Source organism: Drosophila mauritiana, chromosome 3R (assembly GCF_004382145.1).
Source record: "Drosophila mauritiana strain mau12 chromosome 3R, ASM438214v1, whole genome shotgun sequence".
Taxonomy (NCBI): domain Eukaryota; kingdom Metazoa; phylum Arthropoda; class Insecta; order Diptera; family Drosophilidae; genus Drosophila; species Drosophila mauritiana.
Window position 1 is genome coordinate 1481463 of NC_046670.1, and position 121896 is coordinate 1603358.

A 121896-nucleotide genomic window follows, 5' to 3' on the forward strand; every position below is an offset into this window, starting at 1 on the left:
ACTTCGGATCAGTGATGACTTTCTTTCCAGCTTTCGGAATGAAGACCACTTTGGCTATACTCCAGGCAGTAGGTATGTGTCCTAAAGCTAGGCTGCTGATCAGTATTTTCTTGATCGGCACTGCGAGCTGATTTAGCGCTCGTTGTAGCAGGATTGACTGAATGCCATCTGGACCAGGAGATTTGTAGGGCTGGAATGTACCAATTGCCCATTTTAGTCTCTCTGTTGTTTCTGTTGGTTTTGCTTTGGCCCAATCAGTAGCACACGGTCTACTTTGTGCCGTTACCGGAAGCGTGCTTCCCGGAAAGTGAGTTGCCAGTAGTAGCTCAAGTCCCTCCATACTTCCTATAGTATAGAAGTTATCCTCCGTTCGTAGTGCCTGATTTGATTCTGGCACTCCTTTGGAGATTGCTCTGTGAAGTCTTGCGCCTTCACATGTGCTTACTATTGCCTCACAGAAGGTTATATAATTTCTTCGTTTGGCTTTCCTGATCTCATGGTTATACATGGTCAGTTTATTCCGGTAGGCATCCCATATCCCTTCTCTTTTTGCTTTGTTAAAGAGACGCCTGATCGCTTTCCGAAACTTCTCCAATTGGTCGTTCCACCATGGAGCATCTTTATCCCTCTTGGCTCGGGCAAGGGAGCAGTTTTCTCTAAACGCGTTAGTAAGACACGAGTTAATATCTTCTACGGCGGCCTCCAGTTTTAGAGTGGTACGGAGTGTTCCGGTTACCCTAGTAACTGGATCTCGCAGTAAGGAGGCATTGAACCCTTCCCAGTTCGGATTCCTCGGATTGCGCCTACGCTCGCTACATTCTAGATTTAGCCCTATGTTAAAACGGCTAATTCTGTGATCTGATATAAACTCCTCAGGAGATATGTGCCAGTCGCTTATATACGAAGCCACTGATCTGCTGGAAAGTGTAATGTCCAGAACCTCAGATCTTACCCTAGTAACAAATGTCGGAACACTGCCGACATTTAGGATTTCTAGATTGTTATTCAAGATAAATTCTAAGAGTGACTCACCTCTTTGGTTGACGTCGCTGCTGCCGCATATCACGTGATGTGCATTTGCATCACATCCGATGATGATGGCTGAACTATAAACACTTAATATACCAAAATCTTGCGTAGCTTGATTTTCCTAAAAATATAACCACTTATGCAGAATTTAAAGAATTGATTTTAAACACTGACGAAAACGTCTACACCCGGAATACAGAAAACTACAAAGGTTTTCATTGAAACGTACTATTTCCTCAATAGCTCAACTACTTATCCAAAACATAATAAATTAATGCAATATCTGCAAGTTAGCAAAGGCAGGGCACCGTAACACGGATATGCCAATAAAAACTACACCCAGACCAGAAAAATGCCGCGAAAAACTCATGATAGGCATTTACTCATCTGAAGGCAAACATTACGTTAGTTGCATGGACATTTTTTCTAAATTTGCCACATTAGAAGAAATAAAAACAAAGGACTGGTTGGAATGCAAAAATGCACCTATGCGTATATTTTACCAGCTGGGCCAGCCGAAAATACTAAAAGCAGACAGAGATGGCACGTTTTCCAGTTTGGCCCTCAATCGATGGCTGGAGATTGAGTAAACCGACTTGCAGCTTAACACAACAAAGACCGGTGTGGCGGATAAAGAAAGACTACATAAAACAATTACTTTAAAAAAAATTGAATAATCAAAACATCCGACGACGACGAAACCAAATTAAGCAAAATAAAAACAATACTTAACATATACAATCACAAGACCAAACACGATACCACTGGACAGACACCTGCACAAATATTTCTCTACGCTGGACAACCAATATTAGACACCCAACAAATCAAACAAAACAAAATAAACAGTGACAGAAAGGTATTTGAAGTCGACACAAGATACAGGAAAAGCCCACTACTGAAAGGCAAATTATAAAATATATTTAGGCCATACAAAAATGTGGAACAAACGGACTCCGACCATTACAATATCACTAACAGAAATAGAGTTACTCACTACTACAAACCACAATTCAAAAAACGAAAGAAAATTAATCAATTTTCAATTCCACAGGTGCCTGCAACTTGACCAATTATTAATCATATCACACATACCCATTAACTTTTCATTAATAAACACAATCAAAATAATCCCTAGAATACACAGACACCATATCATATCATATCATATTTTGAAAAAGAAAATAAAGTTTACAATAATGAAAATAAAGAAATAAACAATGAGTGCGTCACCAATATAATAAAACTTTTTAAGCCAATTTGTAATTTGGAGTCAGTTCATGCAGATGAAATAATAAAATACAAAGAACTAAATACAATCATAACCGTAACAAGTCTCAAACAATATTGCCAAAATCTAATTAACTGTAAAACACAACGACATTGATGAAATGATTTCCCAAAACAATGTTACACTTTACATATTATTGACTATTGTCATCATTATACTTATTTTATTGTACTTATATTTGACGTATCGTTTAACCCATTCATGAAGTTGTATGCAAAACTAGAATTACAGAAAATCGAAATCAAAACACACCACAACAAATATAAATTGAAGAACCTCCATTACCCGTACTATGGTATATCCTTCAATCCCAGCCCAATTATAGACTTCTCTTTAAGTGAAGGGTATTGACGTATTTGCGCCATTCAAACCGGCCAATTTCATTAATTCCATAAACAATAAAGTACTTAATTGGTTCCCATACTGTATGCCATCTGTTCAGTATGCGCTTTGATAAACAAATTCTTTGGCAGCGATAAACGAATTCTTTGCCAACGGCACTTGGCCATTCATGTAAACAAATCCCAATGCCTAACCTAAGTAGTTTTGCCTGCTCTCTCTGAGGCTTCTCCTCAACTTAAGAATCCAAGATACACCAACATATTTTTAAAGCATAGAGGCTTCTCCTCAATTACACATACATTTAATTTTCAATCTTAAGCTGAGCATCAAACAATAAAGAACAAAAATAGGTCTCGATACTTTAATTGTCTTTATATTGGGAAAAATAGTTGATTTCAGCGTTGGAATAAGTTTGTATTCGAATCGGTTCACTTAATAGATTCAAGGCAATTTGTTGTATTTATTTATTTGTAACTATATATTCTTTATCAGGATCAATAGCCATTTTGTATGAGTCGATAAAGCCATGTCCGTCTGTCCGTATGAACGTCGAGATCTTAGGAACTATAAAATCTAGGTTGAGATTCACCATACAGATTCTAGAGACAAAGACGCAGCGCAAGATTGTTGGCCCATGTTGCCAAGCCCACATTTTTATTAGTATTGTAAATTTCTATCGACCTGCAAAAATAAATGTTTGCCAAGAAGCGCAGAAAAAAAACACGACTGTTCGCTTTCTATCGACTATCAAAAAAACTTTTTGCCACGCCCACCTTGAATAAATATGCATTTCTTTTTTACTAGGTAAATTTAACCGCCCAATAATATTGAAAAAAAAAAGAAAAAGTCAAGTGTACTGGTGGGAAATGAATGATTATTGCAACGATAGATTTTATACGGAAATTTTGTCAGCATTACCATTGAGTAATTGTGAAAATGGAATCGTCCTGTACGTGTTTAATGATAAATCCTTTCCGTCTGCTATGAGTTTTTTAGAAAAAACTGGGTATGTATACATTTTGCAATTGTATTCTTCGACATATCAATCAGATAAATTTATATTTTAGGATTATTGGACTGTATACAACATTTGTTTATGTAGTCTCTAGAATTATCCGATCCCTTATTGCAAACAATCACAGGCGAATCATGTTTGAAGATTTGCCATATGTTGATCGAGTCTTAAAGTTATGCACCGATATATATTTAGTTCGTGAAACACAGGAATATCGGCTTGAAGAGGATTTATACGGAAAACTTATATTTTTATATCGATCTCCAGAAACACTAATAAAATGGACACGGTTTAAGGAAGATATTTCGGAAACTGCTCCTAGTTCCCAGCTAAGGATTCAACGAAATTAATCTGCAACCTATAGTATGGAACTTGGGACGTAAAGTGTGAGATCCTTGATATGTATACAAAATTTATAAATATATAAATAATTATTTAACAATAAATAAGAAAATTCGATTTCCTTTTATTTATTTTTTCTTGCTCATGTTTTTTATAAACGTATTGTGTTTTGAAGCGGCCAAGTCGGATATATGATAGTGCTCGAGTAAGTGTTGTGTTGTGTTGTGTTGTGTTGTGTTGTGTTGTGTTGTGTTGTGTTGTGTAGTGTAGTGTAGTGTTGTGTAGTGTAGTGTTGTGTTGTGTTGTGTTGTGTTGTGTAATGTCATATAATGTCATGTAATGTCATGTAATGTCATGTAATGTCATGTAATGTAATGTAATGTCATGTAATGTCATGTAATGTCATGTAATGTCATGTATTGTCATGTAATGACATGTATTGTCATGTAATGTCATGTAATGTCATGTAATGTCATGTAATGTCATGTAATGTCATGTAATGTCATGTAATGTCATGTAATGTCATGTAATGTCATGTAATGTCATGTAATGTCATGTAATGTATTGTCATGTTATATCATGTAATGTATTGTCATGTTATGTCATGTAATTGAAAAAAAAACAGAAAAAAATGTTTACAAAATTTCAAAAGTAGGTGCGACAGTTTTAGGCTGTTAAACTAAACGGTTAGCTAGGGAAGGTAAATTAATTAAAAGTAGCCTACTGGAATAAGGAGGTAATATACGGTTTGCATCCCAATTAAGGCGCCGCAAGGCAAAAAGTTTTTTTTGGACCGATTCAATGGGGACTGAGTGGACTACGTATTGTGGACTCCAGACAGGTGAAACATACTCAAGAATCGGACGGACTAACGAAATAAATAAGGTTTTAGTCATGTAAGGATCATCAATAGACCACCTTTTTATAAAACCAAGCACACCCCTGGCCTTATAGTTATAGTTATAGGCTTTACTAAAGTCAATGTAGATGACATATGTTTGAAGATTATTTTTGAAACCCTGTATTACGAAAGAAGTTAGCTTCAAGAGGTTATTGGTTGTTGATCTGCGTTTCATATGATTTATCTACAAAGGTGCTGCGTGGAGTGATAACATTTTCAAATAGTTTTGAGGAATGGTTGTGTGTTGTGTGAGGAGTTATAAAACGGCTGAGTTGTAACAGCGACTTGCAGGCCAAGGGTCGGAGGTCGAACGGTAACGGTGCGGACTTTGGACGAGCAGAAAGAGAACGCACCGTGAACTAACGGTACATTAGTTGGATCTTGTACCCGCGCGGGCCGTGAAAGTGAAAAGAAAACTAGGATACCTTGCACACAAGGGAATGAACTTTACAGTTTTCGACCCGTACACCATTATTATGTTTTTAAACTTCCTTCGTGTAGGTATAATAGTAAAAGCAACATGAACGCATAAGAAGTTCTGTACTGATTCTTCTCCTCGTTACAAACGTTCATTTTTACTAAAAATACCCAATGCTGCTAACGATCCAGGCTCGATATATCCGCGTGCGTTAAGATTTTTCTTCGTTGTATTGTTTGTCTTGCCAATTTTTATCTATATACCAAAAAGCTGTGGCCACGCCCATCCTTTCACCTACGAAACGCCCAAAACTGCCACGGCCACATTTTTGAAAAATTGTTGGTAATTTTTCGATATTTTCTTAGTTCTCTAAATTTGCATAGATTTGCCAAAAAACGCCACGTCACACTGAAGCGGGACTCTCTTATATCTCTTATCTCTTATGCTGTCAACTGCCTGCGTGCAACCATATTGTAACCTAATACTTTAGTTTTAATAAAGTACTCAAATGAATAGGTTATGGGCCCCGGCCAGCGCGAGTAAATAGTGAATATTTGTGATTTTGTAGAATATTCTGGACTTTTTGATATTGTCATCGTGGAAATTGGTGAATGTCAAAATGAGTTCGTCAATACATATGATAAACAAATTGGATGGTGATAATTACAGTGCGTGGGCTGTGCAGATTAAAAGTGTGTTAGTACATTTGGACTTATGGAAAGTCACGTGTGGTCGACTCGTCAAAGAAGAAAACGATAGTGCCGAAAAAAAGGCTTTATCTGACGAAAAAGGCATTGCCACTATAATGTTGAGTGTAAAGTCATTGCAGTCAACCAAAAAACTTTGTGAAACCGCTAAAGAAGGATGGCAAAAACTGCGTGAAATACACACACCTACGGGACCGGCGCGTCGTATTTGCTTATTAAAGCAGTTGTTACAAATTAAAATGAGTGAAAAGGGCACAGCACATATGAACTAACTTTATGGCATAGTGGAAAAATTAAAAGAAGTTGGTTTTCTAGTTCAAGAAGAAATCCTAAGTGTTATACTATTGTCAAGTTTGCCTCAGTCGTTTGAAGGTTTTGTGATTGCTCTAGAAACACGAGATGAGTTGCCATCACTAGGTATGCTGAAAATGAAATTGCATTGTATTTGAGAATGCCCATGATGTCTGTGCTCGGATCGAACAAGATTCTGGAACTTCCAACGTTTAGCTTGAAAAGCTAAAAGCCGTTCCAGTTGACGTGTTTGACGAAATCCCGAACTTGTCTAATGACCAAGACGATGATGCACCTGTCGGCGAGAACCTTGATGAAGAAGGCGGAGAACTTTCTTCTGATAAGCTTCCTTCCGAACCAGCTGAATAGAGGGGTCTGGGCGACCAAAGAAAGTGTACACTGGCCTACCCGCACGACCACGTAAGCAGTACAATATTGTCAATGCAATGTATGCTGAAGAAGAGCCCGTCCCTACGAGTGTGAATGAAGCAATGAGTATTGATAATTCTGCTGAATGGAGAGCTTCTATGCAGAAGGAGATGGAGAGTCTTCAAGCCAATGCGACCTGGACGTTGGTGGATCTCCCAGAGGGACAGAAAGCTATCGGATCGAAATGGGTGTTTGCAGTGAAGCGTGACAAGACGAGGCAAGTAGAGCGGCTGAAATCTCGACTAGTTGCTAAGGGATGCGCTCAGCGATATGGCGTTAATTTTACTCTCCTGTGGCACGTTATTCGTCTATCAAGCTCGTCATTGCTCTGGCAGTTGAGAATGGTTTGTACATGGTTTGGACGTATCGTCTGCCTACTTGAACAGTGATCTACATCATACTGTTAATATGCCAAAAAGAAGGATTTATCGATGAGCAATACCCGAAGCGAGTGCTGAAGCTACACAAATCTTTATACGGGTTGAAGCAGAGCGGTCGAGAATGGAATGAGCGGTTAAATGTGGTGCTCCTCAAAATTGGATTTGTACCGTTTTTTAGCGAACCTTGAATCTATATTCATGATACTGAAAAGTGGAGAAATATAATTGTTGTATGTTGTATGTATACATATAGTAGAAGACCTTATTATAGCCAGTTCGAGCAAGGATGAACTTGGGCAAATAAAGCGTCTAGTTGCAAAAGAATTTATAATTGTAGACGGCGGTGAGTTGAAGCATTTCTTGCGAATTGAAATCGAACGTGAATGGAGGAGGCATAAGAATTGGTTATAAGCAGTACACAGAGAGGCACCTGAATGACTACAAGATCCAGGACTGCAAGCCAAACGTTATACCCCTAGAAGCTGTATTCCAAGTAAAATGTGACGGAGTCGTTTGCCAGAGGGTGGATAAAGTTGCCTATCAGTCTGTAATCGGATCCCTAATGTATTTGGCAATAACTACTTGTCCTGATATGATGCATTCTGTGACTAAACTTGCACAACAGAATGCAGCGAAGCGGGTGCTGAGATATCTAAGAGGTTCAACTGATTTGAAGCTGCATTACGAGCGTACTGGTGTAGCAATACACTGCTTTGTGGACGCGGACTGGCCTGGTGTTTCTACGGACAGAAAATCGTTCACCGGTTGGGTATTGATTGCTGCTGGATCTGTTTTTACATGGGCTTCGAAAAAACAATCGATGGTTGCTCAAAGTAGCACAGAAGCGGAGTATGTGGCGCGCTCGACTGCGGCGGCCTATGTGCGAAAGCTGTTAAGTGAGATGGGCTTTAGAAATCTCGAAGTGCAGATTTATGGCGATAATCAAAGCGCACAATCTTTACCATTCACGTAGTAAGCATATTGATATCAAGTATCATTATGTAAGAGAACTATATAAGGAAAATATAATTGAAATTAAGTATTTGCCAACAGATTACATGATATCAGATGTATTAACAAAGAATTTGAATAGAGTTAAGCATGAGAGATTTATAAAAATGATGGGATTGTATTGATTGTTGTATTGAGTAGATAAATATTAAATGTAATATTAAATAAGCAACTTGCCATGTAGAGGTTGACATATTGTGTTGAGGAGTGTTAAATTTATGTATGTATTTATGTAGCACCGCAATCGTAAGACAACGGAAAAGACTCTTAGCATAAGATCAACTCTTTAATTTGAAGTTACAATGAAGCGGGACTCTCATATATTTTATCTCTTATGCTGTCATCTGCCTGCGTGTTCTTTAGTTCTAATAAAGTACTCAAATGAATATCACTTAAATTTATATCGGTTTTCCAAATAACATTTTGCCACGCACACTCTATCACCCTAAAACAGCGCAAAACTGCCACTCTCACATTTTTAAAACATTTTTGGTTAATTTTTTTATAATTTTATAAGTTGCTTAAATTTCCTTAGATTTTCCAAAAAACCTTTGACACGCCCGCTCTAACTCCCTAAAGCCGCCAAAACGGTCTCGCCCACACTTTGGAACAATTTTTAAATTTTATCTTATTTTATTCCCAAATACCTATCGGTATCCCAGAAAAATTATGAAATTTCCCGTTCGCATTCACACTAGCACAGTAACGGGTATCTGATATTCGGGGAAATCGACTATAGCTTTCTTTCTTGTTTCAATTAGGTTTGATTTATTTGTGTTATCTTTCTAAATTCTAGACTTTCTTTAAAAAGATTGTTACATGTTTCTTCGATTTGTGTTATGTTGATTGTGAGACCAGTGGTGCATATTCAAATTAAATAAATCCTTAATTGTTTTCGATATGGTTGATTTCGATTTTTCCAGTTGTAGTTTCATCATTAATGTCATTTTAAATATTATTCAATTCTGCCTGTTTTCCCATACGGATTTTAAGATATTGAGCGTGTGGGGGCTTGTCTATATTTTGTGTCAATTTCATAATTTTGTCTGTTCTCGTAAAGTTTTTTCATTTTATTGTATTTTAATTATAGATAGTCACAGTGAAAGTAGAATGTAAGCTGGTATCTGTCCGGTTGTATTATGTTTAGTTTTATCGTTGTATGTGTATAAAGTTGTTTTTATTCTTGTTTCTCTATTTTCTCTATTATCTTCAGTATTGATAATTCGTTTTATTCATTCATTTATTGTTTTGTGAAGGCGTTCTACATCTGCCATTCCTGTTTTGCTCGTGGTGATATCATTTCGTTTTCCTTCATTATCCAGCCAAACTTTTAAAGAGTTGAGCATAAGCACTGAGTCCTTGTCTGCTTTAATTTTCTTTGGTTTTCCCATGCCTTTAAATATTCTATATTTTATTATATTTTATTTCTTTGTATTCACTAATTTTTATTCGCCAACGTTGTAATATCATAATGTTATTTAGCCATACAAGGGGTTTATGATCACTTAATATTTCAAAGGAGACATTGTAATTTTATTTGGTCGCCTAAAGTTCTGCTTGCAAAACTAATTGGTTTATTATCTTGTGATAGTATGACAAAATTTCTACCATCAGTAGTAACTTGAATTGTTTTTGTAAAATCAGATCAGATGATCAGATCAGATCAGGGTCACTCGTTTCCAAACGATTTATTTTATGCGTCGTGTTTTATATGAATTTTTGCTCCTTTTTTAGAAAAAGGATGAGAGGAATGAAATTGCGGATATTAGCATAAGCCTAAGAATGATTTAATTTCTTTAGGGTTTTTTTGAAATGGGAAATATTTTGATCGCTTTTAATTTCTCTCTATTCGGTCAAATACCATCTGGACTTATAGTATCCCTAAGAAATTTGTATGTTTTTTTAAAAATACGTTAAGGTTTTGAAAAACATTCTTTAGTAAGTCAAGTGTGTTCAGTGAACGATGTTTAGTAGATAATAACATCTTTTAAATATATATGAGTAGGGTATTTTGTATACTGGGTTTTATTTCGTGGCGTATGATGCTTGTAAAAGTTAAGTCTTCTTTATCGGAATACTGGATATTTTTAAATTTTTTAAATAATTGTGTCAGTTTATATTTGTCTTCATTGTTTAAATGGTCTAGTCGGTATGCAAGTTAATTTCATTGTTCAATGCGTAGTTTATTTTATTTGTTAATTGGTTTTCCTGTATAATTGCTTCAAAAATTTCTGAAGCATGTCTCAAGTTCTTTGTGAAGGAATATTCTTCCACTAATAACTGTTAATTTTCTAAAATAATCAATACAACCGTTATTTTCCATTAATACTTTTCTTTCTAATAGAAGATCATAAAATGGTGAAAGCGAATGAATATAGAATTAAAATAGCGCATTGGCTGGAAGTTTTACAAAATTTATTTTCTTTTGAGAAGCCAGTCATACATCAGACAATTATTTGATTATCGTGAACTTGAAGATTGAAAAAGTTGGAGTTCATCATGTTTATTGATGACCCAGTGTCGACTATACATCGGCGTGATCTCAATGGCTGGTATTGGAAATCTGTTATTGTAATCTAACTCGTGTTGATGGTGTCTCTCGTCTGTCTGCATACATGTTTGTCCGCTGCCTTCTTCAAAACGTTTAGTCGGCACACTTGGTAGCAGAGGGGGTTGATAATAGTTTCGGGTGTCATTTTGGATCTTTGGATCCTCGACTTATGAATGGATTAACGGAGATAACGATTTTGTTTTTACTTATATTAATATTGTAGAATATTATCGGATTTCTTGGAAATTCGGTCTTCTTGAAGACCTTCATGCTGGGCAATTTGTCTTAATTTTTAACAGTTGAAATGTAATGCCTCGCTAGGGTCATGAACAATCTATAAGACAGTGAGCGTTAAATAGTATTTCTTATTGTGGTCGCTATTGCTTGTGTATAAACTGATGAATTATTTTGGTGGTTTTCCAAGACTAACTTACTAAAAATAGAAGTTGACTTATCTTCTAATTTTTCACAAAATTTTCGTAAATCACCTTAGTAGGGTTTACAATAAAAACGTCTCAAAAGTTCCTCCAGGTGGGTTTGTCGTTTAAATTCGACGATGAGTGCTTCTCTCAAAGTTGAAATCCTAGTTGGCAGACCTTCCCGGCATCTCCAATGACTTGTAGTTCGATGGCTCCAAAAATTACTGATTTCTGTCGAGTATCGCTTGTTGGGTATAGGCTGAGCAGGTATTCAATTCGTCTGCTTGGATCTCCAGAGAACTGCGACATTGGCGTATTTATCGAAGAAGTTGCGATAGATTGTCAACGGATAATGTAATCTTAGTTTTATTTGATTATAAAACGTTTTTGGATACGCAACGGTCACACTTGTAACACATGTGAAGTAGAAAATTAACCCGCTTATTATTGTTATTGTTAAAATAATAATAATGCTTTATATGGACGGAAACGCTTTTGCCTGTTACATACTTTTCAACGAATCTAGTATACCCCTTTTACTCTACGACTAAAGTAATATTAATATTTCCTTGGACAGTGCTAGTTATGTGAATACGTCAGGGTTGTCATGCTTGTATTACAGGGTATAATGTAGGCAACTGGTCTGGTGCCGGTTCCATTTCTTGTTGTGGTTCTTAATTATTTTTGTCTTGTTTTCTAAATTTAATATAATATAAGAAGGTTAGTCGATTTAGTGTACAATTTGGATTATTATTTGAATATAAAATGTGGTATTATTTTCTAAAATTAATTTCCAGATGTCATTATTGTCTACCATTTTTATCTTAGTTACATTAATCGGTAAATACAATGCAGTTAAATCAAATTCTGGACTTAAGAAATTTTCGCTTAAAATAGCATTTCCAATCTTAGCTTTACATTGTTTTGTTCTTTTAATTTTGCTTCCATTTTTTTTTATATCGCCATTGACAATTTTGAGAGATTGTAGTTTCAGTTAGATTCCATGCCAGTATTATACAGCGTGCGGCAGCACTTCCTTTTTTAAAATGCGCGCCATTCAGTTAGTTAATGTCACAGCGGAGCGCTAGTGGTCCCGTTCAAGACGGGCTACTGCACCCTTTTGTCCCGACACGGTTCAGTCGCCATAATGCGTTGGAATAGTGGATTATCCGGTCGTTCTGTGAGAAAAATTCTTCATGATGATCTTCCAACAAGACGGTGCAACAGCAAACACTTCAAGAGCATTGATGGCTGTTTTGAAGGAACACTTTGCAGGCCGCCTTATCTCAATTAGAGGCGATTTGGAATGGCCGGCACGCTATCCCGATCTCTCCCCTTGTGTTTTTTTTCTATGGGGTTGTTTTAAATCCCGTGTTTATGTGAACCGTCCAAGAACCCTACAAGATTTCAAAACCAAAATCCAAGAAGAAATTATCAACACACCACACCTGCTTTGCTAATAAGAGTCACGACAAACGCCAGAAATCGGTTTACCCAATGCATATTTCTGTGCTGTCTTGGATTTTTCAAAATCACGAACAAGAATTTTTATCTTAGACGCCATCCACTTAGTATGTTTTGCAATATATATCGGCCAAGTTGTCTGTTACACTCGGGCAGATTTCTTTTAATGAATAATTCAAAATGTAATATTTTTTTGTCAATCTCTTCTCTGTTTCGATTCCAGATTATTGTTGTTGATAATAAACGTAATCTGAAACATAACTTATTTGCCAATTGTCACGCCTCCAAATGTCCAGGAGGTCGCTATGTCTGAACTCGAACTTGCCTATTATATATAATCAAATTTTTGGAAAACGAGCGAAAATGAGTAATATATATTACTTTACCGTCAAAGATAATAGTTAAAGGTACAAACTTTCGTTTTTAACTCTTGTCAGAAATTGTCAGAAGATTAGTTATACTCCACGAAACACAGGGGACACTTTAGAATTATCTGTTAAAATACACATAAATTGGATGTTACACAACAAAAACAGTACAACTACACATATAATTATATTTTCCATATTTTACTATAATTTATGAATTCGTATTAACAATCGTATTAGGTGCAAAAGTAAGCCAATAATTTGGTAGGAATTACCTTCTCTCAATCAGCTGTTCACCTTTAAATGCTCATAAAAAGATTTAGTCAAGCTTTCGGTCAATTTTGTTTTTTTTTTATTTATATGATATATTTTCTTTTAGAAAATAATTGCTAAAGGACGATATATTGTCATAAAAATGTAGACTTTATGCCAAAAAAAAAAAAAACGAATTCTGGACCATAGTGCAATGTATCACCTATCAGATTTAATCTTCAAAAAATATAAATAAAATCTTTAGACATGTACCTTATACATTACAAAAATAAATAAATATTTTCCGATGCCTACAATTGTTTTCATTGAGTTCTGAAAAAGGAAATTATGCTGCCGCACCCTGTATTTGGTTTAACGTTTTGTTTTATTTATAAAACATATATATATTTTTATTTATATTACTATTATTAGTTATTATTCACTTCAGTGTGCTTGCTTCCATCGTTAAAGTCAAAACTGAGAAGTAATCATGAGAGAGAGAGTTGGCCGTCGATCTTCACTCAGCATCGTGGTGCTGGTGTCAATGGTGTCCCACAGTGTCAATATTAAATTCTTGCCGATTTTCATTTATTTTTTATATTTTATTTTCTTTAATTTTTTGATTGTCTAATATTGGATGCCCAGCGTTTAAGAAAATTTGAGCACCTGTTTATACAGGAGGAACTCCCACCTGGAGGAATTTTTGAGACGTTTTTATTGTACACCCCACTAAGGTGATTTACGAAAATGTTGTGAAAAATTAGAAGATAAGTCAACTACTATTTTTGTAAGTTAGTCTTGGAAAACCACCAAAATAATTCATCAGTTTATACACAAGCAATAGCGACTACAATAAGAAATACTATTTAACGCTCACTGTCTTATAGATTGTTCATGACCCTAGCGAGGCATTACATTTCAACTGTTAAAAATTAAGACAAATTGCCCAGCATGAAGGTCTTCAAGAAGACCGAATTTCCAAGAAATCCGATAATATTCTACAATATTAATATAAGTAAAAACAAAATCGTTATCTCCGTTAATCCATTCATAAGTCGAGGATCCAAAGATCCAAAATGACACCCGAAACTATTATCAACCCCCTCTGCTACCAAGTGTGCCGACTAAACGTTTTGAAGAAGGCAGCGGACAAAGATGTATGCAGACGAGAGACACCATCAACACGAGTTAGATTACAATAACATAGCTGACTAAGGCATCGAGACCGATGAGTAGTTCCACATATACAAATCAGCAAGATCACCAAGCCGAAAATTTTCCAAAACCAGCCATAGAGATCATGATCAACAATCACAGATACTGATGTATAGTCGACATTTGGTCATCAATAAACCGGTCACGCCCACACTTTGAAACAATTTTTATATCAAAAGTAATGAAATTTCGCCTTTACATTCACACTAGCTGAGTAACGGGTATCTTATACTCGAGTAACTCGACTATAGCATTCTCTCTTGTTTTATTTCTTAGCGTTGTCCTTAGTCAACTGACATACATTTGTTCGACACAATAAAACACAAACATTTCACTATAGATATTTTAGTTAATCACATTAAGATATATATTAACAGTATGAAAATAAGTAGAATTTATTATATAAATATAAATATATATATTTAGTCTTTTTATCAAAGTACAATCAGAACGTTTTATATTTTATTTTTGGCCCCCAATAAAAACATTCTAATAAATGGTTCTTGCAGAAAGCTTATGCAGAGAATTGTACAGCACGGACGTAGGTAAACTATTCATTCGGATTTAAGCCAAAAATGGTTGGTTAGAAGAGACGCACACTATACTTTTAATAAGCTCCTTGAAAACTTTTCTGTTCTCTTAAAAGCTCCGTCATATCAGCATCTCTCCTTCGCTTTTAACAAGAGATGCCGACAGTGCGTGTCCTGATACAACTCCACGACTTCGGAATGCCGTTAGTCAGTCCAGCATCTGACTGCCCAGCAACCGGAGTCAGGCTCTGTAAACCGCACGAGTTTTGTGAACGTGGCTTGAATGTCAAACATTCCCGCAGTCGTAAAGAAGAATAAAGGTGCTCTCCGATCGATGTGAACCATTCTAAAGTTGAATCACGGCTATCTTGACACCATCTGTGGGATACTTAAGAATTATTGAAAATGTCAATATGTGTAATCAAAAAATATTTAATTAGAAAGTGGCGGTAAATAATTACAGCTATCATTGAAACAACTATATGAAACATATTATCAAGCGTAACAAAAAATAAAAAGAAAACAAATGAGGCAAAAAGTTTTTAAATAAAAGTAAACCAAAAGATCTAAAGTGATTTGTTTAAAAATGATGAAATAAGAAACCATTCCTAAGAAAATAATCTCTACTACAAAAAGTCCAAAGCAAATAATATATCGTAAAGAATCTAACAAAAATTCAAATTCTATAAAAAGGAGAATGTGTTATAAATCTATAATACTTAACAATATAATATCAGCTTTATAAAGGATAGCCGAGTCCGCCTGTGAACGATTGGATAATCTTCTCATTAAAGGTTTTTATAAGTTTTTAAAACATTTAACAATATTGTTTTTACAGGAAACGATATGTTTCCATATCCGTTTTAACGAACTTGGCAGTATAAAACCAATATTTGCTAAATACGCTAGCCTCCGTTTCTCATGATGTCGAGTTATGGAGTAGATATAAAACATGCAGTATATTTTGTGAGCCTGTCTAAAGTAATAGTTTTAAGCACGTTACTCAAAGAGTTAAAGTGTAAGCTAGATTTTTTAAAATGTCTCTAAGACGAAAGCGTTTGCAACCCTATATAAAGTATTTATATTTTTTATCCCTAGTCGAGTCTATCTGGCCATGTCCGTCTTTCCATCCGTATGAACTTCGAGATCATAGAAACCATAATAGCAGAATGTTAAGTTTAAGCATGCAGACTCCAGATACCAGTTCTACAACTAACTTTCTTACACGCACTCTAACGCCCAATAGCAATCACGCCTTCAAACATTTTTTTTTGTTTTTAATATTTTATATAATGGACCATGTAATGTAAGGAACGGTTTTGTAATAAACATTTTTCTGCGATCTCGATAGATATTCGAGAAAAAATGAGAACAAATTTAAAAATTGGCCAAGAATGTAGGCGCGATTGTTTGGCGGCTTAAGGGCGTTAGAGTGGGCGTGGCAAAAAGTTTTTTGGCAAATCGATAGAAATTCACAAGACTAATAAAAATGTGACAAAAATCAACTCGGCAATTGATCCTTATCAACAATATAAATACTTTACATAGTCGGATACGCTACCTTCTGCCTGTTACATACTTTTCTAGGAATCTAGCATACCCTTTTACTCTTCGATTAAAAAATTCCACAAACTACCACGCCCCCTATAACGCAACACAAAGCGGTGCCGGTATAACACTTAAAAAATTTCTCATTTTCGCCGCATTTTATATACTTATGATCTTACGATCTTACTTATAAATCATTTTATCGAATATTAAAAAACTTTTTATTTAAGGGACGCAAGCTTTAAGTGTCCGATACTCAGATTAGTTTAAAGAAGATTAAATTAAGCGAGCTGTTTTTGATCATACAAAATGGTTCTGATTCGTTTTTGATTCGGAAGAAAGAAATACATTAAAGTTTGTGATTATATTGGTATTTGGCATAACCCAAGGAAGCGTGTCTGATCCAATAATATATTAATATCAATATATATCAGATATCCGATCTGGGCATGTCCGTCCGTCTGGCCGTTTGCCTGGCCGCGTGACCGCTCTGATCTCTATAAAAGTTAGAAAGTTTAGATTTAGGTTTTTTTATTCCAACAACGCCCAAGCTGCCAAAAACTGTAACGCCCACACTTGTTTAAAAAGTTTTGATACGTTTTGAACAATGTTTCAATTATATATTATTTTTCTGCCTAATTTTTAAAAGTATGTAAGAGATAGAGGGAAACGTTTCCGACACTGTACACTGCTGGTCTTAGGTTAGACGCACCATCGTTTTTTTTTAACAAACTCGATTATTTATTATGTTTGCGTGATTGTTTTAATTGTCCAAAATCAAAGTATCAAAGTTCGTATCTTGTTCGAAAAAAAATTATCATAGCTGGTTGATTTGCGAAAAAATAACTGTACATTCGAAGATTTTATAATTTTCCATGGCAATCAGAGGAGTTTTCGGTTGCTCGCAGCTTAAATTTCTTCGTATTTTGTGCACACGTGTAAACTTTTGTAAAGTATAAACAAATAGTGTTTTTAGCAACCAATTACTTGGATTTTTCAACAAGGCAATGCTCATAATTTTGCAGTAGTAAACTCTTTCATTTTGAGTCAAAACGTTAATATAATTACCTTGCCATAATATTCTCCAGTTCTTAATATAATAAAAAAAAGTTTTTCGGGCTGGCTAACACTGAAGGTATGCGAAGAAGGAAAACAATACGAAAATAAGGAAACATTAGCAGAGCTAATCCTACTGCTTTGAGCGAGATTTCCTTGAGCTACATAGATGTCTCGTACCAGGCTATAAAGGACCGGATTTATGAAGTTATTACTAGCAAAGGAGGCAGTACTCATTACTCAAATTATTTTCTTTACATTTCAAATAAAATCAAATAGTAATGCCATCTCATAATTTAAGTTGAGATTCAAATACTTTTCTTATAAAAATTGAAAAGACATAGTGCGTCTATTCTAATGACAAAGAAAAATGAGTAGTTTTAAGAAAATGTATGAAAAGCTAAATTTTGTTAGATATGTATAATCATTTGAAAATTATATTTAAAGTATCATTCTATAGTCATTTAATAAATAAATACGAAGAAAAGGTTAATGCAACTAAACGTGCGTCTAACCTTATAACAGCAGTATATAGTCTTGATCCACGTTCAATAGAAAAGTTTTTTTGACATATCTGTCCGTATGAACGTCAAGATCTTAGGAACTTTAAAAGCACCGCAAGTTTGTTTACCACGCCCACACTTTTGGACAATGTTTCAATTACTTATTATTTTTCTACCTAATTTTGATCGGCTTACCAAAACCGTTTTGGCCACGGCCACAAACCGCACAAAACTGCACATTAAAAAATTGTTTTAATATTTTTAAATTTTTTTTATTTGTTTTGCCAATTTCTTTTGATATATGAAAAAATAATTTTAAATGTATTTAGTGTGAATTTGGTAAGTTAAAATATAAAAAAAATCAATAGATAAATGTTTAGGGGTTATGCAATCTATGATAAATTTTGTTTTAAGTTAAATTTCCTAGAAATAGATTTATTTAAATTAATTACATTATTTTTAACAAAAAATAATTCCGATTTTTGTATCTATTTATATATTTTTTATAAATTCAGAAAGTAAATACAGAAATTATAATAATGAATAATTTGTGGTACCATTCTCGCACAGTATTAAGTTCTGCTTTCAGACTCTATTGTGCGCGTGGCCAAAGATTCGAAACGCTGAGCTAATAATAGCTGCTGAACATATAAGAATTTCATAGTGCACTTGTTACACTCGTAGAGTAGAAGAAGGAGAAGGAAGCGTTTCCGAGCATATAAAGTTCATATATTCTTGAACAGGATCAATAGCCGAGTCGATCTAGCCATGTCCGTCTGTCCGTATGAACGTCGAGATCTCAGGAACTATAAAAGCTAGAAGGCATTCAGATTCTAGGGACAAAAACGCAGCGCAAGTTTTTTGAACCATGTTGCCACGCCCAGATTATAGAACAATTTTTAGTTTTTTTGTTATTATTTTATTTCCCAATATCTATCGATGTCCCAGACAAATGATAAAATTTCGCGTTCGCATTCACACTAGCGGAGTAACGTGTATCTGATATTCGGGGAACTCTTCTATAGCATTCTCTCTTGTTTAAAAATAGTCTGATAGTCTAGACTAACTTGACTAGAGTGTTTACTTTTGGTAAAACCAGATCTTTCTCTTTTAAATTTTTTTCTAGTGAGTTGTATACCACAAGACCCTAAAATACTCTTTTGCGCCAAGTAAACAATCGAACTAAAAACAATTTCAGTTTTAAAATTCTCTCGTTTCTCTTTTTACATTCAATGTTAATATGCATTATATATACATTGTAACATTTTGGTTTTCAATATCTTTATCACAGCAGATGGTGTAATGTATCTACAATATAGAGTTAATCCCTTTGAACGCTCTGCATATTGAGAACGTGACACACACACTACACGCTATAGTCGAGTTACTATGCAAGCAGTGTAGTTTTATGCGTTACTTTTCTAGTTTAAAATCATATTTTAATGTATTTTTATTCCCCAACAGATTTCGTCTATGAACTTTCGTATGATAGAAATGTGGCTGAACCTGAAAACAAATTAAGGGCATAAAATTCGACAGAGATCGAATATCTTGTATCAAATTGAATCTTATATTCGATTTAGACTGACAAAAAGTTCCTCATTAACTTAATCCACCTTATCTAGTATGGATAAATTGTTAATGTTAATATTTTGAAATGAATTCAGATATTAAAAATTGTCTCCCAAGCAAGGAGAAAATAAGAAAAACTTAAAAAAGTGGCGTCCAATATCAGACCAACTCGTACATTAACGTAGGACTTTAACTCTCCATTGAAGAATAAGTGGTCGAAGACCACTAAGCTTGCTGTCATCTGAAGAACCACCTGCGACAGAAGGCTGCGTCTTTGTAATGGAGTCGCGCCTGGCATGGAAGAGATACACCTCATACCCACAACCTCTTCGTCATCGTGTGGTGCTTATTGGATGGGCTCTAATATGGACTATGTCCCTAAACTCTGTATTCTGTGGAGAAAAATTGGGTAAGACCCCTTAAACATTTTTATCTTAACCATTATTATCGGAGTTACATTAAGCGCACCCCGCATTTTTCGGTATCATTTTATTCGGTATCATTCCTATTTTCCACGCCCCTAAAAGTTTAGCTATGTTCAAAACCATATCTTGTGCACACGCGATTACGGTTCGGATATTTGCTAATGCTATAATTTTTCGACCGATGAGTGTTCGGAATTTCCGATTTACATATCTTCGTATCTTTACTAATCTTCGGTTGCATATAACTGTCTTTTAAGTTGCTGTTATACAGGGCGAGTTGAACAAAAGTTAAAAGCGCAATGTTAATCCTAAGAAACCTTTATTATAACAGACCTAAAAGTACAACAAGTGCATAGACGTTATATCGGTTAAGATAGTTCTGGATAGTTGTGAAAGTCAATATATAAAAAATCTACAAGATAAATATAAGTAATGCAGATTTTATTATCTGCAATTTGTCCAAGTTCGAACGTACTTGTTACGCGTAATTATACCGTGTACTCGTAGAGTAAAACCGTTGAAGAGACTGTAAGAGGTAGAAGGGAGCGACCATTTAACTACATATAATATTGAACAGGATCATATGCCAAGTCGATGTAGCCATGTTTGTTTGTTCATCCGTAAGAGCGTCGAAATCTCAGGAGCTACAAAAGCTAGAAAGTTGAGATTAGGCATGCAGATTGTTTACTGATGTTGCCACGCCCACTCGAATGCCCACGAACCGCCCAAAACTGTCACGCCCACACCTTTTAAAAATGTTTTCATTTTTTAAATTTTTTATTAGGCCTGTTATTATCTATAGATTTTCAAAGATATACTTCAGGATCTAGCGCAGTATAAAAGCATGCGGACTTTAGAGAAGTAGACGTGTTTCAGAGCGTTCCCACGTGCACTTAAACGACCACACTTTTGAAAAAAGTTTTTGTTTGCACGTTTTTAAAGTGAAAGTTACAGGTAATGGTGAGACTTAAAAGTCAGGTGATTCAAGCAAATTACCTTTATTTCTGAGTATTTAATGTACATTGTACATCAGTATCCTTTCCAATTGATATAATATTTTTATTTGTAATACAAATTTTAAGATCGTTGTAAAGAATACTAGCAAGGGTTTGAATAAACATGTCTTTACTTCTCGTGGTAGTTGTCATTGTGCATTTGGAGAGATTTTTATATTTATAGAGATCTTGTGAATTATAACAGTTAGAATGTTGGAATTATAAATGTCAATTTTAGTGAAAAAGTGTATACTAGATTCGTATGGCCAAGTCCGCATGTTCGTCCGTTTGAATGTCGAATCAGAAACTATAAAAGCTAGAATTTTGAAACTTAAGCTGCACATATATTCTACAAAAGTAGACGAAGCCAAAATCCGTGCTAAACTGTCAATAAATTTCTCATTTCGAATTTATTATTTCTTATGCAAGGTTTTTTATTATCCAAAAAAAAATATTTATGTCACGCGCACATTAAAAAGAAATTTTTGAGATTAAAATTAAAACTGACCTTATATAAATTAGTCAAATAAATAATAAATAGAAAAATGGCATCTTAACGGCTGCTTTTAGGTAAAAACGATATTTTAAACTAAAATACGTTTCCTTACCTCAATAACTATTAGAACTATCACCTGAATATATCTAATGTGGGCAAAGTATATTACGTATATTGGGTAGAAATAGAAAGATGAATAAAGATTCCGTTATATTTACGAAAATACCTGCGTGAGAAAGTTCCAAAAAGAATTTGGCCAGATGTTTGATACTTAATACTTCCATACTCCAGATTATTGCGTATTTGGTACAATTACAATTTAATAAAAAGTAAGTACAGCTTTAAAAAAAATGTTTTTATTAACGAACAAATACTTAACTTTCTATCTATTTAAAAATATTATTGAAAACAGTTTTTAACTAATTTTAGTTCATTTTAACAAGCAACATCTCTGCAAGTAACAAGTAGAATAATACGCATTTTTTTCATATTAAGTAAAAATGCTATCGAAATGTTGAGCTTTTGTGTTTATGTTTAATTTTTTTCTAATAGTGTCTGAGTAACAAATAGAATCTGATAAGAGGCCAACAGTGAGATATACATCTCAATCTGTATTTGGACACGCTTATACATATGTATACTTATAGCATTAAACAAGTTCTGCTCTTCGCACATACTAACTCTCTTTGGCCTGCATCTCAATCTCATTGAATAGAATAGGAGCAAAAGAATAAAATCTAAGAAACGGGATCCCAGTGCGGCAGTCACACTGACCCACATTCACAGTTTCGAATGGTGAGAGGAGGAGCTCGGGCTCTCTTGCGGGAGTCATGCGCTGTCATCCTCAGAAAGAGTAGATATGCTGAGACTTTGTTCGTACTGAGAGAATTTCCTTGTCGACAACTCGACGTTGAAGCTGCGCGATGACGCTCGGCACCAATGGCAACGTCCTGATTCCAACTCCTGGCAGAAAATACAGCAGTTCACCGTAAATCTCCCATCGTCTCGGACGCGTGTTGTTTAAGATACTAGACCTGAAATCTGGCAGGCGCTGAACTTGATACAAACAGAAGCAAACGAATGAATATTTGCACGTGTTTTTTCATAACGAGCACGAGTGAACCTTTGAGTGTGTATGTGTTTCCGAAACAGTAAATAAGTAAAATATAATAATACTAATATAGAACGGAGTTAGCAATGAGTGCGGCATACGTCTCATCCTCCTATTCCATCGAGAATAAAGCACAAAACTTAAAAATATGGTGCCTAATAGCCGGCAGCCAAAAATTAAGCTCCCCTCGTTCCGTAGCCACCACCAACGACCACACGCTGTTCCTTAAGAGGAGTGTTCAGGGGGGAAGTATAGATGGTTAGACTGGAAATGTATTTATTTACATGGATTTATTATAAGTGAAACCATATATTTGTTTCTTTTTTGTAAATTCCGATTAGTTCAAACGATATGAAGCTTAAGTCGGTTTTTCTCAAAACGACATTTTTTAAGAGGCTGTGAATTCTCGAACAGTTATTCTGAGCACTGTTCACTTAAGTATGAAGAATATAAATCAACCTGTGATCAAAAAGTCTTCATGTTACTGGTCAAATAAAGAAGAACAAATATTAGTTGTTTACATTTGAATAAATTAGACTGCTGTCATTACAAGAGATAATTGGCATTTGCCCAATGAAAACTCAGATCAAGAGCAAAAATTACGAGTATCGTTAAAAAGCTAATCAATATTTTGCAATTGGGAAGTCCCCCTGATGGTTAATTTTCGTTGAATATTTGGATATTGATTTCAGCTTCGCCTAAAATAATATTTAGCAATTTAATTCCCTTTCATCATCTATGTATATTCGGAAATACATATCTTATTGTTTAGTTTGACAAGGTTCACCAAATCGAAATTGGTCTTATAGTGGCACTTTCTATATATTTTCTTAATGGGCTTATAGGTTGAGCCGTCCGTGAATCAAATTTATGTTCACTTATAGGTAGCAGTAGAGCACGGATTATAAGGCAATCGGTGGAAAGCGATGGAATCTCTCTTAGCCTCAACACCAATAAAAATAATTTGCATTTGAGTCCCAATAAAAAATGAATCAGAGCTTTATATTCATCTTTAAAGTTAAAGCCCAAATTAATTATTTGCGCTCAATATTAACATGAAGTGATTGGCGAAACGTTACCGACTTTTACTTTCCTGCAGCTTCACATGGGCTGATTTAACAAACCCATGAGTGGCAATTTTAGAAAGTCAACAGGAAGAGCTTGGATTCTAATGCGAGTGACAAACGAGGCCGCCAAAGGCTTTTTCTGCTTCACCGCAAGTCGATTTACTGATTATAAGTGTTTCGCCTCTGCCAGAGTATGGATTACTGGAAGGCCAGGGCGTTGCTTCTGTCGTTCATGTGTATCATTAGCACCGCCACGGCAGATGGGGAAATCATTTTTCGCATCGATCCTCTCGGTAAGCAAGGTTAAGCAACTTAATCGATTTAAAGGCGTATATATATAATTTTAACCACAATCATTTACTTAGTATGCTGTTAACGAAAATTCATTTGCCGAAATGCAACGGTTTAAGTTATTATCTTATTAAATTTGGATTCGTTGAAAAGTATGTAACAGTCAGAACGAAGCGTTCCCGACTATATAAAGTATATATATATATAGTATATAGTATATATATTCCTGATCAGGATCAATAGCCGGATCGATCTAAACATGTCCGTCCGCATGAACGTCGAGATATCAGGATATGTCGACCCTAGAGAGTTCGGATTAAGCATACAGATTTTAGAGACTCATCGCAAGTTTGTTAACCCATGTTGCCACGACGACTCTACCGCCCACAAAACGACCAAAAGTGCCACGCTCAAAAATCTGTAAAATGTGGTTTTACGAATGGTACCACGGTTTTCGGGCTTCCATTCATATTTAATCCTGGGAGCAGTGCTGTCCTCTACCCACTAAAATTTAAATTTTTTATTGTTTTTTATTTATTGCCCTTTTAAATATACGAATTAACTTAACCAAACACACTTTTTAGAAAATATGGATAATTTCGGGACTTTACGTATATAGCTATTCTTATGAACAGCGTAAAAGTTGTGAATTTGCTCAAGATGCATACAAGATAAAAATAGTATAACATGAAAAACTAACGTGATTTCCTTTTTTTCCCAATCAACACATTTTTCCATTTTACAAAAATAAGTGGAATAAAAAGTAGATTCCGAAAAGGACATAGGTGCTATAAGATTAATGTTAAGCATTCCGATTCTACTTTCGCCTTGTTTGTGCAAGTTTCTTTTAGATATTGCCACGCACTAAAACAGTTATTAAATTTATATATGTCTATGTTTATATGGTATACTTTGAAAGGAGTTTTCAAAGTGCTCCCTCACACAACCACAAGTTAAACAACGGATATCGGATAGAGCATCAGTTGTGGATTAGATTTGGTCAACATTATGTAACAGGTAGAAGGAAGCGTTTCCGAGCATATAGAGTACATATATTCATGACAGGATCAATATCCGAATCGATCAGGACCTATCGGTCTGTCCGCATGAACGTCTCGATCTCAGGAACTACAAAAGCTAGAATGTTACGATTAAATATGCAGCTACCAGTAACATTCACGCAGTCAAAATCTGGCACGCCCACACTTTTAAAATGTTTTGATATTTTTTTTACAAGACTAAATTTCTATCAAATTGCCAAAAAACTTTTTGCCACGCTCACGAATCGGCCAAAACTGCAACGCCCATATTATTGAAAAAGGTTTCGATATTTATTCATACTTTTATTAGTTTTTTTAATTTCTATATACATGCCTAAAAACTTTTTGAAACGCCCAGTCCCCCAAAAATGATGAAATTTCGCGTTCGCATTCACACTAGCTGAGGAACAAGTATCTGATAGTCGGGGAACTCGACTATAGCATTTTCTATTATTTTCGAATGCCACCGCTTATTGCCACATCGACACAAATTACCTGAAAATCAGTTCGCCTTGTTAGATCGTACTCGGTGTGGTAAATGTTGGCTATGATAGAAATAGCCAATCCTGGTAGTGTCTAAACTACAGTCGGGTTCCCCGACTATCCGATACCCGTTACTCAGCTTGTGGAAGTGCGAACGCGAAGTTTCAGCATTTTTCTGAAATATTGATAGGTATTGGGAAAAAAACAAGAAAAAATTTAAAAATTGTTCAAGAGTGTGGGCGTAACCGGTTTGGGCGGTTTATGTGCGTTATTCTCCTCCTCGGACTTAGTAACAAAGACACGTAAGCTCAGTACGCTTTCATGCTGGCATCACAGACTTCATGAACTTCTACGGTACTATTTGGGTCTAGTACTAATCTAAGAATGGTTAAACAGCTTACATTCACAAAATTGCTGCTGATGTTCATCCAGGTCGATTGCAACTCGAAAGGAAGATTTTCGTCCCAGTTCAGTTTAGCCTTCCACAATTTCTGCAAGAAAATCTTGCATTTAGCAATTGCATGTCCAATGAGACCAAGAATGTCCTATAGATGAAAATAATAAATTATCCCTAGATGGATCCCATGCAAGACCAAGGGTCTTGGTTATGTTAAGTCATCTACGTAGAAATCCTCTAGCAAAGCAGCCGATCCAATGGGATAAGTAGAGCCTTCAGTAGATCCAGTTCGGACAAGCTGATGCATTACCCGCACTGACAAGAAGGAAGCTGGCTTGGTTCCATAAGTGACTGTGTCCAACTTAAACACACTTAATTCCTCCTTATGAGAGTCTCTCCACAAGATGTTTTGGTAATAATTATCTGGAGCCATCATACGGACACACCGATACATTTTGCATATGTCTCGAATCGATCGAAATCTCATTAAAATGTCAACCCGCTTAGGTTGTATGCTAGTAGCGCCTCATTAAGAGATTGGCAAGACGAAGTGATAGCCGATCCGTCAAACACCACGCGAAATTTATTCGTTGTACTATCCTCCTCAACACACAATGATGCGGCAGAAAATACATGCAGGAATAAATGTCCGCAGAGTTGTCCAGAGACTTTATCACAAAGTCTTAGATATTCATGAAGAAAGGCCGAATATGGTTCTCTGAGGCGAGGAAGCCGCTCTAGTTTGCGCTCCAGGTTTAAAAATCTACGGTGGGCTTTCGCGTAGGACTCGACTAAATTTGCGGATTTGGCTTTAAATGGCAAATGCACAGAGAATTCACCTGTAGGTAATCGGGCGTAAGTGTCAACAAAATGCCTCTCGCAATCAAGCTCTTCCTTGGCTTTAGCGCAGCTCTCTCTCCCAGAACCGGCGAACAACCTCACCCAGACTATCATCACTTTGATTATCCAAGACACAATTGGCAGTCAATGTAGAGGTATTAAAATGTCGTTGTCCTTAGACCATTCCAATCAACATGTCTATACGTGAGGCTTGTTGAAGGCAGGATCTGCTAACCGAATGTTGGCTGGAATATTCCAGTGTTGATGGTCTGTTATAGTGCGGTGAGCAACGTTGAATAGCTTGATGTCTGAGATTGTAAGCAGATATCGACTGTAAATCCTTTAGGAGTCACCAGATGCAGCTGGGAGCCGGAATCAAGCAATGCCCTGCAGGACATGAATAACCCCGAGAGGCTCCTTACAAGTACTACAGCTGTGGCTAGCAGAACAACAACGGAAGTGAGACCCTGAACCATTAGAGAACTATTAGACTGGGAGCTTGGAGTTTCAATTTTAGGATTAACGGCAGAATATGTATTTGTTTGGCTGACACTATTTTTAATGTTAAGAGTATTAGTCGAATGCGATTAGTAGCAAATCTTTTCAGCAGCATGTAAGGCAATCTGCAAATTCCTGAGCCGTTCTTAAGGATTGCATACCGCGCATGTGTGAGTTGACCTTGTCCGAAAACTCCCAAAGTTTATGCGCCAAAGACGAATCTACTTTCTTGATGTGAGACTGGAACACAAACCTTTATTAGAATACCGTTTATTAAGTAAATCTGAAGCCATTGGATAGTTGGCCGACGATATATCTAACGACTTAATGGCATCTAGAGCTGGTCCTTGCAGACAGGTTCTCAAGTATTGCAGCTCTTCAATATCTTAGGATAACTTTTGGTCCATGTCTATAGTTGTATAAAACATCGACATGAAATCCGCGATACTCTGTGTATCCTCCGGAGAACGAAGTCAACTTTAGCTCTGGAACACGGGAACGATTAGCCGTGATGTAAGTTGCAGAGTATGGTAATTGTGACGCCAGATAGGGCTGGTAGCTTGTTCATCTCTACTTTGTTGAATATGAACACGCTAACGAAACTCAAGATGTATTCATCAAATTCATCTCGGCGCTGGCTGCTGATTTCATGAAAATCGAAAGCTTTTAGCGAATCTTAATGCCGTCATATGCAGTTTTAATGTGGTCAATCAGATGCAAGCTTACATATACATAAATCAATCAAAGTGACTAAACCAATTTTATCCACAGTTTAAGAAACGCTATCTAATCAGAAACCCAAGTAGTCTTCAGTAGTCTGTATATGTATGTAAGCGATAAATGCGCCAACTAAACGCGCGTCTGTATGTTTGTCCGAAGTTATGCGCAATCAAACGCGAAGAGAAGAGGCAGGTATGCACCATACAAAACAACGGAATCGCCTGCTTAACAGTTGTCGGTCTGCAAGCCTTTATTCTGTAGGCGATAAGCAACAACTTGATGTTTGATTTTGTTTGAATGCTCTTTACAACAATATCAGTCTATCTATAATAGGCAAAGATATAACATTCTTTAGGATTAAGTATCTACGCAATTCGATTTTGCTGTTAAGAAATCATAAGATGTTGCATTGATTTTAACAAATTTTGGCAATGTTGCTTTGTGGCTCATTTCGAAGCTTTCTTTCATTAGCCACCAAATATTTTTTACGGATCTAGATCTGGACTATTTAATGACCAATCTATAACCTCAATTTGCTTATATTGCAGCCAATTTTTGGTTGCTTAGGCTGTGTGCAATGACGCTCTATCCTGCTGAAAAGTGAATTCACCACAATCTATCAGTTTTGGTATTGAAGGCAGAAAACTTTCTTCCAAAGTGTTAATACATTTTTCAGCATAACCGTCCCTTCAATAATATGCTGCTTTCGCAATCCTTTGTCAGGTATACATCCCTATTCCTTAGTGCTGGCAAGAAACTACTGTCCTTTTAAGGAAGTCTTTATTGTAGTTTCTGTCTTTGTACGCATGATGCTTTTTCTCGTATCACCTACACTAACAACAAATTTAGCTTCATCGCAAAATATGATAGTGTCCCATTGCCTTTGAGTCCAAGACATCCTTTCCCGAGCCCATTGCAAACGGGAGTTGGATAGGTTATTGATACATAAATAATAACAAAACATACTTTATTGAAATTATATCCATTTGTTTTAACTGCGGTCGCGTCCATTCTGGCTTGACAGTTTTGCCAATTCGACGATCACCGCCCTTGACGCCTTTACAGTTTTGGCAAGTTCCTTTTTGTCAAAGGGTGTTATTGGTGATGTTCGGCCTCTATTTGCAATATTATTATATTATGTTTCCAGTTTTCTTGTATCACCCTATGCATTAAGTCTACCTTTTGAATAAATAACTCATATTTTGGTTGTTTTTGAAAATAGAACAAAAATCGTAAATCGTTAACAGAATCTAATTCTCTTTTAGACAAAGTGCATTGGCATACATTGGCATGTAGTTGTATTGAAAATGTAGTGTGTTTAACATTGCACACTGCAAAAACCACATGCTGATCGAATAAATAACTTTATAAGAGATACTATAGTCCCCCACAATCAGTTATCCGTTACCCAACTAGCGGAAGGCGAACGAGAAATTGAAGAATAAAACAAATGAGAATGCTACAGTCGAGCTCCCCGACTATCCGATACCCGTGACCCCAACGCGAAATTTCACAATTTCAGGGATATCGATAGATATGGAAAAATATAATGAGAAATATTGGCGGTTTGTGGGCGAGGCAAATAGTTTTTTGGAAAATCAATAGAATTTTATAAGAACAATACCAAAATCGAAAAACACCAACAAATTTTTCAAAAGTGTAGGCGTGGCAGTTTGGTCGGTTTGTAGGCGAGGGTGAGTGGGCGTAGCACCATCACTATAGTTATAGTTCCTGAGATCTCGACGTTCATACGAACGGACATGACCACTTCAACTCGGCTATTGATCCTGATCAAGAATAGATATACTTTATACGGTTGGAAACTCTTCATTCTACCTGTTACATAATTTTCAACGAATCTGTTATTTCTTTTGGGTATGTCGAAAGCTTTTAAAAACTTTTGGACAGCTTTTTTCGGTTTGTAGGCTTCACAGTGGACGGGTCCCCAATATTTTTACTAGCAAAACAAATAATAGACTTTCTCAATCTAGTATATCGTTTTACTCTGCTAGTAACGGATATAAAAGTGCGAGCAAATTATGAAACAGTACTTATACATTTCTATAATACTCTTATAAAATAACATAATATTACTAAAGCTATTTCTATCTCTATTTTTATTAAATTTTCTTTCGAGATAGCTTTATTGTCGGCCACTTTGCGCACATATCAAAAAGCGGCATGTGACTCGGATCAAGTGGTTATAGCATGTCCCCGTGGTACTAGTATTTCAATCGAGTTTGCCCAGTACAATAAGTTTGTTGCGAAAGGTAAGCATCCAATCCCATTTATAAATATAAAATTAAATTTGATAGTAACTCTCCCTCGTACGCACACGCTTTACAGACGGCTACAGTATTGAAGAATTATGTCCTGGGTCTGGGGAAATAAGATCGGAAATCCGGGGTAGAACAAAGCACCTTCTTCGCGGATCGATCTTTGGCTCACCCCCACTTAAAACACCGTCTAGCAAATACGTGAATGCTGGCCACTCCCTTGCAGTCCCAGTACAACCTGTTCCTGAATCCAACAGCAGCAGTTCCGAATCAATTTCAAGCATGTCGCCTTCAGTTGATGATATTCAAAGTACTGATTACACTACTGACAACGCTTCCGAGAACTGCATGTGGCCAAATGCATTACAGGTATTTTATATTGATATTTTGATATTTTTCTATCCAAGTCAACTAGATACCGATTAAAGTTGAAGTTACACATTTTGCATGTTTAAGATTTGAAACAAGAGAGATTGCTATAGTCGAGTTCCCCGACGACTATCAGATACCCGTTACGTTACTCAGATCTCGACGTTCATTCGGACAGTCGGACATGGCTAGATCGACTCGGCTATTAATCCTGATCAAGAAAATATATACTTTTTATGGTCGGAATCACTTCCTTCTGCCTGTTACGTACCTTTCAACCAATCTAGTAACCTTTTTAGTCTATGAGTAACGGGTAAAATTCGAGTCATCTAGGAAAACCCAAAGCGATTGGAAGAACAGACACATAAGGCGGTCTGTAAACGTTAGTGTAGGCGTTGCGAGGAGTCTTAAAACTCCTCACAAATCAAATGCAGTGGAGCGGCCTAGCGACGACGGCTGGAATGGGAGAGCAGACCCAGTCAAAGCGGAGAGACTGTGAACTAACGGTACTATTCTTAAGAATCTTCGATGGCTTTAACGAATTAGGAAGTGGGTCGTTTTTTATTACACCCTCCCCGAAAATATGTTCAAGTATTTCACCTAACAAGTACTTAATAAATTCCCTTTTTTCTATATTAAGCTCTGATCTGTCGTCTTAATATGCCCTGAAGCTAATCTCAGAACCTTCACGGGTGACTCAACGCTTTAAGGAACGAGCGTCGTCTAGATATACAAACACATCGTTTCGCAGTTCTGCTGTTATGACGTGTCATTGTTTGCTAAGCGATGTGGTCTTATCTTGAGAGTCTGGGTCGAGTGGTATTTGCCAGTAAGTGTCTTTCAGATCGAGACTAAACACGAACATGGCTTCGGAAGGCGCATAAAATATCTATTCGCGAAGGAGGATACGCATCCTTTCTGGTGACAGCATTTACCTTTCTGCTATCCAAGCAGATATGCACTTTCCCGGGCTTTTGCACTAAGACTACTGATGATAACTTATATAATTTTTATTATGCTAAGCAACCAATTGAATAGTTTTAAAACGTAGCATCTAACAGTGAGAACGAACCAAACATGGAAGTATAACAGCAATGATAAATTACATTTTTACATACAAATTTAGATTAGCTAATAGTTTTGACTACTGTCACTCGGTTTTGGACCTTTGCACTCTCATTATGTTTGAGTCGGAAGCCGTACACCATATTTGGACGCAATATGTTATTAAAGGGAACAATGTCGCTCCGTAGAGCACCACTTTGTTGCAAAAGCTTAGCTTGCTCGGAGGACTTAGCATCCAGTTTAGCTTTCTAAGCTTCACGGGGCAAGTTTCTGTACTTTTATAAGTGCGCTGTCTCCACGTAAGCCGCTTGTCTATGGCCAATCTCAGGTACAGCGCCTGGGATGATTGAGGTGCAAGCGTTTCCTGTAGTTTAACCCTAGGAAGAATTTTGTTCCTCAGGGAGAAATAGTGCAATATAATAAATAGTAATAGAAATAGTGTAGCGACTTTTTACCATTGATGTATATGTTCAACCTGTTCTTCCAGTCGATTTGGGTTTTCCTAGCTGATTTTACCCGTTACTCATAGACTAAGGAGTATACTATATTGGTTGAAAAGTACGTAGCAGGCAGAAGGAAGTGTTTCCGTCTATATAAAGTATATATATTCTTGATCAGGATTAATAGCCGAGTCCATCTAATCATGTCCGCCTGCCCGGCTGTCAACCATGTCCGTATGAACGCCGAGATCATTGGAACTATAAAACCTAGAAGGTTGAGATTGAGCATACAGATTCTAGAGACATAGGCGCAGCGCAAGTTTGTTGACACATGTTGCCACGCCCACTCTAACGCCCTAAAACCGCCAAACACTGCCACTGCCACATTTTTGAAAAATGTTTGGATGTTATTGTATTACTTATTAATTAGTCTTGTTAACTTCCCTAAAAACTTTTTGCCACGACCACTCTAACGCTCTAAAGCCGCCGAAACGGTCATGCCGACACTTTGGAACAATTTCTAAAGATTTTCTCATTTTATTCCCTAATATATATATCGATATCCCAGAAAAAAGATGAAATTTCGCGCTTGCATTCACACTAGCTGAGTACTGAGTAACGGGTATCGGATAGTCGGGGATCTCGACTATAGCATTTTCTCTTTTTTTTTCTATAACAGGGAAAGCTTTTATTTAAAATCTGTCCTAGGCTGACAATAATTAAGTGTTGTGTGGGGACGTTAAATAAAAGGATACATTGATATTTTTGGGGGTTAATTCTCTTGAGTGTCTTGTGCAGCCATCGGTGAGTGGGTATCTTTATTGCTCAGCCAGTGGTGAGGTCGAGTGGATGTGTTCTTCTCAGTCGCCTGTTGTCCAGTGGGTTGATTGGGTGGTATTGATTGTTTGGGTGGTATTCTAAAAATATATGTATGTTCATATTCACTATGTTTAAATAAAAAGCGATTGAAGAAGATGCTAGTATATCTACAGAGATTGTGTGTAGACAACACAGGGTTCGGCTTTTACCCGAATGTGCACGATTGTAAAAATATGAGCAATCGGCAAACTATCAGTTCTTATATTTCTTAACATATTCAAAAGAGTACGTATTTCATTTCATTTCATTTATTTCACGCTTAATGACATACAAATTTTTGTGATTTCAACAATAATTAAACCTAATCTACTTAAATATTAATATTGGATAATAATATAATGAAAATACTATACTGATTGGGGAAAAATTTTAAGTAAATGAAAAAAACCACGTAAGCACTTAAAAGTAGGCTACTATTTAAAAATTATAATTTAGGTGGCTAGGCCAGATCATTTATACGCTGGTGCACAGATTCTGGACATTTAATTGAGAAATGTTGTGACAATCTTATTAATCTATTATAGATCATTTCGATATTGGCTCAGTTATGTAAATCAGCTGTTGAGTGATGCCAGGGGAGATTTATATAGTTTTAATATTTTGTTTTGCCTGATTTGTAGCAGGTTTATGTGAAATTTGACTGTATCTGACCATACTGAAGAACCGTAGAAAGTTACAAATCTAAAAAAGTACATCTGAAGGTATTAAAATAGAACACTCTGGGAAATCTTTTTTTCAATGCTTCTACCAAGCTTCCTTAATATGGAAAAAATAAATTGTTTCGTTAAAAAAAAAAGAAAAAAGAGTAATCTTTAATACTTCTCTTCGTCGACACGTTCACGAACTTCCAACTGGGAAGTTGGAACGTTCGGTTTTCATCCCAACTTCTATCGATATGCTAAACAATTTTTGAAATGTTATTTTAACAGGGGTATCAGAAAGTTGAGGAAATCGACTATTGCGTTCTGAATTGCTTTTAATCAACGAGTAACAGTTATAATTACAAGTTAAAGGAAGAGCAATCCTAAGAAGTCTTCGCTAACTTCTTATTTTCGCTGCATGCATTTTAGCTATTGAAAATAAGTCAGGAGACTAATCCTTGTGTTTGTTCTTCCCACTCTCAGTACTCCTTACTGCAAACTGTCGTCGAGGCCTGCCAAAAGAAGAAGCACTGCAAGTTCCACGGATCCCCAGAATTCTACGGCCAGGGCTCCAGCGGTGTGGGCGACTCGTCTGGAACCAGCAGCTATCACAGCAGCACAGCCAGCTCCAATGCAATAAGCAGCGATCCTTGTCCCAAGCGCAAAAAAATTGTCGAAGTCGCTTACAAATGTCGCCCATGTAAGTTTGTCTTATATAATACACAAACGATATTTTATTTACTGTGCGTCAATATCTCAACGATATACGCTCGACCCATTTTTAGGTTCTTCTATGTTAATCGCTTGCACGAATAGTCAATCATGAATTAAGCAGGCATGTAATAGGTGCGACATGTGGTTACGCCCTTCATAAGGATGAAATCATAAAAATGTAAAGATGACTTCTGCATGCACGGCAGCGAAGGCGAAGACTGTCTACGCCTGGCAATTGTTGATTTTGGCTGTCTCTATAATCTTTGGCTTTAAGTTGTATGTAGTGTATATAGTAGCCACTTATATCCGCATTGTCTAGCTTTGAGTAAAACTTAAAACAATTTAAAGCGGCTAGTTGGAAGTGTAAATGAGAAACTTCAATATTTTTTGGACTATTGGTTGAAACTGACAAGATAAACAATCGGGCATGCTCCGCTAAACGATGCTCCGGTTTTCGAATTCGTAAACTTTTTTCGATTTGTAAAACGTGATCTTTTGTCTGTCCGAAATAAAAAGTAAATATACCTTATTTTAAATCAAATCAGATCTGATTTAATAAGGAAAAAAATTGATGGCCAAAAGTGTTGTTCGTAAATAATGTTATTAATTTTAATTACTTAAATTGTCAAAATACATTGAAAAAGTAATCGCGAACATCGAACTTGAAACTGTGAACATGGTTGCAGCTCCATTTTCTGCGAGAAGGCTAACACAGCTGTTTACTGTTGAATGCAAACAACAATTTTTTTGAATTTTACCCAAATCGAATTCGAAAAAACTACGATTACGGAGCATGCCTAAATATAACAAAGAAAAATCAAAACATTCTCCAATACTGTGGGCGTGTCAGTTTTTACGGATTGTGGGCGGTTTCACGGTTCCTCCAGTAGAATGAAGTCTTAGAAATGTGTCATGCAGAAGATTTACGCCTGAGTAACGGACTTACTATATATATCGGGAATATATAACCATATGTGCTCGCAAATGTCTCCTTAGATTCGATGGTAACTTCTGACTGAAACCTAAATACCTGCTAAAAGAGTGTAATCAAAAGGGCTAGCAAATACAACCACATCTCGTGCAATCTGGCAAAGGCAACTTTTTTGCGTGGGTTGTATGAAAAAATGCCCACTTTTCTGAAACAGTTTTGGATATTTTTTTTAAATCTACTCCACTCTAACGCCCACGAATCAGCAAAAATGCGCGTTCGCATTTCCACAAGCTGAGTAACGGGTATCTGATAGTCGGGGAACTCGACTATATTATTCTCTCTTATTTCATTTATTGTTTTGTGAAGGCGATTCTTGTTTTGCTGGTGGTGATATTAATCACACTCCTTCATTAGTCAGCCAAACTTTTGAAGATGTTTAATAAAATGATCTTAAACGATGAGTCCTTGTCTGCTTTCATTTTCTGTGGTTTTCCATGTCATTAAATATTCTAGTTAGGGCTCTTTTGGCTTTTAGCCAATCTCTACTATTTTTTTTTATAAGTGATGCAAAGTTTTAGTACACGTCAATACAGGATAGACATTGTTCATTGTCAATAGCATAAAAATAAATAACGTAAAGTTGTTGTATTTCAAAAATTAGTTTTGTTGGTCTATGTTCTGTTTTTGCAAGATTGACGAATTCGCAATCATGAATGCTATTTTGAACTTATTTATTATTGTGAGTTCCTTTTAAAAGTCGTGTAATTTTCTCGATACCAGGGTGTAATAATAATAATAATAATTAATTAAATTCAGTGAGTTCATACCATTTAGTTTAATTATACTTTTTAGAATTGTTACGATACTGTTAGGGCTAATAGTTTCATGGTATACATTTTGAAGAATGAAAAAGTAATTGGCGTTATATTTGTAAATTACGCTGTTGTGGCTCAGATAAATAAGTCTTTTGCTTTTGGTAGTGCCATTTGAGTGTATTTTATAGTCAGTTTAGTTTTAATGAAATATTTTGATATGTCGACTCGGTTTATTATATATTTTTTATCCAAGTATTAATTACATTGTATTTAGACTCGGTTGGTGATTGTTATAGTGCGTATTCTGCCTTAAATTAAAATTCTTGCTGTTCTTGACTTTATTGTTTATGTGGACCATGACTTCATACCTAAGTATATTTATACGTAGTAGTAGTAGTATTGTAGTATTGTAAGCTGCGTTTAGTGCCGATATCGTCAAGTATTTGGCGCAGCTCCTCATCCTCGAAGCGACCCTCTAGTGAAGGAATCAGCGCCTTGGCCTCCTCGGGCGCCTCCGGACACAAATTACCCAGTGCGGCCAGTTCGAATTCGTGCAGCTTTTTCTGCATCAGCAAGCTTCGCGCAGACATAATGGTCTCCTTGTTTTTGAACTTCCGAAAACTATCCGTGTAGGCGTATGTCTTCATGAAGACCTCGGAGAACTCTTGCTCCTCGTCGGCGGATTCGTTTTGTCGCTTGCGGTGATCGAGAAGCATGTGCACCTCCGATATCAGCAGCGTCTCGGCATTTTCGAACTCTTTGGGAAACTGCAGGTCGGCGGCGTCCTCATCCACCATATCCACGGGGTTGATAAAAGACATAGTGGGCAGTTCTTATTACAGTTTTTTATTAGGAAATTCTAATTTACACAATAAAATTTCGCTGTTTAGGTTTATGGTATCTTTTATAAATTCTATTTGTCAGTTATAACGGTTTATAGGTCTTTCCGTGATTTGATTATATTTTTTGTTACTTACTGATGCACACTCATTTACCATATATTTTTCAATTTTAACATGAGATAAAGGATTATACTTGATTCGTTAAAAAGTACGTTATAGGCAGAAGAAGGCGTTTCCGACTGTATAAAGTATATATATTCTTAATCAGGATCAATAGCCAAATCGATAGCCGTGTCCTTCTGTCCGTCCGCATGAATGTCGAGATCTCAGGAAATATAAAAGCTAGAAGGTTGATATTAAGCATAAAGATTCTAGATACATAGACGCAGGTTTGTTAAACCATGTCGCACGCCCACTATAACTCCCAAAACATCCTAGCCCACACTTTCGAAACATGTTTCGATATTTTTTAATTTTTTTTATTAGTCTTGTAAATTTCTATTGTTTTGCTGATAAAATGTTTGCCACGCCCACTCTTAGGCAATTTTTACATATTATTATTTTTTCAGCCAATTTCTACTGATTTTCTCGGTTACACTTCCATATAAATAACGGGTATCTAATACACGGGGAACTCAGCTATTAAATTCTCTCTTGTTCTTTTATTAATTCATTTATTAAATAACATTTTTTTTCTTTTTTAACATATTTTAGATGAGTTCCGGAGTAAGGTCGCTTGTCACAATGATGTAGCACAACTAGAGTGCAATCCGTACTCCCGTATAGCCGTATATAGTGCCAGCTTTGGAAGAACCGAGTACGAGAGCATTCAGTGTCCCCAACCGCAAGGAGTTCGAGAAGAAAGTAAGTGACATTTCCTTTCCAAAAGATTAATCTTTGAACTTACTGATTTGACTGATTCACTTCCGGTATTTGTCTGACTGGCAGTACATTTCTGGCCAATCGGACTTGCAATCCTATTTAGACAGTTTTCAACAATGGGACCATGATTCTAGGATCTAGACGTCTGCTTATGCCATTTTGTCGTTTTAAAGAAATACACTTGGCTTGCACCCTAATTGGGTTCTCTCTAAACAGAAAAACTACATTTCATAAAGTTCCTTAATATATCGTTTTTTATTAATTGTCTTGTCGCTTCCATTTCTCGTAACTCCTTCTCTAACGCCTCTACTCGAAGATTCGTTGAAAAGTGTGTAACAAATACAAGTATACATAACAATAAAGACAAAGACGCAGTGCAAGTTTGGTGACCCATGTTGACACACCCACAGTACCGCCCACAAAAACTGCCACGCCCACACTTTTGAAAAATGTGTTGATATTTTTTCACCTTTATTATAAGTCTTGTAAATTTCTATAGATTAACAACGCCCACTCTAACGCGATCAATCCGCCCAAAACTGCCACGCTTTAAAATAAATTTTAAATTTTTTATTGTGGACTTCAAATAGGTAATCCATGAAATGAATTGGGTTTTGCTTATGCAAGGATCCTTTAACCAACTTTGTATAGAACCCAGCGCACCCTGGCCTAATTGAAAATAGTCCAAATATCGTCTGAAAATTTTCGTTTAGGGTCCAAAAGAACACCAAGAACCCGTGTTATTCTGTCCATTGAGTCTTTTGGGTTGACACGACAAAAGGTCATATCTTTACACTTGGAGCCATTTAAGTTTAGTGCGTTGTCACGGCATCTGAAAGATATCTAGATCGGATTGTAAGTCCAAATGGCAAGAAATGTCCTTATGCTGGAAGCATATTTTAACATCGTATGCGTACATATGTAACTACACGCCAATGTTTTATTACTAAGGTAAGGTCGTTACGTAATAAGGTAAAAAGGAGCAGTCCAAGGTGGCTCCCTTGTGGGACACCGGATGTGACTCGGAGTATACGAGATAGAGAAGTTTTGAAGAGGACCCGACGCAACGGGTCGCCATTCAGATAATTTAAAATCCAATTTGGATGATCAACAGGGAATCCTAATAAATCAAGATTCCTTACTAGAAGAGAGTGATTAACATAGACAAATGCTTTACTAGCAATATGCCAAACAATTTTCCAAAAGTGCTGACACTTTTTAATTTTATTATTTGTTTTTTTTTTTTCAAGTTCTGTCTATATGGTAAACAACAGAAAACTGCAACGCCCTCACTTTTAAAATTTTTTATTCATTCTTTTTTTTATGTTATTTTTTTTTTGTTCATTTCTATCGCTATGACATGTTGAACTTTCTCGATCACCGTCCCACTAGCTGAGTAAGGGGTATCTGGTAGTAGGGGAACTCGCCTACAGCGTTCTCTCTTGTTTTCTTTTTATAGCTTGTCTCGCTTCATATGCCACGGAGACTGTAATGCAAATTTGCCATGGTAGACGTCGATGTAACCTTGCAGCCGACGCAAATACTTTTGGCAGCCCTTGCCAACCGAATTCCCGAATGTACTTAAAAGTTGTTTATACGTGCGGTAAGTTGCAAGCGAAAATGGATAAATTAATGCACATGGCTTTTAAGACATCGACCAATTCCACATTCATCTGTAGTGCCAAAGCAAGTCCTTAAAGAAAACAAGGCGTTGGAAGTGGAGGCTGACGAACCTGAAGATTTTGGAGGTGATCTGAATGACCTCTACGACGATGAGCTTATCTATAAGGAGTCCGAGGCAATACCCAAACTGTACAGCAATACAACGACGACTGTACGCCGAAACGGTACCAGATCACTAGGGTTCGAGTTCAGCGTTAATCCTGCGAACAATCAGAGCATGACAAACAGTTCTCTGGTAGTCGAAGGCGATAGGAGTGGCGTCAATCCTGTCATGACGCACAGTGCCGACTTAAGTCTAGAGGGTAAGAAATCGATTTACCTAAATGCAGTAAAATAATCACAATCTTTCTTCCAATAGAGGACCAAGAACGTCTCTATTTTTATCTTCTTGTCCTGGTTTCACTCGGAGTGCTAATTTCCATTGCCATCTTCGGGACTAGGATAGCGCTTCAAAAACACCGTCTGATAACAGAAACGCTCTCCAGCTCCTTGGCAAAAACAACGAGACGGGCAGTTGAGGAAACAACTATTCCAAGCGGCTTTAATGACACCATTTCCGAAATAGACGCTGAAATCGACCTTAAAACTACACTTCCTTTACCCAGCTTGTCCAAAGAGGTAAGTTCCTCGGACCACTAAATATATTTAAGCTGTTATACCTTCTGCCGTACAGAATTACTTGACTTACGCACCAACCAGCAGTCTGTACGCCGATCTCCCCTGTAACCAGCTGGTCTCAGCGTGTAGTCCAGGATCTGCCGCCGGGCAAATAGGAAAACCGCACATGGTTGGATCTCGTCAATCACCCGACCTTATTGGCATAACACCCGGACCTTTTGTGACTACAAGTATGGCGGGCTTAGGCGGTCCGATGGCTGGGATGGTGACGTCGGCTATTGTGATTGGAGATTCTACGCCCAGTAGTAGTTCCTTAGGTATGTAACCCGACCGACCCATGTTTTAGTTATCCCAATTTAATTCTCCCTCTAAGGCACTATGATACCTATCACCCAGTACACAACTGCTCCAACAATCAGAGGCGGGTACGTCATAAGCGCTGAGAACATGGGTGTAATTCAGCGGGCGAGTAACACGCCCACCCCATTAAACTTGCTGTCCGGGAGCACGCCAGAACACCCCCCGCAAGCCGGACCGATAATCTCGGCGGGGGCCATGACTGTAACTCCACAGGCCCATGGGCCTATATCGGCTGGGGGCGCATCAAAACTGCGGCGTGTAAAGCCACCGTTTTTGCAGCCACAGCTTTCTTATGATGGCACTGCACCACGGACTCTCTCCACCGGAGTAGCTGTTGGCTCGCAGTTTTATTATGGATGACACAGCACACTGGACTGTGACCCGTTTGTGTACACCACAGCTTTAGATATGGCACCATCAACATCCAGTACTCAGAAAACAGGGGAGGAGTTAGATCGAGCAAGCTTAAAAAATGGTGTTGACGCGTCTTAGCCATCGGCGTCGGCATTCCCAAGTTGCCCTAGGTTGCAAAATTTCGAGCTAAGTAACGAGGCCAGTTCTTTCAAAACCGCAACAAGTGTTTTACAATCCCAGCTAAATCCAGACTGTGGAAAGGATTGAAAAGGATCCTATCCAGCAAGCACACTGTTGTTTTCAACATAAAAGAAATATTGGCACCCGCGTGTATCTAATAAATAAATGTTATGTTTCCAAAAAAAACATTCTTTTCAAAATGTCGATGGTACATACAAGTTTGTATTTCACTAGTGTGAGAGTCTTCCGTATTTCGATCAGACATTAATAGCAGAAAATATGAGAATACATTAATAAAATTTGGACAAAAAAGTAGTCTCCGGAGAATAATTTTGAGAATTCACGGAAGGAAAAGTTCACAAGCATATGTAAATCAAATTGTAGGGATGCGGTATTTGAATGCTACGGTGCCTCAACGTCCTGAATAAAAACACCACTCCTTATCGGCCCGCATAACAAAATTTGCGCCAAAGTATAATACATTTTCATTGTTAAATCGGAAACTATGCAGTTGACGGCAGAAAGGTAGTAAAGTTAGTCTTAGGCCCTGCGCATTTGGAAAACCTGTATATTGGGGATAGTAATTCTTATATAAAAAGTTAGGAACAACGTGAATATATGCAGTGTGCATCTGCATAGTTGCATTCAATCTTCGGTTTAATGTCATTAAAATATTTATCAATAAGTTTTATTTAGACGTGGTTTGGGTTGAGGTTTACTTTTAATGTCAAGTGCCTTCCTCATTACATTTAAGTGTAAAGTAGCCGTAAAAATACCAAACCATTGAAACGTATGTTTGCTAACGTGTAAAAAATAGTGCAGCAGTCAATATTGTTCGGATAAAAGCAAACCCGAAATTACAGGAACAGCTATCTAAAGTTATACATAAAAAAATATAAATGTTTGAAAGAACAAATTTCCGGATGTCCAAAGTTCTCAAAAGAACGCCATTAATTACTTGTATTGAGGGTACAATTCTAGTCAAAAAATATGAATATATAATTGGTACTCGTGTGTGAAAACGGTGAAGCAAATAGAAAAAAAATAACTCATAAACAATGCATAAAGCCATGTTAATTAATTTAATTAGATTTCCCTACGCTTAAGAATCATTCAATAATGCAATCCATAAAATAAATAATAGATTAAAAAAGTCAAAAAATTATCGGTAGAATAAGTATACATAGTAAGTAATATGGTTTCTGTTGTCTCTTTTCCCCCTACAAGTATGAATTCTACATTTTATACGATTCATTTAAAATAAAAAAACTATACATGATTATAAAAAGATTTATTTAATTGATTTAATTTGTCGTTCCACAACAAATAAATTGTTTTAAAAGTATTTGTAAGCTAATTTTGTCATCAAAACATTCTCATAATTTTTGGTAAGTATTCCTTTTTATACCTTTTTCTTGTAGAGTAAACTATATACTAGATTCGTTGAAAAGTAGAAGAAGGTAAAGAAGGAAGACCATATAAAGTATATATATTCTTGATCAGGATCAATAGCCGAGTCGATCTAGCCATGTGCGTCTGTTCGTATGGACGTCGAGATATTAGGAAATATAAAAGCTAGAAGGTTGAGATTCAGCATACAGATTCTAGAGACATATACAAGTTTGTTAAACCATTTTGCCACACCCACTCTAACTCCCAAAACTGCCACGCCCACACTTTTAAAAAGTGTTTTACTATTTAGCCATGTAAATATTTATCGAATTTCCAAAAAAAAATTTCGCCACGCCCACTCTAAAGCCCACAAACCGCCCAAGTCTGACACGCCCACACTTTCGAGAAATGATTTAATTTTTTGGATTAAATGAGTTGTTTGTCAATTTTCATCGATATGCCGAAAACATTTTGTCCACGCCCACTCTGACCCCCAAAAGCCGCCCAGATTTATTACGGCCATGTTATTCAAAAATATGATTTATGATTAAATTATTTTTAAATATCGGTACACGCTGCATGTACTTATCCGTGTTTTTTTTTTACGTAATTTATGTCCGGTGCTGTCAATTAATGTCCCTTCAGCTCCGGGATTTCGGAGATGGACACGTCTGGATTTCAGCTCGCCAAGAAAAGAATATGCCGAGCTCGGCAAATGGCCGGTGGTACTTCGTGACAACTTAACCGGTGTCAGGAGCCACGTTTAGCAACACCCGGTTTCTCGTACTATTATCGATCTTTTTTGACGGTTCTTTCAACCTGCCGTGTCAGCCGTTTCAAAGTTTATTTGACTTGCAGGGGTGTACAGTTCGATCTGAGTGGTATATTTTCGTTGAACTTCTAATTGCGATTGATATTTATTTTAAGATGGGTTACGTTGTTTCCATGTGGGTTGTGCCAAAGACATTAAACTAACAAGGGGCGCAACGCCATACAATTTTTTTGCACAACATTTTTGGTGTGCGGAGCGGAGTGGTCTAGAGCCAGCAGCTCTGTTGTACGCATGCAGTCGGTTGTACCATACACTTTATGTGTGGGAGGGTATCCCAGTCAGTCAGAAGTTCGGAAGGTGTCGAGGGATAGAAGATTTACAAAGTGCTTCTTTTTCCACAGAACAACGAAAAAAGCCAGTGAAAACTGCCACGCCTAGTTTTAAAAAATGTTTAGAGTTTTCTTTGTATTGGTAACTGCACCCGTTACTTGTAGAGTAAAAGGATATATGATACTATATTTGTTGAAAAGCATATGTCGGAGCGGGACTCTTCGAATTCTGGGTATTGTTTCTATGATTTCATATTCTGATGTAATTGTAGTATTGCGGTAAAATTCTGACAAGCACTGCGGGAGAGGCACGGACAGCCTCTGCAGCTGAGTGAGGTCCGATCGGGTTGTCATAAATAGTGTGTTAGAGTAAGATGACAATGTAGTGAACGGCAGTGAGTATAGACATTAGAGAATATGAGGAAGAAGGTAAAAGTAAGAAAACCCCTGCAGTGAAGTTTGACTGGTTGAGCTGATCGGAACTTCCTGTGCTGCCGCACCAATATTACAAAGCTAATAAACAAAACGGATGAGACTCCCCAGAATTCGATTTTTTTGCCATAAAGTATTCAAACTTTGTACATTTTGTTGTTAAATCACAAATAGTTTGCACACAAAATGGACCGTGCGACCACGCCCTCTCTCTCTCTTTTTTTAAATATAATAAGTGTGTTTAGATATATTGTTTTATGAATAATCGCCCTCTTCTTCTTCTAGTTTCCAAGTCTGAACTCGAATCAGAATCAGAATGTGAATGTTTAAAATTAGACTGTATTTTCAAAAGACGTTTTTTCCTATTTTTTCACTCTCTTTCTTTTAAACAAATTGTTGATAATAGTGGGTCCGAGGAATCTATCGCTTTGTGGAAAATATCACTCATCGTATTGATTTGACTATTTTTCCTGGCATGTAATAGTCGGTCCCTTTTGTAAAGTTTATTTCGGGATTCATTCGCATTTTCGCCTAGGCATCCAAGTGGAACCAACGCCCAATTATTGATTTGAAATCCATGGACGAGTACTTTATGGATCGTTGGTGATATAGAGATTTTGTAGTAGCACTTGAGCAGTATTTTCCAGTACATTTATACCCTCTGGTCGGCACTGTAATTTTGCTTCGATCACATCATTATAGGGCGGATATATGTCGCTGTTATGGCTTTTATTTAAGAGCCTGGTGCTTATATATTTGCTGTGCTGTCTTGGAGTTTTCAAAATCACGAACAAGAATTTTTATCTTAGACGCCATCCACTTAGTATGTTTGGCATTATATATCGGTCAAGTTGTCTGTTACACTCGGGCAGATTTCTTTTAATGAATAATTCAAAATGTAATATTTTTTTGTCAATCTCTTCTCTGTTTCGATTCCAGATTATTGTTGTTGATAATAAACGTAATCTAAAACATAACTTATTTGCCTATTGTCACGCCTCCAAATGTCCAGGAGGTCGCTATGTCTGAACTCGAACTTGCCTATTATATAAAATCAAATTTTTGGAAAACGAGCGAAAATGAGTAATATATATTACTTTACCGTCAAAGATAATAGTTAAAGGTACAAACTTTCGTTTTTAACTCTTGTCTGAAATTGTCAGAAGATTAGTTATACTCCACGAAACACAGGGGACACTTTAGAATTATCTGTTAAAATACACATAAATTGGATGTTACACAACAAAAACAGTACAACTACACATATAATAATAACTACATACATTAAAACAACCTTGGCTTTTATTTTCCATATTTTACTATAATTTATGAATTCGTATTAACAATCGTATTAGGTGCAAAAGTAAGCCAATAATTTGGTAGGAATTACCTTCTCTCAATCAGCTGTTCACCTTTAAATGCTCATAAAAAGATTTAGTCAAGCTTTCGGTATATTTTGATTTCTGTTTTTTATTTATATGAAATTTTTTGTTTTAGAAAATAATTGCTAAAGGACGATATATTGACATAAAAATGTAGACTTTATGCCAAAGAAATCGAATTCTGGACCATAGTGCAGCGCCAAAATTCTGCGCTGACAGCGCTGGAGCGGATCCACCTGCATGGTGCATCACGGTGGATTTAATCTTTGCAGATAATGCGCTCGTAATAGCGTTGAGCAAAGCGTTAGAAGCCAGTGCATCGCAATGGCTGTCGCAGATATGCTTCGCTGGCATCACATGGCCCCAGTTAAAGGAACTGGACGTCCAAAACCTGGAGAGAGCTTTGCCCAGTATGGAAGTCGCATTGTCACCTTGTTGCTGTCTAAATGGAAGGCCAAGAATTTGGAGGAGCGGTAGCGTTGGCTCACATGGCACAACTCGATAATAATTTATTACGTTGGGTGTTCACGACTAATGTGGTGCTCAATCAGCTTCTGCAACAGCTGCAAGCTTACGCCTTCAAGAAACGTAACAACGAAGATGATTCTGGCCCAGAAAAGAAAAAGTTAAGAGCGCAGTTGCAGACCATGTGCCATTTTTGTGGGAAAGTTGGCCAATCGGTGTACTGATTGAATCTGATAAAATTAGTATTTACATATCCAAAATTATCAATGCCGTTCAGAATAATGCACCAGAATAATGTTTGGAAATACTTTTTGAAATATACTTTTAGGAAATATATTGGAAAAGTATGCCGATAGTTTCGTAATTGCGATACCAAATAAGCGTGTAACCACAGGTGCATTGGAAAATCGTTAAATTGATAAGAATAAAACTGTTCAAAGGCGCCCATATCGACTCAGCGCAGATTAGAGGCTCTTTAGTTAGCGAAAAGATAGAACAAATGATTGAAGCTATTGTAATTCGTCCCAGCAGTTCTCCATTTGCAGGTCCAATGTTATTAGTCAAGAAGAAGGACGCTAGTGATAGGTAGTGACAGGTTGCGTATCGATTTTCGTGAGCTAAACTTAAATACGATTTCGGATCAAATATATCGTTTGCGGAGTGGTAAATATTTTTCAGTTTTATACCGATTCATCCAGATTCTATAGAAAGAACAGCAAAGAGATGAGGGCATAAACAGAATCTTGACTCGGAAAATTGTATTAAAGCTATAAAGTCAAGTATGTCTTTCTTTGGAGTTCCCAGTCGTATTATAGTGGATCAAGACGGAAGTTTTGCCAGCAACAAGTTCCGTGAGTTTTGTTCAACAAACAGGATTGAATTGCACTTAATAGCTACAGATGCCAAGCTTTACGTATGTATGAGTAATCTCTCCATATAAACCAAATTATCCAACTTTGGGGCGACTTGGGGGCCATTAAACATTATCCGATCGGCCCCAAATTTTTGTTGGTTGTTTTGGGCCCTAGTAGAAATGAATTCTGCCCGGCGGTTTGAAATTTATTTTTAAGGGCCAGTCCAATGTGCAATGTACTCAAAATTCAAGATTACTTCATCAGAAGAATTTCTATTGGAGTAAAACTGCACTGCACGGATATTAAAAGCATAGACAATCTACACTCATCTAAAAAGTATGCTGCATGAGTTTTTTTTTTTTCCTTTGCCAATAAAAAAACATGAGGCCTTATAAAGCCGTTCTTACTGGCCTAGATGGAATGCCGGCAGAAACGGAAAAAATACAGCTTATTAGTATGAATCTCCAATACACAAATGTTAAGCTGGTCCAAAGAAAAAGGCAGAACAACAGCTCCTTTTCTTTGCACGTTGTGTACTTTGTAAATAAGACAATCCGCCTCAGTCATCGACCACATTAGAGTCAAACGGGACTATCAAAAGCGGAGATCGAATTCTATTACCCAGTGCTATAATTGTCAGATGTTTGGCCACGGCTCGTCTCAATGTGCCATCAAAACTTAACGTATGCAAAGCCACAAGTCAAATGAGTGCCAGAGCATCCTTCTTTCGTTGGAATGTCCAGCTAGGCTGAACTTTATGAAGATACGGGAATGAAATTATCCGAGAACAAGGGCTGTCAGAAATCATTCAGAAGAACCTCAGAGCCTTCCCTAGTCTCAATGCAGAACCTTCATTGACAAATACCAACAGTGCTGATCTTTTTCGCTAGACGAATTAAAATCGAACACTTTCGAGCTTATAAATAGTTAAACTAAATGCAAATTAAGGTCTTAGCAATTTTTCCGAGCAATTTGAGGTGATAACTTCACTTGCATTTAAATTCCTTCCAAAATGTTAGACAAGCTTTCTGTATAATAAAAATGTTGACATTTGCCTAGTTTCTGAAACCTGGTTAAAAAACACCTTTTCAGTTAAAATATGCAACTATAGCTGTTATAGAAGCGATCGAACAGACAAAAGAGGGGTGGCGGTGGCAATATATATAAAAAAAGTATTCGCCATTCCTTGCTACCTCTTCCTAACACAAATATAGATGGCACTTTGACATCTATTTACTCTTGTTACTTCCCAGTAGGTAGAAAAAACAACTCTTTTTGTCCGACATTGACCAACTAATCCGCTCAAATGGGCCTTACATTGTAGGAGGTGACCTAAATTGCCGACACCAGTCATGGGGATGTCGCAGGGGAAACTGATGGGGAAACCTGCTAAAATCCAAAGTTGAAAGCAACAACTTTTACCTACCGTATAACTATATCCCTATGACCACACCTATATCCCTGCAGGAAGGCACGGTCAACCGAATGCTCTAGACTTGTTCCTAACAAACCGCCCGCAATATCTTATAACTCCGCGAGTAATAAACACTCTCAGTTCACATCATTTACCTGTGCTCCTAGAAGTTACTAATGACTTGCCACTTACTGATATCTTCGATTGCTTTGACATAAAGAAAGCCAATTGGAAGAAGTTTTCCCGCTTCTGTAATAGATCGCTTCCCCATATTGATCCAAACACGTTATGCACCCCACATGATATTGATGTTATGTCTTTTGCGAAATCTTCCGCGATGCGAAAGATTTTAGTTTTCCTAAAAAACGAATTAAATTCTCCCCTAAACCGTTGCGTCAGAATATCGTTAACCTCATAAAAAGCAGAAATGTTCGGGGGCGAAACTGGCTAAGATATAGACAGCATACCGATCTTATACTCTTCAAGTGGCTTAACAAACTAGTTACAAAAGCGGTACTCGACTTTCGAAATAAGTCCTGGAATATCGCTCTCTAATCCCATATGGCGTCATAAAGAATTTTATTAAAAAGCTAAAAAATAATAAATCTCCGGGTTGTGATGGTATTGCTAATCTTTGTCTAAAAGCTCTCCCCTTAAAAGGAGTAAAATTTCTGACCTGTGTGATTAATATGTGCTATTTTCCGTTTACTTGGAAATGTAAAAAAGTTATTCCTATTGCAAAGCTTAACAAGCCGGCAGATTCTTTGTCCGCATATAGACCCATTAGCCTACTTTCCTTACTAAGCAAAATACTCTAGAAAGTAATAAAAGAAAAGATAACCCTATTCATTGAATCCCATAATATTTTGCCATGTGAACAATTCGGTTTCCGTAGCGAGCACAACACAGTGCAACCACCAATTAGAATTAAAAAATTATCAAAATCAACTTTCTTCGGTCCAAGTCAATCAGTATAGTATTCTCATTATAATTTTATCCAATATTAATATTTAAGTAGATAAGGTTTAATTTTTGGCCTGTATTCTTATTATTGTTGAAATCAGAAAAATTTGTATGTCATTAAGCGTGAAATAAATGAAATGAAATGAAATAAAATACGTACTCTTTTGAATATGTTAAGAAATATAAGAACTGATAGTTTGCCGATTGCTCATATTTTTACAATCGTGCACATTCGGGTAAAAGCCGAACCCTGTGTTGTCTACACACAATCTCTGTAGATATACTAGCATCTTCTTCAATCGCTTTTTATTTAAACATAGTGAATATGAACATACATATATTTTTAGAATACCACCCAAACAATCAATACCACCCAATCAACCCACTGGACAACAGGCGACTGAGAAGAACACATCCACTCGACCTCACCACTGGCTGAGCAATAAAGATACCCACTCACCGATGGCTGCACAAGACACTCAAGAGAATTAACCCCCAAAAATACCAATGTATCCTTTTATTTAACGTCCCCACACAACACTTAATTATTGTCAGCCTAGGACAGATTTTAAATAAAAGCTTTCCCTGTTATAGAAAAAAAAAGAGAAAATGCTATAGTCGAGATCCCCGACTATCCGATACCCGTTACTCAGTACTCAGCTAGTGTGAATGCAAGCGCGAAATTTCATCTTTTTTCTGGGATATCGATATATATTAGGGAATAAAATGAGAAAATCTTTAGAAATTGTTCCAAAGTGTCGGCATGACCGTTTCGGCGGCTTTAGAGCGTTAGAGTGGTCGTGGCAAAAAGTTTTTAGGGAAGTTAACAAGACTAATTAATAAGTAATACAATAACATCCAAACATTTTTCAAAAATGTGGCAGTGGCAGTGTTTGGCGGTTTTAGGGCGTTAGAGTGGGCGTGGCAACATAGGTCAACAAACTTGCGCTGCGTCTTTGTCTCTAGAATCTGTATGCTGAATCTCAACATTCTAGTTGTCATAGTTCCTGAGTTCTCGACGCTTATACGGACAGACGGAGATGGTTAGATCGACTCGGCTATTGATCCTGATCAAGAATATGTATACTTTATAAAGTCGACAAACGCTTCTGTTACATACTCAATTTAGAGATTCCTCTGTAATGGCTTGCATTCAATTTGCCATAAATGGGGAACTGAGAAGATTCCAGACATAAGGTAAACAGTTTCAGTAGAGGCTTACAAAAGGCGTCCGCACAGACCCAGCCAGGAATTCCGTCTGGACCTGTCGAATAAACAGGCTTAACACGCTTAAGATCGTAAAGCACTGAGCTTTCCTTTAGAGTGGGACGAAATATTAGATTTCACTTTGATACCGCGTAAGAGTATGGCTGTTCGGAATGAGGTAAGGTAAAATACGTTGATTGAAATAGCTTGGCAAATAATCGGCTGATCCGATACCGTAGTATTCTCAAAAAGTAGCGAGGAAGGGTAGCGTAGCGTAGTGTTTTTCCTCATATGCATCCAGATAGTCCTCAGGGTTCTCCCAATCGGCTTCCGATTGAAAAGCATTCAGCTCTTCCGAGAGCCGTACAAGTCGCAAATAATTTTCCTGTAGTTGCGCCAGGCGGACAACTATCGTTTTCATTGTTATGACCACGACTAATTGGCCTTTGCAGAAGCTCTGTTGTTGAAGGAACAAATAACCAAAATCAAATGCACGGAAAAGAAGGAAGGAAGGACAACTTTTTTGTATATTTATAAATGAATCCGACAGTGTTACTATTTAGTTTATGTACTTGGTAAGTTTCATACACTTGAAATGATTATGTTTTTTTTTTTTTTTTTTTTTTTTTTAATTCACTAATTCTATTTATTATGGTTTCAAAAGGAATCGTTCAGTAATTCCTCTGAACTTAACCTAATGTGTGATAAAGATAAATGAGACCAAGTGGTATCTTAATTATAAAGTACAAAAGAAAATGTAATATGTATGTTATGTTATCCTCCGGGTAAGGAGATCGCTGGGGTGTACCCTCTTCAGTCTTCGGAGGGAGATGGGATCAGCTAGGATAGTTGCTAGTCGGTTCGGGTGGGCCATAAGCCTGTCGGCATAACGGCTGCTGTGGAAATTAATCTGATCCCCAAGAAGGGTAATTTTCAGATCTCTTTCGATGACTATGTTCGTCACGTACCAGGGGAGCCCAGATGCGTGACGTGCAGCTCTCGACTGGACCACACGGAGCCTATTAAGCTGGGATTTGGCGGCAGTTCCCCACACCTGGATGGCAAAACTCCACGTTGGAGCGAGAATGGCTTTGATTGAAAGAGCCTTAGAGCTCATTTGAAGTTTGCTGGAGTGGAAGAGCCAGTCGAGCTTTTTTAGCTTCGCCAGTGACTTAGATTTGACCGACGTGATGTGGGCCCCCCAGGTCAGTCTCCGATCTAGATGAACTCCTAGGTAGCAGTGCGATCTAGCATTGGTGATAGGGCTTCCATTGAAGGTCAGAACTGTGCAGGTTCCGGGTCGCAGGCTGACTTAGAGGAGTTAATGGCCACATTCCATTTGGCAGTCCACCAACGACACCGATGCTTACGTTTTTATTGAGAGCAGCTTAAGATGTCAACAAGTTACAGTTAGGAGTTAGGAGTTATGGAAAGTTCTGGACAAGCTCACGTTTCGCTGTTAAGCTCCGCTGAAGCGTTGGACAAAGCTAAATGTAAACAAAAGGCAAGAGGGAATGCTACCTACACTCGAGTTCCCCGACTATCAGATACACCTTACTCACCTAGTGTCAATGCGAGTGCAAAATTTCATCATATTTCTGGGATAGATATTGGGGAATGGAACGAGAAAAAAAATTTAAAAATTGTTCAAAGGTGGGGGCGTGACCGGCTAGGCGGCATTAGGGCGTTAGAGGGGGCGTGGCAAAAAGAGAAATTAAGTTCCCATACAAATGGTAAGAAAATTTTTTGTGCCTAGTGTAAACGAAATTACAAAACTGTTTCGGATCCTGTGCGAACAATTAAAACAACAATTAACAATTCTTGTTACACTGATCACTAAGCACGGTCAAATTTAAACGAGCACGAAAATATTTAGAAAGAATAGACTGAGAACCCGTATTTTTAAATTTTGTATAAAGTCTGGACTTTACATTTCTAAGGTGTGTCAACAAAGGAGGTCTGTTAGAGTTTGACGTATAGTGCATCGGATCACAAGAGTTACAAAAGATTTTATTGGGGTATAAAAAATATTTATGGCATCCGACATTATGTGGCAGGAGTAAAGTTCGGACCAATTAAAGGCAGCTATAAAATTATTTAGTTTGCCTTTTTACTTAACTTCTCTTTTATTACGCTACCTATTTCGATTGTCACCTCAAAAGTAGGATGATATGGGTCTCCAGGTTGAGTAAGAGGTTCTGCGCTGGACAGAAACACACTTTTACAAAACATAGATAAAAAAATCGACCAAGAGAGTTTCGAATATAATTAACTTGCGACAACGATAAGTCGATCAAGCCGTCAATAAAGTCATGATGTGGTGTGGGATATTCGATTTCCCTTCTGGATATATATTATTATTCAAATCACATAGAACATCCAATTGGATTGGATTCGATTGGGACGGATTGGATAGCGGACAAATAATTTGCATATAATAACGTAATATAAACAGATCAATACTAAAATGACAGCTTTACGTATACAAATTATATTCACTACGGGACTCGTTAAAAAGTACCTTCTGTGGGGTTAGCGTAGAACTAACCGCAATTAAGTCTCCCCCTCCCCGTCTGGAAGGACGATCATGCCTGTATAAAACTTCAGAGTTATATATATGTCGCAGCGTTGGCATTTTCTTGCGCCTGATCTTCCATGTTGGCAAATAAACTTTTCGAGTGAAGCGAATTCCAACTAGCGTGCGCGACCGTCTGCATGCAACTGCTCGCATTTTCTATGCATCGATCTATCCTTTACACACGCTAACTGGACTACACTTGGCGACAGCGCGACAACGCCGTCGCCTCACTCGTTACGGTACTTTGCCGCCAGTCATATTCTACGTTGTAGTCAAATTCTAAGAATGACCTCACAATATACCAAACTCATTGCGCAGCTGCGTCTTGCAAGCGCAGTGGTCAAACCATGTTAATAAGGTGACAGACACGTACAGTGGTCAAAATACATTCGTAATACGACATATACATATATACATATCCGGCAATTATATGGGATGCCTCCTGGCCACGTGAGGGGAGCTTAATTTCTGCGGGCCCTTTTACCGCCATACTATCCGGACAAAAATCACCAGAACATATGCTAGAAAATATATTTTTGCACTTTTATTTTACCGGTTTTTGTTTTGTCTTGTATGTGAGAGAATACATCAGATGATATATCCACTGATAAGCTGTGCGGTCCTGTTGATCTTTTGCCAGTGGCTGTGGTGCGTTCCCCTTAGCCTACCACTACCGGCTTTCTTGAGCTTTGGAGATTCCTCTAATAGCTTAGCGCGAAAAGGAGATTATCGGCTCGACGAAAACTATCTCTAGCTACGCCAAAACTGTTGATCAGTCCTTCCAATCCACCTTTTGTTTGGCGCATAAACGATGTCATCTCGCTCGCAACCCCTAGGCAAGCATCATAACAGTATTTTAGATTTGGGTCCTTAGCTAGGACCAGGCGGCATTTATTTTGAAAGCAAAGAGATTCAGCATACAGATTCTAGAGACATAGTCGCAGGGAAAGTTTGTTGACCCATGTTGCCAAGCCCACTCTAACGCCCACAAACCGCACAAAACGTCCACGCTCACACTTTTGAAAGCAGTGTTTATTTTTTTTCAAATTTTTGAAAATTTGTCTTGTAAATTTCTATCGATTTGCAAAAAAACTTTTTGCCACGCTCTAAGGCCTTAAAATCGGCCTATCGATTTGCCAAAAACCTGTTTGCCACGCCAACTCTAACGTCCTAATGTCGCTAAGCCGCTATGAAAAAAGATTAAACTTCGCGTTCGCACATCTATTGGGAGTAACGGGTATCTAATAGTCGTGGAATTTGACTATCGAATGCACTCTTGCTTGTATTCGGACCACTGCACACTGGGCCAGATTGCCTTTTTTTGGAATAAAGTCATATAATTAAGCTAGAGAGCTGAATTTTTATGGAATTGTGCATCTGACATTTACAATACGTACGTCAAATTTCAGGTAAAGACCACGACCACCCATACCGCCCATATTAGGATATAAAATTAAGGAGTAAATTTGGCATGATTATTTCTTTTTATTAATTAATATAATAAATTTAAGCTGCATTTTTCTTATGTATATTTTTAATATACATATAATTATACAACTATATTAATAAAAATTTTCTACGTCCAAATGCATAGAAAATGGATCGTCGTGATCCGAATCCGAGTCTATCATCGCTTACCAAAAAATGTTCATTATTAATATGTTCTACATTTGGTGCATCTAAAAGATTGATAACTTCTTTCGGCAAAGCGACTTTTTTATTTTGAGACGATGTTTTGTTTATATTTAGGATTGAAAGTAAAGGATCCGATGAATCCATGGCGCGGTAAAATGTGTCCGTTAAATTGTTATCACGAGAACTTTTTTTAATGTTTCAATTACGGTTACATTTAGCCAGATTTTTCATTATATATAGGTGAAAGCTACTTATTTGCTTAGCGATTTTAGCTTTCTCGTCAATAGTAATATCATTTAATTTAAATTCGCCAACAACCCAGTCAACTAAGGCTTTTTCATTTCAATCTCCTTTGATCCATTCATCCAGCAGAACCGATCGGCTAATCACAAACTTGTCTTAAAAGGGAAAATATAAACACTCAAGTTGGCACAAATCATTTCTCACTCCACAATAGACGAACACTTTGGTGAGATTTTGCCTAAACTAAGGCGTAAACAAAGATAACAACAATTGCAACATGTTACAATAAGTTATATCTATATTAAGCATACCTTGACCTTTATATTCAATTTTATTTGAAAATATTTGGACACGTGGTGTATTTTTAACAGAATCACAAAGTTGAGTAAAAGTTTCGCCCCAATTTTGCTTGAACAAACAGCTGTTCAAACATATGAATTTGATATCGCATAAAAAATGCAGTGTTGCAACTTAATATCGTTTTGGTGTCCCTAATCTATGCTCTTTCATAATATATAGTTAAATTCAAAATACAATTTACAAAATTGTTTGACTTTATGCCAAAAAAAAGGGAATCTGGCCCAGGGTGCACTGTAGGAAAACACAAAACCAAAACTTGCCAGCGAGCTGTTAAAAGTACCGCAAGAGAGCTGTCTGTCTGCACGCTTAGAACTATAGATTTTGTGTGGGAGAGCAAGAAAGTGGCTGCACAGTGCAGTTTATGTGCATAGTATGCACTGCATACCAAAACAACACCAGAGAGCACTGTGGACAACTAACGAACGAGAGAGTAAACAAAACACAAAGACAGAAACGCAAAAGATTTAGTTCATTTGTTTAAACTAGTGAACAAATCAAAAGATATTTACTCGCGAAGAGAAAGGATATTTTATAATTATATTTTTGACAATATAGAATTATACAAGAAATTATTAAAAACATCCACTGGTTTTACAAACACAAAAATAAATTCGGAGCGCAGATAAAAAGGTTACCGTTCGTTTTGAAGCTAGGAAAACGATTAAATATATATGTATCTATGTATATATAAATAATATAAGTCTTTTTAAAGAATATAAACAAAAACGAAGAATTTTAAGTCATAAACAATTTAATTGTAAATAATTTCTAACATTATTTATTGATCTTGCTGAAACTTGCGGCCGTATAATAAGGGCCAAAATAAGGGGAGGAAAATTAAATGAATTGGGTTTTTACTGGCTCTTAAAATAGTATGCACAAACAAGATTGTATTTTTATGTATATTTCTCACTTATCGACACTTTGATAAGCAGTAACATTGCACAGCCCATTCGTACTTCCACGCCGACACTTAAAAACTTGTTTACTCTTTGTTTCCAGTTTGGAAGTCTGACGTGGTTCAAAGACCCCAAAGAGGCTATGTTTAACTGGGAATATGTAGGAATTGCAGTTATTACGCCAGTGCAGACAGCCTGACTCTTCCGTGTTCATTTACTTTAATAATTGTAAGCTGTCTGACTGTAGGTGAAAGGTAAAAGGCCGTTTCAAACGCAAGGCAAACCAGACCGAGTCTACGACTTTTGACTTCTGGTAACCGATACAGGGTTTTCGTCGTGAGCTTATTAATTGTATGTACATATTCTGTTAAAATATATATGTGTACCCGTTACTCGTAGCGTAAAAGGGTATACAAAATTCGTTAAAAAAGAAATAACGTTGAAGTTGAGATTATTCCTGCAATTGTGTCGCCCACTCTAGCGCCTACAAACCGAAAAAAAACTGACATGCCAACACTTTTGTTTAGAAAAGTTTAGCATTTATCGTTTTATTAATTGTCTTGCCAATTTTTATTGGTATACCATAAACACTTGATTTTTTTAACTTTTTTAGTATATTATTGTTTTTTCCGATTTCCATCGATAAAATGTTGTAATTTCTCATTCGCAATTCCACTAGCTGAGTAACGGGTATCTGAAAATCGAGAAACTCGCCAATAGTGATCTTTCTGATTTTGAATATTTTCCTTGGAATTTCCCCGAATTGATATTACAATATTGATATCTTTACAGCATTATTATTATGTTCAGTTTCGGTCCATATATAAGGTGCTCCGAAAACCGCTTTTGTTAATTCAGTAATCTGACCATCAACTGGACCCCGGACTGGTTTCCAAACTGGCCCTAGCGCTTCACTTTTCCTTTCGCAAGGGAGTGAAGGTCAGATAATTACGACTGAAGCGGTTTCTAGCTGGGAGAGTTGTATAATATCATCGACAAACTCAAAACTGGTTTTAATGTGGACCACTCACAGGGAAGCTAATGTAGTTGTTAGAAAAAGAAATCATTAATTTATTTTCAATATTTATATTATACTATTGACTTTTCAAAAAGCGGCGACAGATACAATACGTTCTCATTCCGGACAGGTTTGCATTTGGCGACATTCGATGCGGACCGGTCGATCTATTCGTTTGTGGGTGTACGGACTCTTGTAGCTGCTTTCAGCTGGAGGAATTTAATTATTATTTTCAACATCCAATCCGATTTTCAAGATTTATGTAAAATTATTCGTAATTTCATTTTTAGCTTACCCATGGTCAATAAAATTGTAATAATATTTTTTCATATTGTAAAGATTACTTAATCAGCAAAGGATACCTTATGCGCCAAACGAAGCGTTCTTATTCTTACAAATTTATTAAAGAATATATTTACCTCTAAGTAATGGAAGTAAACGCGCCATAAGTTCACGGCAGCGCACTACTAAATTAGGACTACTAAGCTTCGTAAATGAAAGGCGAGGTTCCATAAACCATTATGTTCGATTTGTTACTGAAATTTTCTAAGTGCACGATAAATTTGACCTTAAAGACAACGGATAATGCTATAGTCGAGTTTAGGCTAGTGGAAGTGTGAACAAGAAACATATAAAATCAAAAAAATTAAACTTTCCAAATGTATGTGCGTGACAGTTTTGAGCTGTTTGTGGGCGTTAAAGTCTACGTGGCAAAACGTTTTTAGGCAAATCGATGGAAATTTACAAGACTAATAAAAAAAACAAAAGAGTATGATATCGTCGAGTTCCCCGACTATCAGATACCCATTAGTCAGCTGGAAGTGTAAACGAGAAATTCAAATATTTTTTGGAATGTCGGTAAAAAATACGCTTTTCTCAGTGTACATTTTTCTAGAAATGGGGGCAAGTCGGTAATGCATCCTTTTTTATGTGAATTTAAAATATTCACGGAAAAGAGAGTTTCTTAGGCCAATTTTTAGCAAGGATTCTAATATGACTATTTGTGTAAGCTATCTATATTTTAAATTTAAATTTTAAAGGCTTTCTTATGAAGAGAGATAAAAAAGGAAGCAAGTTTGCTTAAGTAATGTAAAACTAGAGAGAATGCTATAGTCGAGTTCCCCGACTATCATATACCCGTTACTAGTGTCGATAGATATTAGGGAATAAAATGAGAAAAAATTTCAAAATTGTGTAATAGTGTAGGCGTGATCGGTTTGACGTATTTAGGACGTTAGAGTGGGCGGTGCAAAAAGTGTTTTGGGAAACCTATAGAAATTTACAAGACTTATAAAATTATGAAGAAATATCCAACAATTTTTCAATAATGTGGGCTTGGCAGTTTTAGGTGGTTTGTGGGTGTTAGAGTGTGGGTGGTAACTTGCGATGCGTCTCTGTCTCGAGAATATGTATACTTATTCTCAACCATCTAGCATTTGTAGTTCCTGGGATCTCGACGTTCATACGGACGGGCAAGGCCACATGGACTATTGATCCTGATCAAGAATATATATACTTTAAATGGTCGGAAACGCTTTCTTCTGCCTGTTACATACTTTTCAACGAATCTAGTACCTTTTACTCTACGAGTCACGGGTATAAAAACTGATGTATTCATCTAGGGAATACTGCACCTTTGGCAACTATATGGTGTGCTCGGGCGATTTCGGCGTAGACCAAATGTTTTAATGTTTACTAAACTGTAAAATGCAAACATTTTTCAATAGTGTAATCACAACTTGGCCAATAAATTTTGCTTTAACATTTCAGCATTTGAATACATACATACAAATTTATTTAAAATTTTTTTGTACTGTAGATACAAACAAATGAAAGTTTCATAATTCAAAAAAACATACACATTAAATAACTTCTATGGATATATACATATTTACTTGCGTAAAAGTTTGAAAGCATTCGTGAGCGAATGATAACTACGAGTAATATTTTGAAAATCGCGCAAGGTAAACCTACATATAGCCAAATTCTTTTCAGTTGACAAATAACTCGTTTTATTGGAATAACATAGGCGCTATTGAAATTGCCTCCATTTAATACAAAATTACCGAACTTAGGACCAAGCCATGTTCACGTGGCGTATGCGCGACTTACCAATTTTACTAGGGTACGATGGGCAAACTCAACAGTGCTGAAGTTTTTACTTTAAGAGCGCAGCTGGCTCCCTAAGAGCACCTACGCCTTCGCTTTATCGTCCTAAGAGTTGGTAACCACCTGTGCACGCTCTTGGCTTGTCTGCGTGCTGCCGGTACGGGGAGTTGGACAGACTCTTTGACATTAACGATCGTTGCGGATCGGGCTGTCGGCGGAGGGGCGGCGGAGCAACGACAGGGCGTCGCGGGCTATAAAAGAAGCACATTTAGTGCGCGCTGCTTTTTGAGGTAGACTCAGTGTTATTTAAACAGCGTACCTGTGCCTGTTCGAGACAAGACTCAGCAACAACCAGCTTGACAGCGACAACCCAGTACTGCAGTCCAGCGAATTAGGCAAAACAAGTGAGTCCGGGTCGAGAGAAGAAACTGGAAAGTTGAGATTCGCACAATATTCTGCTTTCAAAAAGACTTAACAGCTGTGCGTAGCACTGTTGACCATTAGACATTTGCAAGCCAACTTCAGTTCTGAGAGACTGGAACGCGATGGTGTGCGCATTTTAGTGCGGTTTTGTCGATGCCAGCGCAGCAATCTTTAATTGAATTAAATCGAATAACAAACCAGCTCAAAACTCGAATCAGCAGCCAAAACTCGGTGGTGCGTCTTACGTAAAATACCTGTTTGGACCTCATGCATTTTTTATTTAAGCTGCCCTACACAGGAGTGTTCGAATAAGTAGTGATCTTCGCTTCAAAGAGTACATACAGCTGTGTAACCAGATAAAATGAGCTGCATACGCCGACAGCATAAGCATATCTGGTGTGTTTTCCCCACAGTGAAAACCACTTCTTACTTACACGTATATCTTGTGGGAGAACGGGTTAAGTTTTCGAACGATATATGTATTAGCCCGCCCAACTGCGTATTCAATACCGCAGATGCACACAAGCAGTACAAGTTTATATGTATGTATGTATAGTATGTTTTTCTTTAACTTACGAGATGATAACAGGTTGCCTGTTATGAATTTGTAGATATTATTTCCGCGAATTGACTTGATAAAGTAGTTTACGTTCACTTCGGCAATATTGTGGATGGCAAAATTCTTGTTTGTATCAATGTTTTGCGTTTTATTTGTTTAGAAACTCGTAGTTAATTACTTACAGAAACTTACAGGCCCTTTGTGTACGGGCACTTACAGGGAATATAGTTATACATGATTCATACATCATTTCATTTTAACTATAAAAGTAAATAAAAAGTCTCTTTGTTCAAACTGGAATAAATTACACAATATTTGAAAACTCAAGTCACGCAATACAATTCAAACGGTATTATATAGAAGAAGATATAGCGTTTTGGTCTATTTTCTCGACTGAGCTAGTGGGAGTTAAGATATTTAATATGAGGGAATGCTATAGTCGAGTTCCCCGATTATCAGATACCCGTTACTCAGCTAGTGTGAATGCGAACGCTAATCGATAAATATTGGGGAATAAAATGAGAAAACAATTTATAAATTGTTCAAAAGTGTAGTCGTGATCGGTTTGGCGACTTAAGGGAGCTAGGTCCAAAAAGTGTTTTGAAAAGTCGATAGAAATTTACAAGACTAAAAAAATTATGAAATAATATCAAAAAATTTTTTAAAAGTTTTGGCGTGGCAGTTTTGGGCGGCTTTAGGGCATATTATAAATATGTATATATCCTGTAATTATATTCTTACTTGAAAAGTAATAGAAATAATACATTCTGTTAGATTCATTAGCTTCTGGGTGTAAGGTTTAATTAACATCCATTTATCGTAGGCATACACTTTACCCCTTAAAGAAACACCAAGTTTCTGAATCGGTTTTAGTAATTAGAATAATTTTTGAAAGCCAACGGCGTCAGTGTTAAGTAAAACATGAAAAAATGCTTACTTTGGCTACCCTCCACTGTGTAATCATACATTTATACAGAATTAAGCGATAACTCCATACAATGTATTTATTGTTAATCAGGATAAATAGTAAAGTCGATCTGGACATGCGCATCCGTCTGTCTGTCTACAAAAAATATGCATGAATAGGCATTTTATACAACATACAGTAGTATTTATACCCGTTACTCGTAGAGCAAAAGAGTACACTAGATTCGTTGAAAAATATGTAACAGGTAGAAGGAATCGTTTCCGACCATTTGAACTATATATATTCTTGACCAGGATCGATATCCGAGTCGATCTGGCCATGTCCGTATGTCCGTATGAACGTTTCGATCTCAGGAACAATAAAAGCAATCAAATTCCATAGACATAGACGCAGCGCAAATTTGTTGACCCATGTTGCCACACCCACTCTTACACCCGCAAACCGATCAAAACTGTTACGCCCACACTTGAAAAATGTGATATTTTTCCATATTTTTATTAGTTTGGTTTATTTCAATCGATTTGCCAAAAACTGTTGGCCATGCCCACTCTCGCGCCCACAAACCGCATAATCCTGCCACGCCCACACTTTTGAATAATTTTGAACTTTTATCTCTAATTTATTTCCCCTATCTATCGATATCCCAGAAAAATAATGAAACTTCGCGTTCGCATTTCCACTAGCTGAGTACCGAGTATCATATAGTTGGAAAACTCAACTATTTTCCAATTTAATTTCAAGATAATGTACACATTGCAATATTGCAATAAGTAACTATTTCAAATATATGTTTTTTAACGGTTTATCTTTCTTACAGATATTTACTAACATCTTTATTTACAAATATCTATTAAAATGTGTGGTAAGTATTTGGGCACAAATATTTTTTTTCGACTTAGCAGTAAAAGTTTAGACAAATTTGGAACATTTGTTTTTTTCCTCAAGTTATTGATTAATTTCCGTGTTTAACGTTTGATTTCGACGGCGCACAAAGACTTTTATAAATTTTAAAATGCCGGCATATGGGGCCCGTCCTATTAAGGTTTATATTAAATCTCGCGCGAGATTGATTTTACCATTTAAAGAGCATTGATTTAGGCAGCAAAATTCAGTGTTATTTAAATTATTATATTAGAGTGGTCTACAAGAATAACGTGTATATTAATTCTTCATAAACTTTATAACAATAGGAATATTTGCATATCTAAATTATCTGACACCCAAGTCCCGCCAGGAGGTGCTGGACCTTCTGGTCACGGGCTTGAAGAGATTGGAATATCGCGGCTACGACTCTACTGGAGTGGCAATTGACTCACCGGATAATAAAAACATCGTCATGGTCAAGCGAACGGGAAAGGTCAAAGTGCTTGAAGAAGCAATTCAAGAGCGTAAGTTCTGTAGAAAACTGTAAACAAAAATAAAAATTTTTCCACAGACTTCAGCGGAAAAGAATACAGCGAACCCGTCCCGACCCACGTCGGAATTGCTCACACCCGCTGGGCCACCCATGGTGTTCCTTGCGAGAAGAACTCCCACCCACACCGTTCGGACGACGAAAATGGTTTCGTCGTAGTTCATAACGGCATCATCACCAACTACAATGATGTAAAGACCTTTCTTTCGAAGCGAGGTTACGAGTTCGAGTCGGATACGGATACAGAGGTATTTGCCAAGCTAGTACATCACCTGTGGAAAACCCACCCCACCTACTCGTTCCGCGAGCTGGTCGAGCAAGCCATCCTTCAAGTGGAGGGCGCCTTTGCTATTGCCGTAAAGTCCAAATACTTTCCCGGAGAGTGTGTGGCGTCGCGGCGTAGTTCGCCATTGCTAGTGGGAATCAAGACAAAAACACGCCTAGCTACTGACCACATTCCAATTCTGTACGGAAAAGGTAAGCAAAGCAATGGTTTCTCGGCTATAGCAGTCTCTCCACAGTCAGTTTCTTCACCAGCCATTCCTTTCTCTTCTTACTTTTTGTAATTAACTGTCTATGTGTCGTGGTTTCCCGATTGATTTCTATAACAACCGCCATTGTTCTGTTGCCACTCCACTCCACTTTGACGACCCTTCTCTTCCTGCCTGCCGCACCTGTGTTGAACTCGGCGCCGATGTCGTACCGTAGATGACAAGAAGCTCAGCCCCGATCAAGGTAGTCACCTGACTAACCCATTTGCTTTTTTAATCGGTAACACGTGGCTGGGGCTTTGTGCACACTAACTGAAAATGTAAAATAATTCTTTCACCTCTTTGACCAATATATTAAAAGCTTGCGTGTGAAAATGTATTGAACAATAATTAACCTAACACTTACACTTTTTTTCATCCGCCAACATTTTTTTAGATGCCGACTCTGGAAAACCTCAAGGTAATTACAACATGATATCTTTTATTGAATCCATTTAAAATGATACTTGCTTGCTTGGTTTTGGACGACTTATCGTACTAGGCACCTTCCATCTCACACTTGTAATTCTAATTCGGCTTAAATTAAACAATACTTCGATTTTATTCTTCAAAATTTATCTGGTCAGAGTGTATGACAGAAGAAAATTCACTTTTATGCAATATCAGATAACCAATATCAATAGCATATAATAATAAGTTATTCATTTCAAAATAAAAACCATTGGCATATAGTCTCGTTATAATAAACAGAGCTTCAAAGTTTAACACATTGTTCGCCGAGATTACTTTTTAGATCAATTGATAGAAAAGAATTCACATAAATATAAGGATATATTTTAGCATAAACCACCTTTCTGGCTTCAATAGTTTTCAAGATTTGAGTGCCCCAACGAATAGACGATTCTAGTTCCTAGCTTCATATATTTAATAACATATCAGAGTTAAATATATTTTCAACGTATTTATTTTTATTTCATTCCCTTTGTGCATTATTCAATATATATGCGCACTCAATACCCATTAACCCCCCACTTCTAATTCCGCACCTGCTATCGCTTACAACGGATGACATTGTACTGTCCTTTCTGTATCTATCGCTACGAAACTACGAATGGGGCACGCAATGCTATCAACGCCACGTAAACTGTACATTCAACGAATCATGAATGCCACACAACCAAAATACAAAATTAACGAGCTAGATATTCGCCCACATGGACAATCTCGTGAACTGCCAGTGCTTCCCCGTTCGGAAAGCACTTCTGAGTTTATGCCCTTGGAAGAGAAGGAAGTTGAGTACTTCTTCGCGTCGGACGCCTCAGCCGTCATAGAGCACACTAACCGGGTCATCTATTTGGAGGTAATATAGTTGATTCTTTCTTTTATCAAGCAAAAACACATCTCAATGAGGTTAAAAAGCAAGTGAAAAAAATAACTATATACAATGTACATTTACACGAAAAACTAGAAAAATTATAGTGAAAAATTATTTAAGCCTTAAAATAAATCGTAAGTAGTTATTAACGAAAATGTTAATAAAGAATTTTTTCGAATTAGACAAAAAACTTACAGAAAGCATTAAAGAATGTCTGTCAAACGACATGTCACTATCGAGACGGCTTCAATAGCTATGTCGGTATATAACATTCGTAGTCTTATGTCGAGAACGAATTCGACGTATTTTGGTGAAAAAGGGTGAGCTTTTCCAAATTGAGTAACGTGGTGTGTTTTTATACACGTTAAGAAGAGCTAAGTAGAGCAAAAGGGTATATTCACTGAAAAGTAAATTGCAGTATACTTGCCGAGTCAATCTGGCCATGCCAGTCTGTCCGTATCTCTTCATCAAGAAAATTAAGCAGAAGGATTTCAGTAATTTCTGTGCATTAACTAAACAGGATAAAACGCTGTAGTCAAGTCAAGTTACTCGATCATCAGATAGATACTCGTTACTCAGCGAGTAACAAACTACAAAGTTTAACTTTCTTTTCGGCATATCGCTAGAAACTTGCAAGGAAAAAAAAAAATGGTTTGTATTGCGGAATTTTTACTTAGCATATCAATTATAAAATAAAAAAAAATTGAAAAGCATTGTTATATATCCTTTCACTCTATTTTTCTGGTAGGACGACGATGTTGCTGCTGTTCGGGATGGTACTCTTAGTATACATCGCCTAAAGAAGAGCCTGGATGATCCGCACGCTCGCGAAATCACTACCTTAAAGATGGAAATTCAACAGATCATGAAGGGAAACTATGACTATTTTATGCAAAAGGAGATTTTCGAGCAGCCCGACTCCGTGGTGAATACAATGCGCGGTCGCGTCCGCTTCGATGGTAACGCCATAGTGCTCGGCGGAATCAAAGACTACATTCCTGAAATCAAACGCTGTCGACGCCTGATGTTGATTGGATGTGGCACATCTTACCACAGCGCTGTAGCCACTAGGCAGCTGCTCGAAGAGCTCACGGAGCTTCCTGTGATGGTCGAACTGGCTTCCGACTTCTTAGACCGAAACACTCCTATTTTCCGAGACGACGTCTGCTTCTTTATATCGCAGTCCGGAGAGACTGCCGACACCCTAATGGCCTTACGCTACTGTAAGCAGCGAGGAGCCCTGATTGTGGGCATTACGAATACCGTAGGCAGCAGCATATGTCGGGAATCGCATTGTGGAGTGCACATTAATGCCGGACCAGAGATAGGCGTGGCCTCGACGAAGGCATACACCTCCCAATTCATTTCCCTGGTGATGTTCGCTCTAGTTATGTCCGAAGATCGACTGTCACTGCAACAGCGACGGCTGGAGATTCTGCAGGCGTTGTCCAAGCTCGCGGACCAAATCCGAGACGTTCTGCAGCTGGACTCCAAAGTTCAAGAACTGGCCAAAGACCTTTACCAACACAAGTCGCTTCTGATAATGGGTAGGGGCTACAACTTTGCCACTTGTTTGGAAGGTGCATTGGTAAGATACTTTTTTTGGGCATTATTTTCCCATGCTTAGGTCTTCATTTTACGCCTTTCAGAAAGTCAAAGAGTTGACTTACATGCACAGCGAGGGCATTATGGCCGGTGAATTGAAGCACGGTCCACTGGCCCTCGTAGACGACTCCATGCCCGTGCTGATGATTGTTTTGCGGGACCCCGTGTACGTAAAGTGCATGAACGCTCTACAGCAGGTCACATCCCGCAAAGGATGCCCGATTATTATCTGCGAGGAGGGAGACGAGGAGACCAAGGCTTTCTCCTCCCGCCATCTGGAGATTCCTCGCACCGTCGACTGCCTGCAAGGAATTCTCACCGTTATCCCAATGCAACTACTGTCTTATCATATTGCCGTGCTCCGCGGATGCGACGTCGACTGTCCTAGAAACCTAGCAAAGTCTGTGACAGTTGAATAAACACCTATTTAATTAAAACTCCGACTTTGTACCTCTACATGATAATCTCCACATTTTGTTGTAAAAACTTGCAAACAAGGCATACCTACAAAATACCATTATTATAAAATATTTTCATATTTTCGGATAAACCGTACTCAATTTTATTGAATAAAATTGTTATTATTTCCAGAATAGTAGTAAAGGTTAAACGATTTAGTAGTTTCCTTTCAGTGTAAAAGTGGTAAACACAGTTCGTTAACAGATTGTTAACATGTAGAAGGAAGCATTTGCAACGGTAAGGTAAATATATATTCTGGATCAGGATCACTAGCCGAGTCTATCTGTGCAGATTTCCCATTTGTCACTTTGGGCACTCGGAACTTTCGGAATGCTTTTACGCGTACCAGTATACTATAACCGCTCCAAAGTTAGTAATCGATACGTCTGTTTATCGTTCGTTTTATGCTGAGAATGAAAAATCATAAGATCGAGCTTTCTGAATAATCAAAGCCTTAAGAATGTCTGAAAAGTACTTGGTAAACCTCAAAAGTATCATTACTTTACTCATCACGTTGCTTGGAAACTACATATCTCGACATATTGAATCGCAATATCAGAAACATTGACAAGCCCTTAAATACGCACAATAAAAATTAAATGAAATAACTAGAACATTTTTTGCAAACACTTGATTGCCGACATCAAATTATTCTATAAATGAACTGAAAGATTTTATTTCCTTAACGTTTTTAACACCCGCTGGAAAAATTACACCACGACTTAAGACTTAATAAGGATCACTCTTTAATTTTCAGGAGATATTATTGATTTTTTTCCACTATCATTTTTATTGACTGAGCACCACTCCTCCTTGAATTTTTTGACTAATGCTCCTTTATGCGCGTTACTCGTAGAGTGCAAGGGTATACTAGATACGTTGAAAAGCAGGACAGATGGACGGAAATGGGCAAATCAATTTGACTAGTGATCCTGATGAAGATTGTAAAAAAATGTTACCAAGCTACTTTTATAAAAATAGGCTAAATCAAGTTGCACTGGCAAATACTTCTGTTAAAATATAGATAGTAATATCGATATATCCCAAAACAATATTAATACATTTGGGAACACTATTGTCATGTCTAGCGTTTTTTTTTCTCTTCTTCCTGCGACAAGTATCGCTCTTGTTAATATTACTTAAGTCTCATCAGAATCAAAATAGGAAAACGAAATATTAAACCGTTAGATGGGGAAAAATCCTCAATGTGAAAATCTTGTATACGGGCTATACTAAGTAAAAACGATTCGATAAAACTGATTGATGAAAATGGTGATGATGAATGGAAAAGCTTGAAAAATTAGCCAAGAACGCAATAATAAAATATTTGAGTGATTCGTTATAACATTTTGCTACGAGTGTTTGAAATGCCAAGGAAGTATTTTCCAATTTGGATTTGATTTATAAAAGAAAAAGCCTAGCAAGTCTGTTCGAAAGTAACTACCCGCGCTAAAAATTAAAAGGATAATTAAAATAATGCGTAGATAGGGAAAAAAGGAAAAGCAAATTCATAACCCAATAGTCTGGGTTTGTCCAACGTAAAGTCCCGACATATTTTCCAATATTTTCTAAAAATGAATGTTCTACCAAAATGGTATCCAATGCCATTAAATATGAATGGAAGAAAACCGTGGTACATACGTAAAACGACAGATATAGAGGATCGACGCATAGTTCCTTACAGCAAAGTCCCTCCTTTTGCATCCTTTAGCGACATAAGTCTGAGCTGAACTCGGGAATCAGTGACGTTACAATTTGGAGACGACTACTGTATCAATTTCATTTCAATTTATTTATGTATCAATTTATTTCAGAGCGAGGAGTCCACGAAAGGTTTCCCTACTTAGCCCAAGGCATATTAAGGCAAGGTTAAGCTTCCCTAAAACCTACCTAAACTGGCCAGTCTCCAAGTGGCGTAATATCCTTTGGACTGATGGGTCAAAAATAGTGCTATTTAGTGGAACTGGTTCACTACAGTATATCTGACGACCTCCAAACACGGAGTACCACCCAAAACACCCACTGAAGACTTTCAATCATGGTGGACCTAAAATCCTGGTATGGGATTGTTTTTTTTACAATGGTATGAGTCCATAACATATGATTTATGGTATTATAGACCAAAACGCATATGTAAATATACTTAGTGATGTCTTACTGTCATATTCTGAATATAATATGCCCTTAAAATGGACATTCCAGCAGGATAATGATCCGAAACACACAACGAAATCGGATAAGAATTGGTTTACCCAAAATAGAATATAGTTAATGCCGTGGCCAGCAACATCTTCCGACTAAGCCCGATTTAAAACCTGTGGAGACATTAAACAATATGTGTCGAATCCTCTCCGACGTCACAGGCTCAGATTGGGCAAGTTGTGCAGGATACTGGTGAAAGATAACCCCCAAACGTTACCAGGACCTTTTGGACTCCATGCCGCGTGGGTGTATGGCCGTACTGGCTAACTAGCCTCTGTCAAACCAAGTATTAGGCCCTAATTAACACATTAAAAAAAAACTTAGTTCTAAGTCAAGTTGAATTTTGTTACTATTATGTCATAGCACTGCTATTTTAGTGAACACCGGAAGTTTTGATCTATATTGTTTGAAATTAAATACTTAACAATATTTTGAAAAAATTTGACCCTTAAAACTATAAATCATAAGAATTTTTAATCTTAAACTCGCAGGTCCCAAGCACGACTATTTTTATGAACACAGCTGTAAATCCGACGATATAATTGAAAATCATATAGTCGACTCGCAGACAAATATTCGAAAAAGTGAAAGGCTATACAAAACTAATAAGATATATAGATAGATTTACTGGGAAGAAGCTATGAAAGAAGAACTCAATTCACATTTCTTAAACGAAGCATGGCCACTTGTGCAGAAGCCAGAAAAAAACAAGAGCTAATGCTATCAAGAAGTTAGCCGATTATCAGATACCCGTTACTCAACTAGTGTGAATGCAATAGCGAAATTTCATAAAAAAAGTTTTTTGGACAAACGATAGAAATCTACACAACTAATAATATTATAAAAAAATATTCAACAATTTTCAAAAATGTGGGCGTGGCAGTTTTTTGGCAAGTCGATAGAAATTTACACGAAAAATAACATGAAAAAATATCAACACATTTTTCAAAAGTGTGGCAGTGACAGTTTTGTGCGGTTAGTGGCCGTTAGAGTGGGCGTGGCAACGTGGATTAACAAACTTACTCTGCGTCTAAGTCTCTAGAATCTCTATGCTGAACCATGAACTATGAATATATGTATATATGAATATATAAAGCTACTTTTTTATTCTTGAATAACTTGTATTTAATGTCTTTGTTTTTAATTAAATGGATTTTTTAACGTAATTTTATTTAAAATAGTATGAATGCGTTTTTATGGATTTTCCCCTATCCTTAAACCGAATGCTGGACTATATTGTATACTCCCATAATGGCCAGCATTGAAACTTATAAAATGTTTTTTTAATTTAAAACACGTATATATAGTTACATATTCATTCTCTATATGAAAATCCTAACCTGATCTTTTAAAGAGCTTCAATCTTCAAAGACCATTTGTTTATCGATAACTTAAGCTTAAGCTTAATGGCATGCCTTTGAGTCTTTTGAAGAGTGAAGTTTTTCAAAAGTTCGTCTTAGATTTCTCATATGGAGATTGAATTTTTTATGTTCGCTTGGTCTCAAGCGTTCCATTCTGGGTATAATTGTGGTACTGTATTTTCAATCTCTACTATTTCAGTTTTTTTTTTTTTTGATTAACTATTTCAATTTTAATTTTTCACTTTTTACATATTTTTGGTTTTAGATAGGTTATTGTAATGATATTCGGTGATGTCTTGCATTTCGTATAAAAATAAAATTTGAAATTATGGCTAAGACAAACAAGGTGATTATTTATATTTATTTATAAATTGTAAATGTATATAAATTGTATATATTAACTTAATAATTTCGTTTATTTCAGCTTTTGTTACAATGTGCTCGGTAAATATTAGGTTTGTGTATTGTTAAATAATACCTTGATCAAAAAGTTCCCGGAATTTATTCAGAAAATTAAAAATACAAGATTATACATCAAAATCGATATTGTCCCCTTCAAAGTACTCCCCATCGACTGCAACGCACTTATGCCAGCGCTTGATCCAATCCTTGAAACATTTTTCATATTCAATTTGCGGTATGGCCATCAAAGCCATCTTCGATTTTTCCATGATTTCATCCCGGGTGCTGAAACGTGTTCCACGGAGCGGTTTCTTGAGTCGACCGAATAGGAAAAAGTCGCAGGGAGCCAAGTCAGGAGAATTCGGTGGTTGTTGAATGGTATTCGTTCCGTTTTTAGCCAAATGTTCACGGATAATGATGGCATTGTGCGACGGTGCGTTATCGTGGTGCAAGATCAAAAAAAAGATTCAAAATAGTACAAAATCGAGAACACGCACAATCGTAGATGTACTCAATACGGCGTCACTTTTACAAATGTCACACTATCAAGCTGAAAATTTTATAGAATCTCAATGAGGGTTGTGCCAACCTAAAAAAAAAAAGAGAACTAAAATCGGGTGACTGAAAGCGCCACACGGTGGTGATTCCGGGAACTTTTTGATCAAGGTGGTATTATTTGATGTTTAAAGGTCTTTTAACTCTGCTGTACAACTGAATACTTTTATAACTTTGGTATTTTCATTAAAAATGTCTTGATTTTTACAATTTTGATTAAGTTTTTCTCGAGTTATAAGGTTTGATGTATTAAATGTAAAATGGTTTCCGATATTTCTGGAAAGTACAAGATGTTGCTTCGTGATTGATTATACTAGCTATCCAATGGTCTTTAATAATATTCTTCGCTTGTGTATTTCAAACACGATTATAGTTTTTATATTTTCATCAATAATTTTTCAATTATTGTCGTGGTAATGGGTGATAAGGAAGTAGGCTCAATTGTGGTTGTGGAAATGTGAGACATTAGGAATATTTCGTTAGTAGAGATTTTATACCACGGTTGTCGTGCTTTAGAAGTTTTCGATTAAATATTCCAACTTCAACCTCTTCGATGTATTATGCAAAATGTTAAATAGTAAAAGGGAGATTTTTCGTTATTTTTCTTAAGATTTTAAAAGGGTATATATCATTTCAATACCGTTATTATGACTGCCAAAATGGTATTTGAAAGTAGAGCCGGTATGATAAATAAATATATTTAGCTTAACAGCTCTTTTTTCTTTTTTTTAAACTAAACATTCCTCGTTTGTCGCGATTTGTTGTTCATTTCTTTTCACATTTTTATACCCGTTACTCGTAGAGTAAAATGGTATACTAGATTCGTTAAATGCGTTTCTTGATCAGGATCAATAGCCGAGTCGATCTAGCCATGTCCGTCTGCCCGTATGAACGTCGAGATCTGGGCTAGAAGGTTGAGATTCAGCATACAGATTCGAGAGACATAGACGCAGCTCAAGAATGTTGACCCATGTAGCCACGCGCACTGTAACTCTTTGGAAAAATGTGTTGATATTTTTAAATATTTTTTTAAATCAGTAAATAGTAAATTTCTATCGATTTGCGAAAATCTTTGCGCCCACACCCACTCTAATGCCCTAAAACTGCATAAAGCTGCCACGCTCACATATTTGAAAATTTTTTGGATACTTTTTTATAACTTTATTAGACTTGCAAATTCCTATCGATTTGCCAAAAAACTTTTTGCCACGCCACTCTAATGCCTCGAACCGGTCACGCCCACACTTTTGAACAATTTTAATTTTTTTTCTTATTTTATTCCCCAATATCTATCGGTATTCCAAAAAAATTATGAAATTTCGCGTTTGCATTTCCACTAGCTGAGTTACGGGTATCTGATAGTCGAAGAACTCGACTAAAGTATTCTGTCTTGTATATAATAGATTACAGTATATGCTATTATTTTTTTAAATTTAAATCATGAATATATTAGTTAATATGTAAATAAGTAATGCGTTAATGGATACTAACTTGCCATACACTGTAAAATATTCAATAGCATACTGATCTGAGAAATTGATTGTTGTGCCCAAATAATATAAAATCGATTGCCTTGAACCAAGTTATTTGCAGATGCGACTTGGAACGCGAGCTAGAATCTGCCTGTAAAACTTGAAAAGTGGTTAATAAAACATTTAATACTTGCCTTGTAGCCCACATAATTCTCCAAAAACCTGTTTCTATGCTAATAATTCCCATGACTTGTCAGACAACAATCGCACAGAGCTCTCTGATGTGAAAATGAACAATGTGCGACAAGCTTTGAATAGCTTCCGCGTTATCTATACCTGGATTATCTTAAGAAACAGTTCTCCCAATTCATCGCAAATTAGTTACTTAATTATGGAAGTTTACTCATTTGCGAACATTGCTAGGGCTACGTTATTTGAGTTGACAAAAAATTGATTTTCACCGAACTAATGGGTGAGGGTAGTGGGGGTGCGATAGGAGTATCCAGATTTCGCTGTCGTCAAGGTGGGTGGTTGTGTTACGGATGTGGTGCTCTCTATTGTGATCACTGGAGTGGTACTGGCTGGTGGCTCGGGATGTATTGTGGGGATCGGCGTTTCGACAGAACTTTCTGTTGTTGTCGAGTAAAAAAGTTGAGTAGTCCTACTAGATTCATCCGGAGTAAAGTCTGTGTTTACCTCGGTGGTATGGTGCGTCACAGGCTTTTCGGTGGTGCTCGTGGCGCTAGTGGGGCCAAAGAAATTTACAGACTTATTGAAACCAATGCGGAAGCCCCCGGAAGAAGACTTGGTCTGTAGCACGCTGTTCAACAGTTGAATTTTTGATGAGATAAGACTAGAGATAAGCTGACTGGTGACAGGCGATGCTCCCACTGCATTCTGGTAACTGGCACTGGAGTAGCCTGTAGGGAAAGAAGTAACACTTAAGTTTGTAATTTACCCCAAACAGCAAATAATATACCACCGCTGGGAGCGAAAACCTTAATAAGGAAAGGTTTTCCTTCTGCCATGATGGCCCCACTGAAGACGATGAGCACACAAATCGATATAGTTCTCAGCATGCTGTTGGCGGCTACTTTATGACTAAAAGCGGATAGCCCGCGTTCGCTTTTATAGCGTTCTTTGAAAAAGTCTCAGTTGTTATTGTTGCCTTTTGATGGCTCAAACTGAAAGAGGGTTGTACGACAAGCACTTTGCTTGATGTTAGACCTCAAGTGGTTAGCATACACACAGGTGCCCCTAGATGAAGCCACCGCTGTTATAATTTGGTGAGTATTAGATAAGTAAACGAGGAGCTATAATTTATTACTAATGCGTTTAGTTGTTTTGCCTAAACAACAATCAAACAGATATATTTGGTTTTATAACGTATGTAAGTCACTAAACTAGATTTTTTATTCTGTTCATTAAATTGTTTTCATGTTATTTTTTCATTTTTGTTACATAAATAATCAAACAATATTACTATGCAATGATAAATATTGACATTATCTATTTATTTTCATAGTGGGCTATAGAATATGAAGAAACCAAAAGAGAATGCACTAGTCGGGGTCCCCGACTATCAGATACCACTAACTCAGTCGATATGCGATATATGCGACATTTCATAATTTTTCAGGGATATCCACCGATATTGTTTTCAAAATTGTGTGCGTAACCGTTTTTTAGGTGTAAGGAGGGCGTGGCCAAGGTGTATTCGTATACCCATAGAAATTGGCAAGACAAACAATAAAACGAGGAAATCAAAACATGGTTATACCCGTTGAAGGCGTATACTAGAGTCATTTAAAGTATGTATCAGTATGTAGAAGGAAGCATTTCTGACCATATCATATCATATTCTATATCAGGATCAATAGCTGAGTCGATCCAGCCCTGTCTGGCTGTCTGTCCGTCCGTATCCACCTCGAGATCTCAGGAACTTTAAAAGCTAAAGGTTATGAATAAGAATACGGATTCTAAAAACATAGACGCAGCACAAGTTTGCTGACCCATATTTCCACGCCCACAGACCGACCAAACCTGTTATGCCCACACATTTGAAAAATGTTTTGATATTTTTTCAAATTTGTATTAGTCTTTTAAATTTCTATGGATTTTCTAAAAAAAAATTTTGCCTCGCCCACTCTAGCACCCACAAACCGCCCATTTTTTCTCATTCTTTGTTGGAGTTGGCGTGGCAACAAACTTGCGCTGCGTCAATGTTTTTAGAATCCGTATGTCTAATCTCAACCTTCTAGTTTTTATAGTTTTTAAGATCTCGACGGTCATACGGACAGACGGACATAGCCAGATCGACTCGGCTAATGATTCTGATCAAAAATGTATATACTTTATATGGTCGGATATTTCCTAACTGCTGTGTGTTGCCAGTTAGAATAATTTGGTTTTATTTATTCGTCCCAATATATGGGCTCATAAGTTAAATGAGTTTTTCGTGCCTCCTCATTGTTATTTTATCTCATAAAAATATTCTCTATTTTAATAAATACTTTTTTGAAATTCGGCTCATATAAAGGCTAAGCTTAATCAGTTGTACAAAATTAATGTTGCCACGCCGTTCTATTGGCTACAAATCGCCCAAAACGTTATTCCCAAACTTCTCGTTCGCCTTTCCACTACCTGAGTAACAGGTATCTGATGCACTGTAGGCTGGATGGTACCCTTTTGTGGCCAAAAAGCCATTATTCATAAGTCCGTAATGCTAAGCATTGATTTTTGACATCATTATGTTAGTATAAGATTCGACTTTAGTGTTGTGTACCAGAAATTTAAAAAAAGCCCCGTACGGTTAAGATATCAGCTGTTCAGGAGTGTCGTGATCACGTGGTCCTGTCGCTTTTAAATTAATAAAAAAGAAAAGGAAAGGAATGGAAAGAAAAGTTTTTATTTGACAAGTAATGATGGAATCGAAACGGACTGGTTAGTACTATGTGATTAAGATTTTGAAATGTTGAATTTCTTGTGGTTGTCCCTGTAACCCAATACAAAAAAGCACAAACTAAATATCTTTCTAAGTTTGGAAGGTATTAGCTTTGGCCACAAAAAGGTACTATTCAGCCAAAGACACTAGAGTAATTACTTTAATGTCTAATGTAGTTAAGTACTAGATTCGTTGAAAGTACAGGCCGAAGAAAGCGTTTCTGACCATATAAAGTATATTCGATTTGGGAATGTCCATCCGGCTGTCTGTCTGTCCGTATGAACGTAGAGATCTCGAGAACTATAGAGGCTTGAGATTCAGCATACAGATTCCAAAGACAAAGACGCAGTGCAGTGCCACGCCCATTCTAATTCCCACAAACCGCCCAAAACTTCCACGCCCACATTTTTGAACATTTTTACGATATTTTTTCATGATTTTATTAGTCTTGTAAATTTCTATAGATTTGCAAAAATATGTGCCACGCCCACTATGACGCCCTACAACCGCCCAAAACTGCCACGCCCACTTTTTTTTTAAATTTTTTCGTAATTTTTTCAAAATTATTAGTCTTGTAAATTTTTGCCACGCCCACACTAACGCCCTAAAGCAGCCGAACCGGTCACGCCCACACTTTGGAACAATTTATAATTTTTCTCATTTTATTCCCCAATATATATCGATATCCCAGAAAAATGATGAAATTTCGCCTTCGCATTCACACTAGCTGTGTAACGGGTATCTGATAGTCGGGGAACTAGACTATAGCATTCTCTCTTCTTTTATTTTGAGATGGACCATGATAATAGACTTTTACCTTATATATGTATGCATATGAACAAAAGAGCGAAGCAAATATTGCTGTAATTAAACATTTTTTGCTACTCATGATAATTTAGCTGCCGACTTTCTTGTTTAAAACGAATTTTCTTGACTACACTACCCCACACGTACGTAAGTGGCAATATGTTGACATGTAGACAAGCACAAAACACGGCACCGGCATATGTGCACGATTTCCGTAGACCGGAGTAGGCGAAGAGGCAAGACAACGACGTGCGTCGAACCCTTGTTGATTATGTTTCGTAATTAAGCACATTTTAATATGAAGCACAATGTCATAAAACTAATGCATGGTTTTACAGCACATCTGAGTAAGCAGGGCCCTAGTACTAAGTTACATTCTCGTCTAAAGCAGGAAGCGCGCCTATGGGGGAATCCTATGTAAACAGACGGTGAATTCGCTGACATTTCTCAGTTCGGGTAACACACAGCCATGTTTTTGTTGTTTATGGCCTATTGTAAAGTATCTTGTTGACACATTTTACGAAATTAACAGGGGAAAACTACGAGCAGGAACACCTTGCCTCATGGACGGAGTTTAAAGACGGCAACAACCGGATGTCCATGTAAAATGTTCCTCTGGTTATTCTTTTAAGAAATTTTCAACCGTTATTGGTTAAGTTAAAATGTTAGGAAGTATGTAACATAAGAGCAACACGTTTTTATGTCAGTGTCCTGTGTCCTGTCTGTCAGTTAAGAATAAGCGTGCCGATATCAGTAAGCGCTCCCAAAGTTTTCAACTGTCCCATAACTGTTCTGCCGACACCGAAATATATCTCTGGAATCTGCACGTCGAACCTAATCATTCTAACTTTTAAAGTTCCTGAGATTGAGATTGAGATTGGCTATTGACTCTAATCAAGAATATATCTACTGTATATGGTCAGAAACGGAAAAGCTTGCTCGTACGTGTTCCATAGTGGTTTACACATTTTACTCTTCGAATAATGTGTGTAAAATGTATACAGATGCGATTCCAGCCGTAGAAAGTATATAGATCCTTCATTAGAGTCAATCTGTTCGGCAGTCAGTATGATCGCTGTAATCTCATTAACTATAAAAGATAGATAGTTAAGATTATGCACACAGATTTAAGAACCCTGTCATTCCCACAACTTAGCAAACTTTTTTGCAAATTTCAATTGATACTCCAGTAACTGAGAAACGGGTATTGGGTAAACGAGAAAATCGTCTATATCAATCTCACCTGTTCAAACTTCTGATATCAAAAGGACGAAGGAAAAAAAAGCGAAAGAAACTTCTGATGTCAAAAAGAGTGACGGTAAAAACTTTTCCTACAAATAGTTCTGATATCAAAATGGGGAACACGACTATAGCATTCTCTCTTCTTAATTCATAAATTAAACAAAAATTCGAGTAACGCGGCTATTTAATTTCTGATGCGTAACAAAAATTATACATATCCGAGCGACTAATTTTGCTACAGCTACAAATCTAGTAAAATCTTTTGATCTACAAATTGCTCGTTAAAGTAGCGAATGATAATTTGTGGTCATAGTCCCCTTGCAATAAACTTCAAAAACTATAAGTAATTATAGTTTCGAATTGATTACAGCTCCCACTATAAAATTCAGATCACTTTTTCACCAAATTAATACTAGCAAACTGAGTTATCATTTTTCAGCATTGCAAGCATTAAAATTCAATTTGATTCACCATCTGTTTTTCAATGACGCATAATTTCGCAGCCACATTATACACATCTGTTCTCGATTTACACTAAAAATGTTGCAATAAAACAAACCAGTGGCTCCTAATCTTGCAGTTAACTCTGTATGGATGTTTAAGTTAAGACTGCCAAAGGCCTCAAAACCACCAAGCCGAACCAGACAGATTGATCGCACAGCATTGAAACTTTTGGAGGGTGGCAGCCGAAGTCGAGGACTCTTTTAGGTATGTGAAAAATATAGTTCCCCTTACTCCAATAAACCTGATATTCTGACAGCACATTTCTGATCGGTGGGATGGTCAGGATATGGTACATATATCTTAAAATCTGTTGCGAACACGCCTTTTCCAGCTTGTCCTTGGAAATTCTTATAAATTACGATGACATCCGCTTGCAACGTGCCATATGGGCAGTGATGGCTGCACTCATTTGATCATAAACAACGACTTCAACACAGTACGCCCGGAATTAAAAGATTTACTTCAGATCCGGGAGGTATTACCTATAAGATGAAATGTACGTATGACTGTTGGAAGCGTCCAGGTAAATATTATATTCTAGCTTTCACATTAAATACAACTCCGGTAAGGAACATGGATCAAAACTTGTTTGCAGAAGGATTACTTAATACTAGGGGGTTTGTCCGTTTTTTGCCTTCAGATTGTGATATAAAAAACAATTTAAAAGTTTTATTGTGCCTTTCTCGTATATTTTTATATCCGTTACTCATAAAGTAAAAGGGTATACAAGATTCGTTGGAAAGAATGTAACAAGTAGAAGGAAGCGTTTCCGACCATACATATACATATTTTTGATCAGGATCAAAAGCCAGTCTGGTCATGTCCATGTCTGTACGTCCGTATGAAGAGTTGAGATTAAGTATAAAGTTTCTAAAGACATACATAGACGCAGCGCAAGTTTGTTGATTCATGTTGCGAGGCCGACAAACCGCCCAAACCTGCCACGCCCACACTTATCCAAAATCTTTTGCTATTTTTTCATGTTTTTATTGGTCGTGTCTTCTATCAATCTGCCAAAATAGTTTTTGCCACGCTTACTCTAACGCCCACAAACCGCCAAAATCTGCCACGCCCAGTCCGTTGGACAATGCTTATTTTTTTCTAATTACAGAAAAATTATGAAATTCCGCGACCACTAGCTGAGTAACGGATATCTGATAGTCGTGAAAGTCAACTTTAGCATTCTCTCTCGTTAGGACCTAAAGCTTCTTCCTTAAAGTTAGCCAGATAAAATTAAAAGGATAACATCCCCTGAACCAGGATTTTAAGATGATGGAAACCCGTCTTGGTAGGTTAGTCCTAATAATAATAAAGGCTCAGTACCGGCAATGATAAAGGCTAATTATTTCTGAATAATTCACAGTAGGTGAAAGGCTGAAATAGCCAACTAAGATACTAAATATAGAGGTATATCGCACACAACCATTTTATTTTTGTACACTTTTATTTTGGATCGCCATTAATAAAGCAGCAGAGGAAAATGCGAAATGACTTGAAAATAAAAACGTCGCTCCATAGGATCAACTACCACGAGCAATTTTGTAAAATTCTAACTAGGATATATAACAATAATTTATCTGTCTGCGGCATCCAGCGGGCTTGAGTGAGCCGGACAAAGATTAGAAGGGATACGTCAAGCTTATAAGCTTAAAAAATAAAAATAACTATTTCTCCTAAACTATTTGGTGGAGTGGTTTCAATCCCAGCCGAAGAGAAGCCTTTCCGAAAAGAGAAAATTTCCCTATTAAATGAAATTCCTTGTCAATGATTGGGCCTTGCGGATTTCAGAGGACTTTTCTTATAGAAAGCAAACACAAATCTAGTTAATTTAAATGCAAGGACATTTACCTGTTTGCCAAAAAAGATGAACTAATTATCAGTAACAGAACAGGAGAGAACACTATAGTAGATTTTCTCTATTACCATCCTCAGCAGGTAGGCCTGCGGAGGCCGTTGGCATCAGATTGGTCATTGCCAACATGTTTTTGGTACAGTAAGAGAAAAAATACCCTTTTCTCGTAAAGTAAAAGAGTACACTAATTTCGTTTAAAAGTATGTAACAGGTAGAATGAAGCGTTTCCGACCGTATAAAGTATATATATTCATGATCAGGATCAAAAGCCGAGTCGATCTGACCATGTCCGTCTGCCGGCCGTATGAACGTCGAAATCTCAGGAACTATAAAAGCCAGAAAGTTTGGAATTAAGTTTACTAATTCTAGAAACATATACGCAGCGCAAGTTTGTTGACCTATGTCGCCACTCACATAAGCCCCCAAAACTGTCACGACCACACTTTTAAAAAATGTTTTAATATTTTTAGATTCTGTAGAGCTAAACTTTTTTAACAAAAAAATATTTGGAAAATCACTCAGAAATAAAATGGCATTAAACAATACCAAGACTTCGAAAAGCAAAAAGGGTGAAACAAGTAAAAAAAGTCAAGGGTGTTGATGCTTCAGTATCATCTTCACGTCAATCAAGCAACCTAACCAATTTGATTAGTATTTTGGTTCGCAAGGGAATCTGTGAAATAAAAGAGGGACACACTAGCGAATTCGTGAATCTGGATAATCTAAAGGATATCGTGCACAAGCTCGTCGCACGAAATCGAGTCCAATCTCTCGTTTATAGTAACGACTAGCAAATATATCAGACCGCATAGCTGCAGTTGAACTGTCGGTAAATGAAAATCTGAAAGATAAGGAATATTTGAGTGACTACTAAATGGACTTCGATTCAAGCTCTATCCCAGAAAAATGATAAAATTTCACCTTCGCATTCACACCAACTGAGAAGCGGGTAACTCGACTATAGCATTCTCTCTTGTTTTACATTACTGAAGGGAACTTGCGTCCTTTCTTATTTCCCTTCAAAAGAATGTCTTAAAAATGTTGTATTTTTAAATATGTTAAGGAAAATAAATCCCATATTTGTAGAATCGTGCACATCAGTGCCTTAAATAAACGGTACTTACGAAAAGCAAATCATTTGACTTGTTTTATTGCATTTCAGTTTCTGTTCAATTGCTCTTTCAATTATGATTCGTCTAGATTGTAAGTGTTTTCTTAGAAATTTAGCGACGGTTTTCAGGTTTGTATTTCGCAAGTACATACATACATTACATGTAAAACATACATTACATGTATGTATGTACCTAATAACTTTTATAAATATTTAATTTGAATTTACTTATGCGTTTTTCTTTTTGTTTTGTTTTATTTCTTTCCCACATTATTAATTATTCCCAATACAGTAATACATACGTATCATATATTGTCTTGCAGATGATTGGCCACCAGGGTATAAAAAATATAATAAATGAACACGGCTACTGATACTAAAATGTATACACTTTTAATTAAATAAAATAAAAAATGCATTTTTTAAGCGGGCTTTGTTAAATTTTTGGGAACATGCCTCCTCTTTAAGTAGATATTTTACATTTACATGTACATCTACATCTACATACATATTACATCCACAAGCCTTTCAGTGAATTCTTACAAAGGCATTTCAGGGAATGAATCCAGAAGAATTTCAGGGAATGCATTCAGGATCCTTTCAGGAAATGCTAACGGAAGCATCTTGGTATGGTAACTCTACTTCATCTGGCAGTACTTCCCCTCGACAACGAATTATTCCCAAAGGCCTTCCGGAGTACTTCCACTTCCGACTGGGCTATGGTTTTTACTCACACAAGCAAGCAAATTCTATTTAATATATGCTTAAGCTCACAATTTTAGGTGAGCCAAAAGGAAGCAATTTTGGCCGTCACCAAAAAAAGTGGCTGCATAGTGCAAGACCGTTACGCTTCTGTTTATTCCGTCTTCGGTGATGACTTTTCTTCAGCGACAGTTATTGGTGGGAATATCACTTTACGACTTCTTCTCCGAACCGCAATGCACTGCGAAGATGTTTTATTTCAAATACTTGCTGTCTCACCCTCTCCTGTCATTCTGACATTTGGTACATTTGAAAAATATGATGTTTTCGTGTTGTTCAAGCGCTACACCCTGAAAACTGGCTAACACGCAACATAAAGGGGACACAATAGGCTAAATGTAATTGTATAGTTTAAAGGAAATGTATACCCTTGTCTTCTAGGCCATTTTTAACTTAATGTAAGATTTTTTCTAAGCTCTTTAAGAGATAAATAAAAGTTTTGAATGAAAAAGTTATTGACCTAGATTTTATTAACTAATTATTGGTACTTCAGAAGTTATATTAAGCTAGACCTTATTTAAAATGTTCTGCTTGTGGTGGATGATAGTGGAGTAAGAGAGTGAGAGAGAGTGAGAGAGAGTGGGAGAGAGTGGGAGAGTTTCTAATCGATTAGAAAGTAAGTGAAAAAAGTAATTTAATCACCTTAAGCATATATAAATTTCCAATATTATTTTTATAAATTAAGCTCCTAGTCACCGCACAATTTGTATGAAAATAAGCGATGATTTTAACATTGGCATGACCTAGGCAGTCATCGCTTTAAACAAATTGGCATAAACTATTATTATTTGAAATTATTATTATTATTAAATTATTTGAATCACTGCTTTTTATTCGCATTTTAACGGGTAAATGATACCTCTACTCTTCACTTTTTCACCGCTTTTTAATCAGTGAATACCAACTCATTTTTGAAAGAAAAAATTCCATCGATTTTGTATTGCCTATACATCACAGTATCATCAAAGGAATCATTAAGGTGTCATCAAGATATCATCAAAGAATCATCACATAATCATCACTTTGTCGTCATAGTATCATCAATGAATCATTACAAATTTTGCCTATTGTTTAAATTATTACATTTAAATTTAAGCATAAAATAATAGTGGTAAATATTTCGAAAATCATCACAGCCAAATAACAGTTTCCAGATTGAATGATAAGACCTATACAATTGAACTATATTTAACTTTTACTTTGGTATCTTGATTAATGTCCTTGGATTTTATTATAGTCCGCACAGCCCCATTGCATTAATCCGAGCCTTCTGCCTTCAAAATTTTTCACTTCGATTGCGATCGGGTAACATGACATTGATTAATTTGGCTGCACTGTACTGTTTAACAAGTTTACTTCTTTGTTTTATATCATTGTACTATTGGAAGATCTACAAAATTGGAATGTCCTCTAAGATGGAAGCATCACGTTGTTCAACATTTTGACGTAAAATACGGTTTTGACCCTATATACTAATCTAACTCCATAATATGAAAATTTTCCCAAATCATTGTTGATGAACCACCGTATTCTACCATTCCTAAGTTACTTTTCGGAGAAAAAGCACTTACAGGGTGTCGCAAAAATACTGCCGGCAGTCTCTCCATCAAAAACTATTTCGACCCAAAATATTCTTCAACTGCTCCAAGGGCCAATATAATCCAAATTGGACCAATAAAATGATCCAACCAACCGTTGCATCTCCTTAATTATATTTAATCGGGGTTGTAACCATTTAATTTGATTATTTCTGACTGGGTCGAACAAGTGCATCCGTGAAATTAAAGTCTAAAAAGAATAAAAAAAGACAGGAACCAAACATAACTTTACAATCAGCGCAAGTTTGTTGACCCATGTTTTCAATTGTCGAACGCCCACAAGCCGCCCAAAACTGCCATGCCCAAATTTTTCAATTTTTTTTTTTATATTTGTTCATTATTTTATTAGTCTTGTAAATTTCTATTGCTTTTCTTTGTTTTATTGTTTGTCTTGCCAATTGTCTTCCCAAAAACACCGTGGCCAGGCCCCTCCTTTCACCTGCAAAACGATTTAATCTAAGAAACAAAAAATGGAAAAACTATCCTTAGCATCAAAGCACCTTCAAACCTTGCCTTATATAATTATGCGGTACGGGATGGTACCATATTAAGAACTCACTATTTTTTATAATTTGTAACTTGTTCCGTTTCGAAAATTGTAATGGAAGTAAATTAAAAAAAATATTTATTATTAGACAATTAGCTTTCATCATAATTTATTAAATATTACCAATTATTATATAATCACAAATTGCAAACTACATCCATAACTTACGGAAATCGACATAGCATATTTTCTTGTTTTTTGTTTGCTAAGTGTATAATTCTTGTTTTTTTAAAGGATTATTACATCTCATGAAAGAGAAGACCGAATTCAGGCGGAGAACTCTGCACAACAAAATCAAACATCAATAAATCAAATCGACGGTCGAATGAAATGCGACTGTACGTAATGGCTGTCTACAAGAAATAAAATATATAAATAATGTATAAAATAAAATATATAAATAAATGTATAAATAATTATAGACAAGAAATAAAATGTAAGAACATATTCAATTAAGTAAAAGCGTTATAGAATGTAACCAATGTAACCATTTGTCTTTTCTTATTTAATAATAATACTCTTTTTTCCTAATTTGAAAAAATTAGTTCTTATGTATGAGTCCGCACGATTATTGAAGAGAGACCGTATTGGTTATTGGTCTTATCATACTTCCGTATGTTCTTAAAATGCATGACCGTATGTAGTTAATAAAGTTAAACCATAAAGCTCTTAGCCACACATTCATAAAATAATACCATTTGGTATAAATTTGAGAATAAATACTTTTTTTACGAGTACTAGACCAAATGGTTATTAAAATGGTTCTAATAAAACCGATTAACTTTAAAATGTAAGGCCTTAGTGTTAAAACCGTTCTTAAAATGATACCATGAGTTCTGATAATGATACCAAACGGAATAAAGCTGATTTTAAGACTCAAGTACCCACGTTTTAAGATACATTCAGAGGCGTACATGGCCGCCTACCAGGACAATGACACGCCGCGGAAAGCTGCTACTCTACTCAGACGAAGACGCACCGCACCGCCTAACCTAATGTGCTTTAATATTTAAGTAGCTTCAATGAAATCGCTTTGCGTCGCGGCTGCTTTCAATTTGGTTTCTGGTCCTCCGCAGCGCGCACCTTTTTGCGCGTGGCCAACCTTGTGAAACACGTGCTTTGGCATCTGTAAACTACATTATGGCTGCTGGGGGCGCAAGGGAATCTTGGCGGAAGTTTCAATATGATTACCGTGCCTGTTTAAAAGTGGCGTGCACGGCTGACGCGTTTCAATGTGTGCGTTCGCTCAAAAATTAAATTTTAAAGGCTTCGTGCATCAAAATTTAAACCGATCCGCTCATTTATGGTGGCAAGGTGTGCCCACTTGGCCTTATACTAACCGAAACAAACTCATTCGAAGGATTATCTTCATTGCTAGTAGCATGCCAAAAATACACTCTTTATGTTGGATGTGAGTTTTATTTATTTGCGTTTAGCTGGACGACGATAAAAGCGATGTTCAATAAATTTATGCTTCGATGAAACTCAAAGTAAAATTTTTTCTCATTGGAGCGACAGCCAAAAATTACTCACAGCAGACTAACTTCTACTCCAAAGGCCAAAAATAAATTCGCTAGCCCATCACATTCAACCACCGAGTATCGATCTGAAATTAACGGATAGACAACGTCAGTCCGCCGCACCCATCCCAGGAACTATCCACTCCGGCGCTTGCACGGAGCTGTATGCCTCTCATATTTGGGCCATTGCGAGGTTGTCACCCCGGGGCAGTTGGTCATTTTGTCTTTGATTTACTTTTTCAAAAACAATTTTCTCATTTCTTCACATTACGTGCTTCAATCCCGCCCATGACGGTAGTCCACGGAATATGTACGAAGAAATGAAAATCAGCAGTGGTTGTCTGATCATTATGAGAGAAGAGGGCGCAAGAATTAAAGGAATTGCATATCACACCTTTAAAAAATAGTTATCTTAAGTAGAAAGAGTGGTGAAGACCAAAGCTATCTACTCAAAAAAAGTGCATAGATTGAGGCGAAATGGCTAAAAATGTAGTCCTGGTACAATGCGTTATGTGTTACACCATCACAACTTAAATCGTCAAGTAGCACAAAAAAGCCTTTCATAAGCCAACTAATGTGGAATAGTTAATTATAGCATAATATAATATAATAAAATATAATATAATTTAACATAATATAATATAAAGTAATGTTATGTAATGTTATGTTATGTAATGTAATGTAATGTAATGTAATGTAATGTAATGTAATGTAATGTAATATAATTTAATATAATATAATATAATATAATATAATATAATATAATATAATATAATATAATATAATATAATATAAAATAATATAAAATAATATAATATAATAATATAATATAATATAATAAAATATATAATATAATATAATATCATGTAATATAAGATAATATAATATAATATAATGTAATAATATGTAAATTAAATTATTTTTTCATAATTTTATTAGTATTAGTTTTTTCGATTCGCCCAAATGTGCCACGCCCACACTTTTGAAATATTTTTATTTTTTTCGCATTTTATTCACCAATACATACATATGTATCGATATCCCAGAAAAATTATGAAATTTCGCGATCGCATTTCCACTACCTGAGTAACGGGTATCTAATAGTCGGGGAAGACGACTATAGCATTCTCTCTTATTTTACCTGCTAGTTTTTTGACAAAACACAATGGTAGGTAGCGTAGTTCTTCTAAACTCAAGATATAAAGTTGAATAGTCTTAAGCCCCATAAACTTACATACATATGTACATAGGTACATAGCTTAGTACTGGCACAAGTCGCTGATCTGTTAGTAGATTATCCATTTCCCTCCAGCGCCCAGCTGCGTCACCAATGGGGTCGAGACAGAATCCTACTAGTACCTGCCTCAAGTCGGTCGGGCAGAGAGCGAGAAATGGTAAGCAGGTGAGTAAGGTGAGTGAGCGCAGAGAGCGTCTTTCGGCGGCTCTTTCGTCGCGAGCGAACGGCAAGTAGACGTCGCTCAGACACTGTCGGCCAGATTCATTTTCCAGAAAGACGTCGTCGCGTTGACAAGCCTGAATTCGTAGCGGGCGCCAGTAGGACGACCCAGTGGCTATCGTCAGTTGAACCAGGGGAAACGTAGCAGCCCAGTTGCATTATACGGGAGGGGCATAAAGAGCTTGACAGCGCGTGCGCAGAGTGAAAGTATGCTAGGAGTTTCGCGATCAGAACCTCACGGCGCCATATTTGTTTTCCAGGCGTTTGCTTGTGTGCGTGTGTTTCAACTCCGGAGTGCGAGTGTGAGGGCAGGGCTTTTCCAGTTGATAATGCCATAACTGTCCCTTGTAATCGGGCTTCGTTTTCGCAAATTCGAGCAACAGTATTATTGATTGATGCAGTTTCACAGCGACTTTGTGTGTGCGTATGCTGTCACCGCGCTATGTTCGAGTGTGTGTGCGCTCGTGTTTCTGTGAACCCGATCGCGAACACTGTTGTGAGCCAGTGGCTCTGACTGCGCGGCGAGAAATATCCGCTTACCTAAACGAAAAGTTCTCTGGCGTCGGCCGACGAACGGCACCCAGGCACAGACACAGCTACAGTCGCAGAAATACCACTGCATACGACACGAACGTGGCCAGCACACAAAGCAAAACCAGAAAATCCACATTTTTTCGACCTGCTCTCCGCCCGTGTCTCTCATCTCTTTTCATCGCGCTCTCGACTGGAACGCAATACCAAGACCACAACCAACAGCTACAGCTTTAGGTGTTTGTAGGTAGATTACGTAGTTGCAATGGGCGACTCCACGCCCATTTGCCGATGCCGAGTACTTTACTTGGGCAGTGCCGTGCCCCGACAGAGCAAGGATGGGCTGCAGGGCATCCAGGAGCCGCTGCGAAGCCTGTATCCTTCGGAAGGGGCGGTGGGCGCCAAGGGCATCGACAGCTGGCTGAGCGTCTGGTCCAACGGCATCCTGCTGGAGAACGTGGACGAAAACCTCAAACAGATCACGCGCTTCTTCCCGATCGAGTCGCTACACTACTGCGCCGCCGTTCGCCAAGTGCTCATCCCAGAGCGCGGAAACGCCCACCCGGAACCAAAGTTCCTCCCTCTGGACTCGCCTTTTGCGCGAATGCCGCGCGCTCAGCACCCACCCATTTTCGCTGCTATTCTGCGACGTACTACCGGCATCAAGGTGCTGGAGTGCCACGTTTTCATCTGCAAGCGCGAGGCGGCCGCGAACGCGCTAGTCAGGTGCTGCTTCCACGCCTACGCCGACAACTCTTACGCCCGCCAGTTGGAGACGGGCGGCGGCGGTAGCGTCTACGGCACCTTAAAGAGCGGTGCCGTTAGCAAGTCTAGTTCCGACCTTACCGGCGTCGGCCTGGCTAACGGAGTCGGAAACGGGAGCGGACGCGGCAACCACCATCTGTCCCTTTCCGCCCAAGGAGGATGGAGATCGCGGACGGGCAGCACTACGACGCTAAATAGCTTGGGCCGCGCTTCGAACGGCCTCGCCAATGGATCAGCGATAGGCATGAACGGGGGTAGCTCCGGCAGTGCAGCAGAGGGCTATACATCCGTCAAGAACTGTAAGTACTTTGATTCATATTTTATTCTCATATTTCCCGTTACCCGCAACAAGTAGATGGAGGCGTTTCCGACCATATAAAGTATATGCATGTATATGTATATTCTTCAGCAGGATCAATAGCCGAGTCGATCTGGCCGTGTCCGTCTGGCCGTATGAACGTCGAGATCTCAACTATAAAAGCTAGAAGGTTTATATTCAGCATGCAGATTCAAAAGACAAGGACGCTGCGCAAGTTTGTTTACCCATGTTGCCACGCCCACTCAAACGCCCACACTTTTATAAAATGTTTCGATATTTTTTTTCATTTTTTTATTAGTCTTGTAAATTTCTATCGACTTGCAAAAAATGTGCCACGCTCACTCTAACGCCCTAAGACCAAAACCTAAGGCCAAAACTGCCGCGTCCACATTTTTGAAAAATGTTTGAATATAGTTTAATTATTTTACAATTCTTGTAAATTTATATCGATTAGCCAACTTTTTGCCACGCCAACTCTTATGCCCTAAATCCGCCAAACCGGTCACGCCCACACTTTTCAACCATTTTAAAATGTCTTATTTAATTCCCCGATATCTATCAATATCCCAGAAAAATTATAAAATTTCACGATCGCCTTCACACTAGTTGAGTAACGGGTATCTGATAGTCGGGGAACGAAATTGGAAATTGCACGTTAGAATCATTATTGTCATGACCTGAAAGTACGATAGAAAAATTTTTGTTGTATTGTTAAGAGACCTTTTATACCAATTACTCGTAGAGAAAAAAAAAATAGTAAAAACATGCAGGAGGAAACTTTTCCGGCCCTATAGAGTATATATTTTTGTTCAGGATCAAGAGTTCTGGGCATGTCCATCCTCTGAAAAGGCTAGAAAGTTGAGAGTTTGTTTCAGAACGTTGCCATTTAATCATTTGTTATGCTAATTTCTATAGATATGCCCATGTTGGCCACGCCCACTTAAAGACCTGCAAGACCACATCTTTGAAAATTTAATTGGGATCGAAAAAACGACATTGAAACAGAGATGTCGACTTATCTATAGTGAAAATAAATCATTTTCACTGTTCCGATGTCTACCAAAGACTTTCCACTCATTTAAATTTTGTCAATGGGGACGTACAAAAGAAGACGGTGAGGTTTAGCCGTCGCACGACTTTGCTGTTTCTTCGTCCACCGATTGTAGTAAGGTTGTGGTAATTACCATGTAAATTGCTGAATATATGGAAAGCGGCTCTACTTTGCTTCGGAGTATTCTAAATTGTGCGATCTCTAGCGCAGCATGGAATTTTCACTTTTAACTTGAACTCAGACTAACCTGCTGGTTGAGGGAACCTAAAAAGTTAATCTTTGTACATATTGAACTAGAATTACTAATATGTGCATTTTTCTTAAAAGCTTTATTTGGAAAACGTCAACAACGAATGCGAGTCTCCACCAGTTACTAAATTACCAGTTAAAGTTATAATGAGAAAATACTTACTTATACTTGCTTATATAATTGTAAAGCTAATCTGAATTCGGCTACCTCTTGTCTGTGTATATGGTAATTGACAAAGCAGTTACTTAATCGAAACGGAATCAAGTGACTTGCAGTTAGAAGTCTGCTAATGAATGGGCTTCTTGAATCGGGACTATCACTACTTGCTTGTTTCTGGTCTTTGGAGCCCGGCATCTCTCCTTTTGTGCCAGTCGGCGTTGATTTTTCCCACTGTTCTGTTCAGCCAAACTTAAGACAGTGTAGGGTCGAACCGACTGGGCTGGGACGGGGCCGCACATTCATTATACACATGCTAGGGTCTTCAGAGAGTGAGTCAATCGAGATGAACGCGTGTGAAAATTCTAGCTTTGACTGCTAATTTATTTAGACTTTCGTATTCCACAACCGCGCTGCTGGAAAGTCGGTAAGTCGGTATGGAAGTGTGGGGCTCAAAAACTGAGAGTAGCAGAGAGGATGAATCCAGTGTGAGAGTGCTGCTGTGAAACTCTTCTGAGATTGCTTTGAAATATGTTGTTGAACATGCTTATTTCAGCTAAGGAAAGCGTGTCTGTGAGAACTTTCTATCGTTAACTTTTTAAGAATACCGCAGGCTAGAGACAATATCGAGATTGGGGCTTTTGTTGAAATAGGGATAGCCATTTTTAACACTTTTTGCAATTATAATTTAAAATTACTTAAAATTGAATTTTAGGAAGTTTGTCTTGAATATCGAAGGAATGCTGCTTTATATTTTAATAGCCTTTCTGAATGGCACCAGGTTATTTCTATATTTTCTATATTTTTGATATTTTTATTAGTCTTGTTTCTATCGATTTCTATCGATATGCCAAAAACTTTTGGCCACACCCACTCTAAGGCAATAATTTTTGAAAAATGTTTTGATATTTTATTGTATTTGTATCAGTATTGTACATTTCTATCGTTTCACAAACCACAAACCACCCAAAACTGTCAAGCCCAGACTTTTGAACAATTTTTAGTTTTATTTTATGAAACTTCTCGTTTACACTTCCAGCTAGCTGAGTAAACAAATAATAAAACAGTTTTATCGATTTGTTTGCCTGTCTGTCGATCTGTCTGATATTAGCGCGAAAAAAATTGGCAAAAATGCAAGATCTGTCCAAATCTGGTAAATGGAAGTCAGCGTGCCCAATTGCCAATTACATAAGTTCTGAGCATCGCGACAGCGATTTTGTATTGGAGGGCTCTTCTTTAGGCCGGCTTCTGTTAAGGTAGCCGCAAATTGAAGAGCGTAATATGCAAATTAGCTACAGCATTTGGTGCACGAAATAGCAGGGTGTAGAAACAAAGACGGGACACATTAACCAAAATCCAGTCGTAGTTGAATGACTCCGTTTTATATGGAAACCGCATGTTAGAAACCACATCACGATGAAGTGATTGTAACGCTAGACCCGATCGCAAAGCTCTTGAACAAGTTCGAGCTGCCGGCGCATATGTAAGATTTCAGACTCAGCTGCCGTAGTATTTGATTTGTGACCTACTTGCTGTTCCAACCACCTTCAAGGCCTGTTTTACGGACCCACAGAGCAACACCACTTTGACAGTTCACATAGTGACGAAGCGCACTAGGAGAGTATGCGAATGTGACTTTTACATATACGTAAAGAAATGATAATCTTATGTGCTTGTAATATACCAATAAAAAAGTAACGCAAAAAAGCCTAATATAAAATTATATGGAATTAGATTAAATTGCGGTTATTTTAATAACATATGTCAGAATTACTTTATTTGAGGACATTTCGAAATTTTTTCCTTTAAAGTAAAGGGTTTTATCTTGTTTTTATATAAATCGGATTTCTTACTTAATTGAAAGATTTGTATTTAAAAAAATGAAAAATAGTTTGAGATAATGAACATACGGATCGCAACATTATAGCCCCAAAAAATGCCAATACACTGCCTCAAAAACTCCAACTTTCACTAGCCCGTTTTTGGAAGCCCACCCAAATCATTTGGTCAGTGTATTGGTCGCTGCTGCCGTATTGGTTACTCTTCCGACATTCCGATCTGGCTTGTTGACCCAGATGCGGCCTAGATGGCAACTAGCAGCTGCACATGCGTCCCTCTATCGCAGCAACTTTGAAAAGGCTGGGACGCAAAACGGCCAGAAAACTGCATGGCACTGGGCTGGTTTTGGTTTTTGTTGGATGCATTGCAACAGTGAGAAAAGTCAAAAGAAAAAACCATTTGAAAATTGTGGTCCAAATTCTTGTTGCCAGCTCGTTTTCTGCAATTCCTCTTCCTACAGACTTTTGGGAATTTGTATGATACCGAAATTTGGCAAGCCTTAAATCAAAATGTTAATCAAACCGTCTGTTGAGTCGGCAGCGATCAACAAGCGATCCTATCCTGTCCCCTTCTACAAATATTTTCACGCACGCATGCGCATCTCGCAGTTCCTCGGAAAGCTAGTGAGAGTATAAAATTTACTTTGGGGCTGTTTCCACCGATTATGACGTAAGTCCAAATAGCTGTCAGCCACGAAAGTAGAGAAACAGCAGCGGGGAAAGAGTGATGCAATAAGTATATGCCTTTAAAGTTTAATTGGAAAAAGCTGTGGAAAAGTAATTTACTTTCAGCAAGCATGCTTGACTTATGAAATTAGAGCCAATGGTCAATTAAATAATCAGGAATCCGTCGGATTTCCGCAGTTATTTACGCAAATTAGTTTTCGCGCGCGGTAAAAGTAGCTGCCTATTTCCTAAACGGTAAGGCATGCCTACCGGGCAGAGCTTCCTGCCAAGTTAATAATGTTGCCCCGGTCCATAATCTATGAACTCACAAAATCTTAAATTTACCAATATAGTTTCTCCTTCGAGCGTCAACTCCTATGAGACAGAAAATAAGAGCAACAAATCGGCTAACTGTCCATAGATTGATGATCTAGACGAGAAGTAGAATTCCCTTGGCAAAACCCTTGCGCAAAAAGGATTTCCAGTTAAATCACAAATTTGGTGGCGCAATCAATCGCTTCCCAAGCAAAGGCTCACATTTTCAGAGCCACCGAGTCGGGGTCATAGTTCCAAGCCACGCAGGTTTCACTTGCTATCTGATGAGAGAACATCGCTCAGCGAAAGACCCTGGGTAGAACCAAGCCCATTAGACATAAAGGAATAAACCGCAGAACTGCGCTGTGGAATGGCCAGACTCAAAGCGGTCACAGAAGACACTTTCAAAGTGGCTTTCGGCAATGTCGCTGGTCGAACTGAGCCAACTGGAGTTGGCCATCAACATGGTCAGTAGAGGAAGGGGATGGAGTGATCGTGTTCCATTCAGGTTTGGGCTGGTGCCGGCTACGCTGAGACCGGACTCTTGCAGGTGAAGCCACGCTCAGGTTATTAAATTCCTGTTATTATACCCGTTACTCGTAGAGTAAAAGAGTACACTAGATTCGATGAAAAGTACGTAACAGGCAGAAGGAAGCGTTTCCGACCAAAAGAAGTATATATATTCTTGATCTGTCCGTCCGTATGAGCGTAGAGATCTCAGGAACTATAAGAGCTAGAAAGTTGAGATTAAGCATACAGATTCTAGAGACATAGAATCCCACAAACAGCCCAAAACTGCCACGGCCACACTTTTGCTAAATGTTTTGATATTTTTTCATATTTTTATTAATCCTGTAAATTTGTATCGGTACCTCCTAACACATGCCAAAACGATGAAAACGGTCACGCCCACACTTTTGAACAATTTTTTAAATTTTTTCTCATTTTATTGATATGATATATGAGAAAAATAATAAAATTTCGCGTTCGTATTTCCATTAGCTGAGTAACGGGTATCTGATAGTCGGGCAACTCGACTATAGCATTCTCCATTGTTTATTACAAAACCGTTGCTTACATGGCCCAAATGAGCTTCATTGTGAGTACCTGTTCGTAGGTCTGGATTTGTGTCGGCTGACAAAGCGGACAAGCGACCCGGGAGAGGCCAGTTGACCTGTTCTGTGGTCTTGGCCCACTTTTTACATAGGAGCGGATTAGCCCCGCTCAGACGATGGTCAGCGTTTTGGCTAGTTTGTATTCGAGTGCGCCGACTCAGCACTTAGCCTTTTTCGCTATCTCGAAATGTAATACAAATTGACATCGAATATCAATCGACAACGGGCAACATTACACAGACTTGAAGGTTAATCTTACTAAGACGACTTCCATTCATCTGTTTGTGTGCGAATGGTATTTTTTCATTCGTGGGTATTTTGAATGTAAACAAGAGAGAACGCTATATGAGACTTCCCCGACTATCAGATACCCGTTACTCAGCTAGTGAAATTGTAAACATGAAATTTCATAATTTTTCTGGGATATCGAAAGATATTGGTGAATAAAATCAGAAAAAATTTAAAAATTGTTCAAAAGTTTTTTGGCAGATCAGTAAAAATTTACACCATAAAAAATATGAAAAAATATCACATTTTGCAAAAGTGTGGGCGTGGCAGTTCTGGGCGGTTTGTAGTCGTTAGAGTGGGCGTGCCAATATGGCTGCGTCTAAATCTCTAGAATCGGTATGCTTAATCTCAACCTTCTAGCTTTTATAGTTCCTGAGATCTCAACGTTCATACGGACGGACAGAGTCAGATGGACTATTGATCCTGATCAAGAATATTTAAACCTTATATGGTCGTAAACACTTCCATCTACCTGTTACATACTTTTCAACGAATCTAGTATACCATTGTCGTATACGATCAACGGGCATAATAAACCGGGGCCAGTTATTTCAGCATTTTATTCATCGTCAATTTTCAATTATCGTGCTGAGGTATGCATATACCATTCGAATATCAAATGTTAATTGAAACATCATACACCTGAAGCAAGGCTAACTTATATAGACACAGCTTAGTTGATTTTTTGATTTGAGTTGATTTTGATCTAAATAGATATTAACAACTCTGGTCAACGTTCATAGATAGGTGGCGTTTAATATAGATTTTCGGATCCAGTTAATCTTACGCCACATTAAGAAACTAAGATAGTATTAAAGTGCCCTTTGTTCTTTATGATTTCCGTTGATAGTTAGTAATGTTGTCTATAGCTGTGTAATGCTTATGCCATTGCAATATTTACAATGTACAGATTAGACTCCGCAGTGCCGTGAATTTAAAATTAAATTCTTAACTGAATGTTGCTACATTTTCTCTTACAGTCTACGGTAGCAGCGCTGACCTCAACGTGACCGTCGATGACGGAGACGCGTCCTTTAACGGAGACGAGAATCATAAGGTGTGGAACGGTTCGCAGGACCAGTTGGACAGCATCGGGCCCTTAGAGAGTCCCTATGAGCTGTTTGCGGGAAACACCTCCACCTTGGGAAGGCCTTTACGGGCGCGTCAAATCAGCACGCCCATCGACGTGCCACCGCCACCAGTGAAGGATGAGCGAAAGACGAAGCGGGACAAAAAGTTAACCAAGTCTAGTGGCAGCCAAAGCCTTTCAGGCACCCTCATCCGGCCAAAGCCCGTACACCCTGCGCCGCTGCATCGCTCAGGATTCCAGGGGCCGTCGGGACCTGGGAGCGTGACCTATGGGCACGTTTCTGGACATGGCCTTCACGCCGCCCGTTACCATACAATTAGTCATCGCGGCGTTCCCCCGGGTTCACACAGTCACCTCACCCACCACCCACCGCCCCACCCTTCACAGCATCAGGTCCATATGATGCACCACCCCCACATTGGGGGACTACCGCCCATGCAGATCCCCGTGATGATGCCGCAGCAGTACGCGACTCTTCAGCCGTCGCGCTCAACCGGCAAGAAGAAAAAAAAGGATAAAAAGAGTGGCGCGGGCGGAGGCGTCCCCGTGGGCATGCCCATAGTACCGCCCATATACGCCTTTCAGCAACAGGTCGTGGGCGTCCCAGCTCCACAATTGGCACAGTCCCTTATCGGTGAGACGCGACCTCTGGGTCATTCCAGCCGGAAGCTGGCGGCATCAATGGGGAACGGTCTAGACGACTCCGGTAATTCTGGTGCCGAATCGCCATCACCAGGGGGCACTGGCATCTACAAGGTGGGTAGTACAACAGGGCTTGCAATTATTAACTTTAATGTCTATTAGGAAATACTATATATGTATTCAACCAAGAGGGAATGCTGTAGTCGAGTTCCCTTTCTATCAGATACCCGTTACTCAGCTAGTGGAAATGCGAACTCGAAATTTCATAATTTTTCTGGGATACCGATTGATATTGGTAAAAAAATAAGAAACAATTTAAAAATTGTTCAAAAGAGTGGGCGTGGCAGTTTTGGGCTGATTGTGAAATTGTGAAATTTACAAGACAATTACATATACAAATACATTTACAATATACAAATATGAAAAATATCACAATAATTTTCAACAGTGTGGGCGTGGCAGTTCTAGGCTGTTTGTGGGCGTTAGAGTGGGCGTGGCAACGTGGATTGACAAACTTGCTCTGCGTCTATGTCTCTAGAATATGTATGCTGTGTATGTATGTATCTTATTCTAAAGTAAAAGGTTCGTAGAAAAGTGACCTTATATATTTTTGATCAGGATCAATAACCGAGTCGATCTGGTTAACGTCGATATCTCAATAAATGTGCAAGCTAGAAGATTGAGATTAAGCACACTGATTCCAGAGACAGAGACGCAGTACAGGATGTTGACCCATGCTGCCACGCCCACTCCAGTGCCCACAAGCCGGCCAAACCTGCCACGCCCACACCTTTGAAAAATATTTGGATTGTTTTTCATATTTTTATTTACTGTATTAGCATAACTGTCATGGTTCAACTTTAGTTATAATACATTTATTAATTTTTGCAGCGCAAAGGACACCTAAACGAGCGAGCTTTTAGCTACTCCATACGTCAAGAGCATCGCAGCCGAAGCCACGGATCGCTAGCCAGCTTACAGTTCAATCCGCCGGATATAAAGAAGGAGCGTGAGATCGCCCAAATGGTGGCAGGTCTTGACCTCAATGAAGGGGAACGCCCTATGGGTCCAAACACACTACAGCGGAAGCATGCCATGACAATGTCAAATGGGGGGTTGCATGGCCCAGGACCCAGTCAGCATCCTCACGCCCATCCTCCGCATCCACATGCCATCTACGGCCCATTAGGGCCTGCCAGCAGCTTCGGAATGCCGCGAAGATAGGAGTTGATTGGGTTGATCTGGGCCTTATGATTTATACAAAAAGATTACACAACCTTTGGCGATTGGAGTCATGTAAACACCCTTGATGTACACCAGATTAAGAAGACAGTGGCTGAATATTTTAACGGAGCTCTGGGAGTGTAATCCCACACGGAAACCAACTCAACATAAATGAATATTTGTGCCTTATTAGGTATACATAAACCATACATAAACCATTTAGTGTGTAGAATATAATGATACCCTATCTGACTATGTAACGGTCACAACGTTCTTTCGGCTAAGGAAATGCATTCCTGGACGAGTAGGCAATTTATCCCAAATCGTATAATTACCTGTATGCTTTCGAATATGTACTATAAATACCTACAATAAAATGTTAAATGTACGATCATGGCTAATCAAAAGCTAATTTTTCCTCACTCTCAAAATAGCTTCTCATACCTATTAGCATGCCAGCTCCGATCACCAGTCGGTTCAGCTATCTCCACTCGCCACTTACCCACCCATGGAAAATACCTACACCAATACTTATCATTAGCCAAAGCTCAGTTTTTGCAGACGGAGGGCTTAGAGTGAAATGCAAATGCAATCGATCTATCTGATTTGCATACGAATAAGCGAGAGTTCAAACTAACTGTTTAAGGAGTCCGGCTGTCGCAGGTCTTGCCAGTAGTATTTCGAACGTAAGCCAGCACTTTTTTTAACCGAGCCTAATTGCGCAAATCACCGAATCATAATGTGTAACAAAACACTTGTACTGGTGGAATAGGTGTACATACTTACATACATATGAGGTTTTCGTCGCCCATTAGTCTTATAGCATAGGGCTGGCGATAAATATGTCAAGCGTCAGCGGCTCTGAGAAAATGCCCAATGATCTGACTAAATGCAAGGCGGAAAACGCAGGTGAAAACAAGAAGGAATGGTATAGTCATGTTCCCCGACTGTCAGTCCCGTTACTCGGATAGTGGAAATTGAATCATTTTTCTGGGATATCGATAGATATTGGGAAATAAAAACGGGAAAAAATGTTTCAAATTGTTAAAAAGCTTGGGCGTGAACACGTTGGGTGTTTGGTATACCGATAGAAATTGGCAAGACAAACAATAAAGCAAAGGAGAAGAATCAAGACATTTTTCAAAAGTGTGGGCGTGGCAAAACTTTTTTTTGCAAATCGATAGAAATTTAAAAGATTAATAAAAATCAATATAATCAAATTAATAATTAATGGTGGCGGTTCTGGACGATTTGTTTGCAACATTTGGTAACCAACTTAAGCTGCGTCTAAGTCTATAGAAGTTGTATGCTTAATCTTTTGGCTTTTGTAGTTCCTGAGATATCGGCGTTAATGTGGATGGACAGATAGCTATTTTCATAAAATACAATTTTGAGATTTGTTTTAGTCTAGAGTAAAATCGTATACTAAATTCGATGAAAAGTATATAAAATATAAACATATAAAATATATATACTACTGATCAATATCAATATCACAGTCGATCAGGGCCCGTCCGTTTGTCTGTTAGTCCGTATCAACGTCGAGATCTCAGGAACTATAAAGGCCAGAATATTGAGATTGAGCCTGGCCCATTTTGCCACACACACTCTAACGACAACAAGCTCAAAAACTGCCATGCACATACTTTTGCAATTTTTTTTACGTTTTTTCATATATAAGATGTTTGCACATTTTTGCTTAAAAAAAAAAAACTTACATGGTCAGATAGGGTATCATTATATTCTACACATTAAATGGTTTATTTATGGTATTTCGTGGATTCATGATTACAAGAGAGCGCACACACTTTATTCTTAAACCTAATAAGGCACAAATATTCATTTATGTTGAGTTGGCTTCCGTGTGGGATTACACTCCCAGAGCTCCATTAAAATATTCAGCCACTGTCTTCTCAATCATATTCTAGAGACAGAAACGCAGCTCAAGTTTATTTTCCGCCCAGAACTGAAACGCCCACAATTTTGAAAAATCTTTTGACAATTTTATTAATCTTGTAAATTTCTATCGATTAGCAAAAAACTGTTTGCCACGCCCACTCTTACGCCCACAATCCGCGCAGAACTGCCACTCTCAAAATTTTTTTTATATATTTTCATATTTTTATAAGTCCTGTAAATTTCTATCGATTTGCCAAAAAACGTTTTGCCACGCCCACTCTAACGCTCAAATTGTCTTGTCTTGTGTTTCCAATTTCTATCGCTATACAAAGAGTACTTTGGCCACGCCCCTCCGTACACCTGCAAAACGACCCAAATTGTCACGCCCACACTTTTGAACAATTTGAAACACATTTTTCTCATTTTATTCCTGAATATTTATTATTTCCCAGAAAAATGATCAAATTTCGCGTACGCATTTCCATTAGTTGAGTAATGGGTATCTGATGGTCGGTGAACTCGCCTATAGCATTATCTCTGTTAATATCTAGAAAAACACGAAAATAAATATATTATCTACTTGTATTTATTTTTGGTCCGTAAAAATTAAAGCGCTGATAAGAATAAATTATTTTAGGGCTATATAATAGGCTATATATAGGGCTATATATTATATTCTTATAATCCGAGAAACTCTGCGGTACATCTGACTTCTCTTATTGAGCAAAGTGCTCACTTCACAGCCTTCCAAACCCACTGGACTTGGATTACACTCACGACTTGGCTGAAAGCTACGACTGGCTGTACACTTAATTCTCTGCATTTGTGAGCGTTTGCCGTATCGGTGTAGTAGTAGCCTAGACTACACTTTGCGGACAAACTCGTTGATACTTTCCTTTGTGCTGCAAATTTTGGGCTTGGTTTTGGTATCAGCCTCTATGTGTAGAGACTGTGTGTGTGATTGTATCTGTGGAATGCGGACAATCCAGTCAGCATTCTTTGCAAAGCCGACTAGCGAAACCGGTAAGAGGCAGGCACTTGGCGCTCATATCATGAGTTTGCAGCGGAAAGACTTCCGGAAGGAAAAACACAAGAAATATAACTTAAACTAAACTTTAGGTCTAAGACATTAGCCGATTCAGAGAAAGTAACGACTGCTCATTTACTTCCAGCATAAATATGTATAATATTTTCGAGTAAAAAACGCCACCTGTTCTAATATGGCGACATCTGTTGATAATTTAAATACAACTGTAAGTTCTCCACGTTATTGTCGTCCATTCTGTGCAGATGATAGCTACAACCAAGCTTGTCTGTCTCCATGAAAGCTTTCAAAGCTGCCACATGAAGTTATTTACAAAGCTCGGATAAAAAGCTTAAACGTCTTAAACACGCTTTCTACATATTCAGCAATACTGAGTCTCTGTAGTAAAGTTAACGTAAAACGGATTCCGCTTAACACTGACGATACTGTACATATATAAAGAAATAAAAATGAGCTGTGGTTGACTAATTTCAATAAATTATTTTATATCATATATATTATATAGCAGCATATGGTATATGGTTTAGGAGAAAGAGTGGTGAATGTGTATAAGTTAGAACTTAAATATATAATTGGGACTGATTAATTATTGTTAAGTAAATCCGAATCCGCTTCTTTAAAAGGTATTCTCAATTCAAAAGTCGGAGGACCTTATAAATGCTTTCGTCACAAATAATTAAATAAAACTTTTTATATATTTAAGGTGCACCCCTTTTTTTTGCCTGTCCAAATGGTAGTGAGTTTGGTTAGGTTAATTCGTATATTTAAAAGGGCAATAAATTAAAAAAATACAAAAATTATATTTTAGTGGGTAGAGGACAGCACTGCTCCCAGGAGAAAAGAATGTTAATTCTTAAGCTAAGAAAGGAAGGAAAAACATATAAGGACATTTAATGTTCCTTGAATGTTCTGCCAAAATGGTATCCAATGCCATTAAATATGAATGGAAGCCCGAAAACCGTGGTACATACGTAAAGCGACAGATATAGAGGATCGACGCATAGTTCGTTACAGCAAAGTCCCTCCTTTTGCATCCTTTAGCGACATAAGTCTGAGCTGAACTTGGGAATCAGTGACGTTACAATTTGGAGACGACTACTGTACTGTACCACGAAAGGTTTCCCTACTTAGACCAAGGCATATTAAGGCAAGGTTAAGCTTCCCTAAAACCTACCTAAACTGGCCAGTATCCAAATGGCGTAATATCCTTTGGACTGATGGGTCAAAAATAGTGCTATTTGGTGGAACTGGTTGACTACAGTATATCTGACGACTTTCAATCATGGTGGATCGAAAAGCCTGGTATGGGCTTGTTTTTTTACAATGGTATGAGTCTATAACATTTGATTTATGGTATTATTGACCAAAACGCATATGTCAATATACATACACATAGTGATGTCTTTCTGTCATATGCTGAATAGAATATGCCCTTAAAATGGACATTCCGACAGGATAATGATCCGAGACACACAACCAAATCGGATAAGAATTTGTTTACCCAAAATAGAATGTAGTTAGATTTAAGCCCGATTGAAAACTTGTGGGGGACATTAAACAATATGTGTCGAAGAACTCTCCGACGTCACAGGCTCAGATTGGGCAAGTTGTGCAGGATGCATGGTGAAAGACAACCCCCAAACGTTGCCAGGACCTGGTGGACTCCATGCCGCGTGGGTGCATGGCCGTACTGGCTAACAAAGGTTATCCAACCAAGTATTAGGCCCTAATTAACACATTTAAAAAAAACTTAGTTCTAAGTCAAGTTGAATTTTGTTACTATTATGTCATAGCACTGCTATTTTAGTGAACACCAGAATTTTTGCCTATTATGTGGTTTTAATCTATATTTCCGAAATTATTGAAGAAATAAAAGTGAAACATTTGTTGAATTGTTTGAAATTAAATACCTAATAATATTATAAAAAAATGTTTAACATTAAAACTGTAAATCATAGGAATTTTTTATATTAAACTCGCAGGAAATTTTTATGAACACAGCTGTACATATACCGAATATACGGAAATGTGCTCTTTACCGCGGTGGCAAATTCTGCGATGAACCAATTCACCCAGATTCCCAGATTCACCCAGATTCAAATCCTTTAATCAATGAATCTATCATTTCAGTTTGCCTATAATACGAAATAGTCAATTTTGGAATGCGAACATTTATTACGTTTTACATAATTGTTAATATAAAATGTGTGCTCGATTAATATCTATGTACAATATACATAATCGGTTTTCTAAATGACTAAAATGGTGGCAAGTGTTTACCGGCCGAAGCGCATGTGACCGTAGTCATCGAACTGATCATCACCTCCCCTTTTGCCAAACCTCATATGGCCGTAATCATCAAACCGCTTAGCTTTCGTTCTTTCGTCATCATTATCCATGAGGAGATCCAGCTCAATTGGTATCATTGGGCGAGAAATTAGTGGCACCCTCCGACCGAAGCTGATTGTCTTCTGATTACGTCTGTCCCCGAATCGAGAGAATGATGGTCCAACTAAATTCGCATTGGGCTGATCGGATTCCGCACCAATTTTTGACTCCAATTCCTGTAGTCGCCGATCATCCTTAGCGTTCTGCAGACTAGTCGTCTGCGCTGGGATCGGCACCACCACCAGGAAGCAGAAGGCTAATGCCCAGAGGGTCATAAACAGCGTGGCCAAGTGCGTACAGCTTCTAAGTCCCATGCTTTACTGTGCCCTTGGCAGACTGGTGGACATCTAAGTCGGCGCTTCCTTTTTATACAGCAGACGCAGAGGGCAGCTTCTCGCCTGTTTAATATTCTGTTACCGCGGCTGTCAAGGATAGAGTGTTTTGAGGTGTTGAGATAGCAGAAATTAACTTTGCCTCATGGGTCTTGACTTGTGATTGACTTGATTGATTAAACTAACTTTGATGCTGCCCTGACAATAATTGAATTCGACGGCATGCCCATAAGAATGAAGTATGATGAGTATACTCAAGGGGCTCTCGGAAAATTCCTCAGGAGGCTGGTAGTTGTGCCAGGCAATTCTAAATTCTAAATAAGAAGCGCATCTCCATACTTAAATGTAATGTACGGAGATACATTCCGATTTTAATATGTTCAGAAGATATATATTTTTAAATTTTAAAAGCCGTTACGAATAGAATACACTAATGTCTGTGGTTAAACTAAGCTGTGAGCCATTGTAAATTGCATCAGGTTGACAGTGCAACAGTTGTTCAAACATCGATCTGAACCAAATCATAATGCTAAATTCAAAGGGGGGTTTTTTTTGAACGGATATGCCTTTGATTCCAACTGATATTAATACGATACCCATCAGCAAGGCCCAAACAAACCCCTTATGTTTGTGATGTGAATTTGGAATTCATGTTTATTACATAGGCATTGCAATTCGACATGTAGACTCTTGTGGCGCATACACACCCGCAAGCAAAACTTTAAAGGTATACACATTTGAAAGGGTATACTAGATTCGTTGAAAAGTATGTAAAAGGCCGAAGGCCGTTTCCGACCATATAAAGTATATATATTCTTGATCTGGATCAATAGCCGAGTCGATCTGATCCTGTCCGTCCGATTGCTCCCAAACTTTCGTCATGAATTTTGAGTAGAAGCCCAACGATTATAGTTCTTTTCTCATTACTTATTCGATAGGCATTGGCTGACTGAACCCATTAATCGATAGCTTTTACCACATTTCGTCGACTTGTTACTTCGAGCTCGTCAAAGTCTTCGCCAGTTATCACTTGGGAGCGGTATCGTTCGTTCAAAAAATAAAACAGTGTGATGAAAAGACGAAGCCGACGATTAGATTTCAATAAGAATCACATCGGGCTCTTAAATATGGTCGGAATACTTACCTTATTTGTGTTTATTTTGCTTATCCACAATAACTTTGCGAAAACCATTCTTGTCGAAGAGCTTACAAAGTGGACATTGAGAAATAAAACCTCCTGTAAGTGCCGGGTAATTTATTATTATACCCGTTACCCGTTGCCCATGAACGCTCATAACGCTAAAGTCTGTCTGACGCCCACATTCTGAACATATTCGTAAATGATATTTAGTTAAGCTTATCAATGCTTATCTACGTTCCAAAAACTGTTAGAATAGGATTTAGTAGAAACCTATTAAAAATAAGTAAAAGTTAAAAGAAGAGAGTCGTCTCTGCCGCTTGCATATCTTCGCCCTTCCGCTATTTGAGTAAGAGGTATCCAATAGTCGCAACACTAGGCTATTGCGTTCTCTCTTTTTATGCTTCATCCAATTTACTATGGAAATACATACAGAAAATGTGTATGTCTGCCGAGATAAGATAAAAACAGCTTCGCTACCTTGACGGGCTGATAGCGATTGTATGCCATCTAGTTAATAGGCTATAAATACAGGCTACTAAAGTGATTGAAGCAGTGATTTACCAGTAAATGAAAATGTTTGTGTTCCACCATTACCATCAGCCCTAAGGATTGACGTGCCACGCCTTCCAAGTGGAGTGTACACAGCGCTTAAGGATACCTATGGAGACATCTTAGACCCAGGAAACGACGTATCCTTGCGATGGATAGCCAACCAATCGTGGATTTACAGCACCAGCTTTAACAGTGGGTAAAGAGTGAGCCTATTCGTCTTACCCCTTGCCTGCCTTTTTACCCCATCCACAGCCGCTGAATTGGGACTCGACAGCCACATAAATCTTACGCTCCACGGAATCGATACAGTTTCCAAGGTGCACCTGAATGGAGCGCTTCTTGGTCAGACGGACAACATGTTCGTTCGCTATTCTTTTGCCATAGGTCACTTGCTTTTGCCCAGCCCTTCCCAAAACATCTTGGAGATTGAGATCCTTTCACCCCTGCAGGAGGCAAGTAGGCGTGCTCGAGAACTTGAAGACTTAGGCGTCGTTACCGGGCCGATTAGCTGCCCAAGGGCTCGCGGCGATGTCGAGTGCCATCGGAATCACTTACGCAAGATGCAAATGAGTTTCGGTGGCGAATGGAACCCAGCCGCACTTTCCCTAGGCATATGGAAGCCAGTGGTAGTCGAATACTATGCAGTAGCCGTATTTCGCGATGTTGATGTTGCCATTAAACGGAACGATTCTCACTGGACGATGGATTGCCGCGCCTTCCTCAGTACACACGCTTCAGAGAATTTTTATGCCCAACTGGTGGTTAATGCCAAGTAATTGTACAGAGTCGATTGATTTGGTTAAACCACTTCACTAATTTTTTTTACTTTCAGCGAGCTTTTAGATGACCGATATGTTCTTAATCAGCAATTGGTCTCTAATGATTCGCCAGTGATAGAATTTAAAATACACATACCCAAAGTAAAATTATCAAATAAGTCTTTAAACACATTGTCTGATTGACACCTATTTTAGGATCGGGTTATCTTGTGGTGGCCCAATGGCTACGGCAAGCAAAAACTTTATCCAGTCCTTTTTTCCGTGAAATGCTATACCAGCGAAGATCGTCACACACTAAGCTCACGCACAGAGTCCCAAAAGCTATTAAAGATTGGATTCCGCACCATAGAGTTGGTTGAAGATACAGACCGTAAGTCGCCGATATATTTTGTAAAATGCATTAGGTAGATAAATATGTACTACTGATTCTCATAAGGAAATTGGTGAATGTCGAAAATGTCTCAATTACACGGTAAGTGTAATTTTCCCAAATATCAACTTTGGTATACCCTTATCCCAAAGAGTAACAGTGCTACCTTTCTTGATAATTTTGTAACAGGTAGAAAAAACCATTTGGGATTCTATAAAATATATATATTCTTAGTCAAACCGAGTCGATTCGGCCATGTCCGTCAGCCTATTTACGTATGTGTAACTTTATTTATTATGTAACTTCGAGCTGTAAAATCTAGAAAGCTTAGATTAGACATGTAGACTCTTATGACGCCTTCTCTGCGAAAGTTTCAGTACGTTCCAACGCCCACTTTTACACCCACAAGACGACAAAAAATTGCACGCACACACTTTTGAAAAATATTTTGATATTTTTTCATTTTTGTATGTCTTGTAACTTTCTATCGATTTGCAAAAATTGTTTTTTTTTTAGTTTTTGTTATATATTTTTAGTCTTTGAAAATTCCTATCAATTTGGCAAACAACTTTTTGCCACGACGACTCTAACGCCCACAAATTGCCAATCTTATTTCATTATATTCTCCAATATCTATCGATATGACAGAAAAATGATGAAATTTCGCGTTCTCGCTTCCACTAGTATCTGATAGTCGCGAAACTCGACTATAGCACTCTATCTTGTTCTTAATTTATCTTCCTAATTGCTACGGACTTGCCGTAAACCAAAACGCCACTCCAACACCCCCAACTTACTTGTAGAGTTTTGGGACCTACACATAACGTTACCTCTTGTTTTGGTCTTAAAATAAGTAAAAACTAATCTTATTGAATTTAGACATTGGCAGAACCTTTTTTTTCCGGGTCAATGGCCACCCCATTTTCATGAAAGGAGCGAATTATGTACCAGCCCACACACTTCCTGAGTTATCGGCTGATGCCGACGCGGGTAAGTTTATACCCAATGATTGCCGAAATAAATTTGCTTATTAAACAAAATCCGATTAAGTCGCACATCTGCTTAAGGCCGCAAACGAGGCCAATATGAACATGATACGCGTTTGGGGAGGCGGCCTTTATGAGTCGGATACCTTCTACAACTTAGCGGACTTTTACGGACTATTGGTGTGGCAGGACATGACGTTTTCCCAAGCAGCATACCCGCTCGCAAACGACTTTGTAGCTTCTGTGTGCGTGGAGACAGTACAGAATGCACAGCGTCTTTCTTATCATCCAAGTTTAGCCCTAATAGTCACCAACAATGAGATTGAGCTATTCCTGTCGACCAACAAATCTGATTTTGGGGAAAACGCCACTAGAATGGAGAGCGATTACAAGACCTTGTTTATTGAAACAATAATTAAAGAGTTAAAAGTTATCTCTCGAAAAGATTTTAGCCCTCGACCTGAGCCCATGGTCTCGACGCCTTCACTAGGGGTTCAGGAGTCTGGCAAAAACCTCTCCAACAACCCGCAAAGCTTTAACTATGGTGATGGTGAGTCTGCATTTCACAAATTTATTACTAAAAATTTTAATTAATTTTTAAAGATATCAGGATGTAATGTTAGCTAGTGTGCAAACTTTGGTAGTAACGGTTATCTCGCCTATATCAAATATTTATTATTATCACTATCTACGAATAACCCAAATATTTTTTATCTTAGTGCACTTTTGGGACGACAAAGATGGATTCAGCCCTGAAACGTATCCTCACGCTCGCTTTGTTTCGGAATTCGGTTACTCTAGCCTTCCAATGAAATCAACGTGGCAAAGGGCACTAGCTGATTCTGCAGATGATAGCGACCTTGAAATTGCAAGACTTATTCGAAGCCGTCAGCACGATCCCAAGGGATTCATTCCGATACTCCAATTAATAGCCTATCAGCTTCCGTTTGTTCCCCAAAATTGGGACGAAGATATCGATAAGTTTATATATTTTAGCCAAGTGGCACAGGCCATGGCAACTAAAACCGCGTTGGAAGTATTTCGTAGTCTACGCACAGGAAACCATACAATGGGAGCTCTTATGTGGCAGTTAAACGATGTTTGGGTGGCTCCAACTTGGTCCTGCATCGACTTCTACGGAAACCCTAAGCTATTATACTACTGGACCAAGGAACTTCTTGCCCCAACTAGTGTTATAGCCCTGTACGACAATAACTCAAACAACCTCAATATCACGCTTACAAGGGAGGACTTCTCCGAGCATAGAGACTCGCAGTTATACTATGTACTGGTGAACACCTATCTATGGACGGACTTGATTCCAAAGAAGACTATAGCTCGCGCCTTTGGACTGGTGAGACACCCAAGACATTCTATTGGAAATAATACCCTATACCAAGGACCCATTTACAGGGCTCTAATAACCTTGAGATGCGGCAAATACCTTTGGAGTACTTGCTGTACGAAAACCATTTGAAGGAAGAACTGTTTTTGGAAATCATTCTGGAGGACGAATACGGCAACTCCGTGGCTAGAAACTTTTTTTACCCCGTACCCCTTAACAAAATTATTGGCATTAAGGATCCAGAACTAACAGTAAGTGCCTGCACAGTTAAACCATTTATTGAGCCCCCTTTTTAAAACGCCAAATATTTGTCAAACAGCTAGAGGTTGAAGGTCAGGACTGCAAAGCGGCAACATCCCCTTATGCAAATAGTTTTAGTTTGCGCATCACTGTGAGATATCCGGCTCTACTTGTATACCTTGAGCTAGTGCATCCTTATTATGTCAAGGAGCGGCACAGGTTCTCGACAAATGGCTTTACTCAAACCCAGCCAAAAAAGACGATACACCTAGTGTTCGAAAGCGACACGGTCTGCATGACTTTAACTACCGACCACATTAAAGTTCAAACGATTAATCAGTATTTAATATAAACTATGTTCTACTAAGTCGAAAATGCTGCATAATATTTAAAATATACCCAAAGCAGAACATACTTCCGAAATTGATTTTTTTCAGGGACCGCTGTCATTACATGAACATGAATTAATTAAAAAAAAATATATTTCTTAAATCATGATTATAAGGCTTATCATAATAAGGTGTCCATCAATGAACTACTCTCCAATATTATCTTATCACAAGTTAATTAATATTTAATTTTAATTTTAAATATATAAACATTTTGCAGTTTTGGGTGTTTGTGGGTGTTGCAAAAAGTTTTTTTGACACATCGATCCAAATTTACAAGACTAATAAAAATATGACAAATTTTAAAGTATTTTTCAAACGTGTGGGAGTGGCAGTTTTGGGCGGTTTGTGGGTGTTGCAAAAAGTTTTTTGGCAAATCGAAAAAAATTTACAAGACTAATAAAATATGAAAAATATTAAAACATTTTCTGTTCTGGGTAGTTGCAATTAGTTTTTTCTGCATTATGACCATTTAAGTAATTAAATAAAATAGCACTATTTACGAACAACAATTTTGGCCCACCCTTATTTTATTTATTAATTATTTATTTATATTTTATTAGTTTTTTCTCCGATAATATTTGACATCGTACTAATCGACCACCCCTTGCTCCTTTTTGTTGCCGACACACAAATTTTGGTTGTCAAATCTGAGATGGGGTCAGAAATAAATTTTTTTAAGATAACTAAGTGGCAGAATCAAAGACACTAGAATAATATTCTAGTGTCTTTGGCAGAATGACCTTTTGGCGATGTTGAATAAACATCAATAGAATAAACCTTTTTTTCCCTGGTAAATAAGATCTGATTTAATAAAAAAATTTTTCATTTCGGCTAGACAAAAAAGACCGTTTCAAACATCGAAAAATTCTTACGAACTCGAAAGCCATTTGTTGATTTCAAATCGAAACCGTAAAGTTCTTAGTTGTTTAAAAAGAGGCGCTTCATAAGTTCCGCACACAGCGTATGTACATATGTATATTTGATCTAGCTCTCTTGAAGACGAAGTTCTGAGTAACAGCTGATGTGCGTTACGTTGAAAATAATTTCATTATCGATATCGATGGCTCTCGCTCTCAGGTTTCAAGAGAGGCGCACTCTCACTTGCTGCTCCAACGATCGGCTCTGGCTCTGAATCGTCGGGCGAAGCGACACATTCGTTGTTCGTGAGTCAGTGGAAGAACTCCCTCCATGTTTTGCTGAACGCTCTTTGTTTCTTAGAGTGCTTTTTGTCGGACAGAGGAGTCGAATTGGAACGACCACTACTTTCCAGATGAAGTACGGATGCGGGTTACTCGGAAATGGCACCACGGGCGCTTTTATGGTCGGATTAGTTTGTGGCCTTTATATTTGCGGCGGCCAAGGTGATAAGGTGGAAATAATAGAGCTGGGCAATTGGACGATAACTAATCAGAATGGCTGTGAGTACCATTAATTCAGAGCTGCACAAAAGCCCTTTCGGCAGCAATAATGCCGCAAAATAATCTAAAACGAAAATGGAAGTCCATCAACAAAATGCTTATGTGCCCTGGAGGAGTGCGTCTTCCCATTGGCAATTGTCTTGCTACTTAATATAAGTGTACCTTTCCCCACAGCCCTTACTATTGCCAACCAAACGTTGCCCTTGGGCATATACAGTGCCTTCGCGCCCCAAGTGCTGGACTCCTACAACGACGTCGGCCTGCGTTACCTGGCCTACGACAACTTTACCTTCTCCAATTTCTTTCAGTGTAAGTTTTAAAACGATTCCCTTTACTTCGCTATTAGAGTTGGAACGATGGAAAACCAAATGTGTAAATTAGTTTATCTGACGGATATGATTTATGAGTTTTAAAGACTACGCATCTGCTATTGAGTTGTAGACCCCAATCAAAGTTTCTGGGCTTATTTTAATCCATAAAAAAGCTTATCGTTTTATACGTATTTCAACCATAGCTTTCCTCCGAATATCAATTTTCTTTAACGAGTTTGTGGTGCTATCAAAATTTTTAGCTTCCTAATCAATAACATCTTGTTACATTCTATTTAAGGAATTTAAAACTCACTTCATTTAATTCCCTAATTAATATAAAGGCATTTATTTAGGTATTGCTTCTTTCCTTTTCTGATAATGACTGACTTAGTCGACGTCCATCACTTCAATCGCGGCCACATCAACCTGACGTTTCACGGCATCGACACGGTGGCGGAAATCCGGCTGAATCATCAACTTCTGGGACGCGCGGACAACATGTTTGTCCGCTACTCCTACGAAGTGAGTTCCCTGCTCCAAGCTGAAAACTTTCTGGAAGTTGAGATCCAATCTCCAGTAGTTGCTGCTTTGGCGAGGGCCAATGCTTTAAAAGAAGCTAATAAGAGCGTGCCTCCCGAATGCCCCAACGAGCGCTACCATGGTGAGTGCCACATGAACATGCTGCGGAAGATGCAGGCTAGCTTTTCCTGGGACTGGGGTCCTGCAGCGCCCTCTGCTGGAATCTGGAAAAAAGTGGAGCTGGAAATCTACGAGGTGGCGGTGATTCGTGAGGTGGATGTGGACGTCAGCCGCGTCAATAGTTCGCACTGGAACATGCATATCCGCTGCTTCCTGGACGCGGGAGGCGGGCAAGACTTCAATGGAAGACTTGTCCTATATGCTGTGTAAGTAAGCACGCTGCGGTCAAAACGCGTCGTATTTACAGACATTATGGGTTGCAGCGAGCTATTGGACCGTCCGGTAGTAGTAGACAGATACGCAATGAAAAACATCAGTCACTTGGCGCCAGTAATTGAATTCCATCAGGCCGTGCCAATTGTAAGTACCGCCTGCTAATTACATCGACACGATTTTGCGCTGTCTACATCTTTGTCAAGTGCCGTTATCACTTCATAGGGGAAAGTCGTAACCTGGTGGCCCAATGGCTACGGCGAGCAGAAACTGTATCCGCTCCACTTCACTCTGAAGACCTGGCTGGGACCTGATGGACCCGAGGTTCGCTCTAAGACCAAGTCCCACAAGTCGCTCCGAGTGGGGTTTCGTACGCTTGAGCTAGTCGAGGATCCCGCCTCTGACGGCGTTGGAAACACCTTCCTGTTTCGAGTTAATGGGGTAGAAATGTTTATGAAAGGCAGTAACTACATACCATCCCACATATTACCCGAAATGCAAACAAATGAACAGAGTGAGTGCACACCATAAATATAGATTGTTTTTGTTATGAATTAGAAGTACACGCCCTTACAAATCATAGGTAACATAACTTTAAGATGGGAAACCACAATTAATAGGATTTTTGAATCAAATACTTTGACCACTTAAGTAGTTAAAATTAATATCATTATTTACAAACAAAACTTTTTCCCTCCTTTACCTGCATGTTTCGTTTGACCATCAATATGTCAGTCTTCGCGATAATATTTGACATCGTACTAATCGACCACCCCTTGCCCCTTTTTGTTGCCGACCGCCAAATTTTGGTTGTCAAATCTGAGGTGGGGTCAGTAATAAATTTTTAATAACTAAGTGGCAGAATGATCTTGCGGTGATGTGAAATAAACATCAATAGACCACTGAGTAAACTATAGTAAATTATTTAAAACAGAAGAGAATGCTATAGTCGATTTCCCCGAATATCAGATACCCGTTACTCAGCTAGTGGGAATGCGAACGCGTAGTTTCATAATTTCTCTGGGATATCGATATATTTATTTTAGTTGCGGAATAAAATAAGAAAAAATTTCAAAAATGTCTAGGCATGACCGTTTTTGTGGGTGAAAGGAAGCAAGATGAACAATAATTTAGTTTATAATGAATAATGTAGCGCGATCGGCCAAACTAATCTAATAATAGTCTACAATCGCATACGATATTACTTGAATACTCATCCAAACATAATATATGTAAATTTTACAAAGATTTTTTAAGTACATCCTTTTATTGAAACTTTATTAATACCAACATAAATGATTTTTAAACACATACAGAATGTAGTGCCGAAGTAATTCGCGATCAAATTAAGTATTTACATATGTATATATCAACAAGCGAGTCACGAACTAGTTTCTCATAAGATGTTCATTCTAGTGTAGGACCGATATACATTATCGTTATTATTATATTATATATTATATTCCTGCCTTGCCTTAGGAATAATAGAGACTTAATCAAGTCCCACGACTATCAGATACCCGTTACTTAGCTAGTGGGAATTCAAAGTAGAAATTTCAAATTATTTATTTTGGTTGTCAAGAAAAGTAGTAAAATGGAGAGAAAAAAATATATTATCAGATATCAGATACACGTTACTCAGCTAGTGAAAGGCGACCGAGAAATTTCAATGTTTTTCAATTGCGATAGAAATTGAAGATCAATATGAGAAAAATTAAATAAGTGTTCAAATGTGTGGTCGTGAATGTTTAGGCGTCTGGTTTGGACGTTAGAGTGGGCGTGGCAAAAATTTTCTAATAAGCAAAATGAAAAAAATTATCAATATAATTTTCCAAAGTGGGGGTGGGAGCATTAGTTAACAAATTTGCCCTGCCTCTATGTCTCTGAAATCTGCATGCCTAATCTCAACTAGTGCTTGAGATCTCGACGTTCATACGGACGGACATGGCTATTGATCCTTATCAAGAATATATAATAATCGTATGGTCGGAAAATCTGCATGCTTATCTCAACATTCTAACCCCTCGACGTTCATACGAAAGGACAGACTAGCCTCTTATAAATGTTTTTATTTTTTCATTGCACTATTTACCTTTCAATATATCTAGCAAATTGTGGAAAACAACTTGGCTATTTATCTGTATCTGCCGCGGTCGCTCTTTAGCTGAGTAACAAGTAGCTGATAATCAAAGAACTCAACTATAGCGTTTTCTCTATTTTCAATTTTTTGGTCATCCAAAGTTGCACATCTATTAAGGTCCGCCAAGGAAGCCCATATGAACATGCTTCGAGTCTGGGGAGGCGGAGTCTACGAATCGGACTACTTTTACCAGCTTGCCGACAGCTTGGGTCTTCTAATTTGGCAAGATATGATGTTCGCTTGTGCCATGTACCCGGTTGACGGCGAATTCTTATCGTCAGTGCGTGAGGAGGTTCGCCAGAATGCCATGCGACTATCACACCATCCAAGCGTAGCCATTTTTGTGACCAATAACGAAAACGAAGCTGCCTTGGTACAGAACTGGTACGGCACGCTTTTCGAAAGAGATCGATTTGAGAGAGAGTACCGGGAGCTCTACCTTGCTAATGTCATCCACGAGTTGAAGCTTGTGTCGCATAGCTCTCGACCTCAGCCACTGGTCTCCTCACCTTCCAATGGCAAAGCTAGTGAACCGGATAAATATATTTCGAGCAACCCTCAGGATAACCAAAATGGCGATGGTAAGCAGAGCCCCTATTCATACATACATACATACTATTCATAATATGATCTCTCTCACTCTCAGTACATTTCTACGACTACACTAAGGACGGCTGGGATCCAGGCATTTTTCCACGTCCTCGATTCGTCAGTGAGTTCGGCTTTCAGAGCTTTCCAGGCGGATACGCATGGCAGCGCAGCAAGGACGATGACGATGACCTCCTCGGCCTGATCACACACCGACAACACCACCCACTGGGAAATGTTCCTGTTATCGCTCTAGTGGAGAGACACCTACCGCTGCCCTTGCCAGAGGATGATAACTACGCGGAAGCACTGATTTACTTCAGCCAGATTGCTCAAGCCATGGCCACAAAGGTGGAAACCGAATTATACCGTAGTCTTCGGGACACTCCGCACAGAACGATGGGGGCCCTTTACTGGCAGCTGAATGACGTATGGGTGGCGCCATCCTGGTCAAGCATTGATTTCTACGGCAACTGGAAGGTGAGCCGTAATTTCTTATCACTAGTCCACCGCAGCATGACTGCTGGTATTCATACCATACATAAAGTAAAAAAAGAAAAAGCTAACTGCTTCACGCCGAAATGCATATATAATCTTGCAGTAATAAAACGCAATAAAACCAAAAAATTGATATGGTAAAATGGTATACACCGAACTAGAACACAGGCTAGAATTTGTATACCTGTTAGAGTAAAGGGCTATGTTAGATATGCCAGGTAGAAGGAAACGCCTCCGACCCTAGACTACAAAGCATAGATGATGCACCCCCTTAGTTTCCAAATGTTGCCATGCTGGCTATATCCTCGCGATGATGGTCTCTATTATGTATATTTCTTCTGAAATCAGTGAACGCTCTGCAAGGGTAAATACACAACAGATTCGTTGAAAGATACAAAGAATCGCTTTAGCCGTTTTTCTCTGTAGAGTATTTTGACCACCCTGACCACAAATTTACCCTATGCCGATTCGTTAAAAGATATTTTAAAGCCGTTAGCGGGATTTGATTATGCTTATCGAGGGGGACCATGCAACCGCCACTGGGTGGATATACAACCACTAGGAGGAAGCTTGTACGAAGTCCGAAAAACCTTAAAGTACTACTTTTATTTGTATATTATAAACAGCCTTTTTTTCCTTCAGCTGCTCCATTACTGGGCACGTGATTTTCTAGCGCCTATTTCAATCGTTGCCCTTTACGAAAAGTCCACGGATTCGTTAAACATCTCCCTTATTTGTGACCAATTGGAGGTGGACGCACGGAAACTGAATGTCGTAGCTAACGTTCACCTGTGGTCCCAGCTATTGCCTCGGCAGTCCACCTCCTGGGATGTTACCCTGCGCCCCAATGGCGTGCAGTACGACAAAGTCATTGCCATCTCCGATCTGCTGCAAGGAGAGTTCACCAGAACTAACGCGTTCTTGGAGCTGCAGTTGCGCCGCGGGCAGGATGTGATCTCTAGGACCCACTTCTTTCCCAGTAGCATTGCCGGAGCAGTCGGAATAGAGGACCCCGGACTCGAGGTGAGTAACCCAGTTTTGTAATGCCTCCAGCCTAACATCCAACTGCGCAGTTCGAGATTGCCTCCCGTACCTGTCTCAACACCACGAACGTCGTCCGCAACAGCGTCAGCATTAGCATACAGGTGAGGCGCCCCGCCGTATTTGTGTACCTGGAGCTGCTCAAGCCATACCGCTACACTCTGTCCGAGAACGGATTTATGCAGACTACGCCAATGCATGTCGTCTACCTAACGTTCGACGCACCCTCGTGCGCCCGCCTTTTGCGCAAGTCCGACCTCCGTGTGCTGACCGTCAACGACTTTATGAGATAGAACGGAACGTCTTCATTGACAACTTTAAATCAACGTTTTATAAATAGCTTAACAATATACAATTCAATAAATAGCAATTAGTGTTGAGCACCAAGCACCAGTGGTTCTGATCAACTCCGCACCTATCGGTCGAAACTGGGCATCTGTGCCCTTGGCGGCGTGTAACCCTCTGGATATGGCACCAACTGATTGTTCAGGACGCGGGCATTCCGCCAGGTCTTCACCTTGTCCTCTGCGCTGTCCGGAACTCGGACACCCTCGATTAGCGTTACAGCGGGGCCTTCCACAACACTTTGGATGCCTTGGCCGATGGGGTTGTGGTGTGGACCCCCGTGGCCGCCAGTTTGCCGCCACGGGATTGCGGTCGTAGACGTGGCAACGCCCGCACTGGCCGTCACTACTACGGAGTGTGGCAAGTAGGTCACGTATTTAGACTTTTGCGGTAGCGAATTGTAGTTGTGCTTGGTTATGAGGTTGTGGGGACGGTATCCTTGATTGGACACACTGCTGCCATAGGCCCGAGTATCTCTGTCGCCCGCTAAGTACTCCTGCACGTCGGAAGCGGCGAACTCCGTGTCCCTGGAAGAGGAGAGTACAGGTCGATGCGACAACCGCTGCAGTCGTGGCAGGATCTCCACCGAATCGTCCAGGTCGAATGGTGGCCAATGGCGATCTGCTGCCAACGAAATGTTCTTGCGGAAAATTTTTGGTGGCTGGGTCGGCGGAAGCTGAGGGCGGTAGTTCTCCCAGGACACGTCAACAGCGATCTGGCGACCACGGCGGGAGTCGCCCTGCACTGCATGGTGCTCTATCACCTTGTTCTGCGCCTTGGCCAGCTGCAGCTGGATAAGTTTAGCTTGGCGCTGCTCCGCATCAGCCTTGCGCTGGTGATAGGCGCCCATCTGCTGAGCCAGTTCACTCTGCTTTAGTAACGCCGGGCTGTGCTGAAAGGTGATCTGCCGACCACTAGCGTTGACCTTGCCTGTGGGCGGTACGAGGCGCCGCTTGACATCCGCGCTTCGCACGAAAAAGGACCCAGCCGCATCCTCAGCGCGGGCCTTGCGGCTGTTTTTCCCGACCAGGATCTCTACATCATCGCCCGTGCTGGACTTGAAGTTTATCACTCGCACCTTAGAGGGGTCAAGGTTCCGTCCAAAGCGGAGCTCCGTCCGAACTAGGGCAGGCTTTCCGGTTACGCTCGGGCTCTGGCCTTCGTCTATCCGCGATAAGGATATACAGCTTGGCAAGCAGACCAAAAGAACAATAAAGGATTGCCAACCCGAGCAGCGTGGCTTTGCCATTCTCAATCTAGTGGCGGACGCTGCAAAGATAACGCGATTAGTGATTTAGTGAAATTATTGGCTTGATGATTATGTGCGCAAAAAATGTACAACTTGTTCGGTGCTTGAAAGAAACGTGTATAATGGACATTTTAATCGGACTTCTAATTTTGCCAAAATCTCTGAGGATTGCATTCAAGATAGTAACGATGAGCATGAAGGGTGTGGTGTGCGAGGCAATAACCCCATGATATATAGCCGTAACATTAGCTAATAAGCAGCGATCAGAACCAAATCTGGATGAAATTGTAATTCCTAAATTCCTAAATTGGAAGATGTCCAATATGATTACACTATTGTATTCCGTAAGAATTCTAGTGTCTTTGCTTCCAGTATCTATAAATTTCTGTTTGCAAATTTGTGACGATTAATAATAATAATGGTTGCATTAAATTTAATACAAATTAATTACACTGGTTTCTTCAGCAAATTAGCTGACCTACAATCTGGCTTTGTGTTAGAAATTAGGCGATAATCAACAAAAGTAGAAAACAGAAGTGCAGGTCAGAAAACTATAGCTCTGTTAAGAAAATGCCGATGACACGCTTCAGTGCTATCGCAGTATCCAATATCCAATAAGGAGTGCTGGCTTAACAGATCTAGCTAAACAGATTTCCCGCGTGTTCTCAAGTAAATTACTTATAGGCCAGGTATGGCTTCTCCACTGCAGTTTTGCTGCATTTGCGTGATGTGCTGGGTGCGTTGGGCTCAGAAAGCGAAACACCAAATAAATTGAAACTTTCGTTTGCCACGCTGGGATGGGGAAACACTGTGCACGCTACAGTTTTTACTGTGACGGAATCGAAGCTAAAACGTGGAAAGCCTCGTTTCCTGAGAAACAACGTGCTACCAGAGATCATTCATCTTCTAGTCGAAGGAAGCGGGACAGTTCAACATTCAAAACAGAAGCCAACGATACCATAATCGGCATTATGGTTTCCATAGATGGTTTCCAGTGTGCTGGGTAACGCTTTCTGCGAGCGGTCAATGCGACGATTACCTGCTGGCAATTCGATTTTCTCATCGGGCGTTGGCAGTGATATTACGCATACGCCTCGGCCACGCTAACGACAATCCAATCCAATAAGTCACTAATAAAGGAAAATTGGCCGACTGAAGGCTGAGAGAAACAATTAAGAAAATTGTAAATTGCGTTTTCAACACAAAGTTCACGTCCGCCGCTGACAATGGAGCTCTGGGTGGCTAACCGAGGCATTGCTCGTCGACGCAAATCGCTGCGCTCTGCTCGGCAAAACTTTCACTTTCAACTCGACGCGGCCAACTACATCGCTTCGCGCCTGTTCTCCGATTCTCCTGCCTAAGTCCAAGCTACCGCTTCTTCCTATGACTCCGCTTGCTCACGGGTGGCAATGAACCCTATTCCAAAAGATTAGTGTTTAAAATCGGGACAAGTGCACAGCAAATACCTGTTGATTCTTTAGTGCTTTTCTTTGTTTTACAACACATACTTTCCAAGAGCAGCCAAATTTTCCAGGAATTATTCAGGTATTATCCAGGTATTATTATAATCCGATTTGTTTTTATTTAATGGTTGCAGAAACTGTGCTATTAAATGCAATAGGTATTCTTAAAATATTTCGGAATATCGACAGAATCTTGCAAGACAAATTGTGAAATGAAAATAAGAAAGCAGTTAACGCTTTTTATTTTTAATGATAATAGGAGACTGAACTTTATTTACTGTTTATTTTTTATGTTTATTTTTTTTTAATAACTTTACTATAATTTGACGGTGAAACAAAAAAGAAATGCTTACTGTACAAAAAGTACAATTATTTTAACAAGATGAAACGCGGAAGGGCGTGCTTTTACTGTGACTATTTCAAAATTAAAAGATGGATTATGATGGTTTAGTTGATAAGTATGTATCAATCAAAAGAAAGCGGTTTCGATCTAATTACGAGCATACTTTCTTAAGTCCTGACACTTTTTGAGGGCTTGTGGGCGTTCGAATGGGTGTGGCAACGTTATGAAATAACGTAATCCCTACTGTCCAGCTTTAATAGTTCCGGAGACGACATCGTTCTTATGGACAATCGGATGTCATTCTGGCCTTTGCTTTTGTCAGAGAAGTATATGTATTTCTTGTTCTTCCATCGATAGAGTACTGTTGGTGTGTTTGGTCACAGCAAAATGCAATCTACCAATCCGTTCGACACAAGTTTTTATTATTTGCTTTATGTGTTTTAACTGAGATACAATCCTTGCAAGATTTGCCCACCCTGATCAACAAACTAGTTAATGATGATGTGGTCTCCTACTTCTTACATCGAAATTTACCTCGCAACACTAAACGTTGTTATCGCCCTTTGTTAAAATTTGTCATGTACATAGAAATAACTACTAATTGTGCTAATAGCTGACACTTAAAATGGAAACGAAACCATACATTCGGAGATTTATAATTTTTAAAGAAATCGAATAGAATGTACTCCAATTTGGACGAAACAGGACTAGTCCCGAAGAGCTTACGTTTAGGTGAGCAAGCTATACTTGCATTAGTATTTCAATGCTACTTTAAATTAAACCTTGTGTTTCGGAGAACCATTTTAAATAGTTCTTGGATCACACTAGATAAACAAAATAACTTACTTACTCCTTACTCATACCGATTCCGAACATGACTATATACAAATCCCTAAAGGAGGTAAGTCGCTAAATAGTCGACGAAGTTACCCTAAAAGCTTTAAAGCTAGATCAGCGCCAGACTTTCAGGACTCCTCTCCGGTCGTGCGACCTCGACAGAGTTGTCACCGCAGTTAAATTTGGACAGCGGTTCGTCTTTTAGGTCACTGCTTACCGCTGAGGATTACGTCACTAACGCCATCTGAAGTGTGCGGCGATGAGTAAGAGGCGGAAGCCAAGCCATTCATCTCGAGCGTAGCCCATTGTTACGGTCATAAGCGTCGCATAACAGCGGCTTGGGGACGAGTTTTGAAATTCGAAATGCAGTCTGCACTTATAGTTTCCCTTGATTCGATTCGAGTCATGCAGCGAGCGATGTCTTTTGCATTCGGAATCCACTTAATCACGGCCTTACAGCCACGTTGCTTAGAATAGCCGGCCCGGCGAAACCAGCTCTCTCTGTGACCCAAAGAGGGGAGGCTCAATTGGGCTTCCATTAACTTCTTGGGGCCCCTGTCAGGTGTCAATCAAGTCGAGTTTGCTCTGCAACGCGTCGGATATTGTGTGGGGCGGGCAGACAACAAAGACTGAATTTAAATGGCGGCCACGCCTGCAATCGCTCATGCCTCCAGCCGGAGCAGTTGAACCCAAATCAAAGGGGTCGGTGGCACACGTACACTGCGAGAATGAATATGCTTCTTTCATACTTCAATTTACAAATCCCAGAGCTCTGTGGGAGGGACTTGAAAGTGGCCAGGGCTCATCAGCACAGCTACTTGGTGCTCCCCCTAACTCCGATTTTTTCCCGTGTAGCCCGCGTAGGCAATCGATCGATTGTATTCGACGACGACGTGGTTTTCCGTGCCCGCCAGCTGGTGCAGTTGCTGTCGCCACTGCCATGTGCGAAATGCAAATGCGAGGCGGCTAACGAAGCTAGCGCTGCCTCGCGACTCGTAATATTTTACTTTTACTTTTTATGATTAACATTTCCCACCCAAGGTGGAGGGCCCAACACGAGCTCTTTACTTATCCACACACTCGTACTTTCGGGGCGGACGATGCGCAATGAGATGAGAAATGCCGCCATCGTAACTTTCAAGATAGCTCGCCGCCGCGATGCCCAGCGTTAAATTATGTTTTTGTCTTATGAGCCAGCGTCTTTTAATTAACATTACTCGTGTTAGTCGCTTCCCTGCGCCCACCACCCCCCTCCCACTCGCCTCCCTCCTAGCACCGCTCCCACCTACTTGGCCCTGGGTGTCGCAATTGAAAGTGAAACTCTTTTTCCTTTCGACTGCCAGTGGAGTCAGAGGTCGGTGGGCCTATCGGGTCTCTTCGGCGGCCAACGCACGAGCTGAGGTGTGAAATGTGAAATGTGTCATCGTCTGGAGGAGTGCGCTGGGTACTAGGGCTTCCAGACTGAACAGGTTTCGTTGCGGTAGGTCGTACTGAAAGTCTGGCACTGAAGCCCCTCAAACCAGCCGGCTGGCCATGCTTACCCGCGAATACTTAAGAGTCTTATCAACAGCTCAAAGTAGTGCGATCGACTGACTAGGACTAGGTACCGTTAATGCACCAGGCTGGTTGGTGAACATCAGTGGCAGATAGTGCGCATACGCAGCGTGTTACGCCTCGGACACTCACATTTCTTGAACGGGAAGCTCGATTGGACTTTCAGGGGTGGGCAGCGCCTGCTTCGTCTTCCGCCGCACAGGATGTGGTTCTGATGGTGGGACTGACTCAACGTTTAGTTTCTCGCCAGCGGAGGTGACTTCAAAGCGCGACAGATCGCAGCGCGAACCGAAATACAACTGACGGTGGTTGAAAAGTTTTGCTTGCAAGTAAAAAAGCAGCGAGCTGGAAAACGGCAGAAAAAGTAAAATTATTATGTATACACATGTATGTTTAGAGGCCGATGGCGCAGGCAGCAGCAGACCGAGCGCTGCCAGCGATACTCAACAGAAAGCCAGACAGACAGACATACGGCAAAGTGGAGCTGCGGATCCCGCTCCCCCAGCCGCCCTCCATGCGACCCAATCGGGCCCAGAGCCGCCAAAGCCGAGGCTAAAACCATCTCCATCTCCAAACCAAACCCAACCAAACCAAGGCGAAATTGCTCTCGGTATCAGCAACATTAACAGCGACTGAGTCGGTAAACAAAGCCAAAGCACGCCAAAAAAGAGGCAGCCGAAATGAGCGAGCAATTGCGCAATTGCGTCGCTGCCAGCAGCGCCAACATCAGCAGCAGCGAGTGATGCACAGTGGTACAAGCGCGGTTGCTTGAGAGGATTGGGCCGATTTGGG

General features: G+C 38.4%; 9 protein-coding genes and 2 long non-coding RNA genes across 24 annotated transcripts; 6 read left to right on the forward strand and 5 right to left on the reverse strand.

Moving 5' to 3' along the window:
- Positions 1-19846: 19846 nt before the first annotated feature.
- On the forward strand, positions 19847-42305 carry LOC117145324. 3 transcript variants are annotated; one of them, XM_033310922.1, is made up of 11 exons: positions 22529-22683; positions 23546-24021; positions 30139-30267; positions 30344-30642; positions 34151-34367; positions 37684-37833; positions 39311-39454; positions 39531-39836; positions 39893-40152; positions 40208-40469; positions 40526-42304. In XM_033310922.1, the coding sequence occupies exons 2-11, from the start codon at positions 23922-23924 to the stop codon at positions 40870-40872; spliced, it is 2214 nt and encodes a 737-aa protein (XP_033166813.1). In that variant the 5' UTR covers positions 22529-22683; positions 23546-23921; the 3' UTR covers positions 40873-42304. The 3 variants fall into 3 exon arrangements, with proteins under 3 accessions (XP_033166812.1, XP_033166813.1, XP_033166814.1); XM_033310923.1 differs by having other exon boundaries at positions 23761-24021; XM_033310921.1 differs by lacking the exons at positions 22529-22683; positions 23546-24021 and adding an exon at positions 19847-20043 and having other exon boundaries at positions 40526-42305.
- On the reverse strand, positions 34076-36963 carry LOC117145327 (DNA-directed RNA polymerase II subunit Rpb4-like). The gene has a single exon (XM_033310928.1). It carries the CDS (start codon positions 36946-36948, stop codon positions 36496-36498), a length of 453 nt encoding a protein of 150 aa, XP_033166819.1. The 5' UTR covers positions 36949-36963; the 3' UTR covers positions 34076-36495.
- A 17106-nt stretch (positions 42306-59411) lies between the features above and the next one.
- Positions 59412-66490, forward strand: LOC117145325 (glutamine--fructose-6-phosphate aminotransferase [isomerizing] 2). 4 transcript variants are annotated; one of them, XM_033310924.1, is made up of 9 exons: positions 59412-59501; positions 61825-61869; positions 62198-62395; positions 62443-62898; positions 63130-63156; positions 63349-63372; positions 64115-64272; positions 65036-65875; positions 65937-66490. In XM_033310924.1, exons 2-9 carry the CDS (start codon positions 61863-61865, stop codon positions 66309-66311), a joined length of 2085 nt encoding a protein of 694 aa, XP_033166815.1. In that variant the 5' UTR covers positions 59412-59501; positions 61825-61862; the 3' UTR covers positions 66312-66490. The 4 variants fall into 4 exon arrangements, with proteins under 4 accessions (XP_033166815.1, XP_033166817.1, XP_033166816.1 ...); XM_033310926.1 differs by having other exon boundaries at positions 64151-64272; XM_033310925.1 differs by lacking the exon at positions 63130-63156.
- Positions 66491-72294: 5804 nt separating this feature from the next.
- LOC117145997 (mucin-2) lies at positions 72295-86575 on the reverse strand. 4 transcript variants are annotated; one of them, XM_033311914.1, is made up of 3 exons: positions 73323-75617; positions 73040-73263; positions 72885-72972 (listed from the first exon to the last, which is right to left on the reverse strand). In XM_033311914.1, exons 1-3 carry the CDS (start codon positions 73420-73422, stop codon positions 72907-72909), a joined length of 390 nt encoding a protein of 129 aa, XP_033167805.1. In that variant the 5' UTR covers positions 73423-75617; the 3' UTR covers positions 72885-72906. The 4 variants fall into 4 exon arrangements, with proteins under 4 accessions (XP_033167803.1, XP_033167804.1, XP_033167802.1 ...); XM_033311912.1 differs by having other exon boundaries at positions 72295-73263; positions 73326-75613; XM_033311913.1 differs by lacking the exon at positions 73323-75617 and adding an exon at positions 86465-86575 and having other exon boundaries at positions 72297-73263.
- On the forward strand, positions 78169-79944 carry LOC117145998. Its single transcript, XR_004459739.1, has 3 exons — positions 78169-78363; positions 78952-79132; positions 79204-79944. It is a non-coding gene; the product is annotated as an uncharacterized LOC117145998 (long non-coding RNA).
- Positions 86576-86728: 153 nt separating the features above from the next.
- LOC117145996 lies at positions 86729-97343 on the forward strand. Its single transcript, XM_033311910.1, has 3 exons — positions 86729-88281; positions 94961-95826; positions 96604-97343. Exons 1-3 carry the CDS (start codon positions 87483-87485, stop codon positions 96934-96936), a joined length of 1998 nt encoding a protein of 665 aa, XP_033167801.1. The 5' UTR covers positions 86729-87482; the 3' UTR covers positions 96937-97343.
- Positions 97344-98639: 1296 nt separating this feature from the next.
- Positions 98640-99928, reverse strand: LOC117143527. Its single transcript, XR_004459617.1, has 2 exons — positions 99540-99928; positions 98640-99382 (listed from the first exon to the last, which is right to left on the reverse strand). It is a non-coding gene; the product is annotated as an uncharacterized LOC117143527 (long non-coding RNA).
- A 2165-nt stretch (positions 99929-102093) lies between these two features.
- LOC117143526 (drosulfakinins) lies at positions 102094-102611 on the reverse strand. The gene has a single exon (XM_033308256.1). The coding sequence runs from the start codon at positions 102580-102582 to the stop codon at positions 102157-102159; it is 426 nt and encodes a 141-aa protein (XP_033164147.1). The 5' UTR covers positions 102583-102611; the 3' UTR covers positions 102094-102156.
- Positions 102609-108572, forward strand: LOC117143525 (beta-mannosidase-like). Of its 4 annotated transcripts, none has more exons than XM_033308252.1 (10): positions 102609-103839; positions 104342-104485; positions 104546-105065; positions 105126-105213; positions 105268-105442; positions 106322-106432; positions 106493-106978; positions 107148-107782; positions 107842-108024; positions 108093-108572. In XM_033308252.1, exons 1-10 carry the CDS (start codon positions 103671-103673, stop codon positions 108363-108365), a joined length of 2784 nt encoding a protein of 927 aa, XP_033164143.1. In that variant the 5' UTR covers positions 102609-103670; the 3' UTR covers positions 108366-108572. The 4 variants fall into 4 exon arrangements, with proteins under 4 accessions (XP_033164143.1, XP_033164145.1, XP_033164144.1 ...); XM_033308254.1 differs by having other exon boundaries at positions 102609-104489; positions 104546-104677; positions 104743-105065; positions 108093-108570; XM_033308253.1 differs by having other exon boundaries at positions 102609-104489; positions 108093-108570.
- A 976-nt stretch (positions 108573-109548) lies between these two features.
- LOC117143067 (beta-mannosidase-like) lies at positions 109549-115701 on the forward strand. Of its 3 annotated transcripts, none has more exons than XM_033307525.1 (9): positions 109549-109823; positions 109998-110132; positions 110526-111039; positions 111097-111193; positions 111272-111560; positions 113288-113767; positions 113833-114254; positions 114915-115295; positions 115346-115701. In XM_033307525.1, exons 1-9 carry the CDS (start codon positions 109676-109678, stop codon positions 115604-115606), a joined length of 2727 nt encoding a protein of 908 aa, XP_033163416.1. In that variant the 5' UTR covers positions 109549-109675; the 3' UTR covers positions 115607-115701. The 3 variants fall into 3 exon arrangements, with proteins under 3 accessions (XP_033163416.1, XP_033163417.1, XP_033163418.1); XM_033307526.1 differs by lacking the exon at positions 109549-109823 and adding an exon at positions 109846-109938; XM_033307527.1 differs by lacking the exon at positions 109549-109823 and having other exon boundaries at positions 110047-110132; positions 110488-111039.
- LOC117143069 lies at positions 115618-121400 on the reverse strand. Its single transcript, XM_033307528.1, has 2 exons — positions 121237-121400; positions 115618-116927 (listed from the first exon to the last, which is right to left on the reverse strand). Exon 2 carries the CDS (start codon positions 116905-116907, stop codon positions 115729-115731), a length of 1179 nt encoding a protein of 392 aa, XP_033163419.1. The 5' UTR covers positions 116908-116927; positions 121237-121400; the 3' UTR covers positions 115618-115728.
- Between the last annotated feature and the right edge of the window lie 496 nt (positions 121401-121896).

Excerpts from the sequence above, each read along its gene's own strand:
- LOC117145996 (XM_033311910.1), top strand. The coding sequence starts at position 87,483 with ATGGGCGACTCCACGCCCATTTGCCGATGCCGAGTACTTTACTTGGGC. Across the intron at positions 88,282-94,960 it reads CTATACATCCGTCAAGAACT|TCTACGGTAGCAGCGCTGAC; the intron begins GTAAGTACTTTG and ends TTTCTCTTACAG. Across the intron at positions 95,827-96,603 it reads GGGGCACTGGCATCTACAAG|CGCAAAGGACACCTAAACGA; the intron begins GTGGGTAGTACA and ends TAATTTTTGCAG.
- LOC117145997 (XM_033311911.1), bottom strand. The coding sequence starts at position 73,422 with ATGCTGAGAACTATATCGATTTGTGTGCTCATCGTCTTCAGTGGGGCC. Across the intron at positions 73,264-73,322 it reads GGTTTTCGCTCCCAGCGGTG|GCTACTCCAGTGCCAGTTAC; the intron begins GTATATTATTTG and ends CTTTCCCTACAG.
- LOC117143525 (XM_033308252.1), top strand. The coding sequence starts at position 103,671 with ATGAAAAGACGAAGCCGACGATTAGATTTCAATAAGAATCACATCGGG. Across the intron at positions 106,979-107,147 it reads AAGCTTTAACTATGGTGATG|TGCACTTTTGGGACGACAAA; the intron begins GTGAGTCTGCAT and ends TTTTTATCTTAG. Across the intron at positions 107,783-107,841 it reads TAGCTCGCGCCTTTGGACTG|GGCTCTAATAACCTTGAGAT; the intron begins GTGAGACACCCA and ends ACCCATTTACAG.
- LOC117143067 (XM_033307525.1), top strand. The coding sequence starts at position 109,676 with ATGAAGTACGGATGCGGGTTACTCGGAAATGGCACCACGGGCGCTTTT. Across the intron at positions 109,824-109,997 it reads GATAACTAATCAGAATGGCT|CCCTTACTATTGCCAACCAA; the intron begins GTGAGTACCATT and ends CTTTCCCCACAG. Across the intron at positions 111,194-111,271 it reads TCCATCAGGCCGTGCCAATT|GGGAAAGTCGTAACCTGGTG; the intron begins GTAAGTACCGCC and ends ATCACTTCATAG.
- LOC117145324 (XM_033310921.1), top strand. The coding sequence starts at position 19,914 with ATGGAGTCGCGCCTGGCATGGAAGAGATACACCTCATACCCACAACCT. Across the intron at positions 30,643-34,150 it reads TGTGGCCAAATGCATTACAG|TACTCCTTACTGCAAACTGT; the intron begins GTATTTTATATT and ends TCCCACTCTCAG. Across the intron at positions 37,834-39,310 it reads GCAAGGAGTTCGAGAAGAAA|CTTGTCTCGCTTCATATGCC; the intron begins GTAAGTGACATT and ends TTCTTTTTATAG.
- LOC117145325 (XM_033310924.1), top strand. Across the intron at positions 62,396-62,442 it reads TGAAGAAGCAATTCAAGAGC|ACTTCAGCGGAAAAGAATAC; the intron begins GTAAGTTCTGTA and ends ATTTTTCCACAG. Across the intron at positions 63,373-64,114 it reads CGACTCTGGAAAACCTCAAG|ATATTCGCCCACATGGACAA; the intron begins GTAATTACAACA and ends TTAACGAGCTAG.
- LOC117143069 (XM_033307528.1), bottom strand. The coding sequence starts at position 116,907 with ATGGCAAAGCCACGCTGCTCGGGTTGGCAATCCTTTATTGTTCTTTTG.
- LOC117143526 (XM_033308256.1), bottom strand. The coding sequence starts at position 102,582 with ATGGGACTTAGAAGCTGTACGCACTTGGCCACGCTGTTTATGACCCTC.
- LOC117145327 (XM_033310928.1), bottom strand. The coding sequence starts at position 36,948 with ATGTCTTTTATCAACCCCGTGGATATGGTGGATGAGGACGCCGCCGAC.